Here is a 144179-nt window from a genome sequence, read left to right on the forward strand (position 1 = left end):
ACTCATTTTTTTATCAAAACAATGTGGGCCCCCCGGTTGATTCGAATTTAAACAAATGTTCAATGCGGGCCCACCAAATGGGTCCAAATTCTCCCTTGCTCGGATTCTTATGAATAATCTCTCTCAACACTTAACGGAAAAATGCGAAACATGGCGGAAATGATTGGATGGGGTTTCGCCCAAGCATAGCGAACTTGGGTCCGGTCAAAATGGGGTGTCTACAATAGTGTATTTGATAAATCCGGTCAATGAGAAATAAGATCAATGAATGTCACTGCCCATGAGTGATTGATCAAACATACAACACAATTTTATAGATTATATAAGAAAATATTTTTGTTTATCGGCAATTACTCATACGAAAGGAGAAAGCCGATGACATGAGTGATTGAGATCCAACAAATATAAACCTCTATATATGATATTATATTATACCATTGATTTTAATTAATCATCTTTCCCCTTCCCCATGGCTTCATCTAAATTCTCAGGAGATGGATTCAGTTACTCATGGAGAAGGGGAAAGAAACAAAACTAGAAAAGATAGAGAGGAGAATAAGTGCCATTAAATTAACTTAAAAGGAAAGAGAACAAAGGAAACTTTTCTTTAATTGAAATTAAAAGCAAAAGTACATGAATTGAAATTGAAACTAAATAATAAAACAAAAAAACTTATTCTTTTTCTTCTCCTCAAGCAATGGTTGAATCTCCCTTCTTCAATGCCTTGATGTCACCTTGAGCCTTGAATAATGGTGGATTGGTCCTTGGTTGAGAGAGAGAAAATTGAGAGTGGAGAGCAAGAGAGAACAAAAGAGTTCGGAGAGAGTAGAGAGAATGTGTATAAAGTAGTGGAGAGAACTGCGCATATTAGCAAGTAAAAAAAATTCCCAAGAGATAAACATCCTCGGTAGCTGCTGCGATCTTAATTACTTGGGAAAAATTATTCAATTGTCATTTCCACCCTCTATGTAAACGTCCATAATTTCTAAATTAGCAATAGTGGGTCCCATTTTCTATTGCCACCTCCCCATGCCATGTGGGCCGAACATCAAATCAGTGGGCTCACCAGAGAGTGTCATCATGGAATGATACAACCGTCCATATGAAGGCCTATAATTCATATATTTCCTTTTCCCATTGATGTTTCCATCAAAATAAAGCCACCAAAATAGGGAATTGCTTTTTGACATGGGTTCTTTCCAAAAATTGTTTAAGATTGATGACAAGTTATTTGCAGCCATTGATTTATAAAAGTAGAAGTTGTGGGTTGCTCGATTTGTGATGGCGGGCCCTATTTTTAAATTTGGCCGAGTGTGTATTCTTCCCATGACCGAGACATGTGGTGGTTGCCTTCAAAATGTATTGCACGCCCACTTCACAAGATATGAGAGAATAAGTGTCGGTTGGAAAGAAATCCTAAAAATATGCCCTGCATGCACTTTTTATTTGGAAATTATCATATAATGGCATGCATGGCATATTTAATTTATATATAACTTTCCTTTTTGCATGTACAGATATGAGAGAATAAGTTATATATAACTTTCCTTTTTACTGTGGAGACAAAAAATGGATAGATTTGTGCAAGCTTATACACGTCCATTTTTGCCTCCACAGTTCATAGGGTTGGGATGATCCTATCGAGCTGATTTTTTGGGCACACCCTATCTATGCGAGGGCCCATCAAATGAATGCTTTGGATCACCCAAAAAATGTGGCCCCAACTGTTATTTTAAGGTAGGGAGTAGATAAGTTATCTACTCCAAGGAGTACCTTCTCTCTCTCTCTCTCTCTCTCTCTCTCTCTCTCTATATATATATATATATATATATATATATATATATATATATATATATATGAGGAAAGTGTTTCTACTCGATCCCCTAGATAAGCTTATCTACTCCTCCCTTTAAAAAAATACAGTGGGCCCACGCTGTTTGGATGATCCAAAGCATTCATTTGATAGGTCTTAACATAGATAGGGTGTGCCCAAAAAATCAGCACCAAAGGGTCATCCTAGCCCTTCGTTTTGTAGTGCCTTGTGGTGCCCAGAATGGACACATATAAACGTCCACGTTTATATGCGTCCATTTTGGACACGGTGTGCCCAACAAAACGAAGGGCTAGGATGACCCTTTGGTGCTGATTTTTTGGGCACACCCTATCTATGTTAAGACCTATCAAATGAATGCTTTGGATCATCCAAACAGCATGGGCCCACTGTATTTTTTTAAAGGGAGGAGTAGATAAGCTTATCTAGGGAACCGAGTAGAAACACTTTCCTCTATATATATATATATATATATATATATATGAGTTAAGTGGGCCCACATTATTTGGGTGATCCAAGCCATTCATTTGATAGGCCCTCACATTGATAGGGTGTGCCCAAAAAATCAGCTCCATAGGATTATCCCAACCCTTCAAACTGTGAAGGCAAAAATTGATAGATTTGTGAAGGTTTTTACACGTCCAATTTTGCCTCCACAAATCGTAGGGTTGGGATGATCCTATGGAGCTGATTTTTTGGGCACACCCTATCTATGTGAGGGCCCATCAAATGAATGGTTTGCATCACCCAAACAATATGGGGCCCACTGTATTTTAAGCCTTTGGTGTAGCTAAGTTAACTACACGTATGAGTAGCTACACTTTTCTCTCTCTCTCTCTCTCTCTATATATATATATATATATATATATATATATAGCTTTAGGTATCTTTCTTCACTGATTCCTCTCCAATTGGGCAACGATTATGCCTTTAAGCTAGTGGACCCCACTTTCTATTTTATGCATAATTTTCTCCAAGCAAGGCACCCCTTTTTTTTTCATGTGCATGTTTATGGCTGGACGAGCATGCATGTTTAACGTAAGAGAACGTAAGAGAAAGAGTGGGAGTCAAATGATAAATGCACCCCTAATTTTTTTACTATTTGTGGCGTCCCATGTATAGTGTATCCATAACTGCATGAGGGGCTGACGTGCTTCACGTCTACTCCAAAATTAGTGGGCCCCTACTTTAAAATAAGAAAGAGAGAGTGAGAGGTGTCCATCATGAAGTGATCCAAACCATCCATTTCATTGGGCCACAATTAAATTAATTGTACTCCTCCATAGGGTAATCCAAACCATTCAAATGATGGGCTATCAACATAAATGGGTTGCTTTTCTAATTCATCTCCATAACTTGATCCGACCGTCCATTTTGATAAATGTAAATTAATAATGCCCCTCAAATCATCTCCCAAGGCCGATCCAAACCGTTCACTTTATTGGGCCACAATTTAAATGTTGATTGCACCCTTTGAACAATTCTAATAATATGATCTAAATCATCCAATTGATGAGTGCCAATGTAAATTGGTCGTAGCTCCAAAAATTGCTTTCATATGACAACATCATAGCCGTAGGACAATCCAAACTCTCCAATTGATAAGCCACAATGGGCGGTGCAAAACATATTAGTGGGAGCTTACCTTGTCCGGATATATCAATAAATCCAACGGTTGGGTTGCCCAACGAATGGTCCTATCATCTATATATAGTCAAAATTTTCGCCATCTCGGTCTCTTGTGAAATTCGGCCAACATTGGAAATTGATTGTTTCTCTTCAATATTTCATCTTTTAGCTTCAATTCCTTCAAAACTCCAATTAGAGCCATAAAACACAAAAAACACACAAAATACCTTAGTAGTACCGCTCTAAACATAAAATATGCATGCTTTTCCTACCTACAATTCACACATAAATGTGCTCATCAGGCGGCTTTTGTTGAATAAAAAATCAAGGATAGGAGTGTTTTCTCTCTATCCGACCTTTACATATAAAGGTCGGCCACCGTATAAAATCTCGTAATAAGATACATATTCCTCCATAGTGTATAATGTATTCAAGAGTCTTGCAAGCCACATTTAGAGCATCATCAATAAAGCATAAATACGAGTGTGTCCAGTAGCACAACAAACAACATCCTCAAATAACATAATAAATAACATCCTTGAAACTAATAAAAAACCAACTCCAATCCACCACGTGCAGCTTCATAAACTCCTACATCGGCTTCTCCTTGATCTACCTGCCCTGACAATCAAATTTATGTATAACAACAGTCATGTATAGCAGCTTAGCACGAAGTATATGCACATGAAGACAAAAAATAGTTGATTTTTTTCAACTGCAGAGGCCCTCAATAAATACTATTGGAAGAACCAACACAGCAAATTTTGTCAAAGCTAGACGCAGCCACAACTAACGGACCGGACCTGAGGGACAGACATTCCGGCCCAAGCCCACCAAGAGATCTACATGTACTCCTTTGGACCATTAAGTGTAGAAAGAGGTAGAATGAGAATCACAAAAAATGATTCCTCCTGGCTTAGAAAATATGGGAAAATCTCATTCTTCACTGCCCTTTTGTGCAGGGATTTGAAGAAGGGAAGTGATATTTCCCCCCCTTGACGGATAAAATCCCCTCCCTTAGGGCCTGTTTGGATACCTCATAATTTGTATTTGGATTTGGAATTAAGTTTTGAATACAAAATGAGTAGATCTGCCAGCTAATGTTAAGGGAGAAGGGGGTACTTCCTATTGGAGGGAGAGGTTAAGGAGCAGCGAGGGTGAAGGAAACAGCCACAGCTGTGGATTTCCATTAACTTATTTCCACAGCATGTTTGGAAATCTGATTTTTTTCACTGTCAGTTGCTGATTTGGAAATACAAGGATTTGATCCGGATCCAAATCACAACACAAAAAGGGCTGCAAATATGAAGAAATCCAAATCAAAATCTTCTCGGCATCCAAACGGGCCCTAACGTTGTTCGTTAAGTTTTAAAGGCAAAGAAAAACGTTAAAGAGGGCGAATTTATCCTCAATCATTGAACCATTCTCACATAAACCGTTAAGGGGAGGAGGGATATCATTTCCCTTTGAAGAAAAGGGCATCACATATTAGGTCTGTTGATGTCATTTTTCTTGATTTTTTTTGTTTTTCTCATTTTTCGCACAGAGGAACATGTGAGAAGCCTTGAGCGAATGGTTGACAAACAGGAGTTTTTATATGATGCCCGACGGCTAAGTACCGTCAAAACGGTACCACCCTTGACATTTGATCCAACAGCAGCCTCTTAAAAAGGGTGGTACTTTTGAGGTACCACCTTCACGGGACTTGATGGTCGGGCATCATATAGTTCTCAACAAATAGAACCTCCAACCGCTTTATTAGTTGCGGTAGATGAGAAGACGAAAAGAAAAAAAATCAGAAGAAGGCTGTCCCTCAACCTAGATGCGCAGAAAATGTTTTCCCCATTTCTATGATCTGTGAGGCTAAAAAGAGAGAAAAGAAGGGATTTAATAAAGCGACTTTGAATCACTTCAAAAGATCTCCACTGTCCCATTTATGCCCGTTTAGTTGGGTGAGAAAGGGAAGCGTTGTTGAACAACACCTTAATTTTACGATGAACTAGCTGTGATTTGTTTTCTCGCAACATATTTCCATTAAAAACTTTTACGATGGGGAAAAGGTTTCCCAAAAAAAAACCAATACAGCCAAACGTGCCCTTAATGTCTCTCTTAACCAATAGGCCAAAAGCCTCAAGACTAATGGAATGCATTAGGCTAGGCCCTTTAATCCTTTCCGATACCAATTTGGGTCCCACCTAATCCCATATGTATGTAGGCTCCCACTTAGGATCGTAACTTTTTACCACGCTTATGTATTCATTGCCCTCAACATCACACTTTGGAACGACTTTTGCTATGTCCATTTTTTCTTTTTTGGTTAACCCTTTCCTTGGCTTGCCCCTTCCATGTCGGCCCACTCTGTGGTAAGTGATAACTTCACTTTGATTGATTTCACTCTGACCTTTTTTTACCAACTAGCTCTTTCCAGAAAGTCCTCCCCACAAGTTGCTCCATTCGTTACTAAAACATGCGAAGTGCTTGCTGCTAAAAACTAAGACGGTAAGTAGAGGGTGAGAAGTGGCTAAAAACTAAGGAAAGAGAGTCATTTTTTGGGTAAAGTTTTTTGTTTCCTCATTTTTATGCTTGTCTTACCCTTTCTTCACTCGGTCCCTCCAGTATCTATCCCTCTCCCACTCTCCCTCATCATTCCGTGAGCTAATATTCCAGGGAAAAAAAATTCATGGTAGCCATTCATGCGCTAAACATTTTTTTTAATGGCAAAAGTGCCCTAAATCTTAGGCACTTCATCAATATGTCAAAGGCATCAAAGGCCCCTAGACATGGCTAGGTCCTTAAGCCGGTCCCATACCAGGTTGGGTCCCACCTAATTTCCTACCAAGGTAGTCCGCCACTTAGGATCGTAACAATCTCCTAGTGGGATCTATAAGATCAGCGGTCTCAATCACTTGACACCCACTACTCCACTAGTAAAGGAGGAGAATGGGATCTATAAGATCAACGGCCTCGATCACTTTACAATCACAATCCTGATATAAATATTTTTTACGGTCAGACGCGTCTAAGCCAAAGAGTGTGACGCGGTAAAAGACATCCCTCGTCACGAAAATTTCTAAACTTGGACTAGAGCCCCCTGCCTTTCAGTTTTCCCTCCATCACTTTTCTCCAAATCCCACACTGAAATTCAAATTCAGTTGTTCCCATTCTCTCTCTCCCACGTCTAATTTCAAAATTTCAAAAAAGATTCTCTCCGCCAGTTAGTAGCGTGTCTTTACCAGCATAGAGTCATTAAAATTACATAAATACAGGACTGGTCTCTGCACCTCCTTTTTTTGATAATGACACTGCTCACTTTGATTTACACTTCTAATTAGGGGTGCAACTTGGGTTGGGTCGGGTTGACGCCAAACCTAACCCAACCCGAGATAGCATTCCCTCAACCCTAACCCAAGCCTCGGTTCAGAATTGTGAACCCTAACCCAACCCACCTCCAAATCGGGCCAGGTTGACTTAGGTTGGGTTCGGGCTCATCTACTGCCAAATAGAAAAATACATGAAAAAAACATAAATCCTAAGAAATCATGATATAATTAGGGGATGGAGGTCGGGTCAGGTTGCTAAGGCCTCAACCCTAACCCAACCCGGGAAAATACCAACCCAACCAAGCCAAAATCAGGTTGAGCTCGACCCAAGTTGCACCCTAGTGTCTTCTAATTGACTAATTGGATGTTGATTGCACCCGAGTATCACCACGGTTCAGAAACCAGGAAAGCAACAGAGTGCGAAGTGGCGTTATCAAAATAAAGGACCGTGGCATTAGTACGTGTCATTAATTTCTATGACTGCCCTCAGATTTTCCTTGTCCCCTTTTGCCCCGTCAGCTCAAAATCCAAACCCTAAATTTTCCCCTCTCTCGCTCTCTCTCTCTCTCTCTCTAGTAAATTAGGGTTTCGCATTCTCAGATTTCAGGTATGCATTTCTACATTCTCTCTTAGGTTCTTTCTTTCTTTCTTCTTGTGTTATGAGGCGATTTGGACGGAATTAGGGTTTGTTCACTTTGCTGGTATTGTATTTTTTTTATAAGATTTGTTCTGGTAACTGTGATTACTTCTGAGATATTTCCTGTTTGTAGTGAGTTTGGACACTTTGATTTTCTACTTACTGCCTTTTGAGGCGTGTTTTTGTTGGAATTAAATGATAATTTATTAAAATGATACTTGGGTTTGGGAAAGTTAATTACAAAAATGTTGTTATGATGCTGAAAGAACTTACAAATACACCTCTGCGAGCGACATTTTAGTTCACTGAACTTGTAGTAATTATAGGTTTATGCATTGTTTTTTCCACTTTTTAGAAACTGTGTTGATTAGGCAAAGAGTTCAATTGTTCCTAATTCAATTGCCCGTGCGAATCCATATAGGCATGAATTCAAAATTTACATATGGGGTTATTTAGTCCTAAATCTAGTAGTCGTACTTGGGTTAAATCTTCCTAATTTATTTGTGACCAATTTTCAATGATGGTATCTCCTTTCCCCAGATTTTGAATGTGAATTCTCACATTCACTATTCGATTTGGTTAGTTACGAGGTGACTATTTACCTCCAATCATGTTTCAATCTGTCAAATTTGCTTTGGGTATTTTTAGTTTTACAACCTGACCTGTTTTTTCACCCACAAACATAGCTGCTGATTGTGACCATGAAGTCACTCTTTTTTTTTTGGTTGGATTTCAAGGTTGTAATTATAGATTGGGATTCTCAGATTGGTTGATCTGAACATAGTAACATAGGACAAGCTGTATAAGTAGATCCCAATTGTTTCATGAATCAGCGCTTTAAGGAGGAAAAAATGGAAATAGGACATTAGATTTATTTCTTTTATATGTTCCTGTCTCTGCTTAACAACAAATGTTTCATTACTATTAGATTTAACCTTGGAATCTTTCTTTTGGGTAAGCTAATTAACTTTGTGTCTTTCTATGTAAATGTTTTGATTTATAATAGTAGATTTCATAACCTGTACTTTGTGTCTTTCTATGTAAATGCTGTGATTTATGATAGTAGTTGTCATAACCTCTACATTTCCTATCTTGATGATTCCAGGTAAATAGTTTTTTTTTTTTTTTTTTTGAAATGGCAATATATTGAAAAAGGGAACCAAGATGGTCCACCAGAAATACAAAGAGGAAGAGCAGAAAAAGACAAAGAAAATACAATGGAAAATACAGAACAAACTTCTTCTCGTAGTGAAAATTCTTCTCTTAGTGATTGAAGATCGATGAATCATTTTTCTAAGAATTGTATTTATGAAGGCGACTAGCACGTAGAATAGGAACAGATATCTTGAAGAGTTTAGAAGTTTATCTAAAATTTCACAGTATTTGTAAAAGTGATATTTTTACTGGTATCTATACAAGGAACAGTGATACCTCCTCGGTTCCTCTTGATATTTTTTTTTAAAAAGAGGAGATTTTCTGATGTTCCTTAATATTTTCACAACAATTTCATGGCAGTATCTTAGTGTTTTCACAAGAATTTCATTTTATTTGTATTTCATCATCTAAATTTTGTTTATATACTTAATATAATAATTTAAGAGAAACCCGAAAATTGAAAATATCACAATATATGTAAGTAATATACCAACTAGCGAAGTATTTTGGCTCTTAAAAAGTTTCAGTCACATTTGATGTCTGATTGCATAACTCAGATTGACAGCTTTTATGTACATGCGATTGATCATTGATCTGCTTGGAAAATGTAATGCGGACTGTGGGGCAGTCCAGCTAATGTGATCAACATCATGAATCTCTATCTCCCTCTTGACTTTTTGTTTCTTTTCTCAGCTGGTATTGCACAACCCCTTGTGGGCTCCTGTGGCTCATGCTAGTTAAACTCATACATAGCAATTGAAGAAAGTGTGAAGGAGTAATTATTTGTATATTATCAATTGATTTGATGCTGAATTAGAGGCCAATTTTTGTATGATTAGCTAACTATATATTTTCATTCTCTGATATACTGGAGTTTGTTGCTAAATTTGTGCCTTAGAAATTGTTACTGTTATGCCAATTAATCTTATGCTTTTGGCGCTGCTATATCTCTTTTTCTTACAAACTTTGAAGGACATTCAATATTTTGTGTAAATGTAGGGGCATTTTGGTTACATATCTTGAAATGGATTTGTGTTTTTATAATTTTGGTATTGAGATATAGTTAGTATTTTCTGATACCTTCTACGTAGATGAACTTATGTATTATCTTGTTTTTAGTGCAAGTTTCAGCTGGGGTTCTATCAAAGAAATGTAGAGACAGAGAAACCACAAAAAATTTGAATAATAGCTATATCTTGGCTGGAGATGAGTCTCAGAATCTCTGCTTGGAATATGATTCAGTTGATGCTGTTCCTACTGACCACAAGGTGATTGACCGTGAACTTCTTGGCAGATTCATGTGTTATGCTTCTTGTTTATTTGTACTTTGCATTATCCGAAACATTTATGTGTGGACAAGCTTTGATTTCTTTTTGTATTTGTAGATAAATGAAGAAATGTAGAACTACTGGTAGGAAAAAAGAGAAAACTGTATGCTCTCATTGACAACCCTAATCAGTTTAGTTGAGACATACACAATTCAAAGGCGAGTAATGTTATTTCAGATGCAAGTTAACTATAAATTTACCGAAAGTATAAATGTTGCTAGATAATTTAACAATCACACCAACAATCTACTAGATATTGATAAAAGAATGCTAGAGAAAGATAAAGCAGCAATATATTTGATCAAAACCTGATCAAAGTCGGGTAAAATCCAAAAGTTACCAATTTTCATGTTGAATGTAGCTTTTTAAGGCCCACTGGTGATGATATTGTTCTGTTTCGGCCTATTTTTTTTTCTTGGTTGATCCTCTTCTTCTCTTGAATCATTGTAGCTGAATTATGGGTTTGGTTGTGAACTTTGCTTGCGTTAGTTCTTCCTATGTTGAAGAAAATTTGCCCTTGAGTTTGAATTTTCAAGTGCAAACATCTTATAGTAGTCTGACATTGGAAAATTTTATTGAAAACCACGACCATTATTACGGATTTGTTCTGTCAAGATTACCTTGAGAAACATAACTAGAAACTTATTGATCTTGATTTTTAAAGCTTTTTTTTTTTTTTTTTTCTCTAACCAATAATTTATGATCGTTTAATTCTTTCCAATTATATGAAATATCTCCCATCATTCTTGTAAAGAAGATCATTTTTTTAAATTTGATTTACCAATTTTTCGAGATCATAAAATCAAAATTCATGTAAGGCATGTTATTATCTTTCTTGAATAATGCTGGATGCTTAGGAAGGGGTTGATTTAACATCGTCCTTACAATCGAACACATGATCAATTTCGATTTCATTGCTAAGCTTGTTTGGTCTTTTGTGAATAAGGTGGGAGACCTCATTACAAGATTTGAGTCTAAAATTTTCCTTCATAGACAAGTGTTATTTTTCCCATCCTTCAAAATATCATTTCTTTTTCTTTTTCTCTGTAAGTTGCATCTCGATCATATTGACATGATCTTTCAAGCCGTAAGTGACACGCATCCATTGCCATGATCTTTCAAGCCATAAGTGACACATCCATTAAGACTACATTACCCCACAAGTACTTCGGTCCACTGAAAAACAAAACTAAGCAACGAGCCAACGAGTAGAAATGAGTATCTTACCTCTGTTCATGAACTATTGTATCTATTCTTGTACAGTCTGGGTGCTTTTATTCCTTCAATTGTAATTTGTCTACCATATCCCTTGAAATGATGCTTTTATTGGATCCTCCACGTATAATTAGATTACATGGTTTTCCTCTTGAGGTCCACCTTGTCCGGAAGATGTTATTTTGGAGCTGTGCCTCTTCATTTTAATCCTTAGCATGAGAACCATGTCGCATAGGGTCCTCGCATAGAGAAGCTTCTGCACACAATTTATTATGAAATTCAGGTATTTTTACCTTTACTTCCAAGTTTTGATTTTGTTCTCATGCTCAAACTAGTCGTTAGTCACTATAATTTCTTCGTTGAACCCGATCTTCGCAATCTCAACCTCGAACTTTTCATGTCGAAACCTCACACCCAATGAAAATGATCTCGTTGTGTTCTGCATAATTCAACACCATGTCAACATCATCTTGTTCCCTAGTTTCCCTCCATATGATGAAGCCACAACCACGTGAGTCAATATAATTTGTGCTACTTGTTAGAGGATTTGCTACACTCGATCAATCCTTTGACATGAATCAAATCGCTCTTGTCATCGTGAGACCTCAAATGATTTTCTTCAATCGAACATGCCCCAATACCAATTTATGCAAGTAAACTGCTAGGACCAACACTAAAGAATAGTCCCCATCTCTGGAACGTTAATGACCAAATGCTCTTTGAAACACCTTTCTCTGACCAAAGAAAAGAGATTAGTGTTCTGCAATATGTTAAAATTGATGCCAATCCAAGCAAAGAGATGTAGAATGTATGGTTACTGTTAGATTAGGGATAAAGATAAGGAGAAGAAAGAAGAGGGAGGGAGAAGATGGCGAGTCTCCACTAGGGAGCTCCCCATGTAATATGATACACACACATTAGGGATTTAGGGTTACATGTACAAAGACAACAATACCCTTCAACACTACACGTAAAGCCAGAATACCCTTCAACATTCCCCCTCAAGCTGGAGTGTATATACCATACAACTCCAGCTTGTTACAAAGAAAACTATGATACCCTTCAACACCAAAAAACCATAATACCCATACACACTCTTGCTTGGTGTAACACTCCCCCTCAAGCTGGTGTGGTGAATACAACATGAAAAGTATAACAAATGGCAACAGAGTGGCCATCCCGACCACAATGAGTACATCGGCGAGATCAACGGCCACCAAAACAACAATCTTCCTCTGAATTAGCACTACCGCGAGAACGATTACAACATAGCCTCCCCATGAATTATAGCAACGACCAACTAATCTTCATACCATACCAACAATGATTGAACGGAGGCGCCTCAGCAGGGAAACATCAACAACCACCAACAAGAAAGTACACCAAGGGCACACTCAAGCAACAACGACGAAGTACCACAGGAGGCACCAGCTGAACGGCACATCGCCAGTAGAAGAACCTCAACCATCAGAAAGGTGAGAGGGACCAACAACTAACCAACAAACAGGGCGATATAAAATCAGCCCATCACAACAACGCTCAACAACCAACTAACAAGGCGCTCAAGTGCTCAACAAAGGGACGCACAACAACCAACTAACGATGACCAAACAACACATCTCTAATAGAACAACAACAAGGCCGAAAGCAACGCAAACAACCGGGCATATATATATATCCACAGACAACAACAAGGTCGAAAGAAACGCAAACGACCGGGCATATAGCCACAAACAACAAGGCCGGAAGCAACACAAATGAACAGGCATATAGCCACAAACAACATCAAGGCTGAAAGCAAGACAAACGACTGGGCATATAGCCACAAACAACAAGGAATGCGTAAATCTACGCAAAGCAACTACACACACCATGTAGAAGCACCAACAAACACGACTCGCAAAGTGAGTCCACCAACAGCATTGGTGATCACAACCATAGTTGTCAAACTCTTATGAGTCGTACGAGTCAACTCTCGAGTCGAGTAGAGTCACTGGGATTTCAAGGCGAGTCGCCTCAGTTGAAGACTCTTACGAGTCTTTTGGTGACTCTTACGAGTCATTGCGAGTCGAGTCAAAAAATTAAGACTCTTACAAGTCAAATCGAGTCGCTGGGCCTGGGCTTTCTTGATTTGATGGTTGAAAACTTGGAAGTTGGAACTTTGAACTTAATTATTTTTGTGCATGCAAGTTACAAGCATATAGTTATTTACTAGTATTCAATGCTATGCTATGCATGGGTGTAAAATGGTGGGCCCCACACCATAAAAAATGAGATGTAAAATGGCGGGCTCCAGTCAAATGCATAGGTTTGCTTAGGGGTGATGGACACCACCTCGTCAATAACATTAGGGTTAAAATGGTGGGCCCCTCCTGCATTGGTTTGGGTAGAGACGGTGGGCCCCACTCATCCTAGGCATGGTCGTTAAATATTGGGCCCCACTATGAGGTATAAAACAGTTGGTCCCACGATATATGCATGGGCTTGGATAGAGTTGGTGTGCTCACCAGATCAAGTGTAAAATTGTAGACCCTACCCATGCTATTCTTGGGTATAGAATATGGGCCCCACCCCATCAAAAGTACAAAACATGGTGTCGGGGAAAATACTTTCTAGAAAAACTTTTCTTGGAAAAGGCGAATGACATTTGGAATGTTACGTGCTTAGTAAATATTATAGATAGATAGATACATATTTTTGGCTTAGTGCTTTATCTATGTGCAATTGGGTTATATTTTTTACATGCTTTGTCTTTTGAGATATAATGATATTTTATTCAACTAAATTTCTGTTTTTGTCAAAAACTCTTACGAGTCACGAGTCATAAAATTATGAAATCGAGTCACGAGTCGAGTCACGGGTTGACAACTATGATCACAACCACGATCAATCCAACCACAACCACAACCAACCTAACCAACCAACCAACAAAAAAGAAGAAGGGTGTAGCTACATCAACCCGGAGCCTCCAACAATAAAACACTCCATCAATGGAACTTCATTGGGCGTATTGCCTTTAACTTGCATCGGAAAGAAGAATTTCGAGGGACCCCATCTCTCTCAGACATTTCATTCAACAGTTTGCGGGCATCGTTCATATCAACACAAACACCATAAAACACAACCGGGACGAAGAAAGAAATGACAAAAATGGAGTCGAGAGGAGCTCAAACCAAAGAAGAGCAGGGATTCAAACCATAAGGAAAGGGGTGTAGGGAACTAGAAATAACCCAACAAGGGTCTAAGGTTTAGATTTAGGGATTTAGAAAAGAAATGTGGATTTGGGGGAAGGTGGAATGAATGTACAAAAGGGGATTTTTTTGGAAAATTAGGGGGATGGATTTACAAATGGTATTAAAGAGGAGGGGGGGGGGGATGGATTTACAAAACGGGGAGATTGGGAATGGATTTTTGTTAGAGATGGAATAGTGGGTTAGGGTTTTGGGATTTGGGGTTTTGGATGGAGTGGATATGTGAATGAGAATGGATTTTTGTTAGATATGGAAGAGTGAGTGAGGATTTTGGGAGTAGGGGGTTTACAACAATATGGAGGAGGTGTGTGTGGATTGCGGGCGCACGGCTTTGGGATTACGGCAAAGCCGTATCAGGGAGAGGTTTGTGCAAAAAAAAAAAGGTTACAGAAAAGTGGGTGGGCCGCAAGATAAGCGGGGGTAGGGGCTGCCGTAATAGGGGAGAGGGGTGAGGGATTTACGACAAAAAAAGAGGGGGACGGCGGGGTTGCGTACTGGTTTAGCGCAAGTAAAGAAAAAGAGAGGTTGTGCACAAATACGCACTGGATAAGGGAGAGTGATATGAGTACGAAGAGGGAAGAAGAGATACGGTGAACATGGTTTTAAATTTTGAACTAAATCCGAAATCACGGATTTCGATGAGGACTGAACCGAAACCGACGAAATTTGTTAAATTTCTAAAATTTCGGCAAAATTTTAGCTAAAATATTAATTTTTATTCTATTAGCAAATTTCGTACGGAATTGCCGTAATTTAGGTCGAAATTTCGTCCCAAAAAAGGGCATTTCTTTAGCTAGTATGGAATTTCACCCGAAATTTTAGCCGAAACCAAAATTTAAAACCATGACGGTGAAAGATGAGCGAGGGGTTTGCGCGAGAGAGATACAACGAGAGAGAGATGTTTGGGAGGGACTCTTCTTCCCTTCTTTTCTTTTCAGGATCTTTGCTTTGATACCATGTTAGATTAGGGATAAAGATAAGGAAGAAGAAAGAAGAGTAAGGGAGAAGATGGTGAATCTCCATTGGGAGCTCCTCATGTAGTATGATATGTAGGAGCCCACATTAGGGTTACATGTACAAAGACAACAATACCCTTCAACACTACACATAAAGACCAAACTACCCTTCAACAGTTACAATATAAGGTGGACTAGTGTAAGGCCTTACAACAGTACCGTAGAGGTACCACCCTTGATATTTGATCCAACAGAAGCTCACTTTTTGAGAAGCTGCTGTTGGATCAAATATCAAGGGACCACCTCCACCGTACGAGGGCCTTATTGTTGTAAGGCCTTACACCATATAATTTCTCGGACAATTGTGGTAGCATGTTTGTTCCATTCATGAAACATCTTCAATTCTTCACAACAATTTGGATGGTTTACAATGATTTAATGGCAACCAATTTTACCTTTAGTTGATTCACATGTTGATATAAGCCATTTGCAAGCTCTAGTCTACTCAAATTTCATGGCATAACTTTAACGCGTATTTGATGAGCAGCTTCCATTCAATTACTTGATTTTTTTTTCATGTTTCACGGTTGATGTTATTCCAGATTTACATGGTAGACAAAAACAGACATGCCACTATCTTGTGTTTCTGTTATATGACCTTGTCAATTAGATGATGACCTGTTTTAATGTCTGGGGTGGAGGTCCAAGACAGTCTCATGGCTCATTTTGATTAATCTGCTTTAGTTGAGTGTCAGTCACTTTTTCCCAAGTGATCTAAATGAAGCACGAGTTTGTTTTTGAATTCAAGATCCAATGATCCTAATTGTTTATATATTTGCATTTGGTCTAGGTGCATATTTATTATGATCTTGCATGCTAATTATTTATATATTTTCATTCTGATTTAGGGCAAATTTATTATGATCTTAACCCTTACCCTTCTTTTTTTTTTCTTACAATTGTTATAGAATTAGATCCTGTCAATTCTTGGGAGCTTTGTTATTGCCCATGTCATGCTAAATCCTATCATGTTCGGCTTCTATGATTTTTCATTAGTGTCACTTGATACAGGGATGTAGTGAAAGAACAACTCAATGCGTATTGGAGACAATATTTTCCCCTGCATTTCACATTTCCAAAGATGTTGGAGGCGGCATTCCCAATAGATCTAGTGAGTAGTGTAGATTTGTGCTTCTCAATCAGTTGCCTACATCTTTTTTTTTTCCTCCAATTGTCCTGTTCACGAGAATTATTATAGGGTGACATTCTGAGCATTACTTCCGGATTCTCTTGAATATGAAATATTTTACGTCAAACTGTGTATGCCATCAGAGCACTTCACAGAATTACTTGCATATGCAAATTCACATCGTTTTCTGAATACTCTTCATTTTGTGTTTGATTGTTCCTTTCATTATTCATCCTAGACTTTGGTTCTCATGCAGTTCATTTTCGAGCTATTGCATGGAACAATTTTCTTTTTTATGCAACTATTATAGTGTATGGCCCTTTCTCCATTCATTAAGTTTTAATGACATGATTGCGCTTTAAATTCATTGTGGCTGACATTTGCACTCTCTGCCTTTAACTTAATGGAAGAGAGGAAACATGAAACTAGTAAGACTTTGATCTTTGTATTTATCATCATTTTGTATTCAGCTTTTGGCTTGCTTATGATCTGACATATTCTTGTCTTCATTAAGATTTTTTATACCCAAACCGCTGCTTTTGTAAAACCTATAGAAATTTTTTTGTTTTTTGGTAGCTTCCTAGACTAAAACTATACCCAAGTTATAGTTGGCACAATAGAATGCCTTCGAAGAGTTAGTAAGTGCATATCAAGAGAGTCAGGCAAATCTGATTCATTTACTTACAATACATTATCTATGAATAGGATTTCACTTTGGATAGATGCTTAACGTGAGGCTGGTAATATCAAAACTCCATTCTCGGGAGTGAAGATCATTCTCATCCACTAGAGAATACCTCATGTTTTTCATGTGTAGGTAAAATATTATTGTTGAAAGATTAAGGGCGTGTTCAGCAACCATCAATAAAATGCATTCATTAAGTCTTTTAGCAAAAACTTCGTAAAAATCAGAAGAATTCAGTTCGGTAACTTTCCTGATAATTTTAGAAATGAACTATTTTGCTTTTAGACTCCACTTCTTTGGAGCAACAATTTGTCACTTCGGAGAATATGGAAAATGACTTTATCAGGTTAAATGCTTTGAACCCTATCACAGTTCTCTATCCATCGACACACTCCTCTCTCCCTGCCTCCTTCGACTCCATCGAGGCTTTCCCTCCCTTGTAAGCAATCGGACCTACACAGACAACAAGAGAAAAGGTATTTTGATTTGTTGACCATTAAGAAGCGCTATATGAAGAACTCCACAGACAGCAACGAGAGGTTCTCTGCAATATCTCTTCGAGATCCGAGAGGGCTCTGGCCTTTGGTCCAGGCCAATGACGTTCATCAACGGGCTCGATTCACAGCTGTTCATGAAATCACAGCTAAAGATCTAGGGCGAATCATCCGGAAGATGGGTTTCACCAGCCATAGAGGTTTTTGGTGGCAAAGCAGAAGGATTTTTGTGGTTATGAGGACGGAGACTTATCAGACGATTGCAGTTGTAGTCATTGACTCAACTTTTCGAGGTTTTCTCGGGGCGGAGTTTCTGTGGAGGTTTGGGATGTGACCATTCAAGAGAGGTATCGTAAAGGAGAAGAGATGCTCTAAGAGAGGGAATCATAGGGCCTAAGAAACAAGACACATAGGATCCTTTTCTGGTTCTGCAATGATTGGCACTTTCATTCCCCATTGTTTGATAAGGGCTCTCACCCACTAGATAAATTCCCCATTACAGAGGAATCAAATGTGATGGATCGACATTTGATTGATTTGGTTCATGAAATCCATTTTATTTGTTGCTGTAGCCGAACATCATTCTGCTCAAAAATAGAAAATTTGGTTCTTTAATGGAAGTTTGCCCTACACGATTCTGTTGGGAGGAGCACTCGAAAAAATACATCCTCATTCTTGATTCCAAAATGAGAATCAAGAAAATGGTTGCCGAACACAGCCTAAGTTACATCTTTGTATCATTGTCACTGAAATTATATGACTTTAATCTTTTATTGGTTAATGAAGTCATGGGGGCAATGCTATAATCTTGTGTCTTTCACTTATGAAAATAAAAAGGGTATGCCTCACGAAAGAAAGCAAATGCTCGATTGAACACATTGTTTCTCATCGTCTCCTTTCCTTCTTCCATTCTTTCTTCTTCTTCTCTTCTATTTTTTTCTTCCTTCTTCATCTCCATTAGTTTCTACATGGTATCTGGATTAGATCAAACGAATCCAAGAACCAAGACCTAGTCCCTTTCCTCCTTCGATCCACATTAAAGAGTCAAGAGGAAGCTACTTCGACTGGTGAGAATGAATTTCTGGAAAGAGTGAACAGGCAATATTTTCAACAAAGAAAAACTCCTTGATTCTTCTCTCGAATTCATACAATTTACATGGTATCAAAGCAATCAATCTGAGCCTTTTCTTGTTTCTCCTTTTTTATGTTAGATTAAATTATCAATTATTAGAATGTCTTTTACCCTTCATTAAGGGTATTTTAGTCAATTGTCTATGTAAGTTAGTCATTGTTATGGCTCATTAGTGATATAAACGAGAATATTGTACATGTAGTCTCTGTATTTTCTTCCCTTTTCTTTTCTCTTCTCAAAACATCATACCAAGGTATCCATGTTTGAGATCACATAATAAGGGACATTATTCGCTGTTCTTACCAAGGCATGAGCTCTCTTTCTATTTCGCTCTCCGCCTTTTCCTTCCAAGAGTCTTTGAAATCATAGCTTCTTCTTTCCCATCGTATCCAACTCTATTTTTCATCTTATCTTTCTTATTTCAATACTCTACTTGCAAATAATATATGTACTCATTTTTTCACTACTTCTCCCTAGTTTCTTCATCTGCAAAATTTCTGAAGGTTTTCTCCATCACTCTTTCTATATTTTCCTTCATTCAATTGATCACTTTTTCTTTTCCATGCTAATGTGTGCCTCAATTAATGCTTAAATCAACAGAAAGCAACTACACACATCATGCGGCTCCGAAGCACCAACAAACACCAGTGTGTGGCACAATAGGTATGCTTCATCCAACAAACACCAGGGTGTGGCACAATAGGTATGCTTCATCCAACAATCCTGTGTGTGTGCACGCACACAACACTCCAACCATTGCAACTTCATATGGCTTAATGCCTTCAACTTGCATCCGAAATAATAATTCCAAGACATGCTTACATTGCCCATTCATGGAAAAACCCATGGGCCATGGTCATTGCATTCCGGCCATGGTCATTGCATTCCAGCCATGGCATCTCTATTCAACATCCGATCAAACAGAGTTTGAGCACACCCAAAGCCCCATAATTCGATTACATATCCACCGATGCAGTACCCACCATGACATCCAAACCAAACCTATTCCTATCGACATACGAATATATCCATCTCCCAATGTCCAATGCCCCTACTTGCGCACAACCAGAAAGCATGCTCACAATCGTCATCCCATTAGGCCTCAAATTCTCCAACTGCATCCAATGGAAGAGCGCCATTGCTTCATTAAACTCTCTTGCTTTGCACAAAACCCACCAATAATGGTATTCCAAGACACCACATCTCTCTTAGTCATTTCATCAAACAGTTGGGGCATAGCTTCTATTTGGCCAAATTTAGCATACCCACCTAAGGTAGTGTTTTGCATCAATAAATCCTTCATGGGTACTTCATCAAAAAGCTTCCTAGCAACCCCCATATCCCTAACTTTCACATGACCTCCAATTATAGTATTCCAATCCACAAGATCTCTCACAAGTATTTCATCAAATAACTGGCGGGGAGTCTTCATGTCCCCACATTCATTCACATAACCCGATAAAGTGACAGTCCAAGAAACCGCACCTTTCTCAGGCATTTCATCAAACACTTGGCGTGCAATTATCAAACCCGTCACAACGAAAACATCAAATTCCAAATAGGTTTTGAACATATACCCATGTACTAATTTCCCTTTTCTGATATCTTTCAAATCAGAACAGACCTTTATTACAGAAAGGGAAGGTGAAGCGATCAGATCAGAGAAAATGATTAAATGAGATTGTTGGTTTTGTTGAAACCCTCTTATCATTGTGTTCCATAGGTCTGCAACTTGGGTCGGGTTTTACTAGACCGTCATCGACCCGACCCGACCCGAAAATAACATGGGTCGGGTTTAAATTGGAAAACCCGACTCAATCTTGGGTAGGGCCGGGTTTAAAGGAAAAAAAAAAATCTGAAACCGAAACCCGAACCGACCCATATCGGTGTACTGTGACTTTCTTAAATATCTCTTGAATAACATAGCAAATTGTTTTCCAATATATTGATACAATTCTTTTCATTGAGGTGGTCATGTCTGTTATGTGAAATATAGTGTCCTCCTTAAATTTATACACTTGATGACATAAATTTAGAGATTTTTGGTATCAAGATTTGTTTTCTGTTATGTGCATAATAATTATGGTGTGGGTGTTAGTTGTGGGAATGTGTTTTTAGAGTTATGGGTGTTAGTTATGGTGTATGTGTTAAGTAGTGGGTGTTAGTTATTTGTGATGTGTCTTGTTAGTGGGTAAGTGTGCTTGTGATGTGGCACTCTCTCTTGCTTGTATTTATGTAGTAGTAATCTAATGAAAGAAAAAAAAAGAAGAGAAGATAATTTACAGCAAATGAGACTTTGTTTTGGAGAGTCATAGCTCCTCTCGAATCGAGCCGCTAGGAGGTCCGGTTGCCTCGAATCAACCATTCCCCCCCTCTATTTCTCTTTTATTATGTTTATTTCCGTTACGGCCGATTAGGCATGTAACAATTGGTATCAAAGAGGTAGATCCTACGCCATGGCTGTGCCGTTAGAGCTTTTGGAATCCCTATGCGATGATTTCCGGCAAATCAAAGTGAATTTTTTTAAAATGATGGAGGAGTATTGGCGAATCACGGAAGGCTTGGAAAAAATCAGCGAAGAGATCAAAGAAATGCGTAAAGAAGGAGCAAAGTTATATCTTGAGAAAGTTGATGCTCACGTAGAGAAAATAGTGAAAATCAATGGTGATGAGGATGAAAATTTTTATTCCTTTTCAACTTTGAGAGCAACAAATTTTAAAAGCGGGGTTCGAAAGATCACGCTCGTTACTTTTGAAGAATTCGGAGGTCTAAAGTTGATTGTGTTTCTCAATCGAAGTGTGCCCAACAAGATTTGGGACCCCGGCGGAATACAATATTTTCTAAATTCGACCTTGAGGACAAGGTCGATTCTAAGGGGGAAGGAATGTTATGTGCATAATAATTATGGTGTGGGTGTTAGTTGTGGGAATGTGTTTTTAGAGTTATGGGTGTTAGTTATGGTGTATGTGTTAAGTAGTGGGTGTTAGTTATTTGTGATGTGTCTTGTTAGTGGGTAAGTGTGCTTGTGATGTGGCACTCTCTCTTGCTTGTATTTATGTAGTAGTAATCTAATGAAAGAAAAAAAGAAAGAAGAGAAGATAATTTACAGCAAAGGAGACTTTGTTTTGGAGAGTCATGACTCCTCTCGAATCGAACAGCTAGGAGGTCCGGTTGCCTCGAATCAACCATTCCCCCCCTCTATTTCTCTTTTATTTTGTCTATTTCCGTTACGGCCGATTAGGCACGTAACAATTTTTTTCCCTACAATCTTTAAAATTACTCATTATCCTATGCTAAAAATTAAATCCTGACTTGACCCAACCCGAGAAACTATCTTGGGTAGGGTCGGGTTTACAAATCTCAGGTTTTCCTGTAAAAAATTAGACCCGACCCAATCCGAGATAAATCTTGGGTAGGGTTTTGGAAAAACTGCCCGGCCCGACCCGAGTTGCACCCCTAGTGTTCCATACGAATGACGTTGGGTTGTGCATTTGATCGAACAATTGGTGTGTGTATGCCGTGGCTACCAATTTTGCGCTGTGGAGAGTGGGTTTGGGTTTGGGATTTGGGAATGGAGAATGGATGAAGTCGAGTTGCAAAGAGAGTTGAAAAAGGGTTGATGGAAATGGGATTTGGGATTTGGGTTTCGGTTGGGATGAATGTGCAAATGGTAATTTACATTGTAAATGTTCTTTGTAAATGTTCATTCTTAAACATTGTTAATTAGTTTTAAGAAATGATAATTTACATATATTGTTTAAATTTATAAATCATGGAGTAGAACGACTGAATCTTACTAATGGAGTAATCAAGTCAACAATCTGGCCTCCAGCATAAGTCGTAGGATTGCATTCAAAAGCTTGAGTTGTGGGACTTTACTCACAATTAATTGTTCTGTGGATTTCAGAAGAGCCTGTTTCATATATAATACCTGCTACCTTAATCCATTCATTACCTTACATTAATTGCCAACAGATGATTTCTATTCTATTAGACTATATTTATTTCGTTTCAATTTTGTTTTGGATATGCTTCCATTCTCTTTTCATACCCCATTTATTTATTTATTGTTCAATTATTCCTTTCTTAGAGTATTTGGAATTTGATCTTTTGACATCATACGTTCTATACCCAAACAATTGAATCTTAGATTGGTATGGTTGATTCTGTTTTGTTTTTCTGTCGTATGTAATGATTTATTCCTTTATACAGCAGACGTCACTGAGATCTTCAGGAGTGAAGACCAAATAGATTCTCTGGAATGTGGAATGAAAGAATCAGAAGTTGATTCTCTTGTTACTGTAGAAATTTCTGACTCATGTGGAAATGGAAAACAGAAGATATCCAGCAAGAACATGATAGGGGAATTACCTTCAATATGTGCTAATGATATGAATGTGGATTCGGTTGCTATATCTACTGAGGAGTCTGCACTCCCAAATTTTGATGGAGAGGATATAGTTGGGGGAAACATTTCTTCTGAGGTTTCAGCTATATATCTGGCAATGCAGCATTCAAAGTTGGAGTGTGTTGATGAGCCAAGTGACGATTCAATGTCTACCAATGTATCTGTGGAGGCTGATGAAGGCGATGAAATTGATGATTTTGACCCATACTTATTTATACGGAATTTACCTGAGTTGTCAGCTGTAGTTCCCACCTTTAGGCCCATGCTACTCCCAAAGCAAACACGGAGTTGCCCTCCTACAACTCTTGTTTTGGATCTGGATGGTAAGGGGTTACAAAATTCAATCAAATTCCTGATTACATTTAATGCTTCATTTTCTTTTCTGAAATTAGGGATAAGAAGTATATCTTTGTTAATTGGTAATAATGATTATATTATGTGCGTGACATTGCTTTAGTTTTTCAAACATGTGCTATTTGGTTCAACATCCATAATATTTGGTTTGCCTGTGTCTGCTGCATAATATGGTATGATAGTTGTTCTGATTCTTCTAAATGTTGGAAAAATACATGGGCTATTTGTCATAGCGGGATTATTTAATAAGTATATGACCTATCTGAAGTTTGACGCTAACTTGAAGGCCTATTTCTCAGTTTTCTCCATCTATTTTGACTTTGGCCTTCCATTCACAATACTTCTAATCCAGTGTCTCATGAAAGGACAAAACACTTCGAAGTAATTGCCATTTTGTTCAGGACTAGGTGACATCCAAGATCATTGCCACTCATTTGTTAGATCTACCGCTGAATTAGCTGATTTCCTTACCAACACAACATTTTGTGTGATCATTCATTATGTATTAGGCAAGATCGGCATGTTTGACATCTATGCACCCGATTGAGAGGGGAGTGTAGGAGGATTAGTTGAGCGGCCTATCATTGTACAACTTTATTTCATGTTATAGTTTAATGGGCTTTGTGTATAGGAGTGGTATGGGAATTTCCCTTTCCATTATATGTGTGTTTTACCTAAGTCACTTAAGTGACTAAAGAGTGGGCCCTCTTTGGGGTTTCAAACCTTCGTTAATATCAAAAGGTTTCCACGACTCCACAATCACCTCTCTCTCTCTCTCTCTCTCTCTCCATGCTTCCATTCTACACTTTCTTCTTGTCTTGAATCTTTCAACTAGTTAATAACTCCTTTATGGGGCAGATTAAGACACTTAAGTAAATAACTCCTTTGGGAGCAATATTTACTTAAATTCTTCCCATGTTCGTGCAAGCCTAGGGTTCACATATTACTTCCTGGGGATTTTGGAGCATAAATAAGTTTTAATTTCAATAAAACAAAAAAATGAATTCCAAACCATATTACACATGTCTTAATAATCAAATCTGCCAAGGTTCTTGTAGAAATTCTTACCTTCCGATTTTATTCATCATATAGAAATTAAACCGCCCCTTTTGCATTAATGAGCAGAGATTATAAAAAGTTGATGAATTCATTGAAAAGGAAGTGAAGTGATTGAAATCTGTGAGAGAGATTACAATATGAGCAAAGAGGAAGCAATTGAAAAGGAAGTGAAGTGATTGAAATCTGTGAGAGATTACAATATGAGCAAAGAGGAAGCAATCTTCGTATATGTTTCAACACGATCAAAGGATTTTTTTTTTCTCCCATCTTTGATGTCATTTTCTTTACGATCAGACGACACCTGAAATAGGAAGAAGTGATGGGTACTATCTGCAGTACTTTTTTTCTTTTCGCCCATGAGCTCGTGGTTGGGGCATCAAGCACCTACAAATTAAACTCATCCTCCGTCCAAGTCGTATTTTTTGAGAGAAGATAGCGATTTTATTAATGATGTAACTGGAATACAGAAAGGGGATGAATCATCCCACAGATGTAAACTGCAGTTACAGTAACCATATAGTGACTCCCAGTAACTTTCTCACATCCTCCGCAGAAACCAGTCTCGTAGAAAGTTACAGTTACCGTTCATGTCCTATTTTGTCAAAGAAAACATAACTGACATGTATAATACTCGCAAAAATTATATAAAGATATGCAAGAACAGTGTAGTTGTAGCCCCATCCGTGAGGACATTGGTGCAAAGAAAAAAATGACTTAGAAGTGTGTTAGAAACTCGTTTCGGTACCGCAGATGGTATTCATCGCTGCTTCCTATTTCAGGCAACAAAGATCTCAAACTACAATGTATATAGCATTCCATCAATGTGACTGCTTGGCACTATGGATTTTTAAACAAACTTTCGGTTGAACATTAATTTGCTTGTTACATTGGTTTCACAACTATAGTAGGATTATAAGTAGAGTAATTTTGCTTTAATGCATGGTATCATCTACAATTTGAGGCTGCCTAAACTTTTCTCATACATAAAGTGATTTGTTTATATCTTTGTGATCTTTAACCAGGATGTCTTGTTTTTTGCCCTATGCCGATACCATTTAATGTAATTACTAGAGTGTATGCCTCTTTGCTGAAACCACCTATGCTAACTTTGGCAGAGACATTGGTGCACTCTACTCTTGAACAAGTTGAGGATGCAGATTTTACTTTTCCGGTCAATTTTAATTTCAAAGTGCACACGGTATACGTACGATGCCGTCCTCATCTTAAGGACTTCATGGAGAGGGTCGCTGGCCTCTTCGAGATTATTGTTTTCACAGCGAGCCAAAGCATCTATGCGGAGCAGCTTCTCAATGTGCTGGACCCAAAAAGAAAGATATTCCGCCACCGAGTTTATCGTGAGTCCTGTCTTTTTGTGGATGGGAACTATCTCAAAGACCTGTCAATTCTTGGTCGTGACTTGGCACGTGTGATCATAATTGACAACTCCCCGCAGGTACCATGTCATACTTTTGGTCTTGCCCTTGATTTGGAGTAGACTTTTTCTTTTTTCCAGTGGAACTTCAATGACTAAGGGCATGTTTGGCTAACATGGATTTTTATTTTCATGATAAATCGGTGTCTCCAAGTGGAGATGAGGGTGAAGTGGCTAAAATTCAAGAAACAAAAAACAGGAAACTGGTGTCTCCAAGTGATGAGAAGTGGCTAAAAATCAGGAAACAAAATACTCTACTCAAAATGTGATCGACTTTTCCTGATTTTTAGCCACATCTGCTCATGTCAATTTTCGCACCGTCTCAAATCTCTCTTCTTCTCCCACTGCCCTACGCCCCTCTCACCACTTGGTCACCACTTGGAGACACCGATTTATCATGAATAAAAATCCTGGCTGCCAGACATGACCTAAGTGTCATGAAAATTGCACAATTACCACTGATAACATTGTATTTGGAAGAACCGATCCTTAAAGTCATTTGTTTGAACTTGAGTACCAAATTTAGTAAGTGAAATGGAGTTTTAGTTAAGGATGTCTTATATCAATCTCTCTTCCTTTTTTTGTTTTTTCAGGCATTTGGATTCCAAGTAGATAACGGTATTCCAATTGAGAGCTGGTTTGATGACCGCTTAGATCAGGAATTGCTTTCATTACTTCCGTTCTTGGAGAGCTTAGTTGGAGTCGAAGATGTTCGACCATTGATTGCAAAGAAATTCAATCTTCGGGAGAAGGTAGCGACAGCGGTTAATCCTTCTCTTAACTAATAATAAAGAGACCCATTTGAAAGAAAAATCTAGGGGTCTATGGCATGCCTTTATTTTTCTGTGACCAAGATTTTCCTTTTGCTCTTAACAGTTGAAATCAAAACCCCTCCTATTTGTGTACATTACTTGTTTTATGATTTCCTACTCCAGGAAAAGGCAGGTGGGCTTCTTCTATTGCCCTCCATGGTATCATGGAATTTGTCAAAGGTTTGGTCCCATTGTTGATTGTTCACAGGTACAAAATCAAACCAGCCAGATGATTCTGGTTGTATAATCAATGGAATTCTAGCTGTTTGGGTTGCATTTTCCATTCTTTTAACCATCTCTGTGTAGTGATTCTATACGATGTGCGTGTGAAGTCTAGATTTTTCAAAAAGTACAGTGGGGCCAACTTCATTAGATGATCCAAGCAGTTCATTTGTTGGGCCACAACATAAATAGGTTGTATCTCGTAAATCATCTTTGTAGGATGATCCTAACCCTCCAATCTGTAGTGTGGTGGACTGCTTCGATCATCCTATGAAGTGGGCCCCACTGTACTCTTTCGAGAAGTAGTGGACTTGCCCTATTTGGCTATCTTGGTCCTATGTTGAATGGACATCCCATGAGTGAGATGGTTTTAGCTTTGCTTCCCAGGATAATCGTATCGCCTCGTTCTAAATGGCATTTAGCCGGAGTTGTGGTGGCCAGCCAGATCATCACTATGTACAGGTTACAGAAGTGGGCCCAAATGCAAACCTTCTTTTAGCATTTAATATGACTACTCGGAATTGCTAGGGTCCATTGCAAAAGGCATTTCACGGCTGGTTTGACATGTTCCATTGCAAAAGGCATTTCATGGCTGGTCTGTTACATGCGACAATCCTGCTGCGAAATGCCTTCTGTGATGGACCATCACTGCTGTTGTCTTCATTCACGAGGTAGCTGGTCTGACATGTGACAATCATGAAAACTGACAAGATTCTTTTCCAACACTTTATAGATCTATTTGGTGTCATTTTCATAAGCTCTTAAATTCTCCATTTATGAGGAGTTAGGCATGCTCATTTTTTATTTCATTTGGATTGCAGGAATTTTTTAGAAAAGACTTTTTTTTACCTGAAACATGAACAACCTCAGTTAAGGTTTTACTTACATGGACAGGGGCCTTTGGGGCACATTTGGCTACCATGAATTATTTTTCTGTGGAATATTAGCTTGCCCAAGAAAGGAATAGATACTAGAGGGACTAAGAGAGGAGAGGACAAGAAAAGCTTCAAAAACTCAGGAAACAAAAAACTCCACTCAAAACACGAACGACTTTGTCCTGATTTTTTAGCCACTTCTCAACCTTAACTCATTAGTGCCCTCTAAAATCTCTCCTTGGCAACCTGGAATTTTCTCCTTTCATGAAAAATTTAGTTTCTCCAAGTGGTGAGAGAGGCCACGGGCGGGTGGGAGAAAGACAGACTTGAGAGGGTAGGCGGTGAGAAGTGGGTTAAAAAACCAGGAAAAAGTCGATCACATTCTGAGTGGTGTTTTTTGTTTCCTTATTTTTCAGGCTTTTCTTACCCCCTCTTCACTTAGTCCCTCTCCACTTGGAGAAGCTAATTTATCATGGAAAATTATTACATGAATATTAGCTTAATCAACATATTTACAGTGAAAAATAACTCCTTGTTGACAGACATGGCCTTAATGTATAATGATATCACTTAAATTTATCATTTCGCTCAAAATCGTGGAAAGAAAAATATTTCCAGGGAAAACATTTTATACATGTAATGTTTGTCCTCCAATCCAATCAAGGCAGGAAAATTAAACCTTGTAAAGAAGGTGAGGTCAAGGGAACAGAATAGTTTTTAAATTTTAATGAATTAAGAGAGAGAGAGAGAGAGAGAGAGAGAGAGAGAGAGAGAGCTTTCTTCTTCATTTTCTAAGGAGACTTAACAGACTGGGGCAACTATACAGCCCCAACTTGCAGAAAAAGACAAATATTGGCTTGGGGATATGGAAGATGGCCAGATATGGGAGAGGGGAGGCGGGGGTGTGTGTGAATATCATTTGTTTATAGACTAAATATTTTTTTTTTGTTGGCTCTATTCATTGACATTTTGTGTTCTTTTTTTTTTTGAAAAGGGCAACAGAATATATATATATATATATATATATATATATATATATATATATAAACAGAACCGAGGTGGTCCTGACGGAACAAAGATAATACAAGGATAGCAGTACAATAATTCAAGGAGGTAGATAGTCAAAACACTCAAACGCGGCCCGAAAGACTCCTTTCTTGGCAAGGGTGTCTGCTTCCGCATTGGCTGATATCCTGACATGGCGAAAAACTATTGAGGTGCCCTTAGCTCTGTCCTCTATTTCCTCTAAGAGAGGCAAAAATCGCCAAGGAGGAGAAGCGTTACCCGAAAGCCAGCGAATAACATTTAAGGAATCCCCTTCGACGATAATTTTGTCGCACTCTAGACGAGGCATCGAGAGAAGCCCGCTATGAACGGCTCGGACCTCTGCCTCGTTTGAGTCTGCCACTCCGATAGGCCCCGAGTAGGCCCAGAGGACTTCCCCTTTGTGGTTTCTACATAACCCCCCTACTCCTGCCATTCCTGGATTGCCGATAGACGATCCGTCAAAGTTAAGTTTCAGGGACCCCGGAGGAGGAGGAATCCAGGAGGGGAGGATTTTTACTTTGGTAGCCGATTCCAAGCATATGATTGACCATCATTCCCAGAGGTCGAAAGCTGAAACAAAACGAAACAAGGGAAGGCTTCGAGCCCAGGATATGACCGCAGCTATCAACTGAATATAAATCCAATAGGGAGATCTAGCCTTCCCTTCAAAGATACGAGCATTCCTCTCTTTCCACAAGAACCACCATGAGGCCAGGAGACACATCTTCCACAGCGTTCTGCCTTTCCTTTTCCAAGGAGTCCAGGCCCAACTCTGAATGAATTCAGCCATAGAGTTGGAGGGGACCCAACTGATTCCAAAACGAGAAAAAATAAGACCCCAAATATGGCGAGCGACCTTACAGTGTATGAAAAGGTGGTCAATGGATTCCCCAGCGGATAAACATAGAGGACAGTGATCTATCAACCACATTCCTCGTTTCCTCAAAAAATCCATAGTTTGAATGCGGCCCCAGCTAACCGACCACCCAAAGAAAGCAACTCTCGGAGGGCAAGATTGTCTCCAAACCGAGGAGGACACATGCTCCACTAAAGAAGGGATCAGATGGTTATAAAAAGATTTGACTGAAAATATCCCCGAAGGATTCCAAATCCAAATCCGACGATCTACGCCCGAAGACTTGATGAAGCAAGAATCCAATAAGAAGAGGAGGGCGCTGTAAGAGTTTAACTCCCTAACAAAGAAGTCTCTGCGAAACTTAGGAGACCAAGCCACCTTCCCATGTTCCCTTGCAAAGCATTCCGATACCCAGGCCTCTTTCTGAGATGAAACGATGAATAAGTCAGGAAACATCACTTGAAGAGGAACGTCCGAACACCAAGGATCCTGCCAGAACCGAATCCGATCCCCCCTATATACTCTGAATCGGACGCCAGGAGCAAATAACGACTTCAACTTCAAGATGTCCCTCCAAACCGTGAGACCTTTGAGTTTAAAATTATCAACAGAGTCCCAATGCCCATGATCTGAACCATACTTACTTCCAATGACCCGGACCCACAAAGAGGATTGTTCTTCGCCAAATCTCCACAGCCACTTGCCCATAAGGGCCTGGTTATAACTCTGAACCCTCCTGATACCCAAACCTCCATTTTTAGTAGGCAAGCAGACCATACTCCATTTAATCAGGGAGACCCCCTTGGAAGACCCTGATCCGCCCCACAGGAAGCGTCTCTGAATTTGTTCGATGCGTTTAGCAACCGAGGTGGGACATTGAAAAAGAGATAGAAAATATATCGGCATATTGGATAGAACGGCCTTTATAAGCACTAATCTACCTCCTTTGGAAACCAACCGGCGCTTCCAGGTGGCCAAACGTCGCTCAATCCTTTGAATAATAGGAGCCCATAGGTTGTGTTTTGGTCGACCCACACCAAGAGGAAGACCCAGATAGGTTGCTGGAAAGACATCTAAACCACACCCCATAATTCCGGCGAAAAATGATGCATCGCTCTCAGAAACGTTGATCGCGAACAACCGAGATTTTGCGAAATTAGATCTTTGACCCGAAACCATCTCATAACAACGAAGCATAGCTTTAAGGTTAAGAATCTGGGATATGACCGGAGAACAGAACAGAAGAGTGTCATCCGCAAACTGAAGAAGCGATACTTCCACCTTACTCTCGCCAATAAGAAACCCTTGATATAGCCCCAACTCACTTCCTTTTTTCAGCAGTCTGCACAGTGATTCGGCCACAATCAGGAAAAGAAAAGGAGAGAGAGGATCGCCCTGCCGCAATCCTCTAGAAGATTTGAAGAATCCTTTTGCTGATCCGTTGATGAGGACAGAAAACCAGGCGGACGATAAGCAGTTCCGGATCCACCCTCTCCACCGACCCCCAAAGCCCATACGACCCATGAGAAAATCTAATGCTGCCCAATCCACTCTGTCATATGCCTTCTCCATGTCAAGCTTGCATAGAATGCCACCTTCCCCCTTCCTCCGATAATAGTCAATGGCTTCATTGGCTGTTAAAGAACAATCAAGAATTTGCCGGTTGCTTATAAAGGCACTTTGAGAGACCGATATAATTGAAGGAAGAACCACTTTGATACGATCAGCCAGAACCTTTGCGAGGACTTTGTAAAGGCTGCCCACCAAGCTAATCGGGCAAAAATCCGAGCTTTTTGTTGCTCCTTCAATTTTTGGAATGAGGACGAGAAAAGTTGCACCTGTCCCTTTGTCAAGGATGGCTCCCTCAAAAAATTCTATGAAGAATCGAAGAATGTCCGATTTTACTGTTTCCCAGCAAGTTTGAAAGAAAGCCAAACAAAAACCATCGGGTTCAGGGGCTTTATCTTTTGCCAGAGAAAATAGTGCTGATCGGATTTCCACCTCAGAGAAAGGGATTTCCAATCCGGCTGAGTCTTCCAGGCTTAAGCTAGCAAAACAAATGTCTTGAGGAATTGGGCGTAACATCCCATCAGCTGAGTATAAAGATCTGTAGAATTCAATAATTTCTTCAATAATTCGCTCCTTGTCAGATACAATCTCCCCCTCCACTTCTAAGGATTCAATTCTGTTCCTTCTTCTGCGAGCACTAGCCATGGCATGGAAGAAGGCTGTGTTTTTATCTCCCTCCAACAACCACTTGACTCGAGATCTTTGGCGCCAAGAGATTTCTTTAAGCATCAACAACTCTTTATGCTCTTGAATTAATCTTCCTTGTTGCTCATAATCCTCCGCCGAGGCCAAACCACTCTCTGCCAATGTATTTATCTCCATCAATCTGTCCTCAAGAATCCTCTTCCTGCCTTGGTCCACTTCTTTCTGCTCCTTATCCCACTCTTTTAATTTCCCCTTAATGAAGCGTAATTTTTTGCCTATAACTACGTCCCCTGGACCTTCAAAGACGCTTTCAGACCACCATCGGACTAAGAGAGCCTCCATTTGGGGATTTTCCAGCCAAGCTAATTCAAATCTGAAGGGGGGCGGGCCCCAGAACTCCATTTTAGGAGACAAAAGGAGAGGGCAATGGTCGGAAACTGAATGGGGTAAAGCCTGCTGATAGACTTCAGAAAGAATTGCCAACCAGTCACCCGAGAGAAGAAATCGGTCAAGCCGACTCCGGTTCGAACCTCTGGCCCAGGTGAAAGAGGAGCCACCCAAAGGTAAATCTGCGAGCTCGTTGATTGCGATGAAATCAGCGAAAGATCTCATGCCCGCAGTGACTCGCTGACCCCCAAGTCAATCTCTTGATCCTAGAACTTCATTGAAATCCCCCCCCAATACACCAAGGAGCGGAACATAGGCGTCGCGTCTGATTTAATTCTTCCCAAAAAAGACACTTCTCAGAGGATGACAAAGGACCATAGACGCCTGAGAAGAACCAGACTGAATTATCATTGCATTTTTGGAAAGCAACGGAGAGAGAGAAAACTCCCCGCCAAACATCCGTGCTGTCCCACAAGACTGAATCCCAAGCCACCAAGATGCCCCCTGAAGCTCCTCTGGATGCTAAGAAAGCAAAATTCCAGTCAGTATTGAACCCCATGCTTCTCATATCTATGTTACGGATTTGCTCCATCTTTGTTTCCTGAAGACAAACAACCTCAGGGCGCCGATGTTTAACTAATGCTTTGATTTGAATTCTTTTCTCCCGAGAGCCCAAGCCGTTTATATTCCAGGATAAAATCTTCATTAACAACTGTATTCCGATGAATTCCTCCCCGCCCTGATACCAGACTTTCTTCCTTTTTTCTGGGATGTGAGACCTTTGCTATGCGATCCAGAATCATAATTGATATCCGATTGAAGTCTCACCAATTCGCGCTCCGTGCGTTTCAGGTTTACTTCGGATATGGAGACTGGAGATGACACTCCAGCGACCTCCCGTAGTTCTGCCGCCTTTATGCTAGACCTATATTCCTCAACGGGACCCGGAAATATTAGACCCAGATGAGAACTAATGTGCATGGTATGATCCACCATCAATTCAAGCACCTGTTGGGAAGAAACCAAGCCCGAGTCATTCCGTGGAGGGACATAAGAGAGTTCTGAGGCACAAGGCAGGAGCTGAAAATCCGCCTTGCTACACCATCTCAGTGGACAAAGATGGGAGAAACTTCCAAGCGATACCCTGACAAGCGAGCGAAAGGACCACTCCCTAACTTCACCAGAGAATAAATGCTTCATACCTCCCAAACCACTATAATCAATGATCACCTTCCTTTGCCCCACCCGACACTGAATGAAGAAACGGTCATCACGAGAGATAAGGATACACCTACTCTTGTGACGTTGCAGACTATACCCCCACACCCGGTTGTCAACGAGCTCCTCCTCAGTCTCAGAATACGTGCGAGTAGCGCCCATTGTGCTTGAGTCGTGGAGGAGGCTCTCCTCCTGGTTCCCAGGGCTCACCAGTGGAGAAGCCCAAAGGTCCTCTGAAGCAACTTCTCTTTCAGAAAATTCCATTGGACCCGAATCGGGCACGTAGATTACATCTACTCGAGGAGAGTCTCTGTGGTGCGGAGGGGATAAGGCTGAGATAATATCTTCAAAGCTGTTGACCTTAGAGTAAGGAGTAGCTGTTGCTGATGAGTCTTGAATAGGACCAGCTACACTGGACCACCTGTATGCATGTGGGGGACCCCCTTTTTGAAATTCAACATTTTTGCCAGGTGAGATGCTGCTAACCGGTGCCGCTTTCTGCGCACAATAGGCTGAATGTGAAGGAATCTCCGACTCCACCAACCCGACGACCCCAGCATTTATCTCCGGCACAGACAGCAATGCTGAGGCTTCATTGATGGCATTGAAGACATCATGGATTGCAGTTATGGGATGGTGAACTACTTCAGCTTCACTTACCCCTTCAGTAGGAGTATTTAAAGGAATACCCAACTCTTCTTCGGAAACCATCTGCCCAGCCGGAGAAGGAGAGGAGATTTTTGCAGAGTTCGGGTCGTCGTCAACTCTTTCCCGGGAGGCTAGAATCCAACGAATTGTGCCATCGATAGAGCTTTGGAGAGATAGTTCACTTCCGGGGCGTCCTTCAGACCTGATCAGCATCCTACCCACTTCATATCCGAAACCCGCATAACACGACAAATCTACCTCCACCACCTGGCCTATTTTCCTCCCTATACGCTGAAAATTATCGGCGCACCATGCTTCAGGCGGAACTCCTTCTATTTTCCACCAGGAAGGCTTCCCCGCCTTAGGAAATTTTGTATCCCACTTCTGTAGATCTTCCAGAGGAGAATGGGATGGAGAGCACCAATCTCTGATTAAGTGAGATCGATTAGCGCCCGCTGGGATGGAAATTTGGATTTCTAAAGGAGCAATTTTATACACCACAGCTTCAGTCTCTTGACTGCAATTGCGAGAGAGCCAGTCTTCCAGCGCATCCAAATCACCATCCCACCCTTCCTTCATCTTCCCCCATAAGCCTAAGTCTGCATTACTAATAGACTTAAGGGGGACTACTTCAAGGTTGAAAGCTACACCTTCCGAAGTTGCAGGAAGCAACCGCTCCATTCTAACATTCTCTGCTTGAGGCGCTGTTGGTTTAGGAACAAGCCGCCTCCTCGCCACCAGATCCGCTGACTGTTCTTGGTGCCCTGGAAAATTGAAGTCCGAATTGGACCAGACTTTATGACACTTCCAACATCTAACCCTCCTTAGAAAATTCCTGAAAGCACATCTGCAACATCTCCAATCTCCTAGTTCTCTATTCTTTCTTTTGTGGAAGGCACTCTCCATTCGTCTTCCCTTCTTGCTTCGGACGGGTAGCCACTCCTCCTCTTCAGATCGGTGAGGCCAATTTCTCTGCCCAACTGCCGGCTCAGAGCCAAACTTCTTCCAACCTCCTACAGAATCGCCCAAAAGGCCTGCTTCGGGGTTGATCCGCTGGACCCCAAGAGGGATCAAATTCGCCCCACTGGCCCATCTAGGGCGATCTCCCCCAACACCTCTCACCCCGACGGAGATCATAATTGTCACGGAATCCTCCTCCACTCTGCAAAATGTGCCGACCACCGAGCCGTGAGAATCCACCGGATTCTGGATCGGAAACCCACGCGGAGACCGAGATGGAGGAAGACACCGAATCTGAAGGAGCTGAAGAAGAAGAGGTAGAGGATACAGATGAGAAGAAGACCCCTCTCCCTGCAAAATTATCCTTGTACGAGAATCCTTCTGTAGATGGCGACCAGATTTAATGTCGTGAGGTCCACCTGGCCGGGTGCATAGTTACTTGTATGCTGTGACTATCGCCCAGCATACGAACTATGTCCGTTTTACACACAAGGTGTCCAGGTGTTGAGATACTAATGGTGCGGTGGCACTAGAAGGCGGGTATAGCCCTCACGGCTCCTACTTATAGTATCTCTCCGAGAGTAACCTGTATTGAGTGATTCCTGAATGACCGTCGGCAATCCGTGGTGCAATCGGCTGAGATTGGTGATGATGAATGGGCTATATACTACAAACCCCCTTCTTCTTCTTATGTTAATCCCACCCAATTTCAGATCTGGGATGAAAGGAAATGGGGATCCGATCAGTGGAGTGGGTAGCTATAATGGAGGCAAAGGGTATAGAAGTGGTGGCTATAGGTGGTGGTAATCGGAGAAAATGGGTCTTTGACGGAAAAAATGGAGGTGATGGGAATTTAAAAAGGTGGTGAAGTTGGAGGAGATGAAGGTGTGAGATGGGTTTCAAGAGGTAAAAGAAATGACCGGATTCCGACGGACCACCGGAGGAGATAAAAGTGTTCGGATCCCGGCGAGCTCACCGGAGTCAAGGGAGGTCAGAGGTAAATGGGGTTTTGAAGTAAAATAGAAGAGGGTTTAAAAGGAAGATGGAGGTTGGAAATGAAGGGGGTGGTGTTGCTCTAGTAGAGGTGGATGTTGATATGTAAGCAAAAGAGATGATGGTGGTCGAATCTTGAGGAGGTGGAGATCGGCAACGGCGAGACGGGGAAGGAAATGAATCTGGGCCCAATAGAGATGGAGGTGGTGGTGGCGATGGTAGGGAAGATGGATAAGGTGATCGGAGCGTGGAAATCGAGGTCGAAATCAACCGGCGAGGATGCCGGAGAGTGGAACCCGAAACCCTCTCTGCCAGTTCTCCTCCATCGTGAGGTAGATTATAAAATCAACGGAGCATTAGAAAGACAATCTTACCATGGCAGCAAGAAAAAGCCCCTGATTGCTCTGTTTTTGGGAGCAAAAGCCTAGCTTTCTTCCACAAAGAGAAACCCACGAAGAGAAACCCTAGCTTTGTTTTTTTTTCCACCAAACCCTAGCTCACCATAGCAGCACCACAATGGAGTTGTTATAATCCTTCTGGTCACCTCTACTGATGTTGTCGCCCCTCCACCACGAGAGGCAAAGTTATCGGATTTGGACCGCCATAGATGGTCTTGAATCGGGTTCTCGGACTCTCTTTGGTGCAGGGATGATGATGCCTGGTGTAGTTGGTACTTCCCTTTTCTTTACTCAGTTGTATATGGCGGTAATGAATTGTAAGGCGCGTGTGTAGAAAATAGTCTAGGGTGAGAAAGGTTTGAGCACATTTTGTGTTCTTGCTGTGATCCTTCCTCTCAAGAAGACTTTTGAGGCCCCTTCCACTTTCTTGCTATGATATACAATGAACAAAGGGTAATCTGAATCTTCACCTCAAATCTCCTCTTGGGTTTCATACCATCATCTCTTGTTCTTTGTTGGGATTTTTCTTTTACCCTTTTTGGGAAGAAGTTATGGCAGAAACAGTATTACTCTCCCATTTTTTGCCACTGGTTCTTCAAAAGTTGAACTCTACTACCATAGAAGAATTTGGGTTGTTTTTAGGGGTTAATGATGAGCTTGAGAAGTTGAAGAGCACATTAACAGCAATTCAAGCTGTGCTTGAAGATGCAGGGGACAGACAATTAAAGGAGAAGGCGTTGCGAGATTGGATAGGAAAGCTAAAAGATGGGGCTTATGATGCAGATGATGTATTGGATGAGTTTGCAACTGAAGCTCTTCGGCGGCAAGTTGAGATCCAAGATTGTGTGGGGCTTCTAGATCGCTTTACCAACAAGGTACACCACACCTTTTCATCTTCAAATTCAGTTCTATTTCGAATTAAGATGGGGCGTAAAATAAAGAAGATAAGGGAGAGATTAGATGACATTGCAGTAGAGAGATCTAAGTTCCATTTGAGAGAGGTAGTTGTAATCAGGCCGATTCAGACACGAGAAGAGAGAATGGAGACTCATTCGTTTGTAACTGAATCTGAAGTTTATGGAAGAGAAGGTGATACAGCAAAGATAATAGACTTGTTAATTAACAATTGTGATGAAGAGCATGATGTTTCCATCATTCCCATAGTTGAAATGGGTGGCCTTGGAAAGACTACACTTGCTCAGTTGGTCTACAATAATGAGAGTGTGAAGAATCATTTTGATGCAAGAATGTGGGTCTGCGTGTCCGATCATTCCTTTGATGTTAAAAGAATTGTGAAACAAATTGTAGAATCTGCATGTAAAGATGAATGCAACACCTCAAGCATGGATCTATTGCAGTCTCGGCTTCAAACGGTGCTAAATGGGAGGAGATATTTGCTCATCTTAGATGATGTGTGGAATGAAGATAGTGACAAGTGGGATAAATTGAAACCATTGCTAAGTGGTGGTGCAAAGGGAAGCGGAATACTGGTAACCACTCGTAGTTTGAATGTTGCCGAGATCATGGGTACACTTCCAACATACAAACTTAATGGAATATCAGAAGATCATTGTTGGACGTTGTTCAAGAAACGAGCATTCGGGGAGGGAAGAGTAGAAGAGACTACAAACTTGGTAGAAATTGGGAAGGAGATTGTGAAAAAGTGCAGAGGTGTACCCCTTGCTGCCAAGACTCTTGGAAGTCTAATGTTCTTTAAACGAGGGGAAAATGAGTGGTTGTCCATCAAAGAAAGTGATACATGGAATTCGTCGGAAGACGAGAATGAGATTTTATCTGCATTAAGATTAAGTTATGATCATTTGCCATCATATTTGAAGCAATGTTTTGCATATTGTGCTATATTTCCTAAAGATCATTTAATTGAGAAGCGTAAATTAATCCAGCTTTGGATGGCAGAAGGCTTTCTTCGACCGTATACAAGAGGTGAGATCGAGATGGAAGATATCGGTAATCGATATTTCAATGATTTGATGTGGAGGTCTTTCTTCCAGGATGAAGAGAAAGACGAATATGGCAACATAACAAAGTGCAAGATGCATGACCTTATAAGTGATCTTGCAATATCAATTGCGGGGACTGAATGCTCAATGTTGAAGGCTAAAGGGGCAGATAGTATTCTTAAAATGACTCGACATTCATCACTAGATTGTGAAATAGAAGTATCATCAATAAATTTGGAGACTCTACGAAAAGAAAAGAAACTACGCACAACCCTTTTATTTGGTCGAACAATCTATAGGAAGGAGGTCCCTTATAATATTTTCTTAAGTTTTAGGTACTTACGCGTGTTAGATTTAAGTTGGACTAACATTAAAAAATTGCCGATTTCAATAGGCAAGTTGAAACATCTTAGGTACCTTGACCTCTCCCAAACTGACATTGAAACACTCCCTGACACCATTTCTGATCTATATAATTTGCAGACATTAAAGCTCTTGAATTGCAGATCCCTGCAGGAGTTGCCCAAAGGCATGAGGAAGATGATTAGTCTCAGGCATGTTGAAATCGAATTCTTGCAACCAATCTATAGTTTGAATCAGAACGGAGGACTAATTCATCTTGAGACAGTGAGATTGACTAAGATGCCAGCTGGAATTGGAAGACTAAGTTGTCTTCAAACATTGGGGAAATTCATTGTCAGCAAAGAGAGTGGATGTGGAATAGAAGAGTTGACCTCCAAGGGAACCTAGAGATTGAGAAGCTTGAGAATGTGGGAAATGCTATGGATGCCAACAAAGCAAACTTGAAGCGGAAGTCAGGCCTTCACCTATTGTGCTTATCATGGAGCCACGATATAGATGCTGATAACATGTTAGACAATTATGACATCATTCTTGAGGGGCTCCAACCACACACAAATCTAAAAGGGTTAGGTATTATTTACTATAATGGCTTCAAATTTCCAAGTTGGATGATGTGTGATTCATTGCTCCCTAATCTAGTTGAAATCAAACTGATAAATTGTAGAAAATGCGAGCATCTCCCGCCATTTGGGCAACTACGCTTCCTCAAGATTCTCATCATAGGAGATATGCATGGCGTCAAGTACATGAACAACGAGTCCTATGAGAAAGACTCTGTAAAACAATTATTTCCTTCATTGAAAACACTTGAACTTTACAATATGCCTAATTTGGAGGCATGGAATAGAGAAGTGGGAGGGGAAGAAATACTTCTATTCCCTTGCCTTAGTTCATTGTGGATCCATGAATGCAATAAGCTGACTAGTTTACCACGTCTTGCTCAATCATCTCTTACTGATTTACGGTTGGTGGGAACTAATGGGTTGCTGCTAAGGTCATTTCCGGACTTCACCTCACTTCTTTCTCTCCGTATTGGTGGAATTTCAGATATAGAATCACTACCAAAAGGTTTGTTGCGGAATTATACCCTTCTAAAGTCCTTGGAATTTAGAACATTCGCAAAGCTAAAATATCTTCCGAGAGAGATAGAAGTTCTTAATGCTTTGGAAAGTTTAACCATCTCCGATTGTGACGAGCTTGGGGCTTTGCTAGTAGGGCTGCAGAATGTCCCCTCCAAAACGTTGATTATCTCACGCTGTGGTAAATTGATTTCTTTGCACAAAGATGAAGTACGATGTCTGACTTCTATTACAACTCTCGCTATTTTTTACTGTAAGAATCTAGTGTCTTTGGGTGAAGGATTGAAAAATCACAATGCACTTCAAAGCTTGTTAATTTGGGGATGTCCCAAGTTGGAGTCTTTACCAGAGTTGCCAGCCAACCTCCGCTCCTTGTTTATTGACGACTGCCCATCCTTGACTTGTCTGCCAGCAAGCTTTAAAGACCTCACCTCACTCGGTCACCTATGGATTAATGGTTGTCCCCAGTTGGAGAAATGTTGTCAGAAGCGTAGGGGAGAGGATTGGGACAAGATAGCACACATCCCACGCATCGAGATTGGCGGCCTAAGAGTATAACATCCATCTTCCTTATTATCAGGTTCATCATCCCCAATCCCATCTTTTATCCTTTTCCCATTAGATTGATATTATATGATGCTTTTTTCTATTCTAGGGGTGACGGTAATTTTTTTATTTATCTGTACTTACTATTCTATAACCCAAGTATTATTGAGAGAATCCCCTCCTATTGGGGTGACGATTACAATCTGGGCAAAGTGTATGCAATCCACAGCTTCCAACTCATTTTGTGTTTCAAGATAATCAGAGGATTTCCTGTTTTTCTCCCCACCCTTGGTATGATTTTCTTTAAGATCAGATGATGTCTTATCATTAAAAATAAAATAAAATTCGATGATGTCACAAAGAAGTTGCTAGGCTAGTCTAGCATCTCTCTTTTTATAATTTTTGTGCAATTAGAAGGTGCTGGATGCCCCAACCATGAGTTCATGGGTGAAAAGAAGGGAAAAAAAACTGTCTTAAAGATGTTTCAGAAACTTGTTTTGGCATTGCAGATAGAATTCACCACTGCTTCCTATTTCAGGGCACACCCTTTCCAAACTACAATTTAGTATAGCATTCGATCTGTCTGACTGCTTGACATTATGGCTTCCAAACGAATTTTCTGTTGAATATTGACTGCAACATCGGCTAACCCTTGAATCTATGATATATGAATTTATTATATAAATTCAAGTAGCATAGCAGATGCTTGCCTTTTGATTCTGAACCAATAGCTGAGCCACACAAACGAAGGAACAGTTGTTTTAAAAATTAGATGAAGCCTTCTTAAATATTAGTCTTACATTGGTTTCACCCACAGTAAGATTTTAAGTGGAGTAATTTTGCTTTGATGCTTATCTTTCCCATTTTATCTATCCTCTACAATTTCAGGCTGCCTAAACATTTCTCATTTGTAAAGTGAACTGTTTATATCTTTGTGATCATTTTTCAGGATAAGTGTTGCTTTTTTACATTCCCTACGGGGATACCATTTATGGTGCGTTTGGATTGCCGGAATCGGGAATTGGAATTGCATCCTATTCTGATTCCACCTGCAATGTTTGGTTCAAATAAATGAACAGAATAGGGGGGCAGAATTGAAACCGGGACGAAATTGATTAGGGAATTTATGGCTCCATCTATTTCCTGTCCAATAGGTGGTATTCTGATTTCTGAGGAATTGGATTGGAGATGCCAATTCTGATTCCTGATTTTGGCAATCCAAAAGCACCCCTAATGTAATTACTAGACTGTATGCCACTAGCTTACTGTATTTGCTGATCCACATATGCTGACTTGGCAGTCATTGGTGCAGTCCACTCTTGGAACATGTTGAGGAGTCAGGTTTTACCTTGCCAGTGGATTTTAATTTCAAAGTACACACGGTATACATACAATGTTGCCCTCATCTTAAAGACTTAATGGAGAGGATTTCCAGCCTCTTGGAGATTATTGTTTTCACAGGTATGTGGAGCAGCTTCTTCTTGTGCTGGACCCAAAAAGGAATCATGAGTCCTGCCTATTTGTGGATGGGAACTACCTAAGGACCTGTCAATTCTTGTTTGTGACTTGGCTCGCATGGTCATATCTCTGCAAGTCCATGAAAGACATTACGAATTTTTTGAGATGCCTTTTGGACTTGCTAATACTCCGTCAACCTTCCAAAGTTTGATGTATAGGACCTTCAGACCATATCTTCGTAAATTCATTTTGATATTCCTTAACATTTTAATCTATATTTCTGGTTGAAAATCTCAGTTCTCTTTTATCTGACGCACCTGCAATCATTCTATTCATCAAATGAGCAAATGTTCATTTAATCAGCACGAGATAGAACACCTTGGCCATATCATTTCCCATGAAGGAATTGTGGTTGATCAAGCCAAGATAGATGTCATGGTTAGGTAGCTGACACTTAAAACACTTATTCTTTTCAAATTTTTGGGCTCACTGGATATTAACAAAAAATTATACAAGTGTATGAGATATAAAACACACCTATGGCAGGGCACTTTGGGTAAAACAACACTTACTAGCACTCAACCCATTTTTTATATTGAAAGGAACTTAAGGCTGATGACACACACCATGTTGAAGAGTGTGATACATGTCAAAGAAATAAGACCAACAACCTGAAACTTTCAGGGGACTGGTTCAACCTCTTACACTTCCAGAAAAGGTATGTTGTTATGTGAAATGAAGACCCAATTACAGTCTCAGCAAGAGACTTAGTTTAGTAGTCCTCAAATCATCAGTTTAGGTAATTGATGTCTACATCCCTATTCCATTGTGAAAAGGCCACATGAGAAAAATGTTATCTACCTATAAGCATGGTTTTAAACTTTCATCGAATGTGACAATTTTGATCAGAATATGTCGACTTTCTTGGGGACCGAAGTCAAAAGTTTCATTCATTTCTATGCACCAACATAACCAAAAAACCACATGCTTCCAAAAAAAAATTCCATTTCATTAGTAGGATGTGTAAGTTGAAGAGTAAAGAACAGAACAATCATCAACTTTCAAAACATATGAAATGCCTATCTTTAAAATAAACTTACTATTCAAAACATGTGCAACATTATATGTCACTAGGCATTTGATCTTATTATATTATTGTAGATGTTTGTCTTACATATTAAATGTTTCTAGCTGTATACTTGAGTTTATTCTAGCATTCCTTGATGTATCATCTTTAAGTACCGTAGGCGGTGGAAGGAACAAGAAGCTTCTCTGCGTTCATGGGGGATGACAACAACTACAAGATGGATACGGGCTATGAGGATGACCCATTGGAGCCAGAGATTGAGGAAGGAGCAGAAGAGGGCGGAAGTGGGCATGGATAATAATAAAGAAGTGATCTTTGATCCTTTTGTAGGCACTAAAGCTGAGGAACAAGAGCGTAAACAGCTTGAAGAAAAGCCTCGGAAGACGTCAAAATGCATGATAAAGTATTAGCGTGCAAGAATCTTGGGTTCATGTGTTCTCCAGATCGAGCTTAGGCGCTGAGACTTGTGCTGCTTTTCAGCTTCCTTACTGCCCCTCCCATGTTTGGTTTGGTGCTAGACAACAGGAAGTGGCATCATTTTTTTCTTTGTTATGTGTAGTTTGATCTAATGTTTGAAAAACAACATTTCAAATACCCAAAAGATATACACTCTTACTATTTATACCTTGGAGATACATTCATTTACCTAGTGAAGTGCACCTTAAATCATTTATTCCCAACATAACTGCAGTTATATGTTAAGCAATTCTTGACAATCCATATGATGGGCCGTTCATGGTCATTGGGGACACAAAGTAATAAATGTATACTTAGAAATAAATTGGCTAACAAATGATAAGAAAAAGAATACTAAGGGAGAATAAATAATAACAAAAGTAATTATAAGAAAAAGAATAGTAAGTGGTGCATTAAGAAGAAGCCCTTCTCCATTGAGAATTTGCCCATGTGAACGACGAGCTGTTGCACCTTGGCGTCTAAGTCCGTGGTTTGAATTAACTTGAAGGAAATCTATGTGTTGTTCATCACCCCCAGGTTTCTCGTCAGAATGATCCGCAAAGCATGGTTTGAAACTTTGGTTTCAGTTTTGGCCTCAGTCGAAAATGAAATTTCAGTGAAAATCTTATAATTTCGGCCAAAATTTTTAAAATTCAGTTTCTGTTTGAAATTTCAATCCAATTCAGCCGAAATTTAAAACCATGCTGCAAAGTTTGCCCATTATTTCAAAATGTCAGATTGATGGTTTTCCCTCAACTTGCAGCAACCTAATTGTCAAGGTTTGTCTCTGTATATGGATATTGGACACATTGCTTGTAGCTTGAAGAAAAAAAAAACGGGAGACAATGAGAGCATGTGTCTATTGACATGCTCACTTCAATGTTATAAGCAAGTAATGTTGACTTTTGCTCTCAGGAGGGAGTTTATATCCATCTCTCTGCAAAGTTGCATCAAGTGGTACAAACACAACATTTTGTATTTTATCATATGTTATAAAACCATTTTTAACTCGCAGACTATATTTTTTGACCTTAGGGATTTGCTAAGGTGCTATAAAAGGTAATTTTACACCTGTTTTGAGAAGCAGGTGTAATTTCACATTTGTAAAATTCTCAAAACATTCTAAATACAGGTAATTTTCTTCTCTTCTTATCTACATCTAGAGCTCAGAATAAGTTTGCCTCATAAATATTAAGTAATTTGCCTTCAAATGCCTACAAATCATACTCCAGCCTTGTAATTTTTTACACCATCAATGCCAATGTCATGCAAGATCAAAAGAAATTAATTTCACATAATAATTATAATAGTTTCATGTGTATCTCAGTGCTCATAACCAAAGGAACCCTCCTCAATCTTTTTAGATAGAGTATTAGGGGTAACGACATCACATGAAAAACCGTTGTTTGAATCTTTGCTTTCAGTTCTAATTAATATTCTCACGAAAATGAAATCTGCATTCTCTTGTTTCAATAAGGGCTCTCTTGTCTTAATTCACTCTTTCCAATTAGTTTTTGAAAGCTGTTACCACTCCCATGAAAGTATCAATAGCGCGCCAATAAATAAAACTGTTTAATACAATAAGATGGCTTTATAAACAAAGTGCAAATATCACTTCCCCATTTTCATTACAAAAATACCTTCCATTAACGAATATGGGAGCAAATTTGTTTGGAAATAATCTGTGAGAAAAAAAAAAAACAGGTTGATTCCACAGAATCAGTTAGAATAGGCCAATTGCCTTCATCAAAACAGAAGAATTCACATGAGCCAAAGCTTCAAGCAATTGGCAGCTTTTTTTTTATAAAAGAAAATAATGAATAACTTTTTTTTTGAAAGGTGTAAGAGAAAATAATGAATAATAATTAGCAGTTAAAAACGTAGGATAATGAATATCTTTGAACTACTTATGCTAGGATTTTGCCTTCTTCCTTTTCTTCACAGCCTTGGGGACCTTTGTCTTAGCGGATTTTTTATCGAATGGTACCTTAGTTTCAGTTTAGGATGACAATCTGTTCACTTCCAAGTCACTCGAGTTCTCCTTGTCAGTTTCTGTTTCTGTTCCTCTCTCGGCTGTCTGCAAGGCAGAATTGAGAAGGGACTCTTCTGTGTTGTGTTTTTCTGTACCTTGATACTGTTGAGTACTTGTTGCAGTAGTATTATCCACTCCTAGAAGAGATTGTTTGAGGCCTGTTACTGTCTGATAATAAATGCCTTCTGTGTCTTTGCCGCTCATAATCCGATCTATATGATCCTCATAGTTCTTCACATCCATTAATACCCTTGGAATGAATGACTGAAACACATATTAACAAGTTATAAATGGGTTATACAAGTCTTCATTTGAATTGTGGGTCAGAGCAAAAGTTTAAAACAGACTCATGGTAGCCGCACAAAAAAAAAAGAGGCTCACATACAATATCAAAAACATTGGCCAACCAGTGGTTCTGTTTTACAGACTTTTGCTTGGCTGTTACAATTCCAAAGAGTTAGCAACAGCCAATCAGAACAAGCAGTTAATAAAGAGGAGTTTTCATATGGTGTGTGGCCTTACAGTCCAATGTCTTTCAAAAAGTGCTGCATAGCCCACTCCACAGGATGATCCAAACTATCCATTTGTTGGACCACAACGTAAATAAGTTGTGCCCCAAAAATCATTTCCATAGGATGATCCTAACCCTCCAATCTATAGGGACTGCACATGCTAAGGAATGATCCATCTTTATCTGGTTTCTGAGGTATGAAGAGCCCTTCTCAAATCTCTCATCTCCTAGTCCTAGCAAGCATTGGAACTTGGTTCTGGTGGCGGAAAAGCTGCTTCCGTCTAATATCCATCAATTGTTATGGCAGTCCAGTCAAGGTTGAGCAGTATTCGTAACCTACTGAAGTTCTTGAAGGTGTAGCGTTCGGAGATCCAGGAATGAAAGACTGATTTCTAAGGATTTGGAGCCCCACCCAGGAGCAGGTAGCAGAGTTTGTTGGAAAATTTGTTGAGGGTACTGTTGATGATAGAAAACGGAAACTTGTTGCTTCAAGGCGTGATATCACTTTCCTTAAGACAAGATTCGCCCCCACTAGTAGTGTGCAAAGGGGATCCGCGAATTGCCTCCAAGATACAATGAAGCTTAGTAGGGAAGCCCTACTAATGTTTGATGACGCGTAGCACTAGCGGAATCAAACCCGAAAAGCCCTTCCGAAATTTCAAGCCTTAGAGAAATCTCTAGATTCTGTTTCTGCAGAAAAACAGTATCTAGAACAGTAAACAAAAGAAAAACAGTATGTAGAAATACTTGGGGATTTTTGTAGGAGTGTAGAAGAGAGTGTTAAAATCAGTCAGAATTGCCAATTCGATTTCTATCTGAAATAAGAAGATTGCACATTTTTTATAGACCATCTGGTGTCTTTTCAGTGTGAAAAACACCTCTACAGGGCACCTTTCCAGAATGTTTGAAATCTGACCGTTAGATCGCACCCATTGACATTGAATGGTCCTGATCGATTCTAGAGGTGACTGTTGGTTTGAGTAAATCCTCTCTCCAACCCAGTCATCGTTAGATCAACCATCTATGTTGTGGATCGCACCCCCTTGGCACATGACCGTTGGGGGAAGGGACACAACCCATTTGATCACACCCTTTGACCGTTGGAGTCATGGGCCCGATGGGCCGACCGTTAGGCCCGAACCGAAGCCCAACCCAACTGAACCATTCGGTTTGATGGGCCTGCGAACCATTTGACCCACCCATCCATCTGGAAAAATTAAAGGCTCCAATCGCTCCTCGCGATGTTGCGTACTTGCGAAGTGCAAAGTGCGCCTAAAAAAGCGCCACTATGCGCCCTATAGCCCATTGCCCACGCCGCGCGCGTGCGCGTGTGCGAACGGTGCGTTGCACCGTCCCGCGGGTCCAACCCAATGTGCAATCAACAAGAGTTAGAAAAGGTAGTGCTTTATAAGCCCTTCTCTTTCTTTTCTCTCATCCGATGTGGGACTATCTTTTCAACTGCACTTCTACATCCTTTTGTAAAAGCAAATATTTCCAAGAAAACATTTTCTTTTTCCCAAACGCTTTTGATAAAACATTTTCCAAAACACTAAAACATGTAATATACATGATTTTGAAAATGCAAAATCACTAACAATCCCCCACCATTTTCAAAATCAAAGAAAATTTTCTCATCAGGCTTGGAAATCTTATGCATAGATGAAGGTATCTCTCGATTTGAACCTTCACTTAGTGAGGACATATCAAAGTTAACCAGAATTGCATAGTAGACGTATCTTTGAACTAGCTATTCTATTTGGGTAACCGGATACGTCTCACACACAAGATTTCACCTCTTTGAGCAATTTCTAAAACCGACACATGTACTGGCCTTGTGTCTATATCTTGGTTTCATGAGCGCTCTAGAGACTAGCCAGGTCTCATAGGAAGCGGCACCACTTCCACACTCACATAGGTAGGCTTATCAAGAGTGCCCCTGTAACTAAAACACTCCAACACTATGTTATAAGCCTATTAAGAGTTTAAATACTCAGCCTTCTCCTTTTAAACATTACAGGTACCAAGCACTTTACCTTGGGATGGCAAATAATACAGATTATAGTGCTTGCAATCACTCCATATGATGTACTTGGACTCATTGAACTCAAGACTTGATGTTTATTCAAGTGTTGAGTTGATGTTCCATCATTGGTGACTATTGGTTAATGGCTTTAACCCCATCCCTAATGATGTTTTACACACCAGATCTCTTGCAAGAGCTTTAGTGAATGGATCGGCCAAGTTTTGGCTCGATCTCACAAAATCAATAGTTACTACTCCATTAGTAAGTAACTCTCTTATAGCACTATGTCTAAGTCCTATATGTCTGGACTTACCATTATAAACATGATTATATGCCCTTGATAGTGTGGCCTGACTATCACAAAGTGCGCCTAAAAAAGCGCCACTATGCGCCCTATAGCCCATTGCCCACGCCGCGCCCGCGTGTGCGAACGGTGCGTTGCACCGTCCCGCGGGTCCAACCATGGGTTCAACCCAATGTGCAATCAACAAGAGTTAGAAAAGGTAGTGCTTTATAAGCCCTTCTCTTTCTTTTCTCTTATCCGATGTGGGACTATCTTTTCAACTACACTTCTACATCCTTTTGTAAAAGCAAATATTTCCAAGAAAACATTTTCTTTTTCCCAAACGCTTTTGATAAAACATTTTCCAAAACACTAAAACATGTAATATACATGATTTTGAAAATGCAAAATCACTAACAGAGTTGTCCGTGGATTCTTCGGCTAGGTGTCCCTCCACTCTATCCACATTATTTGTTGATTTGATTGGATCACATCTAGAAAAATATAAGCAGGGCAACGAGCAATGACACGACATGTGCGTCGTGGTGGGAAAATCTGGGTACGTATATTTCCTGACCAGAGAGCCTGTTCAAGCAAATCCGATTCTAGGCGCAAATATAGTTTCTTAATAACCAGCATCCTCACCAGTTCCAACCATAGTTACCGGAAACTTCCTAGTTGGATGGGAAGCTCGCTTCCCAAATTTAGGGGAAGCACATTTCCCATACGCTTCTTACATGTTTCCTCATTAAAAGTACACTTCCTATTTAGGAGATTATTTCTTCCTAAAAGAATATTTACTTACTTTTTATTATGCGGAATGATCTTTTTTTTTTTTTTAAAGTGCATTTAAAACTTGAAAACTCAACTTAAGTTTCAAATGGAAATTATGTGCAACTTTTTCCAAAACTTAACATTAGATAAATATGAATAAAACAGGTGAAACTGTATATTCTTAAAACTATTAATTCTGATCCGAAGTCCTCTTTTGTACTTGTAATCCTTACCTTTATTAATTATTCCTCCCTAACCTAGTACAATTCTACTCTTTTTTGTACTTCTTGTTTGCCTCCAATGGGGCTTATTATGTGCTCATGTTGACTTTCAGCAACGCTTCCCACACACTTTCTACGTATTTTTTAAATCTTTTCGCTTCCCCTTTTTTTCCTTTAGGCCCCTCGCTTCCTGCTTTCGCTTCCTACATCGTTTCTCGCACTCGCTTCCCACTCTAGCAACTATGGTTCCAACTTCCTAGCTGGCCGGCGTCCCAGTTCTAGTATGTGATAGCGTTTCCCCTAAGGAGGTGCGGGCATCTTTTATAGTTCCTAGGAGTGATGTTCCAATATGTGAAATTGTTAGAAGCAATGTTACAACATCTGCTAGTGTTCCAATAACAACATTGCATATGTTCTTACATGTGCAATGTTCCTAGAGGATTTTTCCGACTTCCGTCTCTTGGGGTATACTCTCCCAGGAACTTAATATAGATATTTTATACCCATACTAAGGAATCCCTACCTCATGCTGCAGGCACTAGTGAGGCAACACCCCTAATGACAGGGTGAGGCCGAATGGTCATAGGAGTAGTCTAGTTACAACATCTGCTGTGTGCCAACTATGTATGTTCTTACTTGTGCAATGTTCCTAGAGGATTTTTCCGAGAATGTCAATTGGAGTACTCTTCCAGGGACTTATTACTTAATATAGATATCTTATACCCATGCTACGGAATCCCTACCTCATACCACAGGGACTAGTGAGGCAACACCCCTAATGCCCAGGGTGACACCGAGTGATCATAGGAGTAGTCTAGTTATGAGTTGATAATAGGAGTATTCTAGTTATGAGTTGTGCTCGCTTATAGGATGTTTCGAGTTTGAGGGAGCTAGCTCGCTTATAGGATGTTTCGAGTTTGAGTGAGCTAATGCTCTGATTTCCGAGTTATAGAAGCTAAAGCAGTAGTGAGTCAGTGGCAGAAAACAGTAGCCATCGGGACTATCTTAAAGTTGCATGCTGCATTAGCTAAAGCAAACGTTAGTATGCATGCGTAAGAAGGTGAGCTATTTGTGAGCCGCTAAAGCAAGCATAGGTATGGTTATAGGAGTGAATACAATAAATCGAAGGGTTAGGATCATCCTATGGAAATGATTTTTGGGGCACAACCTATTTACGATGTGGCCGAACAAATGGATAGTTTGGATCATCCTGCGGAGTGGACTGTGCAGTACTTTTTGAAAAATATTGGACTATAAGCCATACACCAGATAAAGTTGTTGGGGCAAAACCTATTCATGTCTCATTGATTTAAGAGACGTGAATGAGATCATCATCAAAGAAATCCATGTTGTTCTCCAACCGAATAATTAATAATTGAAGCCATATAATGATTAAAAAATGCATTCAAGTTATTTGTTTTCATTGAGATGAGATGGATAGAGAAGAGCTCTCATGAAGGATATGAATAAGATCACCATCTTTCCTGTACCCATCAGACACAATGGACAATTGTCAAAAGGTTTAACCATGGAGTTCACACATTAATAACTTCCACTGTACCCGTCATTTGTGCAATTTGGAAGGAGAAAAACCAGTGAATGCTGAGAACAAGTGGTCCACCTCTAATAGAGCGTTTAGGGGAGATCCAAGGCATTCTTCCTTAATGGGCCATCATGAGAAAGGAATTCAAGGGAGATGCCATTCAAGACTTGAACAGGAAATGGAGAGATATCTTTTGGGATAGAGTGCTCAAGGGTAAAATGAAGCAAGAAGAAAAAAGGCCCTGGTTCCTAATACTCTTAGAGCGTAATTTGGATGGTGCTGCTATTGGTAACCTGGCTTGGCAGGCATCGGAGTATGGTTAAAGATCAATGTGGGGTCATTACCCTCACCTTTTCTGCTCCGAATTGATTGAAAGACTCAAATGAAGCCGAAATGGAAGGGGATTCAAGAAATGTTATTTCCCGGGCAACGAGGAAGTTGATTGGCCCATGGAGACCTACGCGAATTTGGTTGTCAGTCCGGAAAAAAATGCCTACATTACAAGACATGATCGTAGCTGATTACCTTCACAAAAACAGATTCTGCAATTTCATCCTCAGGGGATAATTCATTTCCTCTCTCCAAAATCCTCTGCTGAACCTGAATTTTTGTTACACCAATGTTAAAAGAGTACACGAGTATATAGGATCCAGAGGAACAAAACCATTTAAGGTAAAACAAAGAAGTGACCTTCTCTAGTTAGCTGTCAACGGAATCATCGCCAATAGATGAATCGACTATGAAATCAAACAGTTCTTGAACTGTCATCACTGCCACCCCATGTTTTTTAAAGAAATCCTGCAGCCGGTAATCGCAAAACTACATTAATAAATCTTGTTTACAACTCGCAAGGCTATTGTTAATCACACCAGTCAAAATCAACTTACAGAAACATGAAGACAATCCTCACGTAGGAATTCTAATGCATGAGGATGATCAAGGTCCACAGATTGGGATACATCAATAATGTATAATTGGCCCTGGAAAAAAATTGCAAACCTTGGGATATGCTGCAAATTGCTGGTTTGGAAGAAACATAGTATTTAGAGTATGAATAGTTGATAGAGTTATCATTCAAAAAATGAATAGCTGATAGAGTTAAATGGTAACGGCATCCATCCTGAGAAAACATAAAGAAATGGCTGTTACCTCAAAATGAAGTATGTCGTATTCATTTAGATCTCCATGCACCAATTTGCACTTCTGATATAATCTACGCATTGTCATAATAATCTGTCATTCAAAATGCTAAAAGTTATTTCCAATACATCAGAAATGATGCCATCTACTAGCCAAAAGTATGAGCAACAATGAAATTACATGTTTTTATTTTCACTTGCCAGAGGAGGGCAATCAAATAGAAAAAGCAACCGCATGTTACGTGAAGGACTTTTTCTTCTTCTTTTGAATGATTTGGTAGACTGGGCTTGATTAAAAATGAATACAAAAAAGCTAAGAATCTACGCTAGAAAAGTAAGCAGTCATTCCATGACACGTGAAGCCTAAAACACGTAGGGAAAAAAGTCCACCAATTTCCTTTCTGCAACTCTAATGACATCTACCCTGTAAAAACCTTGACTGGAAAAAGATAAAAAGAGAAACCAACCTCTTTTCCTCAGACAATGATTTCACTAATTTGGAGTTGAGCCTGTAGCTCAATTGGTCTTGGCTTTGTATGCCTCAACCTCGAAGTTGCGGGTTCAATCCCATCTTACTTACTCAAAAAACAAGTAGGGAACTCCAAAACATGTTTAAAGGATTGAATAATAGGTAATGAAGGCCCTGCCTTATAAACATACTTATAGCAGCCACTAATAGTTCTTAAAACCAGTCACCAGAATGGAAAGTTAACAATGGTGAGAATTAATTTCTCATGTGAATTTTACACAAATGTCTAAAACTCCTGCAGCCCTATCCATTGAAGCTTCATAGTAAGGACTAGAGATCTTTTCAAACATTTCATTTTTATCACCTATAAACAGTTAATATGTGCATCTGAATTAAATTAAAACATAGAAAATGACCACACCTCAACATAACTTTCACCAAGCTTGTCTTCAGATAAAGTTGCATCCTTAAGACGAGGTGCAGCCCAACCTGCTTGTCCTGTATCGTATAAAATTACCAAGTTATATGTTCCAACCATGATATCCTAAATCTCTAAGTGGCTTCAAATGGAAGAAAATAAAATGGAACATTCTGAATGGCTTCATAATAATTAATATGATTCTAAGAAAGAGAATAAAAGGAGCCTAATGAGGTATATGAAACTCAATACGTATGAATTCCATAACCAACTCATGAAGTGTCAAGAGATACGGTGTTGGGCACCTTATTCCTGCTGCCTTTAGCTTAAAACTCACAAAAATAGCATTTAAAAAAAAAACAGTGATAAGGGCACTTCAGAAAACAAATTATTTGTAACAAGGAAGTTATATTGTGGATGCGCACATTTTTAAGAGGAAAGATTAAAGTGACTAAAAGTACAAGTGAGCCCACTTGTTCATTGATCCAAACCATTTCCCTCTCACAACTTGCTATGTATGGACCATACATCAAAACCCACTCTCATAAGACAATCCTAACCGTCGAATTATATATATATATATATATATATATATATATATAGAGAGAGAGAGAGAGAGAGAGAGAGAGAGTAAACAGTTCCTGAGGTGGTGCTAGCGCTACTTTATATGAGGTGGCGCTCACAAAACATAGGGGGCTCGCTTTGTTTGGATGATCCAAAGCATTCATTTGATAGGCCCTCACATAGATAGGGTGCCCACAAAAAATCAGGTCCAAAGGATCATCCTAACCCTTCCATTTGTGGAGGTTCATATGAGGAAAATGATTGTGAGCTTGAAGCTCATATAGCTTATATGAGCTTAAGGGCCCAAACACATGGGCCCCACATTTTTTGTGGTGATCCAAACCATTTATTTGCAAGGCCCCATCATAGATAGGGTGTGTAGCAAAAATCAGCTCCATTGGATCATCCTAACTCCTCCAAAAACAGAGGGCAAAAATGGGCAGATTTGTGGCAAACAATGTTTGTCTATTTTGCCCTCCACTTTTGGATGGTTAAGATGATCCTATGGAGCTGATTTTTTTTACACACCCTATCTATGTAAGGGCCTTTTAAATGAATGCTTTGGATCATCCTAATAATATGGGCTCACATGTGTTTGGGCCCTCAAAGCTCATATAAGTTATATGAGATTCAAGCTCACAATCATTTTCCTCTCTCTCTCTCTCTATATATATATATATATATATATATATATATATGAGGAAAAGGATTGTACGTTCGACCGTACCTAAGGTTAGGTACCGTAGAGTGCCAAATCACATGGGTCCCACATTTTTTTTTTTGGTCATCTAAACCATTCATTTGCAAGGCCCCATCATAAATAGGGTGCATACCAAAAATCAGCTCCATAGGATCATCCTAACCTATCCATTTGTGGAGGTCAAAATGGACAGACACTGTTTGTCCACAAATCTGCCCATTTTGCCCTCCAGTTTTGGAGGGGTTAGGATGATTCAATGGTGCTGATTTTTGGTACACACCCTATCTATGATGGGACCTTGCAAATGAATGGTTTAGATGACCAAAAAAAATGTGGGACCCATGTGATTTGGCACTCTACCGTACCTAACCTTAGGTACGGTCGAGCGCACAATCCTTTTCCTATATATATATATATATATTGTGGTGTGTTGGGCTCTCTTCTCACTTTCATCTCTTTGAATTGCATTGTATACATCCAGACATTGCATCTTGCATTTAGTTCTTCTCTGTCGCGTGGGTTTACATTAGCACCTTCTTGCCGGTGGGAAGGGTGGAGATATGCCTGTAGGAGAGAGTACCAGAGCCATTCCCAATAAAGTAATTTGATTCACGCACAAGTGGCACAATAGGCCCCAAAGATTCTGCTCGAAAAAGGGTGATGAAAATGAAAAATTCGTACCCCCCTGTAGGATGATACACACCCTTTAACGTCAAAAAGCGTAAAGGTCTGACGCTTTTTTACGCTGTTTGACAATTTTTGATGCCAATTCAAGTTAATTGGCTGCGAATGATCCTACAGGGGGTGCGAATTTATCATCTCCCTAGTAAAACAAAAAGCCTTTTTTTTACCCCTAGAAACTGTGTGGTAGCAGTAGGCCCCACCCCCCCCGGACGATTTCTATCGACGAACTTGTCCAACCCGCGTTCCCTGACTCGGCCGAGTCGGAAGCTCGTTTCCCGCCACATTTCATTCCCGCCATAAAACCCCTCTCAAAGGGTGCAACTCCTCTTCATTTTATCATATCCAAACCCAATTTCCTCTATTTTTTTCCCTCCCCTCTTTAGAAGGAAAATGCAATTCCTTGGATCTCAGAGACAAATCCTCACTCCCGATGTAATTCCAACCCTTTCTCTCTACCGATCAGCACCGCCCCTTGAAGTACGGCTCGATGATTTCGAGCTTTTTGCCATCGATCGCCTCCGTGGTATGATTCTATGCCAGTATTATAGATTCAATTGAAAAAAGGTTCAGATTTTAGGGTTTGTTTTTCCCTTTTTGAGAATTCTGATTAGTATAGTGGTGTTCTAGAGCTTTCAATTTCAGTGCATTTATTGCCTGGAAAACATTGGATTTGATATTGGTTTAGGGTTGGGATCCTTATTGTTGTTTCTTTATGTAATTCAATGCACTTCTTAAGGAATACCCTGTTCCTTCGTTTTCTCTTTCCCATTCAATTGATAAAAAAAGGTTCAGATTCTAGGGTTTTTAGGGTTTTTCCAGGAGTTTTGGGAACTGTACCGCTGTTCCAGTGCTTTCAATTGCAGACCATTTAGGCCTTGTTTGGATTGCAAGAAAAGCATTTCTTTTGGAAGTTTTTTTTTTCTAGAATTTTTTTTTCCTTTATATGATTTAAAGGGAAATGATATGAATCTGATTAATTTAGAGGGATATTATTATAAATCGAAGGTCCCTCTAATTAAAAATTAAATACTGTTGGTTCATGTTATATTTTTCATATGTAAAAAAAATATATGAAATTTTATAAATAATTGTCCTTTCCAAACTTTTCTAGAAGATTCATGCAATCCAAACATTGCCTTATTGTTTCTAGAAAACACAGGGTTTTATATTGGTTTAAGGTTGGGGTCCTGATTGCTGTTTCTTTGTGTAATTCAATGCAGTTCTTAAGGGGATCTCTGATGGTTTATCTCGTGGGAAGAAACCCGAGGAGATGGAAAAATTGGTAACTTGTTTACCTATAGTTGAAGTGCTATACTTTCTTTTTGAGATTTTGGGTCTGGTTTCTGGGTTTATGTTTTATTTTATGTAATAAGGTACCCGAGCTTTGGAGGGCAAACATGAGGCATCCAGATGCATCTGAGCTGTTCAATAAGGACATAATTTCTCATTTTGTGTTGCGTCTTGTGTACTGCAGAACGTAAGATTATGTTGACGTCCCCATCGAACTGTGTTTTGACATTTAAATTTTAATTTAATTAACTGTGTTTTGATATTTAAAAATTTAATTTAATTTCTTTCATGTGCTGTGATCTGTTTCTTATGTAATATCTGGTTGAGCTAAAACAAGTAGATGATTCAGATGTATACTTTCATTTTTCATCAATTCACTGTTTGGAGTCTCACAAAACCCAGCTTTACAATGATTATTGTGTTGATTGTTATGTTATCTTTGGTAAAAACTACTTTTTTGCTATTTATTTTTAGATATTTCTCCCCCGTTTGGGCTGCAGGGAGGATTTGAGGAAATGGTTTCTTTCAATGGAGACTACCCTTTTCAGGAACCGTTTTAGGGCTGAAAGTCCTGGTGCTCAGGTAGGATTCGGTCATCTATTAGTTTTTTTTTTTACTTCAAAATTTTTGGTAAGTGGCTCTTTCAATATAATAACGTTTTCCTGAATTTCCAGAGGGCACTGATGACCGAATTCAACCTTCCCTACAAAGCACTAAGCAATGCAGAATTTGAGGTGTGTGCATTCTATATTTCTATCTAATCAATTGATTCATCTTGTGATATTTTCACATGCCTATGAAATATATAAATTTTCTATTTTGGTGCCAATGGAATTGTGAGGGGTATATCATATATGACAAATCTATTTTTGTGAAATTTGGCGTGGTTTTGTTCTACATGAACTCTAGTTTATCGTCAATATAAAATGGCTTTATTTCATACGACTACACCAATGGTTGTGCTCCTCGATAGCATGGAGGAGACTCGTTCCACTTTCTTACTATTTTTTCTCATCAATTTTTGGGTTTTCTTATTCTTATTATTTTTTAGGTATGCCATAGGGCTCTCTTATTCATATTCCGGGTTACAAGAGACCTCCCCTTAATGAAAGGTTGTCAATGTACTTTACGCACATCACTTTTTAAATTGAAATTAGAAGAAGAAATGCACTCTTTTTTCACCCCTTTTCACTTGATCTTGGAGGAGCTGACACCCTTCTAGCATGGCATTCTCAATAGCCAAATATCCCAACGAAGCAACTTGATGACTAACTTCTTGGGTGATAATTTTCTTTTTGGTAGAGGTATTGGAACTTGTTGAAACATATGGCAACATTGGATTACAACTGATAGAATGCTGCTCATCTTGTCATTCAGAAGAAGGAAAAATTGAATGTTGTTCGTCCGAATTTGTACAATATGAGTTAATCCCATTTATTTGTTGACCTCCCCCGCTGTTCCACTAAACAATTTTCAATAGAAAATACCCTTAACCTTGTCTAGAGAGCAGATACACATGCCGTGAAATCCACTTGTCATTGGAAAAAAAAGGAAATATTAATCTGATGGTGCTCTGTTTTCTATCGCAGTGAGCCAGAAGCGAAGTCTGGTTACCCGGGACCCTTCTTACATGACATTCATTATAAATTTCTGTAGAACATTCTTACCTGGAAAGCACTACATAAATTTCATCTGGTTGAGGTTACAAATGCATTGCTGTATGCACCACTCACTTTTCAAGAGCCCGTGCTACTTTTTTATGGGATACATTTTTTATGATTATGTCGAATTTAGAAGCTTGCTATTCAATTACCAATTTACCATATCCTGATGGTTGCATTCAGTGCATGTTGCTCATCATATAGCCTCTGTTTAAATAATGAATTTGGAAATTTTGTAGCAATATATCAATTTAAGGAATTTCAAGTACCTGTTAATATACTTCTTTCTAAAGTTTTAATACTCTTGTTCCTTTTAAATATATTATGCATATATTTGTCCTAAACTTCAGCAAAGTCTTAGGATAAAGACTTCCTGCCCTCTCCGTTCCAAACAATTACTATTTTCTCATTTCATTTCTACAGAATTTGAAGGATAAATTAAGCCAAGCTGCACGTTCTATCGGTCAGCCTTTACCCACTGGTAAGATCTTAACTGAATGTCATTCATTAGTCATCCTCATTTGACTGTCATTCTTTACTTCTTTTCTTGGAGCTTTCTCTTTAAGTTCTGCTTTAATCCTCTTTATTTTTAGTTCTTGATCTTCACATATTTTAATCCTCTTTTATTTTCAGTTCTTGATCTCTACGTATTATTCTTGATCCATGAGTCCCTTAGTCTCACCGGAACTCTTGCCTGCAGGGCTGCACCTTCTCGGCATATGTTTGCACCTTCTTGGCATGTCTGCACCTTCTCAGCATACACATGCATACGTTTGCATGCTTCTTAACCTACCCTAAACCTAGTAGAAATATTTCTCACACCTAGTCACATTTGAGGATCCAGAATTATAATTTTCACCCATCCTCTTTGCACCTAACGTCCCTTCTATAAATTTGTCCTACATCAACTTGGTATTAGAACTGCATGTATAATGATCTTTCCGTATCATCTTGCATCAGTTTTTGTATCAAAGCTGCATATATCATGATCTTTTTGTACCTGTCCTCCATCAGGGTGCTTACTTCATACTAAGGAAGAATCATTAAACATATTTCTCCTTATTTATGCCATGTGATCTTCACCTTTTGTTAATTTTCAGGCAGATGCCACATACCCTTTATGCAATCACCTTCTCTGCTAAATGCAGTCCTTTGACATGATCTTTTTTTTTTTCCTTTTTTGCAGCTGATGCCATCTTCTTCAAGGTTTGTTTTCCTTTCATTTTAATAAAGCCTTTTTTTTCAGCATTGTGACTGTTAATGGTTTATCTTAATGTAAACAGGTTTGGTTATGGCTGATCTGTCGTTAGTGGTTTGTGTGAAGGTACCATTTGAAGAAGTCCCAGACCTTGTTGCAGGTCGCAGAGTATTTATGCTTAAAGGTTATGCTTATGTTGCTATGAACCAGGTTAGTGCTAGCTTTTTCATTGTTTTGCATCATTTATTTCGGCTACGAATCCATAGGTTTTTCACCTTTGCCATTCTTAATAATGTTTGTTATTTTGGTTGCCTTAGGTGGTATCCCTTGTTGTCACTCGATTTCGCAGCCTTCTATCAAAGGCCCTCGTGCTGACAAACAGGTTATTGTTGAATTAATGTTTCTTGATTGGATGACTTTGCAGGAATGCTTGAATAACAGGTTTTTTTTCTTCGAAACACGTGCTGCATGATGCTGAAAAGTCGTTGATCAAATTCTATGTATTTTGTAGATTACCTTCATCATGTTAAAACAAACTATTTCTTGGGAAGGAGGAGTCCAAGCCTGTGTCTTTAATCACGTAATTTGTAGACTTTTCTATAACCTAGCATCAAAGAGTCAAAGAAAAAAAAAAAAACACTTGGTGGGAACAAGAAATGTCAAGCATAATGTATGCATGTTTCTGCTTGTGGCTCTGCAATGAGTTTCAACACTTCCATCAGCCTAGATAATGTTTTTACTTTTTATTACTACAAGTTTGTATAAATGCATATACTTGTAGGTTTTGATATTTCACAAATTGCTTCATTTGCTTGCAGAAAATGGACATCTACCATCCGAGAGCAAGAGAAGGATCGGTTGACTCCTGTGAGTATTAAATCATCTACTTTATTTATCTTACAAGTTACAAATTTAAATGTCGATATTGCAAATGGAAAAATGATTTTGAGATGTTCATCATTACAACTTATGCTTTTGTTTTCATTTAGATAGTGGAAGCACTGAGCACAATGTATCTGGGTCCAGACTATTCTCAGGTATCTTAGTTCAGTTAGTAGTGGCTATGAATTCCTACTCTTTGGCTAAAGACAATCAAAATGATTCTCTCTAAATATGGTAATGCTTGCTGCAGCCGAAGGAATTTGCAGAGGTATCGATAAAGGACATCGATCAAGTGGCTAATAGTTCCTTTCCTCTTTGCATGCGCCACTTGTTTGAAAAGGTAAAAGATGGATTTTCTAAAGACATTAATATTCATTCCCTGTCCACCTAAAAATTATTCACCCTCTTCCTACTAGTTTCTTGATAATTTACTTTTCTTTTTTCACATCTCATCTCTTAACATGTGCTATTCATGTGCAGCTAAGAGAGGACCACCATTTAAAGCATGGAGGAAGGATGCAACTTGGTCTTTTTCTCAAGGTATATTTCTTTTATTTTAAAATCAAATCTGCCCCTTTTAAACAATGGTGTAGTATGCAAATGAGTTGACACAATTATCATCTTGAGCTGTAGTATTACCTGTTAGTTCTTCCATATTCTCTGGATTCTCTTTTATTACGCTGGAGGTGCCATCTTCATTAAGTCCCAGCATCACTAGCTGAAATGCAGGTTTAATGATTCAGTGCTTGGTATTGAACTAGAAAAGAAAAGCTATGACTTACATATAGATGTAACTAGTACCATATTTATATCATCCATATAAATTTAAGTAGAGAAATCCACCACACTTAAATTTATAAATGATGTGTCTACTGAATGATTACAAGATAGAATACACATGTTTCTAGTTTATTATCTTAAACTATTATCAACAGGTGTCGTTGTTGCTACTATTGATGAATTGAATTATAAAACTGAAGCATGTTTTTCTAATAAATTTGTTAGTATTTGAGGAGCAACTGGTAAGTGGTTGCAAATGCGGATTATTGCTCTGGAAGCATGTGAATATTTCATAATTGTGTAAATTGAAAGATATTTTTTAGAGGCCTTCCATGACAGTGCGGCTTCTGTAATTTACTGATTCTCTGGCTAATAATATAACAGGACCTGGACCACACATGTGATTCTTAGATATTGGGCTGAAAGACTTATCATTCATTACTTTAAAATATCTTTTCTGGCACGAATGTCAAAAAGTTACTATTAAAGTCGCTTTGGAATGAGTCAATAGCTGCCTTGCAGACATGCATGGTCAATACTCTTTCCAATATTATCCTTGTAAATTATCAAGGATGATGTCAGTATTACAATGGGTTCTCTTACCTTTTACTTATCAACTTATAATAAAGTAATCTTTTGTGGCATGGTATTTAAAGGACCTCAACTCAACTCAACTAAGCCTTTGTCCCATAACTAGTTGGGGTCGGCTAATGAATCCGTTACAAAATTTTCATGAAGAAGGTGAAAGGGTCTGCCCAGCTCAAAGTGACTAAGTCTAATCCTGGCATTAGTTGGGTTCGTCTACATGGATCATTTTCTTCCATTCTCTCCTATCCAAGGTCATGTTCTCTGTTATGTTCCTAGCCATCAAGCCTTTCCTCAATGTTTCTACCTAAGTTGTTTTCGGTCTGCCCCTACCTCTTTTTACTCCATCAACTTGGCACGAGTCACTTCTTCTCATTGGAGCATCCAAAGGCCTACGTTGGATATGTCCAAACCATCTTAAGCGGTTCTCTCTCATCTTCTCCTCGATTGGAGCCACCCCCACCTTTTTACGAATGTCTTCATTTTTTAATTCTATCTAACCTTGTGTGGCAGCACATCCATCTAAGCATTCGCATCTCCGCTACACTCATCTTATGCACATGTTGCTTCTTGGTGGCCCAACATTCTGAGCTGTACAGCATGGCTGGCCTCACAGCTGTCGTATAAAACTTTTCCTTCAACTTGGTAGGTATTTTACGATCGCACAGAACTCCTGAAGCATGCTTCCACTTCAACCAACCTGCTCTTATTATGTGGTTAACATCCTCTTCAATCTCTCATTCCTTATGTAGGGTTGAACCAAGATAGCGAAAGATATCCCTCTTTGGTACCTCCTGTCCAGTCATATTTACTACATCCTCGCCCCGCCCCTTACATAACTAAAGCTGCACTCCATATACTCTGTCTAACTCGCAAGAAAACTATTCACATTAGCTGATTCAGTTGATTTTAGGTTGACGTGGCCCCTTGACGTGTTCATGTTAGAATGAAAATGCATTATGATGATTAAGTAATCGCACTTACACTTATTAGTAGGACTACTATGTCACTACAGGCTATACTTCTCCCTATGTTTCATTATTCATACAAAGGATCGGACTAATGACGTATACAATACTTGAATTATCGATGTAGGTGCTACATAGTGGGGAATCTTATGATATGTTGGGAATCTCTTATGAAAATCATCCACGCCTGAAACATATCTTGATGCCTGAAAGTTGGATAGGCTGGCCTGGTTCCAAGATGTAGAATCTACGTTGAATCACCACTTAGCGGAGTAGTTCTTAACTTCTTCGTGATAAAAGATAGATTGCCTTGGCTACATCATATAAATCTTTCATCAGCCACCTAGGATGGAATATTTATTGAAGTTGAAAAGTTCTGTTCCACAGTGTAGCTTTGTAAATATTTGAAGCTGCTTATGGTTATGATTATGGAAGCACTGGAAAAGTTTCTGACAGGGAGTATTTTTTAGACCATAAAAAAAAAAATGCTTGCTCGGGTATGGTATGAAAAGGAATAGATAGTTGGTTTTGGTCATTTTTGATTTTTTTTCTAATTAGTGTTCAGCAGGTAATTCGTTCATTTGACAGATAAAAGAAACAACAAATCATAGAGTTCATCTTGGAATAAATAGTAAGTGATGGATCACTCGTTTTTACGATGTGGAATGATGTATATCAGAGCAGGTATTTTGATAATTTTGGTTGCTTCGTAAAGATGTGGGATATATTAATTATGATTTGGTATAATTCTGGGTAGGTTCGGTCTTTTTAAAATCCTAATATTTTAGCATTCTTGTAAATTTGAAGGGCTTTTTTAGTTGGAAGGTGCACTTATCATTTTGTCAATCAGGGGCAGCATTTGCTCTTTTAGAGTCAAGAATATGTTAGTGTCACTTTTCTGGAAGAAAGAGTAACTTGGCATCAAGCATAGAGTCAATTTTGAAGGATTGAATGTTTTATGGTCTCAGTTCTGATAGATTGAACTTTTCAAATCAACTACAGCATTTTGTTCAATTCTTGATCTTAAAGCATTCTAGCCTTCTAGGATTCACTAATCTGGTTTGTAGTTGGACTGTTGGGGAGAGAATTGCCTCGTAAATATAGGAAGAAGCAAGTTGTGCAGTCGTGGAAGTCTATGCATTATCGGAAATGGGATCAAATTATTAGATACTTTCATTGCAAATATCTCTAATGTTCAGTTAAAGGAAAAATGTTCCAATTTTCAGACATCATTAAATGTAGTGTAAATGAAATATACTTTCTATAAGCTAATACACTTTCATCAAATTCATTTGTACCTAAAAGCCTCCTATTTTTCTGGTGTAGGGTGTTGGCTTGAAGTTGGATGATGCTCTTGCATTCTGGAAAGCAGAGTTCTCACAAAAGGTAAGTCTATCTGATAACAAATTGCTAATTATTTCTAGTTAACTATAAATACTATCCAACTTTATTATGTCATTCTCTGGTCAGTATGGTTTATCCAGCAAACAAAGTTGAGCATGTTGCCAGTTATGTCAACTTGAACTTAACAGATTTGATGATTTATATATGATATTTTCACCCCCCTTTCCTGCATTTCCACTCTGTTTTGGTTATATTTTCCATTAGAGGAATGCTAGACTGACAGGCGCTCTTGCAAAAAATGGATAAAAGGGTGCCCCCATTGGTCAATACCCATCTGTCATAAATGGGTATTGACCAATGGGGGTAGGGGTGTCAACGGATCCACTTCGGGTCGGATCCACCTATGTCACAGTCACGATCCATTCAAATTCCTTATCGGTCGGGTCGGACTCGGATTGTTCTTCGGATCCTAATTTCCAAGTCATGATCACGATCCATTTTAATTCGGACCGTCCATCGGAGTGTCCTATTATGTCCCACTAAGCTAAGTAAACAACTATTTTTTTTAAAACGAGTAAGAATGGCAGTCCACTATTAGTGTGTCTCTATGCATTTTCTTCTACTAAATTAAAAATTTATCTATGTTTAATCTATGTGTAAAATAATGCTTGTAAACAATAAAACTAATCAAAATTACATACACAAATATAATGTATAACTATTATCAAGAAATATGATTCATAACAATAACATTCAGTAATAAAAACTGATGAACTAATAATATATTCATGACGGCATATATGTTCAATAGACCAGCATAATGAAAGTAAAAACTGAGAAAATGAATCAAGAAAAAAAAAGACTCACCATGATAATCCTTTTCATTACTAGGGAAAAACTGAAAGTCTGAAAATAAAGGAAAGGGAGCTGATATATTCGCCCCTTTTCATTACTAGGGACACCCGATTCAAAACCTCCTGACCGGCTAATGAGAGTATCCGGTTAGATATATTTAGTCCTTTTAGGAAATGACCAAAATGCCCAAGCAACACTCGTCCCGCATCTTTGCCCATTACTCTCGCCCAAATCCATAGGAGCCCAAGTTCAGAGATGCCCCAGGAAGTGCAGAAACGCCCTAGGTCTCTCTCTAGAAATCAACAAATCTGGAAATTTTGTTCTTTTAGAACATCTTAATTTGTAACCCACCAACAAAACGAGGAAGATAGAGACCATTGCTGCTTAGGAGAAGAAGCTTTTCTATTTTGACACCCTTCTCACTGCCACCCAAGATTTTTTAACATAAACATAAACTTGGAGGCAGATTTGGGCAATTTATGGGAGCTGATGGTTTTCTCTTTCGAAACCCTTTGATCTATAGAGAATTGTGAATGATTCACAATATATGATTCACAAGTTTTCTGCACAAATTGAAATTTTACTTACCCTTTTACCATCAGGGTCATCAAGCCTGAGGCAGCTAAGGAACTTTGTACAGAGAAAACTTCTCTGATTTTCTAGATACATAATTTCGATATGATGGCCCCATGCCATAAGAATACCATTTTTATGCTTAGTTTCTATATCACATTTGGTTCCAACACCCATGTCCACCAATGAATAATGAGAGAGACAGGCGCTGGATTTGGTTTCTGAAGTTGGGCTTTGCATTTGGGCGAGAGGTAGGTGAGAGAGACAGAAACGAGATGGGATATTGGATGCCTGCATGGGTGTTTTGGTCATTTTCCAAAATAATCCCTACGTGTAATTGACCACTTGCTTTAGCCGGGACAAATGTTTCAGAAAAGGTGTCCGCAGAATTGAAAGGGGCGTATATATCAGCTCCCTAAAGGAAATCCTGCTGCCTTATCCTATTCATTAGTGATAAGAGATGTTTTGACCAAAATACCCTTCATAGAAATAATAGCATTTACAAAATTTGAAGGGTATTTTTGTCAAACATTTCGGATCGTGACTATCCAATGGGCATCTCTGCCGTGCCCATACCCAATCCGAAATTTTTCGGATCCCAGATTTTAGGGTCCGAAATAAGCCCATGGATCCTATTCGTATGTTTAGATCCTGTTCATTAATGTTCGGATTCGGACGATCCATTGGACCGTCTGGATCCATTGACACCCCTAAATGGGGGCACCCTTTTACCCGTTTTCTACAAGGGCACCTGTCAGTCTAGCATTCCTCTTTCCATTATGAGGGCATAATTTCTGTTCTTGGTCCACTTTTTTTAGGTTAGATTACAGCAGTTTGTTCTAATGGTATGGGTTAAATGACAAATGCTAACTGGATTATGCGCACACATTCTTTAAGTATACCTGTATGTAACTTGCAAATCATGCTCTATTGCTTATTGTCAGTACCTCTAAATATGAAACAACTGAATTTTTTTTGTTATAGGTTGGTGCCGAGAGGTTTGACAAGGAATATGCCTACAGCATACGCCATAACTATGGAAAAGAAGGAAAGAGAACAGTAAGACATTTTCCACAACAAATCTTCACTGAGTTAAGTCAATCCCTTAACTAACAAAATAATTTTTCTTGGTGCTTCAGGACTACACTCCCTACTCTTGTCAAAAAATCATTGCATCAACACCCGGTGTAGGGGATCATCATGGTTGCCCCTATCGACATTTCAGGTCCAATCTCTTACTCATAATAGGTTCATTTTATTCATCATGGTTGCCCCTATCGCCATCACCACCTTCTCTCTCTTATGGCATTTCAGCGCCAGCGCCATCCTCCAAACTCTTTCCAATAATTATTTTTGAATGATGAAGTTAAAGTTTGGTTGAGATCGGCAATACTATCGAGTGCTGCCTTCGGTGTAGAAGAGCATTGCCATGAAAATTCCGATTCGTTTTGGTCATGAAGTTAGCCATCGATTCTTGTTTGGATGGTCTGATTTGGTCCTGAGAGCTTGTTTTAGCAATCTAGAGCTTTTCCAAAAAATATCCTTCTCATTCTGCCAATGTAGTTGTCGACATGACAAGAATCATCGTGAGTGAAGATAAAAAAGATGGGGGTGATAAAGGATGAGGAGAATAGTGCTTGAACGATAACCGGAGCCTGATCTGAACTCCACTCCAGGCAGCGAACAGAAGTGTCTGACCACAACCTCTGCCAACGTCACCTTTATGATAAGGGCCAGAAAGACTCGGTCATAGGAACTTAGACCACCTACGCGCTGGTAAACGAAAACCACCACTACCGGATCAGAGTAAGGCCAGAAAGACTCGGTCATAGGAACTTAGACCATCTACGCGCTGGTAAACGAAAACCACCTCGAACGAATCAGAGTAATCAACAAGCATTAGTCTATGGTTCTGACCTAGTTGGTTATGGCCTGCTTCTCAGTCTTTTTTGGGTGTTGTACTCTTTGATGTCATCCAAAAATCCGAGTGGGTGGTTACCTGAATTTCAATAAAATCTCTCAATGTGGATCGTGGGAAGGATAAATTTTGTGGAAAGAGGAAGGGTTATAACTTCTCTTTTTTTTTTCCTAAGAAAAACATGGGTTAGCTCAATCGTTTTAAAAAAGCAAAAGACGGATGTAGATGGGTGGAAAGGCTCTTGAATGTTTAGAAGGGGGGGTTAGAAAAAACTTTTATTTTTTCTTCCTTATGCAGTCTCTTCAATGTTTTAGTAGAACTTGAACATTAATCTTGACTATCCCAAACCCCAAATCTAAATCCTTGGATTGCTTCCCTCTTCCTGCCCCACCTAGGACTATAGACTCGCCCAAGTTTCCTCAATACCTCCAACATCAATTCACTCTCAAACATCAGATACCTCTTAAATGTGAAACCCAAACAGTCCGACTCCCATATGTTTTATAAATCCACAAATAAGAGATCGCAATAATTTTATGATTTTTTTAGCATTAAACACATTATAATGTTTCCCTTGCAAAAATGTGAAACTTTTATGGGACTGTATGCTCTCACCTGTCCCTACTTTCCATTTTTGGTATGGTAATACTCCAAGAAATTGCAACCATTGGCTTTGATAATACTTTCTGAGTTAAGCAGAACAAAACTAATTGATCAAAAGATGAAAAGATAAAGACGGTTTTTTTTACAACCAAACTTCAAAAAACACTTAAACAACTCTCTCTATCTCTTTCAATCCATAGTTATGCTAACTTCTTTTTTTTTTTATTAAATTTAGGTTCAATCAAGGTTTTAAATTTCGACCGAAATCCAAAATTTCGGAATCAACATCAAAACCGAAACTTTCCGAAACCGAAATTCCCGAAAAGTACCAAATTTCGGTCAAAATTTCAGAAATTTAGGCGAAATTTAAGATAAAATGTTAATTTTTTAATCCTTTACAGAATTTTCTATAGGATTCATTTCATAGGAGAGATTGAAGAGGATGTTAACCATAGAATAAGAGCAAGTTGTTGAAGTGAAAGCTTGCCTCAGGAGTGCTGTGCGACCGTAAAATCCCTACCAAGTTGAAGGGAAAGTTTTATAAGACAGCTGTGAGGCCAGCCATGCTGTACGGCTCAGAGTGTTGGGCTACCAAGAAGCAGCATGTGCATAAGATGAGTGTAGCGGAGATGTGAATGCATAGATGGATGTGCTGCCACACAAGGGTAGATAGAATAAAAAATGAAGACACCATGGAGATTATCAAATATTATCGATGAAATTCGGGATCTAATTCAGCGTATTGGGCCCTTATTTGTGCACCGGCGTCGAGCAGCAAACTCTGTGGCGGATATTTTGGCCAAGGAGGGTGTCAGCCTCCCGGATGTTATTGTTAATTTTTCTGATTGAAGAGGGGAGGGGGTGGTCTCTATGGGATTATGTAAATCGATAAATGGATGCATGTATATCACCGGGACGCCTTGTCCCAAGTGTTATGTACACCCTTTATTGAAATAAAATTGTTATCGTTTAAAAAAAAAAATGAAGACATTTGTAAAAAGGTGGGGGTGGTACCAATTGAGGAGAAGATGAGAGAGCACCGCTTAAGATGGTTTGGACATATCCAACGTAGGCCTTTGGATGCTCCAGTGAGAAGAGGTGACTCGTGCCAAATTAATGGAGTAAAAAGAGGTAGGGGCAGACCGAAAACAACTTGGGTGGAAATAGTGAGGAAAGACTTGATAGCTAGGATAATAACAGAGAACATGACCTTGGATAGGATAGAATGGAAGAAAATGATCCACGTAGAAGAACCCAACTAGAACCAGGATTAGAGCCGGGTAGATTCCTTTTACCTCCTTCATGAATTTTTTCTAAAGGATTCATTTAGCCGACCCCAACTAGTTTGGGACAAAGGCTTTGTTGAGTTGAGTTGAATCCTTCACAGAATTTCAGCCGAAATTACCGAAATTTCGGCCCAAAAAATGACATTTCGAGCGCCTGATACCGAATTTAGGCCAAAATTTCAGGATTTTGCCTAAAATTTTGGTTTCGGATAGGATCGAAATTACCTCCGAAACCGAAATTTAAAACCTTGGGTTCAATTAGGAACTTAAGAAACTTCTAAAACCTTGCCACTTGTGCCACTTTGGTTTTATCTGGGTCCTTCAAGACACTGGATTTCACTTATCATGCTCTAGGAATACACCACTAAATATAAACAACGTTTCAAATTTTGGTCGGGACTGAAACCGAAATTTTTAAAAAGATTTACACAAAATTTCGGCCGAAATTTCAGTTTCGGCTGAGGCCAAAACTGAAACTAAAACCAAAATTTCAAACCTTGAATATAAAGCAAAGATTTACAGCTAAACCTATAACATTGATCATGAATCACCAGCACAATAACTCTGGTGATGGACAGGAGTCAGTGATGATATTCAGAAATCATGCACATGCATATCATGTATCAATGGCGCAAGCCTTCCACTTATTGTCTTATGGACTCTTTTTTTGGAAGTGAGGAGAATTTGAGAGCCGCACTCGGTAAAATGGGAGTTGGGGGCCGCACAATGGAGGATGTAATGGACAAAGTCAGAAATCGGCATTATCAGGTACTTTTTTTCCTTGGCTATAAATTGGTCCCATTTTCACTAATTTTTAATTTCTAACTATAATTTATGTTGGGAATCTATTGGGAAAATTTTCAGTTGGCGTGCACCTTGACGTTTGAATCTATTCATGCCGCCTCATGTGACACTGGGATAAACCATCCTAACCAGTACTTTACTGAAAGCCAGAAAATCTTGCAAGCAAAGGTATATCCATTTAATTTTACGCGAGCAAAAATTTCAACCGCTTTTTAAATATACTTTTAGTTTATTAAAACTATCCCGCAATTACAGGTTTTAACTTTTTAAAATAATTGGATAAATATATGATCCAACAGTTGTGACCAAAAAACCATTTCCACTTCGACTGGTTTTATTGATTGTAAAATAATTTTCTCTTTGCAGAACCATTCCATGACATAAAGAGCTATATTCATTCAGGTGCGACATGGTGATTATTTATGTTTTAAGCATTTTTGAGTCTAATCTTTATTTCAAAACCAAACTGTTCATTGAGCATTTAAGGTTGCCTTTTTTAAGAAAAAGAAATGATTCCACATCCATTTTGACAATGTTACTCCCTACTTTATTAGACACATTTTTCATTGGCAGTGGATTGCCTTTTGAGAATTGTTATAAAACATAAAATGAAGAGATGGGTGTAGCCGTGTAGATATCATTTCACTTGCCAAAATGGTAAAAGGGGGGACCCAAGCATGTTTATAAATAGGGATTTGCTAGCGTCCATCACAAAAGGCATTTTGCGGATGGTATGTTGCATGTGACAGCAGCCACAGAGGTTTACTTTACAGCAGATTTTGTCATAATTCACGAGATGGCTGTCGCCACATGCAACAGACCATCTGCCAAATGCCTTTTACGATGGACGCCAGCAATTCCCAAATAAATATGATGATCTATAGGTCGGTATTTAGCTATATATCAATCGGTTTCAGATGGGGTCTGATATGCTGAATATTCGGGAATATTTCTGAATATTCCCAATATATCAGTATTGGTGGGGTATGATATGGCTGATATATCATGTCCCTATATTTTTATCAAAAGTTTTGAAACATAGATGGGACATGGCCAGACTAACCTGGTTAGTCTGGAATGGACTCCTTTCTGGTTAGCTCCATGTATTTCTATCCTACAGCATAAATGCTTTCATAATTCTTATTTAGCTTTCTGTTTTAAGAGATCTTAACAGCGATAAATTTGCTCCTATAACTGCTTTGATAATTCTTTAGATTTTCCATTTCAAGAAATTTTAACTGATAAATTTCTTCCTCTTCTTATTATTCTTTTTCTCTTTATCAGATGGGCATGTTGGATGAAATATTATGCTGTTTCTTGAGCCTTGCATGCACTGTATGCCTTTGATAGGCATGTATTTAGTAGTTGTAAAGGGGGATGAAGACACGATACCATGGTGGGTATCTTTCTTGTAGTATTTTCAGTCTGAGAAGCTGGGTGTTCTTGCAGTTGTCATTGAGAGCAGCATACTATTGAAAAAAGAAAAGGGTAGATCAGTCAGATGGCCACTTAGAAGAAATGGGTGTTGGTGGAAATCTTGAAGCTTGCAGTCCAGGTTGACACCCAATTAATTGTCTTATTAATTTGCTGACTATGATCAAAGGGCTTTTGTGTATACACTAATCTGTCTTCTCAAAGTGATAAACTTAATGAAATGTGTTCTAATTCATGGGATTTGGATTCTTATGGCCTACCCAGGGAAATTAACAGGAGGATTATAGCCCATGGGATTTTGAAAGATGCAGGTCTGCCTGTTGTGCTAATCATGTCTTGTTTTTTTGATCTCTTGTATGTGTGCCCTGATAAGTAATCTGAGTTGTTTCTATCTCCTAATAAATAAATCAGGGCAGGGCTGAAGCCTAATTTGCCAGCCACACCCAACTAGGGCTGCACAACAAAACCGCTCAAACCGATAAACCGAACCGAACCGGGCCATTCAGTTCGGTTTTTATATCTCTACCGGTTCGGTCGAGGTTACGATTTTCACAAAACTGATCCAATCGGTTCGGTTCACGGTTCATAAAATATTAATCTGCAAAACCGAACCGAACAGGCAATTGATATGAAAGCCGAACCGAACCGGTTCAAGTATCTCTTTTTAGTATTTTTTGCCGTTCAACTTCAAACGGTTCGTCCATTATCCCCAAAATCAAACGGTCCAAAGTTGTCCATTATCCCCAAAATCAAACGGTTCGCCCAATATTAATCCATTATGTCTTTTTCTATTTATGACTGCTCATTACTTATAGGTAAAATACAGGTAAACCGGTTCGGTTTGGTTCGGTTCAACTGCCAATCGGTTCGGTTACGGTTTGGAAAAAATCCAAACCGATGGGATCGGTTCGGTTTAAGAAATTCCCTTAAACCGAAGCGGACCGAACCATGTGCAGCCCTACACCCAACAGACTTATCTGATCCTTTTCGAAGTTCTTATTGGATCTTGCTTTTTGAGTCTTTGTCATGATCTATTTCGAATTAGACCGTCCATCAGTGTCCTAGGTCCTACTACATTATGCACATTTTGAGTATGATTTTTTAATGTTACAACATAACTCTCTTGAAGACATAAATGAACAAAAATGTGAAGACAAGAGTGCCTTCACAATGAGATGTAATGCTAACATCCAATGATATGTGCTTTTATGTCTTTAAAATGGACGGTCAAAAATTACAAATGGGTTTTTGGATGTTAAGATAGGAATGCTAAACTGAAAGGTACCCTTGCAAAAATGAAGTGAAAGGGCTCCATTCAGTCTAGCATCCCTCATGTTAGGGCTGCATGACTTGTGTAATTTTTGGGTCATAGGAGATCCAAAGCTAGTCAGATCAAATGGACGGTTCAGATCAATCAAAAGTGAGACTCAGTGTCTTATTGAAAGTGCCTCATTGTAGTCATCCCATTCTCAAGCATTCCTTTTACGGGCAAACCACTTTAATCATTTTATATGTAAAACTCTTGTTGAGGAAATAGATTTCTTTGGAAATCAAGCCCATCTAGTCTAAGCCAAGTAAAATAACTTTTCATATAATTTTTTTCCCTTCTAGAGATCTTTGCTTGCATCTAAAGATTATATTTGGTGATTTTAAAAAATAACATTAGGGAATGTCTGGATGTATTGATTCTATTTTCTCGAAAAAAAAAGGAAAAATGCAGATACACTCACTCAACGTTCCGACATTTTTAACAATAACCTGACTTTTCGAAGTCATCAACGACACTCCCTTAGTTTTCAATAATGCTTGTTACGTGACTGGGTGGATAGTAACGAAGAAATTTTCAGGAGGTGTCTCTGATTTTTTTTTTTTTTTTACTATAGGGTGAAAAGAAGTAGGGGCGGGGGTTACTTCAGGGACGGTGAAAAGTAAAGGGTGTGTTGATAACTTTGATTCAGGGTTATTGTTGAAAATGAAAAAGAAAACAAGAAAAAAAATATTAGACTGAGATTGATCTTGAATCTGCAGAGTAGATTATTACTAGATTGTAGAGGGGCACAGTGGCGCTTTATGGTCTGTCACTTTGTACTCTTCTTGAAAGTGATTTGAAAACTGGTAGAAATATGCGAGAAAACCCAATGCAAACTTAGGGTGCCTTTTGCACTAAATTTATAGAGAATTTAATAAGTGGTTTTCCCTAAAACACATAAAAAACATGTGCATAACTACACAAACTATTAGTCTTTTAAATTCAAACTACATAACTGATAATAACTAAAAACTAGCTCTTAAGTAGCCTAATCTATCACAGTATTGATCAAATGATCGGGATCTAATCTAATACATTCCAACACTCCACACATATGCATTGACGCGAAGTGCGATTAGATTCCTTAAAACTTCTATCAATTAAATATGGATTATTGATCGGTTAGTATGATCATGTGCGATCATGAGGTCGATCACGAATGAGTCCAATAGAGATGACATGATTGTGCCCAGATTGAACAGGTGTGGTCTGAACCACATGATTGTGATCAGACGCATGATAATGATTGGGAATAATCTGAATCACAAATTAATGCTTAGCTCAGTTGCGATATAATGGTCAAATAGCTTCCACTGTCTGATAGACTATAAATATCTTAGTGGAAGATTGAGCAAGAAGGACAAATTAAATTGGATTAGGATAGTTTCCGTCCACAGTCTTGATTTCATTTTATATTTATCATGTAAGTGCTTTATATAAGCACACTTTGAGATTGATTGTAATTAAGCATTCAATATTAGTAAAAGAGGAATGATAGAATGAAGGGCGCCCTTGCAAAAATCAGCCTCAGGTGACCCTTATTGGTTGATTTCTGTAAAGTCAACACGGTTTCCACTTTTTTAGGCACCATCTATTTTTTTTAGGTGCAACTTGGGTTGGGCTCAACCCGAACAATACAGATTCAACCCGATTTTGGCCCAAATTAATTTCGGGTTAGGTTAGGGTTGAGGCCTTGGCAACCCGACCTCCGCCCTCTAATTTTATCTTGATTTTCTATGGGTTATTGTATTTTTCTATTTGGCCCAAGGTGAATCCGAACCAACCGGACTGAACCCAACCCGAGTTTAGTTAGATGGGTTGGATTAGGGTTGAGAAATTTAGAGGCGGGTTGGGTTAGGGCTGACCAGCCTCAACCCGAGGCTCGGGTCGGGTCGCGTTGGGTTATGCTTTGTTTGGTTGCCGGTTCTTTTGTTCCTGGGAGTTTTGTGGAAGAGTAAGTTAAATTTTGGTCTCATCCCATGTTTGGTTGCCTTTTAGTACTAGGTTTATTTTAATCCCACTCTTGTAATGATTACTTGTGGGGTGAATTTTTTAATCCCACTTTTGTAATGATTGCATTTTCATCCCATCCCAAGATAACCCCAGGAACAAAAATAAACTCAGGAACCAAAAATAAGCTTGAGAAGGATTTTTTTCTACCCAACAGTTCAAGCAACCAAACAAAGGTTTTTTTTTTCCACCATATCTCCCAGGGTATTTTTTTCCCCCACATAACCAAACATGGGATTTTTATTTTACCAGGATACTTCTAGGACTTTTTTTTCCCCACCTATCTCCCAGGGTATTTTTTTCTCCCACATAACTCCCAGGAACAAAAAAAACCCGGCAACCATACAGAGCGGGTTGAGGAAATGCTATCTTGGGTTCGGTTAGGTTTGGCCTCAACCCGATCCAACCCGACCCGAGTTGCAAAAATTAACCACCAGGGGCACCCTTGAGGCTGAATTTTGCAAGGGCGCCCTTCATTCTATCATTCCTCTAGTATATAAAACCATACTGAATTAATTGATCAATTGTAAAATGTTTCATTGCAGCATATATAGCATTTATCTTCGGCATCATTGCATCAAGACAGTCAATATTGCGAATTCTGTAGCCTCATCTTATTATTAACTGACTTAATCTCAAGCAATTGCACCTAGTTGATATTTATAGGAATGGTTTTTAGTACATAACTTCACCATATTCAGTGTATATCTTCAGCATCAATCTTGGGATTGTATTTTATTTTTTGTCAGCGCTCTGCTACCCTCCTCATAATTAATGGTAGGGTGAGAAAGTTGGAGGCAGGATCACTTAATGCATATTCAATGCGAGAGCAGCAAATATGACTGCTAGACATCTTGTCTTGATTGACCCATGGCTTACATTATGTTGAAGGCTCTACTAGTGCCAGCAAAACGGGATTTCTTTGGAAGATAAAGACGAAAGCGAAATCCCATGTTGTTGTAACTTGTAAGTCTGTAACACGAATGGTAGTGCAAAACGGAATTTCTCATATGTTTATTCTTTCACAGATGCTAAATGTAATAAATTAAGGCTTCAACAGTGGAAATTAAGTCTACTAGTGTGAAAAAATATTCTTCGATACTCCTGATACTGCTCCATACACCTACATGCAGTGCAATGGAAAACGTGAAGTGAGATTATGTTCTCCACGCCTCCATCTGTTCAAAAATATTTCTCCATAATCTCTCTCTCTCTCTCCCTCTCTCTCCCTCTCTCTCTCTCTCTCTCATATATCACATTATCACCACCCTTTACGTATGAGCTTAGAGTGAATCCATGAAATCTATGGCTAATTCAGCAGCAAGACAGCATGTAGAGGACATAAGGAGAGTGAAATTCTCAATAGGAGGGGAACCCAACCCTCTAACACAAGATCTCCACCATGCTGTTAGGAATCTCTCGGCAGAGCTCTATGCAAAGGATGTACATTTTTTGATGGAGCTGATACAGGTGGGTTTTCCTTCTAAAGCTTCATAATAAGCTCAACATTTGGAAAAATTTATTCATAGGAATCCATGGCTTGCATGCTTTCTGTATTTCTTCTTTTGTTGATGAAATTAAAGTTTAAAAATAGGGACCTTCTCTTCCTTGCTTCTCATTGATGAGAGTGTGGATCATCCATGTCTAATCCTGTTTTGTTCTCCTTTTCTTTTATGAAAATCTTTAAATTCGATAAGAATCAGAGCCATAGCATTTTTCTTCTTTATATGTCTGACCAATCCATGCCTAATCCAGTACTAAGAAAACATGGGTTCTCACCATTCATTTTCATTAAGGAAAAGCTGAAAATGGCTCTATAAGAACCAGACCCATCTCTTCATTTCTCCTCTTTTTCTTTAGGGTATGAACTATCCGTGCGTAGCTAATCATGTACTTATAAGTATATCAATGGTTTCTCATTATTCATTTTCATTGATGAGAGCTGAAAATGCTGCCATATAGTGTGTAAGAACCAGACCCATCTCTTTTTGTTTCTTTTTCCTTTTTTTTCCCTTCTTTATGGCTACAATTACGAACCATTTTTGGCTGATCCAGTTCTAGGAATATCCTGTTGGGTTCAGTATTTCTTTTAAATGATGAAAGGCTAAAAATTTGTGAAATATAGTCTATAAGAGGTAGGTTTGTAAAATATAGTCTACAAGAGGTAGGCTCATGTCTCGTGGCTTCAGTTTTTATTTTAATTTTTTTTGTTGGTGGGGGGTTGAAAATCTGGAAAAGTGCAAAATATGGTTATAAAAACCAGACCCATCTCTTATCTTTTACTTGTTCTTTTAATAGCTTTGAACCATCCATGCTAATCCAATGCTAAGAATATATGGTGGCTTGACTATTTCCTTTCATGGATGAAATGCTAAAATTGCTAAATAAGGTCTATAAGAATTAAACTTCACTCCTTGTTTCTACTTTTATTGGTTTTGACCTATGGTTACACAGTAATACAAATTTTATTGGCTTTATGTGAAACAACCAATTACTTCAAAAACTTAAGCTGTCAGAGTTGGTGTTATTTAATCATTTATTGCTAAATAAGGAGTTGTTGGGTTTTGAACCTAGGACCTGCCGTGAGGTAATAGCTCTGATCCTGTGGCCATGTGAACAACCAATTACTCCAAAGGCTTAAGCTGTTAGAGTTGGTGTTATTTAATCATTTATACTTCAACACTCGCGTGTCTCCTTTTTTTTTGGTTGGCCGCACGTGTGGATTTTAATACCAAGGAATTGTTTGGTTTTGAACCTAGGACCTGCCGTGATGCAATAGCTCTGATACGATGTGAAACAACCAATTACTCCAAGAGCTTAAGCTGTTAGAGTTGGTGTTATTTAATCTTTTATAGTACAACACTTTTTTCTTCTCATATGTTTTGTTCCTTCTCAGAATGCCGAAGACAATGAGTACCCACCTGATGTAGACCCAGCACTTGAATTTGTGATTACATCTGAAGACATTACTGGCACTGGTGCTACTGCAACTCTGCTTGTTTTCAACAATGAGATTGGCTTTTCTAAGATGAATATGGAGTCAATTTGCAGTGTTGGTAGATCGACCAAGAAAGGAAAACGAAATAAAGGGTTCATTGGAGAAAAAGGTAAGTTTGATTTCTGCTTCCCACTGTCCCTTTGGTGCTTGACTTGTCTAATGGAATTTTATAAAACCAGCAAGTAGAAAATGAATCTCAGTTTAGAGTGCTGTAACAGAAGTACATACATTTTTTTTTTTTTTTTTTAACCCGGAAAGGAATGCGACCCCGGGGCGGGCCTCAGCATATTATTTATTGAAGGCACAATACAAAAGGAGGGCAAACAACCAGCCCTCTAGACCGCGACAAACAAAGGGGAACCAAAGACCCTACACAACACCACCTGCTTCGTTCATTTGCTTGGGCGAATATTTGGAAAACCATTAGTGTCGCATCTTGCAGCCCCCCGGGCTATGCGAGGCATTTCTGACCATCCATGGAAAATTTGATGAGATCTAGCTTTGCAAGCTTCATTTGCAAGAGCATCTGCCACTTGGTTACCTTCTCTAAACTGGTGCTGATGATGAGGGCCCATGAAGTCCATGAGGTCTATAATTTCGGGCCAGAAGAAAGAGATGGACCAGGGGTGGCTTCCTTTCTTAGAGATGAAGTCCATGAGAACTTTGCTGTCTGACTCTACTACGAAATTCTTGAACCCAAAGGCTTTGCATAGCCTAAGGCCGTCCAATAGAGCTCTCGCTTCAGCCACCATGTTGGTAGATGTCCCGTAGAAGAACGCAAAAGCAAATATAACTTTTGCTTTGGCATCTCGCATAACTCCACCGCCTCCCGACTCTCCTGGGTTTCCCTTGGCTGCTCCATCAATGTTCAATTTGAGCGAACCAATCATCGGACGTTCCCACCAAATCCAATTATCCCTGCTGATCTTTTGCCTCTGCGGATCAATCTGGATTTGCTCCAAAGCTAAACACTCCACCATATTGTTTTCTTTGGTGAATTTTTGGCTAGAGCTCACAGTTTTTAACTTATTTAATATTTGCTGAATCACCCAATTTGTACTTCTCTCTTTACCTTCCATTCTTCTATTACAACGTTCCTTCCAGATTTCCCAAGGGATAATCAAAGCTGACATGCCAAGGAGAAATCCAGCTTGGGTGCTCCTTTTCCTGCCATATGATATCCAAGCAAGCATCCTGCTCCTTACTGGTTGCAATGGAAGAAGTTTCATGGCCCAGAGGTCTGCGAAGAACTCCCAGATTCCCCTTGCTAGGCCACTGTTACCTAACAGATGATCAACTGATTCTTCTTTACTGTGCTTACAACATTCACATTTGGATGCCATCTGGATTTTGAGATCTTTGATTCTGCTGTCCACTGGAATGGCATTGAGGAAAAGTTTCCAAGAGAAACAACCCATCTTAGGTGGGATGGAATCCCAAATACCTTGCGCCCAACTCACTTTAGGGCCACTCCTTCTACATACTTCCCAAGCCGATTTAGAGCTGAAATTACCTGACGATGTTTTTGCCCAAATGAGCTTGTCAGGCGATCGGTTGATGACGATCTTAACCTTGTCCATAATTGCATCCCAACCACCAGGAAAAAAAGGCAATATATGACTCTTCTTCCACTCTCCATTCTCATTGATCATGTCTTTGATTTTTCCCTTAAGATCGATTCCTTGGAATCCTGTTGTATATTCCACCAATGGCTTATTCCCTATCCAAATATCTGTCCAGAAAAACACCTCTCCTTTTCCAACAGTCCACCTCGCATTTTCTTGCCACAAGGGTTTTGTAGCAATAATATTTTTCCATTGTTTTGATGAGACTGCATTTGGCTCCACTAAATTTAAGTGTTTACCCCTGCTGTAGGTAGATTTCAAGAATGAGGCCCATAGCCCATGGGATTGGTGAAGCCTATGAAGAGCCTTCATTCGGAAAGCAATACATAGGTCCTCCATAGCTTTTATGCCTAATCCCCCTTCGTCTGTTGGCTTGCAAATTTTCTTCCAAGCAACCCAATGGTTTCTAGCCCCAAATTCTGAATTCCCCCACCAAAAGTTGGCCATTATACTGTCAATGCGCTGGAGAACCTTTTTTGGAGGGGATAATGTTGACAGGATGAAGATGGGAAGGCTTGATAGAACATGGTTGATTAATATAAGTTTTCCTCTAGAGGATAACATTTTCCCTTTCCATCCTTCAATCTTTTTCCGAACTTTATCTATTAGCCCATCAAAGAAACTCGCTTTAAGACGACCCGTGAATAGGGGAGCTCCTAGATACATTATAGGGGACTTCTTTTGCATGTACCCTGTACTTTTGCCAATAGCTCTTTGCCTACTGAGGGTCATCTTGTCTGATGTGGTAAAGCTGCTTTTGTTAGCGTTAACTAGCTGGCCTGACATAGCTTCATACCGCTTTAGGAATCTCATAATCTGGTTCAAGCTTGCTTTCCCTCCATTTGAAAAGATCACGGTGTCATCTGCAAACAGACAATGAGATATTGGGGTGCTATCTTTACTTCTCAAGAAATACTTAGCCTTACCCTCACGGAACAGTTTAGATATTCCTCTGCTTAGGACTTCTTCGGCAATAATAAAGAGGCAAGGAGACAAAGGATCGCCTTGTCTGAGACCCCTCGAAGATTTAAAAAATCCATTTGGTTCCCCGTTCAAAACCACTGAGAACCAGCACTTCTGGGTTGCTTCTTCGATGAGCTTTCGCCAAGACTCCGAGAATCCAAATCGCGCCAACACTTTTTGCATGAAATCCCAATTTAATCTATCATACGCCTTGGCCATATCAATTTTGAGCATTACATTACCTCCTCGCACTTTCCTACCTACTCCCACCATCATTTCCTGGGCAATTGATATATTGTCTGAAATGCATCTTCCTTTAACAAATGCTCCCTGTTCTGGAGAAATCAGGTTAGGCAAAACTTTGGCAAGTCTTGTTACAATAATCTTGGCAAAGATTTTATAACAGAAGTTACACAAACTGATTGGTCTATATTCAGAAAAGTCCTTTGGGTCTTCCACTTTCGGAATTAACGTAATTAGAGTGGAGGTATAGTGTCTCGATAACTTACCTCCGGCAAAGAAGGCTTTTGCTGCTTCCACCACTTCATCTTTAATTACCTCCCAGCAAGCTGTGAAGAAAGTCCCATTAAGACCATCTGGGCCAGGAGCACTCTCCTCTGGGCAGCCAAACACGGCTTCCTTGACTTCTTCTTCTGAGGGAGCTTGAATCAGCGAGACATTGACCTCTTCAGATACAAGACAAGGAATAGCTTCGAGCATTTCTTCATCTTCTGAAACTCCCTCCTCTTGAAAGGCTTTGAGGAAGAATTTAGCAGCCAACTCACGTATTTTCTGAGGGTCCTCCTCCCAAGAGTTATCTTCCATAATCCTCCTCATTCCACAGTATTTCCTTTGCATTTGAATTGAGGCATGGAAGAATTTTGTGTTTCGATCCCCCTCTTTAAGCCACTTGTCTTTGCATTTCTGTCTTAGAAATATTTCTTCCTGGAGAATGGCCTCGTTCAACTTTGCCCTAGCCCCATCAAGGCTTGCAGTGTTTACTTGGTTTGGAAGTTCCAGATGAATACTTTCCGCTTTTATTACAGAGTCTTCCGCATCTTTAACATTCTGATAAACATTACCAAAATGCTGCGAGTTCCAAGCTCTTAGGTTTCTTTTTGTGTTCTTTAGCTTTATGGACAAGATCTCAAGGGCGTTCCCATCTACCGGCACACTCCAAGCTCCTCTGACCACCTCCTGAAAGTTCTCATGCCTGCACCACATTCTTTGGAATTTGAACGACCCCACAGGAGGATTGGCATTGGACCTGAAGCTCACAAGTAGCGGACAATGGTCTGAATTGGTTCGAGATAGGTGAGTAACTTTTAATGCTAAGAATTCTGTCATCCACAATGCATTAACAAGAACCCTATCCAATCTAGCCCATACGCACCCTTCATTCATCTGATTATTACATCTTGTGAACCTATTTCCCGAGTATCCCACATCAATCAATCCTGCTCCTTCTACTGCATCTTGGAAGTCAGATGTAGATCGGCAGTTAGGAGGATGTAATCCCAGTTTTTCTTCCGCACTTAATACGGCATTGAAATCCCCACCCACCATCCACGCATCAGTAAAGTATTGACTGCAGTCAAACAGGTAGCTCCAAAGAAGTCTTCTTTCGACTACTGAGCAACTTGCGTATACTAATGTCATGAAAATAGACTTTGCCGAATCCCGATGGCGGGCTTTCACTGATAGAGCTTGCTGAGACGAAGATATTATATTTATATCAATCATATTATTCCACATCAGCCATATTTTTGAGTTTGAGTCTGAGTTTGTCATGTGATAATCCATATTTAACAGATTGGCCACCCCTTGAATCGCTGCTTCGTTTAGAAATGGTTCCAAAATTGCGATGAAGCATGGCTTGTGCATCTTATTAATCATATTTAACCTGCTACGGGAGCTCCTGCTCCTAATTCCCCTTATGTTCCATATAATTCCTGAAATCATTTTGAAGGCTTCCCCCATTTCTTTCCTGACCTGGTGGTAAATTCAGATTGAGCTTTGGCTGATTCCTGAGATGAAACTCCCAACTTAGCTGATTCTTCTGTAAGCATTATCTCCAGGCAATCTTTCTCCAATAACAGAGCACTTCCCGTGTTCTCCTGCCTAACTGTGTCCATAATTGCTTGAATTCTGGCTTCAACATTAACTCCTAATTTGATTAGCTCCCTTCTAGGAACTGTTGACTTTGGACTAGCTCCAGCCGAGACTGTGCCTTCTTCAATGTCCCTTCTTGGATTTTGTAATGGAACAGAACTCGAACCAGCCTGATTTCTAGGTGAAATTAAGAGATGAATCTCTGAACCGTCTTCGACGATTGTGCTAGTTTCCTTCTCCGAGGATGGGGTTAACGACTCTCTTGTTAATCTCCCGGGTTCTGCTCCCTCACTATAATGAACACGGCTTGGAATTTCCTCCTCCGGTTCTCCTGCTTCTAGGATCATCTCTGAATTTTCGGGTCTAACTTCCCTTGATTCATGGTTTAAAGGACTTTCCTCAGCTAGCTCCGTCCCTAGAGATTGGTCTGATGCTGAATGTGCCAGAGACTGTTCTCCTTCCTCATGGGTGCCTGATGGCTCTATTTGGGTGAACTGAATTTGTCTTTGCATATCTTCCTTGAAGGCTATCCTTGCTGATATTTCATCTGCAAAAAATTCTGTTTGGTTCATCAAATCCTCCTCTTCATTAAATCTTGTCTCTTCCAATCCTGTAACCATTTGATCAATATTCTCTTTGTCCTGCATGGTTCTGGTGTCCTCTGGATCTCTTCGATCGGAGAATGATTTTGTTACCCAGGCCTTCGTAGACTTCCCCACCCTGCCAGAGTTCTGCTTTTCACCTTGATCTGGGGCCGAGACATCTGCTGCCCTGACCCTTCCTTCCATTGAGAGATCCTTAAGAGGATTAATTGATTCGTGTTCTTTTTTTGATCTGCATTCTAGTTCATAATGCCCAAATTTGAGACAGTGATCACAGTATTTTGGGATTTTTTCATAGGTCACCTTCTGCCATCTTCCTCCACCGCCCGGGGAGCCAAGCCAAAACTTTTCGTGGAGCTTCTCCCTAATATTGATCTCTATGCAGATTTTTGCAAATTCTGTTCGAGTGCCCTGGATGGTGGGAGCATCAATTTTCAACATTCTCCCAAGCAGCCCTCCTACTGAGGCTAGGTAATCTTCATTGAATAAGTACATGGGAAGGCCCGGAAGCGTTACCCACACAGGGGCAATAGGCGGTTCAATACCTGGCTTGAAGTCCGGTGACCACCTCAGGAACCTGAGGAGGTAGCCCTGTATCTTCATGTTATCTGAGAGCCAGACCGAGAGGAAATCTCGTTCCGTGCCAAATCTGATCAATAAATGCCTTTGATCCAGGATTGTAACAACTGGTTCCACAGAAATATGGAATTTTTGTTTGATCGATTCCTTGACCACATATAGGGGAGGGCGCCCATAAGAACATTTGGCAACTAAAGCTAGTTTGAAAGGAGCAGACCCCTTTCTGACTTCTTCTTCACTGAGAAATAGGGCAGGAATACCAGAGGCAGTTTTGGATGGCTTTAACAACCCCAGCGAAGATTTCGGCAAGAACAGGTTCCTAGCCATTGCGTCGGCATAGCTGCGTCCCAGAGAGGGTGGTTGAGGCGCAGGTTTTGATGCAATAACAGGGGGAGGAGGTACCAGGTAGGTGGCGCCTGCAAATCTGGTTGGAGAGACACCAAGGGATTCTTGAGGAAGAGGAGTCTCCCCATGGGGAGACTCCTCGGCAGAAACCATCGGGACTCACTGAATCATACCAGCACACGAGGACAGCTTCTCGGAGGGTTCCTAGGGTCTACTATTCTAGTTTCAAGCTGATGATCTCTTCAAGCTCATGATGCTGTTGTTTTCCAGCAAACTTGTTAAAAGGTCCTTAACAGAAGTACATACATGCATACATGTTAATTAGTTTTCAAAACTCGTTGGGTCGAAACTGGATTTGACTGAATCGACTCGAGAATAGCTCCAAATAATGCCTATTTTTTCATGGAGACAGTAATTTGTTTGAATTTTTCATAATATTGATAGTTGACTGTTCACTTTCACCAGTCCATCATCAGGTCTCCATTGTTTGGATTGAAGAAAGCAAAATGAAAGCTTTCTATTTCACATGGGTAATGGAGGGTCTTGTAACCACCATAAAATTCTAGGATTTGCCTACAGAAAGATTTTTTTTCTCTTTCTTGTTTGAATTCTTGTAGTTCTATTTGATGCAGCACTACGCAACAGATCTGATCTACAAGAAATAAGAAAGAAAAACCAAGAGAATAGGGAGCAAAATGAGAACGAAAGGAACCAAGGCGATGTTGTGGTTCATATAGCTTTTCGAGGGAGAAAAATCCTCCTTCATGAATTCAAATAAATGTTAAAACTGATCAGTTTACAGAATAATCCTTCCTTGTATAACCAAGCAATCCTAGAAATAATCTTAGCACTTGAAGCTACTTTAATGTCAGCCCTTAAAACTCACCCACTGACATAAGAGACTAAGGCCCTGTTAGTTTAAGATTACTGATTGTGAGTCCAAAACCAATTATTGGACTCTAAATTAAACGTAATTTTGAGTCAAATTGTTACGTGCCTAATCGGCTGTAACGGAAATAAACAAAATAAAAGAGAAATAGAGGGGGGGGAATGGTTGATTCGAGGCAACCGGACCTCCTAACGGCTCGATTCGAGAGGAGCCATGACTCTCCTAAACAAAGTCTCCTTTGCTCTAAATTATCTTCTCTCTTTTTTTTTCTTTCATTAGATTACTACTACATAAATACAAGCAAGAGAGAGTGCCACATCACAAGCACACTTACCCACTAACAAGGCACATCACAAATAACTAACACCCACTACTTAACACATACACCATAACTAACACCCATAACTCTAAAAACACATTCCCACAACTAACACACACACCATAATTATTATGCACATAACACAAATAATTGGTTTTGGACTCACAATCCGTGGTCATAATCTTAAACGAACAGGGCCTAACTTAAAGTGATACTCTTCATCACTTGAATTATTAAATACTCACTTGAGTATTTAGGTCATGACTTAAGTGGGTTTTAACCACCATATTAAGTCGTTAAAACCCCACAAACATAAATAAAACCCAATACCTTCATGCAAATAAAAGAAACACCCCCCCCCCCCCCCCTTAGCAAAAAGAAGGAAAAAAAAATGCTAGTACTTGTAGATGTAACTGCTCCTACATCACTCTTGTATGCTTTATGCATTTCATATCTCTTTGATTTTCCAATATTTTTTTTTGAAATTTAAATATTTTTCTTAACCTTTTAACAATTCTCTAAATAAATCTGTTGCTTGCCCCGTTAGAATGACTTAACCCTCTTGGTAGTTCCGAAAAAAAGTGATTATTTTTTCTGTGAACCTCTAATTTATAGGAACCTTTTATGGTTTACATTAGATGGATGTGTATGGTGGCTATAGCGAAATGGGTGAAACTGCTTGTTTTAAACAATTCTTTTTTCATTAGTGAAGAAGATTCAACTGTGCTATATGAGAGCCACATGCAATCTCGTTTTCAACATGCTGTTTCATAAAAACACTTCACCACAGCAGTTAGAAAACTTTATTCAGTTATACATCTTGGTCAAGACTCCCTGTTGCGCTCTGCATTTCAATAAAGCTCCTAAACCATTAAAAAAAAGGATTCCTTTCAGCACACACAAGCTACGAAGCACGGGTACTCTCTCGGGGGTCCCGTACCCGTACCCCACACGTATGGGGTGCGGGTACGCTCGGGTACGTCCCGGGTACGCACCCCAGAAATGTTTTAAAAAAAAAGAAACTTTTGTGATTCCGGTGCGTGTCGGGTGCGTTGGGGGTGCGCACCCGACGCACCTGACACGTTTAAAAAAAAAAAAAACTTTTAAGTAAAAGGGGTGTGTGTGGAGTAAAAGGGGGGGGGGTTTAAACTTTAAAAAAAGTATAAATGCACGGTTTGGGTTTTTTAAAAACCCTAACATATATCTCTCTCTCTCTCTCTCCCTCTCCCTCCGGCTCTCCCTCCGGCCCCTCCGGCTCCCTCTCCCTCCGGCCCCTCCGGCTCTCTCTCCCTCCGGCTCTCCCTCCGGCTCCGTCTCCGTCTCCCTCCGGCTCTCCCGACGGTTCCCTCTCCCTCTGGCTCCGGCTCCCTCTCCCTCCGGCTCTCCCTCCGACGGAACCTCCGGTATTTCTCTCTCTCTCTCTCTCTCCCTCTCTACTGCTCTCTCTCTCTCTCTCTCTCTCTCTCTCCCTCTCTACTGCTCTCTCTCTCTCTCTCTCTCTCCCTCTCTACTGCTCTCTCTCTCTCTCTATTCCTCCCATTTTTTTTTTCTTTTTCCTTCCTCAGATTATGGCAACCGATTGTGTTCCCCAAACCTATTTCCTCAGATTAATAGGTTTAGGGCTGACAATCAGTTGTCATAATCTCCAAACTTAGGCCCTTTTCGTTTGAGATTTTGCCAACTGATTGTTTTTAAATTTTAATCAAACCTATTTAGGGCTGACAATCAGTTGTCATAATCTCCAAATAGGTTTTGGGGTTTTTCCCTTTTGGGAGCACAATCGGTTGTCAAAATCTGAAACGAACAGGGCCTTAAATCTGTGTATCTCTGTCTCTCTCTCTTTTTTTGGGGATTTTGTGAATCTGTTTTTTTGGGGATTTTGTGAATCGATTTTGAGTCCAAAAACAGATTATTGGGCCCTATTTCTTTTGGATTTTGAGGACAGATTGTGAGTCCAAAGCAGATTTTTGGACTCAAAGTCTGTTGAATCTAATTTTGAGTCCAAGAATCAGCTTCGGACTCACAATCTGTTCTCAAAATCCAAATCTGATTTTTGGGTGCAATACATGTTGGCTGTTGAGAGTCCAAAACTGAGTTTTGGGTGCAATACCTGTTGGCTGTTGAGAGTCCAAAACTGATTTTTGGGTGCAATACCTATTGGCTGTTGGTTGTTGGCTGTTGGCTGTTGAGAGTCCAAAACTGATTTTTGGGTGCAATACCTGTTGGCTGTTGAGAGTCCAAAACAGATTTTTGGGTGGAATACCTGTTGGCTGTTGAGAGTTCAAAACTTATTTTTGGGTGCAAATACCTGTTGTCTGTTACTCTGTTGAGAGTCCAAAACTGATTTTTGGATGCAATACGCCAGTACCTGTTGAGACTTGAGACTTGAGAGTCTAAAATTGCTTCATTATAAATTTATAATTGCATTGCATTGGATTGCCATTTGCCATTTGCCATTTGCCATTTGCCACTTGCCTTTTGAATTTACATGGGTATGTTTGGTTGTGTAATGTGTATACAATTGTTTAATTTACATGGGTATGTTTGGTTGTGTATACAAATTTACAATTGGTGTTGCCTTGTAACCTTGTTTGTTTCAATTTGTGTAATTGAGAATTAGAGTCCCTTGTTTTGTTGGGTTGCAACGTTGCGTACTAAAATTGTTTTTGTTGTTTAATAGATTTTAGAATGTCTTCATCCGGTGCTAGTAGCGCCGCCCAAACCGCACATACGTCTTCTACTGATGAAGATTTGTCGAAGCCTTTATGGAAGCATGTCTCTAGATTTGATAAAGATCCTAAGGGTGGAGGGAATGTGAGGTGGCAATGCAATTTTTGCAGTAAGAGCTTCAGTAGCTCCTACACAAGGGTTAGGGCGCACTTGTTGAAGATAGCGGGACAAGGAATCGGACCATGTTCTAAAGTGAAAGCAAGTGATCTACTTGCAATGCAAAGGTTTGAGGAAGAATGCAAAGAGATTATGAAGCAAAATGCTCCCAAGAAAGTGCCATTGCCGCCATCGTCGAGTACTGGATCATTGGGTTGCACAAGTATGTTTGTGGCTCCAAGTTATGATTTGAAGAAGAGAAAGACAAGTGGAAATGTGAGTGCACTTGAAAAAGCTTTCAACATGGCGGCCCGTGATCAACTACATGCCGAGATTGCTAGGATGTTTTACTCCGGTGGCTTGCCCTTTCACCTAGCAAGAAACCCATACTATGCTAGTTCCTATACTTTTGCCGCCAACAATGCACTTTCGGGGTATTTGCCTCCGGGGTACAACTTGCTTAGGACAACTCTACTTCAAAGAGAGAGGGCTAATATTGATAGGTTGTTGCAACCTATTAGAGACACGTGGAGGGAGAAAGGCGTGAGCATTGTTAGTGATGGATGGAGCGACTCACAGAGGAGGCCTCTCATTAACTTCATGGCGGTATCGGAAGGTAGAGCTATGTTTCTTAAGGCGATAGATTGTTCGGGGGAGGCAAAAGACAAGCATTTCATTGCTAACTTATTGAAGGAAGTCATTAATGAGGTTGGACATGATAAGGTTGTCCAGGTAGTTACCGATAATGCTCCAAATTGCAAGGCGGCCGGACAACTTGTTGAAGCTCAATTTCCTTCCATATTTTGGACCCCGTGTGTGGTGCACACACTCAATCTTGCTTTGAAGAACATTTGTGCGGCAAAGAATGTGGAAGTAAATCAAATTGTCTATGGAGAATGTAGTTGGATCTCGGATATTGCGGGAGATGTCATGCTAGTGAAGAATTTCATCATGAATCATTCGATGAGATTGGCCATATTCAACGACTTCAATAGTTTGAAATTGCTTTCCGTTGCCGAGACTCGCTTTGCGAGTGTTATTGTGATGCTTAAGCGATTTAAACTCTTAAAGCAAGGTCTACAATCGATGGTGATTAGTGACAAATGGAATTGCTATCGAGATGATGATGTAGGAAAAGCAAAGTTTGTGAAAGAGAAGGTGTTGGATGACATTTGGTGGGATTCTATCGATTACATACTCTCTTTTACATCTCCTATGTAAGACATGCTAAGAGAGTGTGACACGGATAAGCCTTGTCTTCATTTGGTTTATGATATGTGGGACACGATGATTGAGAAAGTGAAGACGGCAATCTATAGGAAGGAAGCAAAGAGAAAAGAAGAAGAGTCTAGCTTTTATGAAGTGGTGCAAGAAATTTTTTTTGATCGTTGGAACAAGAGCAACACTTCGCTTCATTGCTTGGCTCATTCATTGAATCCAAGGTTAGGTGACTTCAAATTTTATTTAGATTAATAGTTATGTTCATTGTGAACTTTATTTCCTACTTTTAACATGAAACTAAATTATTTTTTCTATTCTTGAAGGTATTACAGCGAAGAATGGCTTAGTGCCGGTTGAAATCGTGTTCCTCCACATAAGGATACAGAGATTTATGCAGAGAGGGTAAAGTGCCTCAAAAGGTACTTTCCCAATTCAGCAGATCGCACGAAGGCTAATGTGGAGTTTGCCCACTTCTCTATGAAGTTTGGATTATTCAATGACGTTGATTCTATCAATGACCGAGCTACTTTAGAGCCTCATGATTGGTGGGCTGTCCACGGTACGTGTGCTCCTATGCTTCAAAGCGTAGCTTTGAAGCTTCTTATGCAGCCTTCGTCTTCATCTTGTGCCGAGAGGAATTGGAGCACTTACTCCTTTGTGCATTCTTTGAGAAGGAACAAGATAACTCCACAACGGGCTCAGGACTTGGTTTTTGTTCATAGTAATCTCCGTCTTCTATCAAGACGATCTCCACAGTATGCACAGGGAGAGACGAGGATGTGGGACATAGGTGAAGATTCATTTGACTCTTTTGAGGATGTTGGGGTGCTTGAAGTTGCTAGCCTTTCACTCGATGAGCCGGATTTGGAAGCCGTTGTTTTTACCGATGATGTAGATGATGATATTGGAGATGAGGCGACGGACATTGTATCTAATGAATGATGCGATCGTAACATTTTGTACTTAAAGTTGGAACTTATGAAATATGGAGTAATATTAGATTTTGCTATTTTGCTGATGTTAATTGTAATTTGATTGTTCTTTAATTGTTTTTAATTTTTATAAATATATAATAAAATAAAATAAAATATTATTATATTTAACGTACCTGAACGTACCCGCACCCGGGTTTTTTGGAAAATCACGTACCCGTGTCGTGTCGTACCCGTACCCCGCACCCGTACCCGTGCTTCTTAGCACACAAGTTTATACAGTTATCACAGTGGAAGTGGATAAAGGGCCTGTAAATATCTTTGTCGATAGTACTTTCATTGCTTGAGGAAGGTCAGTTTCATGTTAAACTTCTCAAGAGCCCAACTTCAACATTATCCAGAATAAATAAAATTCTTTAACTCGTTTCCTTTTGTTTTTTAAGCAACTTTAGATCAGACACAGAAGTTCAATCCACTGACTGCATTCATCTCTAACTAACAATGAGTTCCTTGCAGGAATTGGATTCAAAAGCGTGTTCCTTGTCAGTGCACAGCCTTATATATTTAGCAATGGATATCAAGTCAGGTTCAATGAAGAACCCAACCAAGATTGTGGTATTGGGTATATAGTCCCTGAATGGGTCGACAGGAAACCAACTGTTTCTGAGATACAAAGTGTTTATGGGTCTCAAAAGATTCTGACAAAAACAACAATCATTCTCCCGTTGAGATCTGAAAAGGTCGAAGCTGTCAAAAAGCAACTTTCAGAAGTGCATCCTGAACTTCTGCTTTTCTTATGCAAAATAAAACAGCTATCAGTAAGTGAAAACAGCAAAGGTTCCCATGTGAGCACTGTCTCTGCCATTTCTATCTCCAGCGAAACTAATTTCATTGCCAGAAAGGATAAAAATGCAGATTCTCGCATTCTTCATCTTTCATCTCAAGAGAGAAATGAGGTTAACAAGTGCCGCTACTATATATGGAGACAAACATTACCTGTGAAGCCCGGGTACATGGTGAGTGGAAGGAAGGAAGCAGAGGAATGGTTGATTTCACTTGCTTTCCCACTGGAAGAGAGAATGAAAAGAACTACCTTTTCTGGTGTCTATGCATTTTTGCCGACTGCTATGGTCACGAGCTTCCCATTCATAATTCATGCTGATTTTATACTTGCATCATCTCGGGAAACTATCATGTTGGATTGTAAGTGGAACTTGGGAATTCTAGACTGTGTCCCTTGTGCGTTTATGAATGCTTTTGTTGCCCTGGTGGAGTCTGTAAGGGCCGATCCTCTTTCTGTTACCCGAATGTTTGATTTCCTTCCTGTTGAAGCTTCTTCATTTGTGGAGCTTAAAAATGTGAGGGCTGACCCTTTTTCTGTTGCTCGAATGTTTCAATTCTTTCCAGTTGAAGTTTCTTCGTTTGTGGAGCTTAACAATGTGAGGAACTCCATAGGAACCATGGTTCTATCAATGGATGTTGTGCCATATGAATCTTTTTCTGATGGAGTTCCAGTTTTCTGCCGTCCTACTGAAGCAGTTAGGCTCCTCCCAGATTTCCGGAGGCTCCTATCTCAGGCAAAGGAACAAGGAGTAGCTTTGGACTGTATTTCCTCTACTGGGAAATTTGTTTTACATTCTTCTCTCGACCTTCAAGAATACCAGAAAGTTCTAGATTTTCTTCATGTAGGTACCGACTGCAATTATTCTTGGTACGCGAAATGCATCCAAGACTGCAATCTTGTTCTGCATGCTTCAGACAATGTTTATATGGATCTTCTCTACTTTTGTACCACAATGCGTAAATTTATTATGAACATCCCTCTTCTCAAATACATTGACAGGGAGGGAGAGGTCGCAGTTTGTAGCGTTGCTTCTATGGAAAATAATTCAATCAAGATTTGTTATGCGTTGGATGCCCAACACCACACCTGGCTTATTAAATGGAACAAGGAATTCATGTGCTTGGATAATCTATTTTTCATGCCTGATTCCACACAGATAGCTCTTGCAAGTTATGATAGAAGATTATCATTGTGCAATAGTCTGCTTCTTAAGGGGAGGGTGGTATCTGTTACTGTCTGTGTTTACATTCATTCCGTTGTTGGCTTTATAAAGAAAAAATACCAAACACAACCGGTGGTTTTACTTGGTCATTTTCTGTATCACTCTCATTTGAATAATTTCATTACTGAATCTGAGGTTTATAGTATCTGTAAGTTCATGCCAATCATCGATGACCATGGCCATATATATACAGAAAGAAGTAAAACTCTTGTTCCTGCCTCTGAGAGCAAATGGGCAAAGCTGATGGGTTATAATCCATTTTCAAAAGAGAAGTACATTGAAATGGCGGACAGATATTTTGAAAGATGTATCTTTGCAGGAGAATGTACACCAAAGAAGGTTCTCTCGAATTTCCTAATAAAGTATACAAAAGCTTTGGACTTACCCGAGCTACACCCTCCGGATGTGGATTTACCAGTCGCATCTTCTCAACTTTCAACAGAGCAGGCTTTTTTGTTACTTGACTGGATCCGGGGTTTTCGAACAAAGGGCATTGACATGCCTGCAAGATTCATCCAAAGCATACGAGCTGGGAAATGGATGAAAACCTGCTCAGGCTTCAAATCTCCTATTCAATGCTTTCTTTCTGATGTTAAAGTAAAATTTATTTACTCACAGATGGGAGACGTCCTTCAAGGTTATTCATTTGTAGATGAAGAGTATTATCAGAACAAGATTCGTTTGTATGCAGATGTGCTGGAATTTATCGGTGTGAGATGTGGATCTGAGGATACATTCAAATTAATCATTGATCACCTTAAAACACTTGCCTCATCTAGATTGACTAAAGAACATGCAATTTCACTAATGAAGTTTATCAGGTACTCAGTATATATCAATAAGCTTGACGATGATTTACTGAAAACTCTTCAGGAGGGGAATTGGCTCAAGACCTCTCAGGGGTTTACGTCTCCCACAAGATCTATTTTCCTTGCATCTGAAGAGAAATCTGTTCTTCAAATTACAAAGCTTCATGTCCTTGATGAGGCATTCTATGGAGGCAACATTGGTGAATATACATCTGAGCTCAAGTTGTTGGGAGTAGTTATGGATATGGAGCAGGCGTGTAAGTTGATTGCAGAAAGTTTTGCATTTCCTTCAGATCCATCTACCATATCCAGGGATAGTGTTCTACTGATACTAAAATGCATTCGAAATTTGGGATCCTCGGATACCAGGTTGTCAGGAAAGATCAGGGATCAACCTTGGTTGAAAACCAGTTTGGGCTTTAGGTCCCCTTCAAAATCAATTCTTAAGGATTCTAATTTCAACTTTTTGTTGAATGTTGTTCGGGTTCCCTTGATTGACGAGTCCTTCTATGGAGATGGTATTCGGTCATTTGTGGATGAGCTAAAGGCAATAGGGGTGGGGGTAGGTTTAGAAAGTTCATCCAAGATTGTTGCTGCACAGTTCAAGTCACTTGCATTGTCATTTAGTTTAAGTAGAAACAATGTGCTATCACTATTAAGGTGCATTAATCAAATGAATGGAACCATTCCTTCAGCATTATTAGAGTTCAAGAACAGCTTGTCAGGTGTGAAGTGGTTGAGGACTCGTCGTGGATACAAATCTTCACCGGATTCAGTTTTGTTTGATTCGAAATGGGGTACAGTTTCTCACTTTGTTGATCTTCCTCTCATTGACGATGCCTTTTATGGAATCAGTATCTACACATGTAGGGAGGAGCTGAAGATGATGGGCGTTGTGGTTGATTTCATGGAAGGATCTCAGTTTGTTGCCAGAGGTCTAAATTTGCCAAAAGATTCAGGAGTTATAACAGTAAAAGGTGTGCTCTCCCTACTTAAATGTGTTGGATTTCTACTGGAAAAATCAGCAGAGAAGTCTCTTCCTGAAGATTTTCTCAAGAAAATGAGGGAAGGTAAATGGTTAAAGACCTATAGGTGTTACAGATCCCCGGAGCAGTGTCTTCTTTTTGACTCAAACTGGCTATCTGTTCTAAAACCAGAAGATGGACCCTTTATTGACGACAAATTTTATAATGGCAAGATTTCTATGTACCAGGACCAGTTGAAATCCATAGGAGTGAAGGTTGATTTGGCAGAAGTCTGGATGCATTTTTCGAGTACTCTTGTGGCATATACTAATCCTCATGTTATAAGACGGATTTATAAGTTCCTCAGAACTTTCATGTTCACTTCTAATCTACAGTACAAACGTACGTCTATGGTGTGGATCCCCAACCAAGACTGGACAGCTGGAGAATGGATGAGTTGTCAGGTCTGTGTAATTCATGATAAGGACGATCTTTTCAGTTCGCAGTTACAAGTTCTTGATAAATTTTATGAAAAAGAGCTGCTTCCATTATTCTCTTTAGGTTTTGGAGTTGCAATTACTCCCTCAATTGATGATTATGTCCAGCTGTGGAATCATTGGGAATTAAATGTTCAACATCAAGTAACCTCTGCTGAATGCTGCTCCTTTTGGACATACATACTAGAAAAGTGGGACTCAAATACTGAGGAGATGCTCAGAAGGAAAATAACCAAGCTGCCTGCAAGTGTTGGCCCTGGTAAAGAAATTCAGTTGGTGAAATCGGGCGAAATTTTTCTCCCAGATGACCTACGCTTGAAGAAATTGCTTACAGGAGCTAGTGAAAATCCTTTATTTGTGTGGCAACCTCAGTACTGTTCACCTTCCATTCCTTTGAGTAAGTTGTATGAAATTTACAGTAAGCTTGGAGTCCAGAAAGTTTCCAAGTCTCTCCAGTTCGGTGCTACTTCTTCAACTTTAGGTCACAAATTTGAGAAGGTGGAGGATCCAAGAGAATGGTTGATTGGGAAAGGTCTGATTGAAATTGTATTGGGCTTTCTATCTTGTCACCAAATTCATATGCCAGCAAAAGAAAGACAAGCAGCCGCAAAAGCTCTTGTTGACCTTGAAGTATATGAGACTGATGAACCCATTATAATCAATTGTAGTATACTTTTGCCATCCGCAGGGAAGGAATTAAATCTCCAGACAAGAAGAATGGTTCTTTGGGATAAAGATTCTTGTAGGCTACTCATTCATAAATGTAGCGGGGAGAATAAGAAAACCAGTATAGAATTTGCTGCTTCATTTGCACAAGCAATATCTGAAGGATTGTTGCAAGGAAACATGGATATGGTTAATGGTCTTTGCAAGATCATCCAGATGGGTTTTGCATTTGGATTTCAGGATGACGCAGTAGAATTTTTGCTATTGGCTGAAAATTTACAACTATACATGGAAGATATTGAATTCCTATGCACTACATTTCCCTCTGAAGTCCCCTCTGAAGAACAGTCGTATACTTCACGCAAGCGAAAATCTCTTTCTAATATTTTCAAACAGAGCAAGTTGCGAACGAAAGTACACAAGTGAAACTCATTACCTCCTTCAAGTGCTTTAACTTTCTAAGAGGGGAGGTTGTATATAGAGGGAGCAATGAGTTTAATTTTGTTTCATGAACTATGGGTCTCTCTCCCTACATGTGCAGTTATGGAAGTCAAAAGAAAATTTGCAGGCCCTTCTTGATGAATTTAGTTGTTTTCCATGTGGGATCTATGTAAATAGTACTTAGCTAACTGACATGAATTTCTGTATATAACCACCATGTATATCCTTTTCTTTTTGGGCTGTTAATGGATGAAGAACTGAGTAATTATCCATCTTTGAATCAGAACATTTTTAGGCATGTCAGTAACCACCTTGTATATCCTTTTTTGGGCTGTTAATGGATGAAGAAGTGAAGCACTGAGTAATTATCCATCTTTGAATCAGAATTTTTTAATACAAAATGTTTTGGGGTTTGATTTTTTTCAAGGTGTTTTTCCCCTGATTCAAGTGTGGGTGGGATGACAAAAGTAGTAGAACTAATCTTATACGTCTGCTAAGCAGTAGAAATTATATGGTGGCCTGGCCGCCCGTGATTCAAATGTGGGTGGTATGACAATAGTACCACTCTTTGATGTTTGATACAACACCAGCCTCTTCAAAGTGGGCTGCTGTTGGATCAAATTTCAAGGGTGGTACCATCAACAGGGAGGGGTATAAAAACTCACTAAGCAGTTGGCCGATGTGCTCTTTTTGGGATTGTTTATATGGTGCGTGGCCATATATTCCAGTACATTTCGAAAAAAATGCTGTACGGCCCACTCAATAGAATGATCCAACCGGTCCATTTAATGGGCTACAATCTGAATAAGTTGTGTCCCAAAAAATCAATTGTTTTTTATAGGGAAAAATAAAGATTTTCAATGATAATCTTGACTTTTCTAGGCCATCAATGACAGCCATGACTTTTCACCATCCATGAAATAGACCTTAGACCCCTAACTTTTCATCCTATAGCTCAAAATTCATCAAAGACACCCTTTACAATTTCTTCGTTCCTGTCTACCTTGTCACGTAACAAGCATTATTGAAAACTAAAGGCGTGTCATTGATGACTTAAAAAAATCAGGGTTATCGTTGAAAATGTTAGAAAGTTGAGGGGGTCTATTTGTATTTTGGGCTGGGGTCGCAGTATCTGAGCTCAAGCTCAGAAATTATATCTGAGATAGAGTTTTTATATATCTCCCATGTTGTTAGACTCATCCAACCCATTCATTCCATAGAAGCTGACATAGATAGGTTGTCCCTAAGAAACCATTTTCATAGGATCATCCTAACCGTTCGATCTGTAGAGGCACAAAATGGACCATTATTTAGACATCTATTTTAAACCTCCAAAAATCAAAGCTTACTATGATCTTATGAAGATGATTCTTAAGTACACCCTATCTATTTATGTTAGGTAGGTCCTGTAGAATCAATATCTAACATAATCTAAACAACACAGGAAGGTACCTATTTAAAAACTCTAGCTCATAAATTCTATATTAGCCTGAGATCAGAAACCGTTTAGTATTGTATTTTTCCATTTTTTCTGCTCTCGATATTCAGCTATGCATGTTTAATGGGAGTGCAACTATTGTCTTTCTTTCTCCTCAGTACGTTGCACTCGGAAGCGTGAAGGGAGATATTCTTCACGCCAGGATCTTGTAAAAATCACCCACCATAAAAGTAGTGTCTTTTCGTATTCTTTTTTTTTTTTTTTTAACCCGGAACAGATTGCGGCCCCGGGGAGGACCTCAAAATATTATATAGAAATGCAGAATTACAGAAAGAGGGCTTATCGACTCGCCTCTAAATCAAATACATTCCCTAAAAACCGCCCACCACCTAGGTCATCCTCGATCGGAGATTAGGAAAGCATCACATCTTGCAGCCCCACGGGCCGTGGTTGGCAATTCTGACCAGCCTTGATAAAATCGGTTCGATTTGGAAATAACTGCTTCATTTGCGAGAGCGTCCGCAACTTTATTGCCTTCTCTGAATTGGTGTTGATGGGAGAGGCAAAGTTGATCCATGAGTAACATCATCTCCGTCCAGAATGAGGAGATGGACCACGGGTAGCTTTCTTTCTTTGAAATGAGATCCATCAGCACCTTGCTATCCGATTCTACAAAGAGGTTCACTACTCCGAAAGCTTTGCATAGCCTAAGACCGTCCAAGAGCGCCCTTGCTTCTGCCACCATGTTGGTGGATGACCCATAGAAATAGGCGAAGGCAAAAATAACTTTTGCTTTAGAGTCGCGCAAAACTCCGCCGCCTCCTGATTCTCCCGGGTTTCCCTTTGACGCCCCGTCGATGTTAAGCTTAAAAAGACCACACACAGGTCTTTCCCACCAAATCCAGATTTCCCTGCTAATTTTTTGCTTCCGAACGTCAATCTTCAACTCCTCTAAAGCAAGCCGGTCCAGCATGCTGATTTCTTTCGAGAATTTTTGGCTAGTTCTCACTGCTCTTAAATCACTCACAACTTTCTCTATAACCCAGTTTATGTTGCTGGTCTTGCCTTCCATTCTTCTCAAGCAGCGTTCCTTCCATATGTGCCAAGGGATAAGCAGGGCTGACATACCCAGGAGAAAACCTGTTTGAGATTTCCTTAAGCGACCAATGGCCATCCACTCTTTAATTCGGCTTCTCACTGGCTGCAGGGGGAGCAGTTGTATCGCCCAAAGACGAGCAAAAAAGCTCCATATACTGCTTGCTAACTCACCATTCCCTAGGAGGTGGTTTACAGTTTATCTCTATCTCTCACTGTATACGGCTTTTCGTATTCTCTCTCTCTCTCTCTCTCTCTGTATATCTGTATCTCTCACTGTCTCACCCCATTTCCTTCTACAGAGATACAAGATAAGTGGGAACTTCCATAGCTGCTTAAGCAGCAAAACAACATGTGGAAGAAATAAGGAGACTGAAATTTTCAATAGGAGGGGAACCAAACCCTTTAACAGAAGATCTTCACCATGCTTTTAGGAATCTCTCAGCAGAGCTCTATGCCAAAGATGTCCATTTCCTCATGGAGCTCATACAAGTGGATTTTCCGTTTTTAGCCATGGATAATGCCTTGCATGTTTAAAAGGAACCTCTTCTTCCTTTCTTTTCATTGATGTGAGTGTGGACCATCCATGTCTAACCCAGTTCTCACGAATATTACTGGTTTTTCGATTTTGCTCTCCTTTTCTTTATGAAAATATGAAAGGATCATAGCCATATATATCATTTTTTCTTCTTTAATTTCTGACCCATACATGCGAATCCAGTACTAAGATATCATGGGATCTCAGTATTAATTTTCGTTGAGGAAAAGCTGAAAATTCGGACCCTCTCTCCCATTGATGTGAGTCTGTAATCTCTTTTTGCTTTGAATAAAGTATCCTCCCTCAACAAAACAAAAAAAAGGCTGAAAATAGCACTTTACAGGCTATAAGAACCACACTCATCTCTTCATTATTTATTCTTTTTTTTTCTTCTTCTTTATGGTTACTGTTGGGGTTTCTACGCGAAAGCAAAGATCCCATATCATAAAAGAGAAAGACTTGTTGATGGGCTTATAAGGGCTTCGGCACCCTCCCCTTAATGGCTAGCTTTTAAGGTTGTGTTCTACCCAGGTCCTAACGTGGTATCAGAGCTGTGGCGTGGTAATCCCTGTGTGCCCTCGATGATGGAGAAATCCCGTGTGGAAGGGAAGATCTCAGTAACCCATGTGTGCCTTCAAAGATGGAGAAATCTTTCGGGGAAGATCTCATAGTACCACATAGCTTCCGCATGGAGGAGGAGATTGTTGGGGGTTCCATGCGAAAGAAAAGATCCCACTTCGAAAAGCGAAAGAGATGTGGATGGGCTTGTAAGGACTTGGCACCCTCCTCTTAATGGCTATATGGTAAGAGCTTGCGCACCCTCGGCTAAATGCTAAGGGCTTGCATATCCTCCAACTAACGGCTAAATGGTCCCAACAAGTGGTACCAAAGCCGGGGCGTGGTAACTCCTATGCCTCCCTTCCCCGAGGATGGAGAAAATCCCTCGGGGAAGATCTCGGTAACCCCAATGTATCCTCGAGGACGGAGAAAATCACATGGAGAAGATCTAAGTAACCCCGGTGTACCCTCGAGCCTAGTTTTAAAACTCCCCCGCGTCATCATGGACTCCCCCCTAGTCAATCCCTTTTACATTGGCCACGTTCTTTTCCGAGTCCGCGTTTTTTTCCCTACAAAGTCAATCAAAACTCCTTTGACTCTCCTTAGTTATGACCCCGTCAATCGAGTACTCAGCCGTGTCAACTGAGTACTCGACCACTTCGTGCCTAGTCGATTAGGATTTGCTTTGGCCACATCACATCCCGCATCCATGTTTTGAAACACTGCCCTCAAGGGTGGAGAAAATCCCTCAGGGAAAATCTCGTATTTCCCACCTTGCTTCCGCTTGGAGGCAGAGATTGTTGGGGGTTCCATGTGAAAGCAAAGATCCTACATCGGAAAAGTGAATGGATGTGGAAGGGCTTACAAGGACTTTTACACCCTCCCCTTAACGGCTAGGTTTTAAGGGTGAGTTCTACCTGGATCCCGACGAGTGGTATCAAAGGTGGGGAGTGGTAATCTCTATGTGCCCTGAGGATGGAGAAAATCCCGCAGGGAAGATTCGGTAACCTCTGTGTGCCTTCGAGGATGGAGAAAATCCTTTCGGGAAGATCTTGTAGTTCCCATGTCGCTTCCATGTAGAAGGGAAGATTTTTATGGAGTTCCACGCGAAAGCAAAGATCACACATCGGAAAAGTGAAAGAGATGTGGATGGGCTTGGGCACCCTCGTCTTAACGACCTTTTAAGGGTGAGTTCTACCTGGGTCCCAACAGTTACAAACCATTCATGGCTGATCCAACACTAAGGATATCTTGTTGGGTTCAGTATTTCTTTTAAATGATAAAAATCTAAAAAATGTAAAATATAATCTGTAAGTGCCAAACTCATCTCTCTCTCTCTCTCTCTCTCTCTCTCTCTCTCTCTCTCTCTCTCTCTCTCTCTCTCTCTCTCTCTCTCTCTCTCTCTCTCTCTCTCTCTCTCTCTGTGTGTGTGTGCTCGCGCGTGTTATGGTTTTGAACCATTCATGACTATCCAAGACTAAAAATATCTGGTGGCTTCTGTTTTTTTTTTTCTTAATGAAAATCTGAAAAGTACAAAATATAGTTTAAAAGAACCTGACCCATCTCATATCCTTTTCTTGTTCTTTTAATAGTTTTGTATCATCCATAGCTAATCCTATGCTAAGAATATATGGTGGCTTGACTATTTACTTTCATCGATGAAATGCTGATATCTAAATATTGTTTATAAGAATTAATCTCTACTCTGTTTCTTCTTTTATTGTTTTTGACCTATGGTAACACAGTAATACAAATATTATTGGCTTTTTCTTCTTTCTCATAATGCCGAAGACAATGAGTACCCCCAGGTGTTGACCCATCACTTGAATTCGTGATTACATATGAAGACATTACTGGCACTGCTGCTGCTGCAACTCTTCTTGTTTTCAACAATGAGATTGGCTTTTCTAAGAAGAACAAGGAGTCTATTTGCAGTGTTGGTAGATCGACCAAGAAAGGAAAACGAAATAGAGGATTCATTGGGGAGAAAGGTAAGGTTGATTTCTGCTTCCCACTGCCCCTGTGGTGTTTTATTTGTCTTGTGCAAGGTAATAAAGTCAGGAAGTATGAAATGAATGTCAGTTTAGATACATTCATAGATGTTAGTTTTCAATACTCATTGGGTCGTGTCTGTATTTGGCTGAATCAACTCCTGAATAACCCCAAATGTTGACTTTTTTTTTTCATGGAAAGAGCTATTTGTTTGAATTTTTCAAAATATTGCTAGTTTGTTCTTTTCTAAAGGATTCATTAGCCGACCCCAACTAGTTTGGGACAAAGGCTTAGTTGAGTTGAGTATTGCTAGTTTGTTCTTTAAATCAATTTCAGATTGAAGTTTAATCAACTGACCGTATTCATATCTAACTAACAATGAGTTCCTTGCAGGAATTGGATTCAAGAATGTGTTCCTTGTCAGTGCACAGCTATATATTTAGCAATGGATATCAAGTCAGGTTCAATGAAGAACCCAACCAAGATTGTGGTATTGGGTATATAGTCTCTGAATGGGTCGATGGGAAACCAACTGTTGCTGCTATACATAGTGTTTATGGGTATCAAAAGATTCTGACAACAACAACAATCATTCTCCCTTTGAGATCTGAAAAGGTCGAAGCTGTCAAAAAGCAATTGTCAGAAGTGCACCCTGAACTTCTGCTTTTCTTATGCAAAATAAAACAGCTATCAGTAAGTGAGAGCAGCAGAGGGTCTCATGTGAGCACTGTCTCTGCAGTTTCTATCTTCAGTGAAACTAATTTCATTACCAGAAAGGATAAAAATGCAGATTCACGCATTCTTCATCTTTCAGCCCAAGAGAAAACTGAAGTGAACAAGTGCCGCTACTATATATGGAGACAGGCATTTCCAGTGAAGTCCATACGCAAGGTGGATGGGAGGAAGGATACAGAGGAATGGTTGATTTCACTTGCTTTCCCACTTGAAGAGAGACTGAAAAGAATTACTTCTGCTGGTGTCTATGCATTTTTGCCGACTGCAATGGTCACGAACTTTCCATTCATAATTCATGCTGATTTTATACTTGCATCTTCAGGGGAAACAATATTGTTGGATTGTAAGTGGAACCTGGTAATTCTGGACTGTGTACCTTGTGCGTTTGTCAATGCTTTTGTTGATTGCAGACAGTTTCACATTTCCTGCAGATCCATCTACCATATCCAGGGATAGTGCTACACTGATGCTAAAATGCATTCGAAATTTGGGATCCTCGGATACCAGGTTGACGGGAAAGATCAGGGATCAACCTTGGTTGAAAACCAGTTTGGGCTTTAGGTCCCCTTCAGAATCAATTCTTAAGGATTCTAATTTCAACTGTTTGTTGAATGTTGTTCAGGTTCCCCTGATTGATGAGCCCTTCTATGGAGATGGTATTTGGTCATTCGTGGATGAACTAAAGGCAATAGGGGTGGCCGTAGGTTTAGAAGATTTATCCAAGATTGTCGCACAACAGTTCAAGCATGGTTTAAAATTTCGACCGAAATTTTCCGAAATTCAATTTTTCGCCATTTATTTCGATTTAATGACATTATTTATTAAAAAAAAAAAAGTGTTACAAAATTTTGGCGGAAATTTTGAAATTTGGGTCCGGAATTTGGAACCAAATTACCAAATTTCGGTTTTTGGTGGGGTCCGAAACGGTTACCGAAACTGAAATTTTAAACCATGAGTTCAAGTCACTTTCATTGTCATGCAGTTTAAGTCAGTGTTTTAAAACTCGGCGACTCGGCTCGGAACTCGGCCGAGTCGACGCGGATTTGCGGTGGCCGCGTTTTGGAGTCCCGGACTCGGCGAGTCCTGGCCATTTTGAACTCATATTCCTTCCTAACTTCAACCATTCAAAAAAAAAAAAAAAGATCAGATTTACAGGAGAGAAACGTACTTAAAGCCGCAGAGAAAACCCTCTGTAATAACCTAACTCATGAAGAAGAAGAAGTAGTTCATTTTTTACTGGATCTGATTATATTATTTTGTGAAATGATAAATACGCCCCCTTTCATTACCTGAGACAGCCCCTCCAATGTAAAATAGTAGTCATAAATACACTAGAGAGGGCTGTCCCGTGTAAAACCAAGGGCTGATTCGAATAAAACAAAGGGGCAAATATAATTTATTATTTTTTTGAGCAGTGCAGTACACAGTGAAGTTGTCAATTCCAGCCTGACTTTTGCAGCTTTGCTTGTCTTATTCTGGGTGTCGGTGACAGCCATTTAAGAAGACAAGGATATAATTCTTTTTTATGGTGTAAGCCCTTATAATTCCTTACTTTTCTAGAAGTACTGTACGGACCACACTAGAGGATGATCCAAACCGTCCATGTGATGGGCCATGGACTGTTTGGATCATATGGACGGTTTAGATCATCCTCTAGTGTGGTCCGTACAGTACTTCTAGAAAAATAAGGGACTTTAAGGGCTTACACCATATAAAATCTCCTTTTTTGATATATATAACCTCTTTCTTTTGGTTATTAAAAAATATTTCTAAATTTTCTTACATTTTTAACACCTGAAAAACAAAAAGATAACTTAAACTAAACCTATTCAACATTTACTTAGATGGACCTTCAATTTATGAGAATATGCCTCCAATTAAATCATAATCATATCATTATACTCAAAATTTTTCCAAGAAAAATTTCTCATCAAAAATGTTTTTCTTGCATGTATTTTTTTTTAAATTAGCGGGCTTGCACTTGGTTAGATGATCTAAACTATTCATTTGTTGGGCCCTACTTAAATGGGTTTGGATTTTTGTATTTTTTTCATTTATTTTTTAATAAAAAATAACGACTCGGCCGCGTCAGCCGTGTCCGCGCCGAGTCGACAAGGATTTTCTTCGGCCGCGTTCCGCGTCAAATCCACATTTTTAAACACTGGTTTAAGTAGCACCAATGTGCTCTCACTATTGAGTTGCATTAAGCATATGAATGAAACTTCTCCTTCACCATTATTAGAGTTCAAGAACTGCTTGTCAGGTGCAAAGTGGTTGAAGACTCGTCATGGATACAAATCTGCACCAGATTCAGTTTTGTTTGATACGAAATAGGGTACGATTTCTCAGTTTGTTGATCTTCCTCTCATTGACGACGCCTTTTATGGAATCAGTATTTACGCATGTAAGGAGGAGCTGAAGATGATGGGCATTGTGGTTGATTTCATGGAAGGATCTCAGTTTGTTGCCGGAGGTCTAAATTTGCCTAAAGATTCAGGAGGTATAACTGCGAAAAGTGCACTCTCCCTACTGAAATGTGTTGGATTTCTACTAGAAAAGTCTGTTGTCAAGTCTCTCCCAAAAGATTTTCTCATGAAGATGAGGGAAGGTAAATGGTTAAAGACCCATATGGGTTACAGATCCCCGTATATGTGTCTTCTTTTTTACTCAAACTGGCTGTCAGTTCTAAAACCAGATATAATGGCAAGATTTCTATGTACCGGGACCAGTTGAAAGCAATAGCAGTCATGGTTGATTTGAAGTCTGGATGCATATTTCTCTTACCTTTTATTATTTTACTGAGAATCCTTGTGTTATAAGAAGGATTTATAAGTTCCTTGGAACTTTCATGTTCACTCTTAATCCACGGCTCCTATGTGGAACTAAGGTGTGGATCCCCAACCAAGACTGGAAAGCTGGAAAATGGATGAGTCATCAGGCCTGTGTAATTCATGATAAGGACAATCTTTTCAGTTCGCGCTTGCAAGTTCTTGATAAATATTATGAAAAAAAGCTGCTACCATTGTTCTCAACTAATGATTATGTCCAGCTGTGGAAGTATTGGGAATCAAATGTTCAACATCAAGTGAACTCTGCTGAATGCAGCTCCTTTTGGAATTACATGATAGAAAACTGGGACTCAGATACTGAGGAGATGCTCAGAAAGAAAATAACCAAGCTGCCTGCTAGCATTGGCCCTGGTATGGAAATTCAGTTGGTGAAATTAGAAGAGCTTTTTATCCCAGATGACCTACGACTGAAGAAATTGCTTACAGAAGCTAGTGAAAATCCTTTATTTGTGTGGCATCCTCAGTACTGCTCACCTTCCATTCCTTTGAGTAAGTTGTATGAAATTTACAGTAGGCTTGGAGTTCAGAAAGTTTCCAAGTCTCTTCAGTTCGGTTCGAGTTCTTTAACATCAGAGCATAAATTTGACAAAGTGGAACCAAGAGATTGGCTGATTGGGAAAGGTCTGATTAAAATTGTATTGGGCTTTCTAGCTTGTCACCAAATTAATATTGCAGCAAAAGAAAGACAAGTGAGTGCAAAAGTTCTTGCTGACCTTGCAGTTTATGAGAGTGATGAACCAATTATAATCACTTGTAGTCTAGACTTGCCATCTGCGGGTAAGAGACTTAATCTCAAGACAAGAAAAATGGTTCTTTGGGATAAAGATTCTTGCAGGCTGGTTCATAAATGTAGCCGAGAGAATAAGAAAACCAATATAGAATTTGCTGCTTCATTTGCACAAGCAATATCTGAAGGATTGTTGCATGGAAACACGGATATGGTCAATGATCTTTGCAAGATAATCCAGATGGGTTTTGCATTTGAATTTCAGGATGATGCAGTAGAATTTTTGCTAATGGCTGAAAATTTACAATTATATATGGAAGATATGGAATTTCTGCGCACTACATTCCCCTCTGAAGTCCCATCTGAAGAACAATCGTCAACTACACGTAAGCGAAAATCCCTTAATTCCACTTTCAGACTGAGGAAATTTCTGTCTTCTACACGAAGATGAAGTACTCAACTCATTACCTCCTTCTGGGGCTTTAATTTTCTAACAGAGGAGGTTGTATGTAGAGGGGGCAATGGGTTTAGTTCTAGTGTATGAACTATCAATATATTTCTCCCTACATGTGCAGTTATAGAAGTCAACTGAAAAAATGTTAGGTCCTTTTTGATGAATTTAGTTGTCTTCCATGTGGAATCTATGTAAATAGTACTGTCAATAGGACCTTTTTTGTAATGTAAATTGGAGTGGAAGATAGACTGACATGAATTTCTGTACATAACTACCATGTATATCCTATTCTGGGCTGTTAATAGATGATGAACTTAGTAATTATCCGTCTTTGAATCATAACTCTTTTCGCATGTCAGTAACCGCCATGTATATCCTTTTTTGGGCTGTTAATGGATGAAGAACTGAGTAATTATCCATCTTTGAATCAGAATTTTTTAAGTTATTAAACACATCAATACAAATGTTTTGGGTTTTGAATTTTTTTTTCAAGGTCTTTTTTCTCTTTTGACTGTTAAATCACACAGATATGATCAGTAGTTGCAATAATATATGATCAGGTGGTCCTTCGGAACTGTAGCTCTTTTTCTGCCGCAAATTCTGTTTATTCAGTTGTTGTGGCTGATGATTGTAGTTGGATTCTTGATTCCTTCTCATCTATGAGAAATAATGTTTTTTCTCAATCTTTTCTAATTTTTATTTGCTTTTCTCATTTTTTATGATAATGGAACTAACTTGCTCACAGAGACTAGAAGTATGTTAGATGGGCCGGGGGACTATAAAGTACTTGGTCTATATAACATTTGGCTTGAACTGGCAAAACCTTGATTGATATGGTCATATTGACAATAAGGATCCCCCATGGATCCATTGGCAGGGGCTTCAATCTTTGGTTTTAGAGTTGAGGCTGAAAGTGTCGCATCTCTTTAGCTAATTTAGCCTGTAAAATAAAAGAGAACCATACATTCTGGCAGTGGAAGGACCTTCCTAGAAGAGCTAGGGGCATTTTAAGATGTGACTCTTTGGACATGCCTAGTAGACCTGGCAAACGGGTGGGCCGGGCCGGGTCAACCTGCGGGTGATGTGGGTGCGGGTCACACGGGTCGGGTCAGGAAATGACTCGCATTTTTGTGGGTCAGAATTTACGTGACCTGCGCGGCCCGTGGGTGGGCCGGGTCAACCCGCGGGTCACCAGCAAATTCAAACAGTGGTTAAATTCAAACGATTTTTTTAATTTAGGAAAATGTTAAAACTTAAAAGTAGGGTATGGCCGGCACCGTGGGATGATCCAAACCGTCCATTAGATGGCCCACAGCCTAAATAGGTTGTGCCCCAAAAATAATTTCAATAGGTTGATCCCAACCCTCCGATCTATAGAGAGTTAGGGTCAAGTGATCAACCCTCTAACATTCAAATCGGAGGGTTGGGATCAACCTATGGTGCTAGCCATAACCTATTCAGGCATCAAACCCTTAAAAAATAGATTAGCATGACAAAATCACCATCCTTTGCATTAAAAAAAAAAGCCATCTAACTAGATTAGCATAACAAAATCACCACCCTTAAAAAAGCCAAGTGACTTGCGGGTGCCCGCGGGTTGACCCGACCTGACCCATGTTTTTGCGGGTTGGGTCACCGGCGGGTTAGTTTTGACAGGTCACTAAAACTCAGATCCGTGCCCACAAATTTGCGGGTGGGTCGGGTCGACCCGCGGGCACGGGTCGCTTTTGCCAGGTCTAATGCCTAGTATTCGTTGGAATCAGGAATCGGTAACGGTATCACATCCTAATCCAATTCTAATTCCCCCCGTAAACGGATAATGATTCCAATTCCAGTGTTTGTGTAAGCATTGGAATTTATCTAGGGAATCAATCGTGATTCTCATTCTAGTGTTTGGTACTATCCAGACCACCAGAACCGGAATGGAATCAAATTTTCAATATATATATGTATGTATGTATTTATATTACTAAAGCTACATAGTAGTGCAAAGATCAGTAGCCTATGTAATCCCTTTTCAACATTGAAACCACTTTATTTGTCTTTCTCACAAAATAACTAATTCTTTACCTTCTTTTGGTTTTCTATTTTATTGAAGGAAAAAATATCATTTTTAGAAGGAAAAAAAAGACAAACAAAAGGGGGTGAAAATACTATGAAAAGGGTGGGAAATGATATAAGCAAAGAAGAAAAACAAAACACATATAATTGAGACTATTATATTCTACAAAAAAAGGGGAAATGATATAGGCACACCCATGCTTTGATATTTCCACATTGCATCTTGTCTTTTACTACTTAAAGTGCTGTCCTAAAGGTTATTACAGTTGTCAAAAAGGTATCACAAGCCAATTTAAAAAGAAAAAAACAGGCTGGGATGGTGCAACTATAAAAACAAGGTTGTGCTGATTTCATTTCCCAAAAAATCAAGAAAAAGGAGAAGAAAGTTGGGAGTGGCTGACGGATAGGGAGACAGAGAAATTAAAAAAAGAAGAAAAACAAAACAGTTTGAGAGAGATTGAGAGCAGTGAGGTTTTATACTGTTAGAGCATATATGGGTTTCAACAAAGAATCAGAGAGAGTGTGCTGGAATCGCCCAATATGTATTTTTAGAGCTAAAATCGAGTCGAGATTTGGGCATATTATTTCGCTCCTTTCCGGGAATCAGAATACCACTCCCTTGGGTGGGTATCAAAAAGCGTCTAAAATTCCTCCTTTTATTCCAACGGGACTCAAAATTTGTTTCCCATTCCCTTTGGCAAATTCAACCAGACATGTGAATCGCCTGTATTGGTATCAAATACCGATTCCCCTGCCCGATTCCAACGATCCAAACGCACCCTTAAGAGTATTGGATGGCGTCAAAATTCTGAAATTTTCAACTCGGAATACTGAAAAGCAAGGTGGCTAAAAAGTGGGGTCGTACCTCTTATTCCAAACCAAAAGACAATTTTACCCTTGAGTCAAATAAAGCAAAGCAACACGTCTTCGTCTTCTCATTCTTTCTATTTTCATCCGTTTTTCATCTTTGCAGCTCCAGAGAAGAGGAAGAGGAAGAAGAAAAAAGAGGAAGATGAGGAAGAGGAAGAAGATGGTGAAGGAACTGAAAAAAATGGAAGGCACATATAAAATGGAAAAGAAGAGGAAGAAAAAGGAAAAGCGAACCTATGCCGAAAAAAATGGAAGTCATTGGAAAAAATAGAAGTCGCCGGAAAAAAAAAAAAAAAAAAAGAAATGACAAAAAAATGAAAGGCGCCGGAAAATATGAAAAAGAAGAGGAAGAAGGAAAAAAATGATCAACGCTGAAAAAAAAAAGAAAAGGAAATTCGCCGAAAAAATTAAAGTCGCAGGAAAAAAATAGGAGACGCCAGAACAAATGTAAAAGAAGAGAAACAAGGAAAAAAGAAAAAAGAAACAGAAGAATCGATGCCAAAAAAATGAAAGGCGCCGGAAAAATGGAGAAGAAGAAGAAGAACTTGATATCTCGGTCAAACTCTAGGTTAGGACGATTTTGTTGCATGGCACAAAATGGGTAAGTAGTGGAATAAGTAATCAACAAAGATGAGACAAGAATTGGATTTCCCTCAAACTTACCTCAGAGAATGGTAGTAAGTAATGTTTGGTTGTGCGGCGTTGACTCAGACAGTAGGGGAATAAATTGGGGTGTCATTGCCAATATAAAGAGAAAGAGAGAAAGAGCACAATTCCCAAGAAACCTCAAGCAAAATTCCACTTTTTTGTGGATTTTGGCTCAGCTGTTATAAGGAGACAAGAATAGCACATAAGTAAGCATGCGAGTTCAATGCTATATTATCAACGAAATGGAGAATTTTGCAGATGTGGTAACCAAATGCTAAGCAAAATCCCCAAGCTTCCCTGGCTTTTGTGCAACCAAACACACTAGGGCTCTGTTTAGATGCCACATTCCGAGCATCCTCAAGGATTTCTCCAGCAAAAAAAGTATAGAAATCAGGGAATCAAATCCCGAAAACACGATGATCTGCACGCTGATTTATCATGAAAACCAATTCCTAGCAGCCAAATGCGCCCTAAGAGGAAAATTATTTCCCGGTAAATTTTTTTTATTTCCACAATTTTGAGAAATGATAAATTGTAGGGATAGGATTATAGGAGGAATGATATGCCAAAAATCAGCTCCAAGGGTGTCCCTATTGATTGATTTTTGCAAAGTGTAGTGCCGAAAAAAGTGGAATGGGCCTAAAAATGTGGAAAACGTGTTGCCTTTGCGAAATTTTGGAAAAGTTTTTCTTCTCTAAGCTTTTCCTAAAAAAAATTGCAATCCTAACAAGGTCCTTACGCTGAAGCAATACAACGGATATGATAGTTGCACTCCCTTCGTTTGATATATCTAGCCCTCTCCCTATTATCCACTCCTCAGGTTGGCTGTTAATAGAAGCCAACGAGAGAAGTGGAAAATAAAGAGGTTGTCAATATCAAAACTTGGGTCGAATCAGCCCCCATGTGTAAAATAAAGAGGCTGTCAAAACCAAAACATAGGGGAGTAGAAGAAGTTGCCAAATTTGGAGATTGTGTATCCAAAGGCTTAGTTTGTTGATAGTAAAGAAAGAATAGCACATAATCCAGGATCCAGTTTTATCCACTGTTTGGTTGCTCATTTAAATCAAAATTGAGTAAGGGGCAAAGAGGCCTTTTGTATCATAAGCAAATATATTCAGGAAATGATATCCTCACTCGATTGTTCTAATAACGGCATTTCTCACTATTAAATACTGTTTGGAAAGGAGTGTCATTATCAAAATAGAGAGTGCAGACATCATTTGCCATGATTTATATGCTCTCAGAACATAAAAAAACAAACAAGATTCTATTGGATTAGCAGCAGAAAAAGCAACTCGAACAAAATCAACCTTCGGAAAATTGATAAGTAATAAACATGAAATCCCTATACCATTGAGGGAAAACACACAAAACTGATAAGTAATTAAACATGAAATCCTTACACCATTGAGAAAAACACGAAGTTCCAAGTCTTCAACCTAATTTCTTACCCCTATTTCGCTTAGAAGAAACAACTGACCATCCCTCTTCAGCTTCCGCTGATTGTATCGGCTTCAACTCATCAACCACTCTGCCTTTCGATTTGGGATTGGGATTTGCCTTCTGCTCATCCACCTCCATGCCTGATGCCTCTTCATCTGAGCTCTCGTCCGCATTTTCATCAATCACCTAGCAAACATACAATAGGTTACTAAAGCTGAGATGCACAAGCATGATTGAATCAGATCCTAATCTCATCAAGCAATCAACAGAAACGAACACGCAGGAGCAAGAAGCTAAATGGAGGAAGATGATTTTTTTTTTTTTTGAATGGCAAATGGAGGAAGATGATGTGGAGGGAAAAGAAGTAGGTAAGCTAATGTTGGAACAGGAACTAAGGGGAGGACAGCATAGGTTGGGGGTAGACTCAGGATAATCCAAAACAATAATTACGATGTGAACTAAAAAAACTTAAGTCATAAATTAACTACGACTTAAAGAGGAGCGAGGGTTGAGGAGGAAGGAGGATAGGGGAAATTTAGTTTTTCCAATGAAGTCACAGAATATAAGGGGTTTACGGGGGAGAGACAAATAGAGAGCGGTTGTTTCCAGGTGGAAACCAGACATGTTTATGATTCAGGAGTAAAAATTGGAGTGTGATGATCAGACTGGTCTATAGTATGCGGGGTAGGAATGATGTCCTTTTGGGGGTTAAATTGGAATTGTAAGAGGTATCCTCACCATATGGAGCGATGTCCTTTTTTTATGACATAGGGTATCCCCACGCCCTTTTAGGGCGGGACTAATCCCTATGGATGCACGCAATCACCCGTTAACCATGTGCATCGGGTAACTCCGAGGGGACTCTAACTCACGTCTATGGAATGATGTCCTGTTGTGCCACACTTTCCCTTATAGTTTTAATCTTGTTCTGAGTGTTACAATAGTGTGGAAGACAGTGGGTTTGGCGATGGTTTTTCGTAGGCTCCATAAAAGCGTCCCAAGTCCAGTAGCGTCCTTCTGTTACTTGGTAACTGGGAGGAGGTCGCGTTGCTTGTTGATGAGGATAGTAAGAGTCTGGGAAGTTGGAGCTGATGGTGTCGTTTTTCCGTGAGCTTTTCTTCTCCACTCATGTGGGAAGTAGAGAAATGGATATTAAAGGGAGGAGGATGTAGAAGTTAGCTACCCCCTTCAGAATCCAGTGCTCAGTGTGGGGTTCATCTTAAAGAAGGTAAACACATTAGATGTGCTGGAGAAAAAAAAGAAATTTGATTGGCGAACAGGTGTGTGTCGTGTAACCAGATCTTATAAATTGCTGGGCATATTTTCTTCACTCACAGCACGATGGTTGTAGGATATGTCGATCGGTGTTGAGCTGGTTTGGAGTGGTTTGGGTTCTACCTCATCTCAATCTGTGAGGGAACTATTTCAGAGTTGGAGGGTAAAAATATTGTCAGAGAGCATGTTTTCTATGGCACTTAGTCCCTTGGACTATTATTTGGACTGTGGAATGATAAACTCGATGAGTTTTAGAGGGTGCAAACAGTTCCCTTAGGAGGCTGGTTTGTTATAGGCGATATGGGAAATATTGTGGAACAAATCTGAATAGGATCAAAGGTGACGTTTCATTGATTTCTCAATGCGGGGAATAAAATTGGAAGTCAATATGTTATAATTATTCACAATTCACTTGACATATATATTCCCAACCTCCTGATTGAGATACTTTGGGAGATCAAGTTCCTCATAGTGAGTAGGGCATTAGGGAAAGAAGAGTTTCGAGGGTTTCCATCGCTGATCTTTTCAGAATATGGAGAGAGGTTCTTGATGACTGGAGGATTTACAAGATGTTAAAGAGCACATTTGTGCACGTGTTTAAAGATGCCAACAAAGTTTCTGACCCATCAGCAAAGCTGGTGTTACTGTGTTAGTAGCAACCCTCTCATTCATTGAAGGGCCAATTCTGACCCAAATGTAATTTGTTACTGCGGATCAAATAAAACGTTAACTTTTCTTTAAAAAAGAGTTTTCAAACACTGATGGACACAAAAAGTGGGCGCAAAAAGACATTGTAAATTTACAATCTAAGTTCGGATTCTTGTGAAAAAGATTTATTCTTCTACCAACCAGGTCACCCAGATTCCGGCAAGTGTGGTGGTTAAGGTGCAAATGGTATAGTTGCTTGTAGGAATCTTTTTTATGTCAGATTTGCGGCCAATAAGGAGACTTTTCACTAACTAGAAATAAACCATCTATATCTTATTATACTTTAAAATAAATAAATAAACCACCTATCATATGGGGAAAAGAAAATCTTCATAAGCTAAGCACCATTGTTACTATTACCTGTCTACTTTGAGAAACTGCAATTGCCGGTGTCTCCAATTTCCTCAATTTCTCGATTGACTCAAAATTTCCTTGAAGACAGTCTTCGTGCACAATCATCAATTGTTCTGCAACCTGTTTGCAGCCACCACCAGAAACAAAAAAGAAGAAGGAAATCATCTTAGTACAAGGCTAATCTATGGAAGAATTTTCATTACCATCACTTCTCTATCAGCTTTAGTAAAAGGCTAATATATGGAATCGATGATGAACAAAACTTCATTAATCTTGGCACATAAATAGCTTAGCTTCTTTTTTTAATGAAGACAATTTATTAAAAGGATGAGCAAAGTTTACTGACTGAGATGGTCAAACACAACACTCAAAACAAAAGAAAAAATACAACAAAAAACTCGAGGAATATGATCAAAAGTCTCCAACCCCACTCCAGCCACTCTTAGACCTGGCCGGATCGTCAACCTCATTATTGGCCGAGCACCACACATGTCTAAAAGACGTTGAATGCTTCTTGACTAAATCCAACACATCTTCAATGTCATCTTAGTTGACCCCGTGTCCTCATCCGAGGAATGGCATTTAGAGAAAATCCCTCCACAATGATCCACAATGAGAGTCGTGATGGGATTGATCCACAATGAGAGTCGTGATGGGATTGATCCACCATTCCACCATCCTAACCCTTATCAATAAGGTTTGAAATTCCGCCTTTTCAGAATCCCTTTCTCTAGTCAGCCCAGGATAAGCCCACCTAACCTCATTCCCCTCTCCATGGAGAAGGCCCCTGATGCTGATTGGACCCGAGTTCCCCAAGATAGAACCAACAAAGTTCAACTTGAGGCACATGGTAGGAGGAAGAGACCAGCATGATCTTGCTCGTCTACCATCATCCAAGAGCGTTGAAGGAGGTTTTCGAGATACAATGAAAGCGTGGGAGGATAGCAGCGCAGTGAAAAATGGTCAAGAAGATCTGCTGAATGGAATGGACTCTAATAGAAAAGCCCTTGTCGTGTATGTTCCTCTCGTTCTAATGGATCCAGAGTGTAGCTAACAAAGAAACAAAGATCTAGAGCTATGAAATTTAACTCCCAAACAAAGAATTTTCTTCTGAACTCAAAATTTCAATCCACCTCCACATAATGACTGAGAAGAGTCAGCCACACGAATATCATTGTGCAATGCCATATTAAAAAGAAGAGGGAAATCCTCCTTCATGGAGCTACTCCTACACCATTTATCTTAAAAAAAATCTTAGTTTCTCCCCATCTCTCACTCTGAATTGGATTCCTTTTTGAACAAAATTCTTAAACTTCATAATGTCCCGCCTAGGGGTGCAACTCGGGTTGATTTTTTGGAATTCGGGCTGAGCTTTTACCTTAAAATCAGGTCGGGCCCAAGCCTAGGGGTGCAGTCTGCAGTAGTCCTGTGGGCCCAAGCTCTGAATCTAGGGCCATATTTAGCACCCACCATAGATCTCTAGAGATGGTCTTTGTGATGAGGATAGTAGATGCTACTTTAGTTTTAGGGATTTTATTTCCATGTCATTTAGTTTTTATTATCTTCTCCATATTTATATAACCATTTTCAAAGTAACACTTTGTTCAACGATTTCAATTTTTTGAATTCAAGGCTTCTATCCTTTAGAGGTTTGCAGACTCATACCACTTGATTAGATGATATTTCTTTAAAGCTACTTTATTCTATGAATGACCAAGACCAGATATACAAATAAAGACATGAAATAGATAGGGAGTTGGCGAAAACAGCCTTAATTAAGGTGATTCTGCCCCCAAAAGAAAAGCAAACCTTTTTTTTCCAAGGGACAATCTCCTTTTCACTCTCTCTATAACATGGTCCCAGAGACATAGTGATGGGGATCGTAGGTGCTCGTTTCAGATTTATTCTAGGCGTGGTCGTAAACCTAAGCCTGATAAGTGGAAGGCCCAAACAACTGGTCATAATTGACTTCTAAAGATTTTTTTTTTAATTTATTGCTTTTCAATTGCCATACATACATATAAGTGTGTGTGTATTGGGGCTATGTACTAGACGATTAGTTTTGTATAATTAATTTAAGAGCAGGTGTCCCTCTCCTGTTGTGATCTCTCTCTTTCCCTTCCTATTCTCTCTCTCTCCTCCCTTTTCTCTTCCTTGCATAATAGAATGAAAGAGGGAAGACTTATGGATGGATCCGGTTTGCATCCCAAGATATTGGCGAACTCCCGAGACTTCCTGATCTTCTAATCTCCCCATAACCATGGATTTTGCAAAGTTCACCCTTTGACTACACACCACCAATTCATAGTATTTTGAGAACAACCTTTAGGTTCTTAATTTTTAGAGGGTCTAGGCTACTAAAAAGAAGGGTAACATCCGCATACTGGAGATGAGATATTTCAACCTCAACTGGCCGATGTAGAAGCCTTCAATGAGACCATTAGATCTGTCATTTTCCAATTCAACTAAACACATATGCCATGATAGAAAACAAGGAACGAGATCGAGGGTCTCCTTAATGGAGGCCCGGACGTCTTGAAGAAACCTTTAGGCGATATATTGACCAAAATCGAACACCAAGTAGATGAAAAGCATTTAGACATTCAGTCTCCACTTTTTGCCAAAATTAATTATTTTCATGAGGTATCAACACAATTCTATTCCACTTTCTCACAGGCCTTTTTCTTATCCACCTTAGAAAAATCCTTAGTTTACCCGATCGATGATAGAATTCAATGCACTCATTGGCTAGCAAAGCCCCGGTGAGTATTTACTTGCCTTGAATGGAGGCAATCTGGGTCTTGGAAATAATTCCTCCTAGCACACCTCAAAACCTATCTACCAACACTTTGTCCAGAATCTTAAAGATACTACCAACCAGGCTAATGGGACGAAAGGCAGTGATATTACCTGCTCCATCTTTTTAGGGGGATAAGAGCAATAAATGTGTTGCGAAAATGATATGTTTTTTTTAGTGGATTTCTATCAAGAATATGATATGTTTCTTGGAGTTGCAAATATGGTGTGTTTTCTTTGAGGGGATTTCTATAAAGAACATGCAATGTTTTCCCAAAGAAAAGGCTTCTAAACTTGTGCCATTGTTGGAAGGAGCTTTGCATGGTCATCGTTGTTCGCCCCAATAGATGAGAACAGCACCACAAATTTTCCAAGGAATGGTCATAAAATTTTAGTCATCACGGGCATCATTGTGGTAGGTGCATTTGCTAGCCCAAATGGCTTCACCAATTATTCATAGTGACTATACTCTTAAAATGGATCTTGCATTCATCTTCCAATTGTGACAATATCTACGGTGTTGGGAAGAGATAACTGAATGTAGTCTTATATGTTGTGTGGTTATCCATGCACATCTGCCATGATCCATCTTTTTGGTACAAACAACGCTTGTACTGCTCAAGGGCTCATGCTCTCACTGATTATTCCTTTGGGTAATAGCTTGGCAACTTAAAGTTGAAGAAAATCGCTTATGCACCATGAAATGATCAACAAACTCTTAACAAAGAGATTTCAAAATGAAATGTTATGTGTTAGCTTCTTTGCCCTAACACACACATATATATTTATTATGAAAAGACTATAATGCCCTTAGGTTACATAAGCTTATTCTAACACTCCCTCTCAAGCTGGAGTATGAATGTCATACATGCCCAGCTTGTTACATAAGTCACTCAATCGAACTCCATTCAACGGCTTGGTAAACATGTCTGCAATCTGATCATTCGTTCGAGTGAACTCGGTTTGAATTTGGCCTATCTGAATCCTGTGACAAATAAAGTGACAATCCACTTCCATATGCTTAGTTCGTTCGTGAAATACCAGATTCATAGCTATGTGAATGGCTGACTTGTTGTCACAGTAGAGGGACGCAGGTGAGGAGTATGAGAATCCAATCTCTGACATAAACGATCGTAGCCAAATTAATTCACAGCTTGTGTAAGCCATAGTCCTGTATTCTGCTTCTGCACTGGATCGTGATACAACTTCTTGTTTCTTACTTTTCCATGATACTAGATTTCCACCTATGAAGGTAGCCAAATATAGGCAAGCAAATCACCACGGATACAGAATCAGAGGGGAAAACCACAAACATCAAGCGGAGGAAAGACTCCGAAAGAACAAGCACGAAGCCCCATACTTGTGGAAATACAACGAAACATAGAGGCAAAGCTCAAGTCATCACCCCGAAATAGAAGTTATGAGGGCCGACAGGAAAGGACAGAAATCCCCTTACGTGGCGGGAGCAAATCAGAAATCTAAAAAAAAAAAAATTGTACAGGCTTAGCTGGGAACCCAGGGATTAGGGGCTGTGAAAAAAAATATTTGTGTGTGTGTGTGGGGGGGGGGGGGGGGGCAAAACACAGGCCTACAAAAAATTTCTGAGAAAGTTAAATTTTCCGGAGAAAGTGATTATTATTTTTTTGTGGGGCGGGGGGTCAGAAAATATTTTCTTGGAAAAATTTGGGAGGGTGCAAATCCGGAGTCCAGGAAAGTTTTTTCTGGCCTGGGCAGATCGGAGTTCCTACACGCGAACGCGTTTCGTTGGGCCGCGCAGCCTTGCTGCTTCGTCTCGGGCAGGGGGGAAGATCAGGTTCCTGCAGGGGACGCATTTCGTTCGGCCGCACGGTCCTGCTGCTTTGCCGAAGAGGGCTGGAAGGGGCGGGGGTTAGGATTTTATGGAGGGTCGGCGGAAGTGCGGGCGCGGCAAGGCTGGGTGCACAGAGAGAGGTGACGGCGGCGGGGTTCCCTAGGGCTCTGATACCATTTTTAACTTACCAACTTCTCCAAAAGCTTAAGCTGTTGGAGAAAGGCGTTATTTATCTTTTATACTTTAACACAAACATTGTGTCTACCTCACACATGATACATCAGTTGATAATCACTTAGTTCCTGTTTAGGTAATGATCCACTGGTTTCATTTAAATTTTTTGGAATAATTGTGAGTTGCCATCAAAAGGGTCTTTATTATAAGCTTCAAATAATTTTCCTCCTAATTTAATCGAGAAAAGAGTTTAAGAAGTTTTGTGGTTTCCATATTCATTTATCTCTACAAACTTCTAGAGCTAAAGATAGGGGAAATCTGCTGGCACATCGATGTAAGGTCAAACAAATCATTTATGCAATGGCTTAATACACAATGATACACACGCACATGCACCAAATGCCACAGAAAATGCATGGTGATGAGACACAAGACAGATCAAGAAACTGTAATTTATCTCTAGATATCACAGGAAAAAAGAGAAAAATAAAATAGAAAGATACCTCCCCAATGCTGCCATCCTCTACCTCGGCATTGAAAGAAAGCACCATGCTTTCATCGATCATATCTTCTAAATCGTCGATATAATGCGGATCTGGGAAAAAAGAAGAAGACGAATAGCAGAGAGTGTAAAAGGGAGAAGGGAAAAAAAAGAAGAAATTGCAATATATTGATTCCAAATATGTCTTGAAAAAGGAAAAAAGAAATTGCGATATATTCATTTTTTGGACATTTTCTTACTTTTATCCTTTATTCATCGAATACCAATACCACGAGATAAGTTGAAAACAAAAGATAAAATAAATTGCATTTAAAGGAATTCAATTATACTGTTTGTCAATTTCAGTAAAAAAACAATCCCCTAATTGCGTGCAAAAGGGATGGGGGGATAAAATAGAAAGAATTTTGTTTTTTTCATTAGAAGTTGTAGGGAATTTCTACCTTTAGATTGGGCGAACCAGGCAAGGATATCAGAGGCAAGCTGTAGGGATTTCTCGCGAGAATCCCTCCCACCCCATTCGTTTTGGATCGCCATCTGGAGCACGGTCCACCGAGAGAATATCAAGGAAATTCCTTCTTCGATAATAGAAAGAGTCTCTGCGGAGAGGGATTGAGAAGGCCTACGACCATCATTCACAGAATCCATGGAGCTTCTCTGCAAAAACCTAGCTGCTACTAATACAAAGATCACACCATTCAAAAAATCACAAACGTACATCCAAAGCACATATTCAAGAACATCGGGGTCGGAAGATGCTAACCCTAATTCTATGTATACTTACAGCTATTGTTGCAAAATATCATGGGATTACTTTAATGGATAGATCTACTGTTATCCACACTAACTGCTGACCCATATACAAAACAATTCACTCTTTGCAAATAAAACCTAATAAAATCATTCTTATTAAATGTAATGAACCATCTAGGAACACATTTGAAGATTTGATTGTGGGAGAAACTGTGATGAGGATTTCCAACTTGAATTTGATTAAAAAAAACTCTAACGCGTGCTAACTGCGACCTAATATTACAAGAAATTGCAATCTGTATTCAAAGAAATGACTTCTAAAAAGGGTTTTTAAGTGTGAATTGAAAAGGTGGGATATAATAAAAGTCAGAATTTTTAAAAAAAAAAATTTTGGGATTTAAATTGAAAGAAAAGTTACCAATTTGGAGACAGATTTTTAATTTTTGAGATTTAAATTGAAAGAAAAGTGACCTATTTCCAAAGATGAACTGGGCTTTGTCTTATAAGAAGAGAGAAAGAAATCAGAAATTCTTAGGTGTGACTCAAACCCTAGAAGGTATTTTCTCAAAAGAAACAAGAGCATACAAAACCTCAGATTTCTAAAATATCTAAATCTCTCAACTTGGATTTCACGAAATCAAACTCCATAAAAGAAAAAAACAATCAATAATCTAAAGATCGAGCTCACCTAAAATTGATTTGAGATTCCAACTTGATGGAGATTTTTGCAGTGTAAAAAATTCTGATTCAAACTCGAAAGAAAAAGGAAAACAGCAAGAGAGACAAAACTTAGAGAGAAAGTTCATTAGGGTTTTTTGAAACGGTGGGACCATGATAGACCTTGAAAAATCAACGGCTGAGATAAGGCCTTCTTTGGATTGCAGGAATTTTTTGGAAAAGTTGGAAAGGAAAAGTATTTCTTAGAAAATGATTCCCTCCTATGTCTCTCACTCACTCACTCTCTCTCTCTCTCTCTCTCTCTCTCTCTCTCTCTCTGGCCCACACGTGGGTATTTATAATATGAGAGAACATTTCCTACACACTTGTGTAGGTAAGTTACCTACACACTACTTTAAAATACAGTGGGGGCCCACATTGTTTGGGTGATCCAAACAATTCATTTGAATGGTCCTCACATAGATAGGCTGTCCACAAAAAATCAGATCTATAGGATCATCCCAACCCTACGATTTGTGGAGGTAAAATGGACGTGTATAAACCTTCACAAATTAGTCCATTTTTTGCCTCCATAGTTTGAATGGTTAGGATGATCCTATGGATTTGATTTTTTGTGGACACCCTATCTATGTGAGGACCATTCAAATGAATGGTTTGGATCACCCAAACAATGTGGGCCCCCACTGTATTTTAAGGTAGTGTGTAGGTAACTTACTTACACAAGTGTGTAGGAAATGTTCTCTCTTATAATATTTATAATCTCTCTTACTAATTAGTAGGTTTCAAAAAACCCTAATTTCCTCCTTAATAAATCTTCGAGTGGGACAAAAATACCCCTCCATAAACGCAAATATGTTTTTGGGTATTTGAGTTTTGGGAATTGCTAGTGTCCATCGCAAGAGACATTTCGCAGTTTGTCTGTCGCATGTTAGACCACCCACCTCGTGAATGGAGACATCAGTTGTTGTCTAAATGGTGGATAGTCTGGCGTGCAACAGACCAGCTGCGAAATGCCTTTTGAGATGAACCCTAGCAAATCCCTTGAGTTTTTATATGATGAAAGGTTTTATAGTCCATTATTTTTCAAAAAGTGTCGTACGGCCCACACCATAGGATGATCCAAATCGTCCATTAGATGGGCCACAAACTAAATAGGTTGTGCCCCAAATATCATTTCCATAGGTTGATCATAACCCTCTATAGATCAGATGGTTAGGATCAACTTATGGAAATCATTTTTGGGGCACAAACCTATTTAGGTTGTGTCCCATCTTATGGAGGGTTTGGATCATCCTATGGTGTGGGCCGTACAGTACATTTTGAAAAATAATGATAAAACCTTTCATCATATAACATCTCCACTTATAGCTAATAGCTGCACTTGTTGCCGCACTGCACTTCGCACTTGCGCAAGTGCATGATCAGATGCCTTAAAAAATTTCTCAAATAAATATGGATCGTTGATCTTGATTGGTTCGTATGATCATACGTAATTGTACGGTGATCGGAGGAGGTCGATCACAAACGAGTCCGATCTAGATCACCCCAGAGTGTACAAAAGGTCAGGACTTGAACAAGTGTCGTATGAACCGCATGATTGCGATCAAACGCATGATACTGTGTAACGACCCGATTTCCGTCGTGTCGCTACGAGCAAAAGAAAGTAAAAATCATGGAAATATTTTTTTTTTTATACAAGCATCAACGACGATCCCGATAGAATCTTATTACAACTTAAAAATGATACATGACGTAAGACGTCAAAATGCAAGGACTCCAGGAACGAACTCTCTGATCACACAGTCCCTTATCCCATGGTTCCTTCATTTGCAAATGCTCCGCCATCTAATGCCTCAACCCCTGTGGTGGAGGAATCAACGTCAAAGCAGGGTCATCCAAAGACCGAGCAGAGTAAAAGAGACAATATAAACAGTTCATACAATATAATCCACATTTCAATAATGTCTAGAATAAAGATTACAATGCCCATGGCAATATAAATCAAAAATAAAAGAAAATGAAAAAGTCAGAAAAGAACTGACAGAAAAATAAATGGGGGAAAAGCCGGATGTACCTGGGGAATGTGCTGTCTCATTTTATAAAATTGTTGCATACATGCATACATAGCATACATTGAAATTATTGTCACTCCTTTGATTTATATTGCCATGGGCATTGTAATCTTTATTCTAGACATTATTGAAATGTGGATTATATTGTATGAACTGTTTATATTGTCTCTTTTACTCTGCTCGGTCTTTGGATGACCCTGCTTTGACGTTGATTCCTCCACCACAGGGGTTGAGGCATTAGATGGCGGAGCATTTGCAAATGAAGGAACCATGGGATAAGGGACTGTGTGATCAGAGAGTTCGTTCCTGGAGTCCTTGCATTTTGACGTCTTACGTCATGTATCATTTTTAAGTTGTAATAAGATTCTATCGGGATCGTCGTTGATGCTTGTATAAAAAAAAAAATATTTCCATGATTTTTACTTTCTTTTGCTCGTAGCGACACGACGGAAATCGGGTCGTTACAGTTGTGGTATCAAAGCCGTACCTCCTCTAGTACGATCTGCCAACGAGGACGTTGGGCCCTTTAAAGGGGGTGGATTGTAATAGTCCCACATCGGAAGCGGAGAGAGAAAGTTCCTGGATTATATGTTGTAGACCCCCATTCCCGGGTTTACGGAAAATCTGGTGCTTGTGGGTTGAGTCGTTAATTTGGGTTAGATAGGTAATAGGTGACATATGATATGTCACACCTTTAAGGTCAACCGAGAATTCGAACGAGATAGGAGAACTACCCTAAAAACCTTAGTAAGTAAACAATTGATTAGAGACTTCATGGTACCTCGAAATTTAGTTGTGAAATAAAGAGATTTCGTTCTGACCCATAGTTTTCTCCTCATTCCATGTATTCTTGTATCTTATAGATGTATTCAAGAAGGAAGCAAACTGGTAGTAATGGCAATACTAACCAAGCTCCTGCGCCTGACAACAATACCCAGGGCCCAACTCAGAATCAGAATCAAGATGGCCTACAATTACTGGCTGAAATCCTCAGGACAAATCAAGAGGCAAATCAAGCAGCTCTTCAGGCCATTGCAGCGAGCATTGGGAGTTGGGACTCGTCAGGAGCCAAGATATCATGAGGATACCACTCAAGTCCATAGACAGTTCAGGGACTACCATCCCTCTGAATTTAATGGAGAAGGAGAACCCTTAGCATCTGGGTAATTGTTGATGTGGCGCAAATTATCAGATTGCATGGGGTACCTGCTTCTATAATATCTGACAGGGACACCAGATTCACTTCTAGGTTTTGGTGTGGGTTGCAAGAAGCTTTGGGGTCGAAGCTAAATTTTAGTACTGCCTATCATCCTCAGACGGATGGTCAGACCGAGAGGGTTAACCAGATTGTGGAGAACCTATTGAGAGCCTGTATTCTCGATTTTGGGGGAGACTGGGAGCGTCATTTGCCCCTAGTCGAATTTGCTTATAATAACAGTTATCAGCAAAGTATTCAGATGGCTCCCTTCGAGGCTCTTTATGGTCGTGCTTGTAGATCACCATTGTGTTGGGTTGAAGTTGGTGAAAGGCAGTTGCTTGGGCCGAAATTGGTGGAAGAAACTTCTGAGAAAGTAACCTTGATCAGGGAAAGGTTAAAGGCAGCTCAGAGTAGGCAGAAGAGCTATGCCGATCAGCGGCGTAGAGAGCTCGAGTTCGCTGAAGGAGATATGGTTTTTGTTAAAATCTCGCCTTTCAAAGCAGTTATGCGGTTCGGCAGGAAAGGTAAGTTGAGCCCTCTTTTACATCGGGCCTTATCGCATCTCTAAGCAAATTGGATCTCGAGCTTATGAGTTGGAATTACCTCCAAACCTTGATCAGATGCATAACGTATTTCATGTATCCATGCTTCGTCTATATCATCCCGACCCTTCTCACGTGCTAGAAGAGGACGAGGTGGAGCTTCAGGGTGATTGGTCCTTTTCGGAAGGACCTGTGCGCATTCTGGAGCGCAAGGACAGAGTTTTGCGGAACAAGTCGATTCCCCTTGTCAGAGTACTTTGGCGTCACCATGGCGTCGATGAGACTACTTGGGAGCGAGAATCCGATATACAGAAAAATTTTCCAGAATTATTTGGAGGTACGCCTTTAGTTACTTAGTGATAGAGAGGAATTTCGGGGACGAAATTTTTTTTAAGGGGGGTAGAATGTAAGAACCGGTAAAATAGATATATATATATATATATATATATAAATATAAAAATGGCCTCATAGGTGGGTAATCATCGGCCATTACTCATTTTCCCCAAGTTAATCGGGCATGAGGACATCTGGCATAATGGGGCGTACACGATTCGAACCCAAGTCTAAGCTAAGATTGAACGGCTTCCTACCACTAAGCCACCGCCCCAGATGTCAACAAAAACGGAATAGATATATATATATGTTAAAAATTTCCAATAGTCACTATTCACAATTACTATTCACAATAGTCACTATGCGAGATTACTATGCAGAAATACTATGCAAGTTCACTATTGAGATACACTATTTAAAAGTATTATTCACAGTAGGACCCACCGAGTACTATTCATAAGCGGGTCCCACATCAGCGGGCCCCATACAAGCAGGCCCCACATAAGCGGATCCAACACCAGTGGGTCCCACATCAGCGGGTCCCACACGAGCGGGCCCCACGACCAGCGGGTCCTACCACCAGCGGGACCCATCCCTAGTGGAAACGAAAATATCATCGCACCGAAGAAAATAATAATAAAAAAATGCAAAAATACTATTGACCGACAAAATTAATAATAAAAAAATATTATTAACTATGCAAAATACTGTTAACCGACGAAAATAATAATTTAAAATAGTAAATAGTTTTTACTATGCAAAAGTACTATGCAAAAATACTATTGACCGACAGAAATAATAATTTAAAATAGTAAATAGTCTTTACTATGCAAAAAGTACTATGCAAAAAAAATGTCTATAAATAGAGGAGGAGGAGGAGAAAAAAAGGAGAAGAGAAGAGAAGAGAAGAGAAGAGAAGAGAAGAGAAGAGAAGAGAGAGAGAGAGAGAGAGGAAGAGAAGAGAAGAAAGAGAAAGAGGAAGAGAGAGAGAAGAAGGAAAAAGAAAATCCACTACCAAGTAAGTCTTTTATAATAGTCTCTCTTTCATGGTTGGTTCTACCACCTAAAATTATTTGAAAGCAATGATCTCTTTCAATGGTTGGTTCTACCACCTAAATTATTTAATGATCTCTTTCATGGTTGGTTCTACCACCTACCTATATTTTATTTGAAGTAATGGTTGGTTTTACCACCTATATGGATAAAGTAATGGTTGGTTCTACCACCTATATACTTAACGGTGAAATACTAGCATAGTAACCGTAAAGTAAACTTTATCAACTTATGGTGAAATGAATAGTGACATGATGGGGCCCACATAAATAGTGACATGATGGGGCCCACATAAATAGTGACATGCAGGGCCCACATAAATAGTGACATGATGGGGCCCACATAAATAGTGACATGCAGGGCCCACATAAATAGTGACATGATGGGGCCCACATGAATAGTAGCATGTGGGGCCCACATGAATAGTGAACACAGGGAACCTTATTTTAGGACATAAATGGACACAGAAAGGACAAGTGTTGTCTGTGTGATATTAAAAGGACCTAGACTAAAATAAGTTGACCTATTTCACTTATTTGCCTACAGGAGCCATCTCGTCCTACTGCGACTATAAGAAAAGGCAGGTGACAGCTAGACCTTGTCTTGTAATGGTGTTCAATATAATTGTCTATGCAATGTAGCTCTGCTTATAAATTGCCTGATAAATACCTGCTTAGTGAATTTATACTCGCTTGCCTGGAATCAAATGAATTGAAATGAATGCTGGAATCAAATGAATTGAAATGAATGCTGGAATCAAATGAATTGAAATGAATGCAGGAAGAAAGGCAAAGGTAAGTAATTGCATACATGTTGCATACATGGGGGAAAGTGAAGGGGAACTTAAGGGTGTGGTGGAATCATCCTGGGACCTAAGGTCCAAAGGCCAACGCGAGAAGCGTGTACTGCCTTTCGTTGGCAAACCAACCAAAAAGGGAAAGTATCCCCGAGGGATAGTATCCCCGGCTCGGCAAATGCGAGACCGTAATCCAAGTCCATAACGTCACTACCTTCAGACAGGGGTAGTGGTTAGCCGTGCGGCAAGGACACCGGCAGAAAAAAATAAAAGAAAATGAAAAAGTCAGAAAAGAACTGACAGAAAAATAAATGGGGGAAAAGCCGGATGTACCTGGGGAATGTGCTGTCTCATTTTATAAAATTGTTGCATACATGCATACATAGCATACATTGAAATTATTGTCACTCTGCCGGTGTCCTTGCCGCACGGCTAACCACTACCCCTGTCTGAAGGTAGTGACGTTATGGACTTGGATTACGGTCTCGCATTTGCCGAGCCGGGGATACTATCCCTCGGGGATACTTTCCCTTTTTGGTTGGTTTGCCAACGAAAGGCAGTACACGCTTCTCGCGTTGGCCTTTGGACCTTAGGTCCCAGGATGATTCCACCACACCCTTAAGTTCCCCTTCACTTTCCCCCATGTATGCAACATGTATGCAATTACTTACCTTTGCCTTTCTTCCTGCATTCATTTCAATTCATTTGATTCCAGCATTCATTTCAATTCATTTGATTCCAGCATTCATTTCAATTCATTTGATTCCAGGCAAGCGAGTATAAATTCACTAAGCAGGTATTTATCAGGCAATTTATAAGCAGAGCTACATTGCATAGACAATTATATTGAACACCATTACAAGACAAGGTCTAGCTGTCACCTGCCTTTTCTTATAGTCGCAGTAGGACGAGATGGCTCCTGTAGGCAAATAAGTGAAATAGGTCAACTTATTTTAGTCTAGGTCCTTTTAATATCACACAGACAACACTTGTCCTTTCTGTGTCCATTTATGTCCTAAAATAAGGTTCCCTGTGTTCACTATTCATGTGGGCCCCACATGCTACTATTCATGTGGGCCCCATCATGTCACTATTTATGTGGGCCCTGCATGTCACTATTTATGTGGGCCCCATCATGTCACTATTTATGTGGGCCCTGCATGTCACTATTTATGTGGGCCCCATCATGTCACTATTCATTTCACCATAAGTTGATAAAGTTTACTTTACGGTTACTATGCTAGTATTTCACCGTTAAGTATATAGGTGGTAGAACCAACCATTACTTTATCCATATAGGTGGTAAAACCAACCATTACTTCAAATAAAATATAGGTAGGTGGTAGAACCAACCATGAAAGAGATCATTAAATAATTTAGGTGGTAGAACCAACCATTGAAAGAGATCATTGCTTTCAAATAATTTTAGGTGGTAGAACCAACCATGAAAGAGAGACTATTATAAAAGACTTACTTGGTAGTGGATTTTCTTTTTCCTTCTTCTCTCTCTCTTCCTCTTTCTCTTTCTTCTCTTCTCTTCCTCTCTCTCTCTCTCTCTCTTCTCTTCTCTTCTCTTCTCTTCTCTTCTCCTTTTTTTCTCCTCCTCCTCCTCTATTTATAGACATTTTTTTTGCATAGTACTTTTTGCATAGTAAAGACTATTTACTATTTTAAATTATTATTTCTGTCGGTCAATAGTATTTTTGCATAGTACTTTTGCATAGTAAAAACTATTTACTATTTTAAATTATTATTTTCGTCGGTTAACAGTATTTTGCATAGTTAATAATATTTTTTTATTATTAATTTTGTCGGTCAATAGTATTTTTGCATTTTTTTATTATTATTTTCGTCGGTGCGATGATATTTTCGTTTCCACTAGGGATGGGTCCCGCTGGTGGTAGGACCCGCTGGTCGTGGGGCCCGCTCGTGTGGGACCCGCTGATGTGGGACCCACTGGTGTTGGATCCGCTTATGTGGGGCCTGCTTGTATGGGGCCCGCTGATGTGGGACCCGCTTATGAATAGTACTCGGTGGGTCCTACTGTGAATAATACTTTTAAATAGTGTATCTCAATAGTGAACTTGCATAGTATTTCTGCATAGTAATCTCGCATAGTGACTATTGTGAATAGTAATTGTGAATAGTGACTATTGGAAATTTTTAACATATATATATATCTATTCCGTTTTTGTTGACATCTGGGGCGGTGGCTTAGTGGTAGGAAGCCGTTCAATCTTAGCTTAGACTTGGGTTCGAATCGTGTACGCCCCATTATGCCAGATGTCCTCATGCCCGATTAACTTGGGGAAAATGAGTAATGGCCGATGATTACCCACCTATGAGGCCATTTTTATATTTATATATATATATATATATATATATATATCTATTTTACCGGTTCTTACATACTGATTGGGAGTAATCTGAATTGCAAATTCACAATCAGTTGTGATTTAACAGTCAAATAGGTTACAGGGTCTGATATAGACTATGAACTCACATATGGGTACCAAATTAATATGATTTGGATCATAGAGTCGCGTTCATGCGAGATCTAGTGATCACATTTCAATGTGCATTGATCAAGGGCAATAAAATGGTGCAATTCAACTTGAAAAAGCACCTGTAGTTTTATAAATAGACTAAAAACTCATTATTTCTAGTGTTCCTAAAGACTTTCTACATCATTTCCAATTCTCTTTTATAAGATTTTATACGGTGTAAGGGCTTACAACAGTACAATACGGTAGGGGTAAAAGTGAGCTGCTGCTGTTGGATCAGATATCAATGATGGTACTTCCACCGTACAATGGCCTTATTGTTGTAAGCTCTTGCACCATATAATTTCTCCTCTTTTATTCGATTTTCTCTTGGTAATCTATTTTATGCAGGAATGGAACCAGTATCTTCACATCATTTCATAAATTGAGCTTCATTATATCTTGGAGGCGGAAACAATATCCACATCAATTCGGCAATTGTTGGGAGCGAATTTTGTCTTAGGGAAAGCGACTCTTGTAACATGCCTTGGAGCAATCTACCTTTCATTTTCTCATTGGACTCAAAGTTAGACACAAAATGGGTTCTCAAAATCAGGCCTATAAACTAGAGTTGTTTAAAAAAAAAAAAAAAACATGTTTGATTAACAAAAAAAGGGATTTTTTTACGGAAAAAATGCTGCGTGAAAAGATATTCTCTAAAAAAAAGATAGAAGAAAAATAGAAAAATAGAAAAAAAGAAAAAGAAAGGTTAGGATCGTCCGATCAAGTCGATGTGGCATCAGTGGGACCCAAAAAGTATATGTTAGGAAAGAATCTATCACCCCACCGTCTCTTTGGCTTTTTTCATGTATGATTTACGCAAAGATTACTCAATAGAGACGGAAATTTCCTAGTCTGTGTCCTGGTATGGTGTGATGTAGGCAAAACAAGACATTGAAAAAAAATAAAAATACGAGTGATAGGTGGGCCCATTGGATATGCCCTGCTTTGGACTATCCACCTGGTGGGCCCATATTGATTAATGATCCAGTGGGCCAAAAAGCGACAAACGGGCAACCGTTTGATTGGGTAGTTCGTTGTGTAAATTCGGGCCATTGATGATCTGCCGTAGGGCCTATCAAACGGACGGTCACGATCAACACAACATGGTCCCACTACATTGAGGTTGCGCTCTAATCTTTAGCATTCCTCACTTTCCTACTTATTGCTATTTATTTATTGAGCAGAGGTCAAAAACAACGAATTGACCAAAATGCCCTAAGTCAAATGCAACGCCAGATCAACAAGTCCACGTATGATTGAGGGCATAATGGTCATTTTCAAGCAATATCTATTATTTATAAAGTTTCGTCTCTTTGAATTCCACACGAGTGAATGACGCATGGGATGTGCATGATACATTGATCCATGCTTATAAATTTTCCACGTAGTTTCTTTAATTCTCTCGTCTGAAGAACAGCAGAAGAAGGTAGTTTCTTTAGTTTTTTCTCATTTGATATTTTTCTTTTTCTCCTGCTCTTATTTTTCTAGTGATTTTTTTGAAAGCTGTTTAATGTTTGCCAAACTTTTTTTGTTAAACCAGTAGATTTTAAAAGGACCCATATGAGTTTTTCAGCTTAAGATAGTGAACTTTTTTTATTTTTTGCATTATTACTTCTTTTTTTTTCATTTCAGTGAAGAAAAGTAACCTTGGTTAGTTCTAATGGCCAATTTATATGATCTTTTGTGCTAAATCAATGGATTTTAATAGTACTCATCTGCTTTGTTTCTCATCTAAGTTATGTACTTTTAGCACTTGTTGGTGTAGTTTGTAACATAGTGTAAACTATAATGTGGGAATTCAATCCCACATCGAAAAGGAAAAGATTTTAGGCATTTACAATTTCTTTTATTGTATAGACATGACTCTTCAAATTAGAACTTGTTAAGTCATATCTTATTGTAGAGAAATAACTCTTAAAATTAGAAACCAGTGAGAAGAGTCATATCTTCTCGTAGAGACACGACTCTTCAAATTAGAAGAGTCATATCTTCTTGTAGAGACACGACTCTTCAAATTATAAACCGGTTAGAAGAGTCATATCTTCTTGTACAGACATAACTCTTGAAATTAGAAACCGGTTAGAAGAGTCATGTCTTTTGGATTATGACCATTGCTGGAGGAGAATTGCCCAAGCAATACCTTCTTTAAGATAGTGATCAATCACGCCTGAAAGCCTTTATTTTGTTTCTATTTAATTTTATTCCAACAGCACTAGTAGCATTTGTTACTTTAATAGCTTATACAATTTCAATATAAGTTTCTCTGGCCTTCTTTTTTTTTTGTTGATAAATGAATTTAGAGAGGACCTTCTAATTTTTTTTTCACTTTAAGCTACTGGGTATATTTACTTATTTTTATTTTAGCAAAACGGCCTTGTTGTTTATTCTTTAGCTAAAAGGAAAAAAAAACATTAGTTTCTTAAATTTTTTATTTTTTGAGTTAATTGATACAGTTTTTACCTTATTTTTTATTCAGTTATTGTTGCTATTATTATTTGTATTTTGGGTTCAGTGGCCTTGTTTATATTCAGTTGCTAATCCAAAAAGAACTTGAAAGTTTTCCTAGTTATTTGTTGAACCAACAGATTTAGAGAGGAGCCAAGTGGCTTAAAGCTTATTGTACCTTTTTCCATCTTAAAAAAAAGAGTAATCTTGTTTAGTCTCAATAGCTGATACTAAAAGAATAGGGAAACCCCCTTACTCTCATGTTGATTGGAAACTCCCTTACCCTCATGTTGATTCAGTGGATGTAAGAGATGGAATTTTCTCTACTCTTTGGTTCAATAAATAGATTTCAAGAAATTCTGCATTTTATTCTCATGTGTGTGTGTAGCTAACACACAAAGTGTAGGAAATTTTATAATTTTTTGTTGAATCAAATAGATTTAAAGGTGTCCTATCTACATGTCTATACATTATGTAATCCATATTTTTCAATTTTAGCAGAACTATCTTGTTAGTTTCAATGGCTAACACGAATCAGAAAATTGTCTGACCCGTAGAAACTAAGTTTCTTGTAGTGAGCGCCCGCGGTAATATGCAATTACCGACGCTTAATTTTACTTTTACCGGCGATAATGACAACCGGTAGGAAGTAAGTAAGTTTCTTGTAGTAAATAGATCCTAGGATGACCTATCTGCCTTTTCTACTTTGATTTTGTACTTTCTTTATGTTACCAAAAGTTGCCTTGTGTGTGGTGGCTAATTTTAAACCCTTATTTTGCTGGTCCAATTATTCTTTTGAGAATCCCTCAACAATTTTTCATGCTAAATTAATTTTGTCCCATTTAAAGAAGAACCATGTTTTATTTTAGGGCCATACTTGTATCAATTTTTTTTTTTAAATTATTGTGTAGCTTTCATTTTTGCAGAACTTAACATAACAGTTATTAAGTTACAAAAAATGGAATAAGTAGCAGTACCATTGAAAATTGGCTTATTTATCTACAACTAGGATGACTCTTAAGTATTAGTAGACAAAAAGGAAATAAGTACTAGCAGACAAAAATGCAATAAATACTAACAAAAATCAAGCATGCTCTGAGATTTACAATCCACATTAGAACTCATTGTAGTATTTTACATTAGCAGATACTTAAAATAAGATCACCTTCTGAACTTATTTCGGTGACAATTCTTCTCAATATCAGGAGAATGAAGCACTGTTCTCACTGGTGGCTACTGCTATCGGCAATCATATTATCGTCTATAGGTGTTCATGCTTCACAAACTCTTCTCAGAAATGATAACAGGGTTAAAACTTCTGTTTTCCTATCACCTCAGTTTGTGCTAGGACCAGGATCAGTGGAGAATAAATACTACTACAATGTTGACTTTCCAAGAGGCCACATTGCTCTCAAGGAATTCAATGCTGAAGTAGTTGATGAGGCAGGAAATCACATACCTCTTCATGAGACTTACCTTCATCACTGGGTTGTAGAGAGATTCTACAGTGGCCTTTCTACAGAAACCCCAAATTACAATGATGAGGAGCTGGACATGTCGAAACTTATTTTGGTGAAGAATGCAGGAATCTGCCAGGCTAATTCTCTTGGGCAGTACTTCGGTCTTGGATCGGAAACACGTCAAACTGCAACATACGTGCCCGATCCTTATGGGATAGAAGTTGGAAATCCCTTGGAAATTCCTGATGGATATGAAGAGATGTGGATGCTCAACATCCATGCAATCGATACACGCGGCACAGTTGATCAAATGGGGTGCACAGAGTGCAGGTGTGATCTTTATAATGTGACGAAGGACGAGTATGGAAGGGATTTGGTGAAGGATTACAATGGTGGTCTTAAATGCTGCTATGATCAGACTCAGTGCAGATTGAGAGATGGCTTTGAGGGCGTAAGGAGAAAGCTCTACTTGAGATACACTGTGAAGTGGGTTGACTGGAATGACAGAATTGTGCCTGTAAAGATTTACATACTTGATGTCACTGATTCTAGGAGGGGTACAGATTATTTAAGCAAGGCCGATGCCCGATTAGGTTGCAAGGTATGTGTCTTTGTTCTTTTACAGTCACAAAAGCGTATCTCATTTTCTGTAAATACTGATTAAGGCATAGTAATGGGAACTCCTTGGGCGGGTGGGAAACTCGTTTCCCCTAAAACGTGTTTCGGAAACGTTTCCAAAACACGATGGAAAAAATAGGGGAAAGGTTTCCAAAACTCATGGGAAGCATATGAGAAACTTATGTGAAACACGTGTGAAACAAGTGAGAAATGTATGGAAAACTAGTTGAAAATGTATTGAAATGCGTAAGAAACATGTGTGAAACTTACAAAATTGTTTTGGGAAAAAACTCACCAAAAAATTGTAGAATAGATATTAAAAAGGAAAGCAATAGCATATTTTGTAACAAAAAATAAAAATAAGAAATATTCATATAAAAACTTGAAATTAACAAATTTTAAATCTACAAAACCATATATTTTGTGTTTTCTTGTCTTTCATATGTTTTCATTAACGTTTCTTTGTCATTTCTGAAAAGTTTCTAAGGCGTTTTCCAATGCTTTTCTAGTGAGATTTTCTATCCTTTTTCCGTTTTACGTTTCCCCTCTATTTTTTCCATGTGTTTCGCATTTCGCTTTCCGAATCCGTTTCCCACCTTGGTAACTACGGATGATTAAGGAGCTTTAGACAACAGGAAAGGCAAAGGAAAGTAGTCGTCCTTGCCGATTCTTTTTTCTCAATATCATAGGATTGATTAAAAACATGGACTTAAATCATTCCTTTGATTTCTGAGATTGGCTCAGACAAGTGATTGAAAAGTGAAAACTTGCTGATTTTATAAAAACTGTTCTAATGATAATGACTTGCCAAATCTGTATAAGATGTAAAGTTTGGGATCTGTACTCTGAGCCATCTAAACTGAGTTCACTCAGTCAATCAATATTTTTTTGAATGTCAATCAGTAATTTTTGAGCATTGACATATACTATTTGAGATATATAAAACACAGATGGTCATACTTTTTCATTTAGCAAGCTATTTGTATTTCACATCTAAACTATCCCGCCGATATTTTTTTTGAATGGCTGAAATTTCATTGAAAGAAAAGACCGGGATGGTCAAATACAAAGCATACGGATATAGAATACAAGAACAGAAGGAAAATTCATCAACAAGATGAAAAGAGAGAATCTAAAGACCATAATAGGTCAAGGTGGTAAGAAGTCAAATTGCTTAAGAGCTACCAAATGCACCCCTTCCCTAGCAAGCCTATCGCCGCCCCATTCGCCGATCTCCTTATGTGGTGAAAGAAGAAGGATAAATTACCCAAAATATCCTTAATCTCCTTGAAAAACTCAATGAATCTACAGGGGAAGACATGAGATCCACTCAACCAACAGACAACGTTAAGGGAATCCCCTTCTACCATGGCTCTATCCAAGTCTTCACCATCTAGAAGCTTGATTCCTTGATGGATTGCACACACCTCCGCCTCATTTGAATCTGCCACTCCGATTGGGCCTGCAAAAGCCCACTTCACAACGCCTCTCTCATCTCTGAGAACTCCCCCTCTATACCTGCCGGACCTGGATTTCCAATGCCAGAGCCATCAAAGTTTAACTTCAAAAACCCGGGGAGCGGTGGCTCCCAATCCTGCACTACCGACGATCTCGACTCCGAGCTTAAGCACACCTCCCTCCACCCATGCCATAAGTCAAAGGCAAAAACAAATTTAAAGATTGGAAGGGTCTTTACCCATGAAATTGTGAGGGCTATAACCTTATTGAATAGATAAGGGGGACTCTTAGCATACCCTTTGAATATCCATGCATTCCTCTCCTTCCACAAAACCCAAACAACTGCCATTGCCAGGAAGGAGGTTTTCCATAGAATTTTTCTTTTTTCTCCAAGGGCTCAATTGCCAACATTCCAAGAGGGCGCTAAGGTTCCTTGGTGTTAGAATATGTGGGATCCAACGGTTGGATTGGGATAAGATCTCAACGATCATCTTGGAGGTAGATTGGGTAAGTTAGCTAAATGAGGCACGTGGATAAATTAGGCATGTGGATTAGAAGAGGAAACCAAAATAGATTAGGAAAGTAGATTTGATTAGGATTATTTTCTTCTATACTTATCTTGATCTCCCTTCTATGTTTATCATTTGAGTGTTCTATAAAAACATTCCTTGTGCTTATGTAAATCATTCAAGTTTAGTGGAAAATTCTAAATTTATCATGGTATCAAAGCAATAGATCCTACTAGGGCCCGAGCACAATACGAGAGAGAGTCCCCGTCCCCCGGCAGACGGACGATCTAGCCGTCCGCCGGTGGCCATCACTCCCTGTCCCAATCACCATTGCAAAATACTACTTTTTCTTCTTCTTAGGAAGACTCTTCATTTCCGCCCGGCTAGGAATTTTTTTCTCTCTTTATTACCTTCTTTGCACACTTACAGCTGTTGTTCTCTTCCGTTGCAAGCAGTTGTGTTTCCTTCATTATCTTTTTTTTTTCTGCAATGGTCGGCCCCTGTCTTGGTCTCTACATCTTCCCTACATCTCACAGTCATCCCTTGGTGTCCATCTTCTTGTGAGACTGCGTCAGAATCTATTTTTGCTTTGTAGTATGTATGCTGCTGCAGATGAGACCATGGTTTTAAATTTCGGATTTCGGTGGAGACTGACACCGAAATCAATAAAAACCGAAACGGTCATTTATTTCGGCCGAAATTTCGGAATTTCGAAATTTGACCCAAATGTTTTTTTTTAATTAATTTAATATTTCACTGAAATTTTGAATTTCGGAATTTCATGGGTCCGAAACCGGTATCAAACCGAAATTTTAAACCTTGGATGAGACAAGGCAAAACCCAATTACCAAATATTAGCAAGTCAATACCCACAGAAAGAGAACGTACATTGGCCCTCTTGTTGATAAAGGCACCTCTCATTCTAATTTCATAATTTTTTCGGATGAAGTGAATACTGCCTTTTCATTCAAATTCTAGATTTTTCTTTGGGTATTTCACACTCCAATATTTTCATTTATGCACCCCATCTCTTCTGTCTAAAAAAAAGGAAAGGTACACCCCCAATTTGATATTCACACCCCTCATATTTGATATATGCACTCTTTTTCATGCATTGTCCCAATGTTTGCCATCATCATCCGAGCTGCTTATTGTCGCTTCTTCTTTTTTCTTTTCCATCCCTTTCATTTGTCCTATTTCAGTTGAGGTACCTCTTTGAGGTGTGTGCCCAAAATAAATCGCTCTACTCAGTTGAGGGGCCTCGATTCTTTAAGGTTCGTGCCTGAGAGAGCCAAATTCCATGAGGATCGGTACTTGCCGACCCATGTGTCTGGCCCATTGAGGCCCATTCTCGCCTATTGAGGCATCCTTTTGCCCATCGAGGCTTTGGTCCATTGTGACCCATTTCTAGAAGGTTCGGTATTCAAAATCGGCCTAAAGACTCGCCCATTCCGGCTTGAGTCGAATTCAGTTCTTTGAGGCTCTTTGTGGTTCATCTTTCATGCGACATATTCTTCAACAACAGGCGGTAATCATCTTCCGCAATATCAACAACAGGCAGACATCAATTGTGGTAGTGCGCATCAAATTTACAAATTTTTCTATTTCTTTTTGGGGATATATATTGTAATAAAATGTATATTGATTTTCAATCCATATACGTTTGATGGGGCATATTAGAGAATGAAATCAAATCAAGCTCAAATATTCTGATTAGGCTATATTGGTTGGTTGGGTTAGATTAGGCAAGTGAATTAGATTAGTGTTGAGAAAATCCGCCGGGCAATCCGATCCAATCATGCACAAATATAACGCAAAAGTAAAATAAACAAGCAAATCAAGCCACAAGATGAACACCAAGATTTTACGTGGTTCGGCAAAGCCTACTCCAAGGGCGAGAAACACGATCTTCCATTATGAGAAAAAACAATATACAAGGATTACAATGGATTAATCACAAACCCACAAACCCGCAACCCTCTCCTTGCTTCTCAAACCTAAGATCGTACCCAAGAGAAAACCCGAGATAAAACCCCAAGAGAAACCCAAGAGAATACCCCAAGAAGAAAACCCAGATAGAAAACCCTCTATTCTTCTTCTTCTCCCTTTGTCTCTCTCTTCACTTCTCTTTTTCTTTTTCTCTCTTTCCCTCTCTTGATTTTTCCACACTCCAAAGAAGAAAGCCACTTCCTCTTTTTAGTTGTTTCCAAGAAACCCAAATAAGAGGGTTTCTATTTTTGCCTCTTGCCTTCCCACCCAAGCCACCTACGATGGGTGGGAAATAAGGCAACTTTCCAACAATCTCCACCTTGGCTTATTTCCCAGCCACCTGAAGATTTTCCAATGATGTCTCCACTGGTTCACTATTACCGCAAACCACCATTGGCCTTCTAAAGTACCAGCTACACACCCTCGAATCACCTTGGTTCTGACTCCTCCCGATTTGATCAACACGGCCAATGGACATGTGTAGCTGCCAACCCTTTGACTCACCTAGTCAACCTTGGAGAGGGATCTCGATCCATCCTCTCCAACGTAGGTATGTCATCCTCTTACCATCGTCTGCAACCTGGAAACCTGTCTCTGCATTAACTGCGAAAGAGACCCTATACGTGCGCATGCCATTACCTTATTTCCATCTAGCCATCGAGATCTTAAGAACACTAGTCACCGTGTCCCCAATCAGACGATACAATCCACCACACTTCTCTCCTTTCATCAGAACCATACAGCCGCGTGTGATTTTCATGGCTTCACCTGCAGCTGAAAACCTGCAACCCCTGGAGTCCAACTGGCCAAGCGATACTAGATTCTTCCGTAGCTTTGGGACATACGCCACATCACCCAAAGTACGAACCACTCCATCGAACATCTTGATCTTCACCGTCCCAACTCCCGTGACGTCACAAGTAGACCCATCACCCAAGGACACTTCACCAGCCCTTGTCTCCTGGAACGTATCAAAATATTCCCTCCTGGAGCATACATGAACAGAGCAACTTGAATCTAGAATCCACTCATCATGAGAAGTGTGATTACCTAAGGAGACTGTGAGAACGTCTCCAAACGCTTCGCTCTGTTCTCCTGCCACCACAGCATTCGTAGCACCATTGTCCACCCGGTCAGCTCACTTTGGACAATCCTGCTTGATGTGGCCATATTCCTTGCAACGGTAACATTGCACGCCCTTTCCGCCAACCCTGGATCTTGACCTGCCTTTTTCCGATCCCTTGTCAGACGACCTTCCTCTTTGATTCCCACCATGAACAACCAACCCCTGTTCTTCACTTACACCAAGAACAGGTTTCTTCCGCATCTCATTCGATAAGAGCGATGCCGTGACTTCCTCCAACTTTATCGTATCCTTACCATACAATAAAGTCGTCACCAAGTTGTCATACGAATCAGGAAGAGAAGTAAGAAAGGGCCCTGTCTTCTTCCTTCAACTTTTCTTCTACAAGCCCGTTGAACACCGTAATGTGTTCCAGAAGATCCCTGCCTTCCTGCATCTTCAGCCCGTACAATTGCCGCTTCAGATACAACCGGTTGGCCAAGCTTTTTGACATATAAAGCTTTTCCAACTTATCCCATAATTTAGGCGCATCTTCTTCTTCCGTAACGTTAAACATAACGCTATCTGCCAGATATAGTCGAATCGTGCTGACCGCTTTCGACTCAATGTCTTCCCACTCGGCATCCGTCATCTTCTCCGGCTTCCCATAATTTCCCTTTAAAGCCTTACACAAGCCCTATTGAACTAGGATGTCCTTCACCCTCACCTGCCATAGGGTGAAACTTCCCTTTCCATCAAATCTGTCGATGTTGAACTGAGTAGAACTTGATTTTACCGCCATCTCAGATTACTCAGCTCTTCACGGTGTAGCGCTCCACCTCAAACGAGAATCTTTCTTGGACAATCTTTCTACTCCAAAAAATCACTCTAACCGCGATCCAACCAGAACACTCACGATCACTCCACCCGGCCTCGACAATCGCTCCACCTGAGCTCTGATACCACTTTTTGAGAAAATCCACCGGGCAATCCGATCCGATCGTGCACAAATATAACGAAAAAGTAAAATAAACAAGCAAATCAAGCCACAAGATGAGCACCAAGATTTTACGTGGTTCGGCAAAGCCTACTCCACGGGCGAGAAACACGATCTTCCACTATGAGAAAAAACAATATACAAGGATTACAATGGATTAATCACAAACCCACAAACCCGCAACCCTTTCCTTGCTTCTCAAACCTAAGATCGTACCCAAGAGAAAACCCGAGAGAAAACTCCAAGAGAAACCCAAGAGAATACCCCAAGAAGAAAGCCCAGATAGAAAACCCTTTATTCTTCTTCTTCTCCCTTTGTCTCTCTCTCTTCACTTCTCTTTTTCTTTTTCTCCCTTTCCCTCTCTTGATTTTTCCACACTCCAAAGAAGAAAGCCACTTCCTCTTTTTAGTTGTTTCCAAGAAACCCAAATAAGAGGGTTTCTATCTTTGCCTCTTGCCTTCCCACCCAAGCCACCTACGGTGGGTGGGAAATAAGGCAACTTTCCAACAATTAGGATAATGTCTTTCCATAATTATCTTATTCTCTTGCTATGTTTATCATTTGAGTGTTCTATAAAAACACTCCCTGTGCTTAATGTCAATCATCCAATAATTAGTGAAATATCAGAATTTATCACCCTTTTCAACCTGCCTCTCTATAAGAGCTCGTATACCTAAAATACCTGTATTTTCTTCAACTATTTCGTTGAATGGAGATTTACTCTTCAGAGCATAAATATTATATAAAGAGTGCTGCTATGGAGACCGGGAGTGGAACTGAACAAATCCCCACATACCGCATGGCATGCGAAGGGTAGTTTTGCCATTTTAAGGAAAAAAGCCAAAACATAGTAACAAGATTGCTAACGTGTGAAGAGGCTATTTGTTCGGTTCCACTCTCGGTCCCCAACTCGGTTACCATATCATTATTCTTATATGTATTTGAAGTGGCTTTTGGATATCAAGTTAATGATAAATGGTTGTGTGTTCCAGGTTGAATATGATGTTGAATCTTGTGAGACCGCAGGGCTGGATAACAATGGGTGCATAGATATCAAGAAAACAAGCATGGTCATCCCCCAAGGGGGTGATGTTATTTATGGTGTTGCCCACCAGCATTCCGGTGGACTCGGTGCTGCTATTTATGGCCAGGTGATAAGGAATATCTATTTGCTCATTTATAATCACTGTATTCTTCTGTAAACTTCTTATTAAATTGAAAAAAAAGAAATCTCGATTCACAGCCAATTAGATGAACATAATGTCATTTTCATATTTTTATTATCTGGGTTAGTACAACACCAACATCTTTTAGACAACTTTTGTATAACCAAGTGTAACTGAACTTGGACCAAATTCAACCAATTGTGTCTTAAACTCTTCTTATATGAGCGTGTGGGATGGATGTAGACATGTATACTGTGTCTTTCTGCAAAATCCCATTCCTGTTTTGGAATTTCATATGACTCCTAGACACAAAGTCCTAAAATTTCTTCTTTTCTATTTTTTGTTGACATGCCCTTTTCCAACCCCATTCCTGCTTTCTCTGCTTACAGTAACTAAAGGCCTTAGTGCTGCACTATCAGGATTCCAAATCTCTTTTACTTATACTTTTCTTTTATGCAGTTTCCTTCAAAGCCATCCATCTTTGATTAGTCAATAATATGCACTCGCACTGTTGGAGGAGTTTCATGTCTTTTTTCCTGATAAGCTGCAACTGTATATGGGGATGCTATGGTCTCTCTTCTCTTGCAATATTTTCTGATGGCACAAATTCAAAAAGGGGTATCCCAAAAATCTTCTTTTTCTGTTTAAAAAAGGAAAAAAGAAGAACAACTGGAAACAGCTACCAATGCAATATCAATATGTCATCTTTTTCATCATTTACAGATGATAACAAATTCAAAAATGAGTATCCCAAAAAATCCTTTTTCCGTTTAACTCTTGTCTCAGAAGCTTTAAGTTGATATGTTCTTTAGACAGAAATCTTTGAATTTTATCTGGTCACAAGTCCTAACCTTTTTCTTTTTGTTTCTTTGCGTGGACATAATTAGGATGGCCGGGTTATATGCTCATCCTTACCAGTTTATGGAGAAGGGAAAGAAGTAGGAAATGAGGCTGGTTTTATTGTAGGGATGTCCATCTGCTATCCCAAACCAGGCTCTATTAAGATTGTTGATGGGGAGATTTTGACTTTTGAATCGAATTATAGTAGCACTCGAATGCATACCGGAGTCATGGGGCTCTTCTACTTCTTGGTAGCGGACCCACAACCAAATCCTGTGACACTCATAGGTTCTGCAACTTATGTAAGATTCTGCTCTATTTCTCTTGATGGGTAACTGTTTTTTTATTCTCTGTCTTGTGTATACTTTTTGTGGATACTGCTTATGTTCGTCCTGATAATCTCTCTGATGACGAATTAAGTACATGGACGCTGCATATCCTTTCTTCTTCTAAGTACTTCATTCAAAGAAAGGAAAAATTGATGATAAGTAGCCTGGAAATGATGAAAATAGCCTTCAATTTCTTCAAGTAAAAGATTGAAGGTAGCAGCTTTCTTATTTCAGGGACAATTGATAATCCTTTCAATTTTTTAATTTTGAGGGTGGTTGCCACCTTGTCCAAGTAAAATGAATCTTTTGCTTCTTTTGCTAGCAAATGTTGCTAAACAAAAAGATTGATATCAACGGTATCTCAATCATGGTTTGTGATCTCATGTTTGCCTTAGAATGATTCATAAATTTCAATTAGAAATGCTTAAAAGAAAACAAACATACCACTTTTCTCTTTAACAAGCTTATTCACTCAACTCAACTAAGCCTAGCTTTGTCCCAAACTAGTTGGCGTCGGCTAATGAATCGTTATAGAAAATTTTCATGAAGAAGGTGTAAGTTTATTCACTACACCATAAATTTAACAAGTTTATTCACTACACCATAAACTTCATGTTTATTGGGTAGTCCAACAGAGAGAAAGATAGAGAAATGGATAGATAGCATCTGTCTTTCATAACATACTGACTCCACTTAAAGCAAATGTTGATGTTGGCAAACCGGCACAGAGACTGAATGTTTTACAGAGATCAAAGATTTTCAAATAAACGGATTAATGGTGGGGTGGGATTTTGAATTCTTCCAATAAGAAATCCAATGGGCAACAGTGGCAGGAGGTTTTATCATCTGTAAATAAGGATTTTCTGGTTTTTTCTTATCTATATTTCATATCATTGAGAGAGGTGAGAGCTGTTCTTATTGAACGTCCTTGCACCATTTATGTCTTTGCTTTAGAGAAGGAATATAATTTATGTAACAAATGCTTTGACTCTTCTTGATGATTCTTGAATTAGGTTGCTGCCCTTTTTGTGTTTTTAGTTCTTTTTTGTTTTTCAATAAATTCTGCTTACGCCAAGGAAAACTGTCATATATACTGTCATTTAATCTGCAACACCATGTTAATATCTTGTTTATGAAGGTGCAAGAAACCAAACCAACATAGGTAGATAGATACTGGAATTTTCCTCACAGACCCTGATGACATCTTGTGGTTGTGTAGCTGCAGGATAATAGGATCGAGCTCTCGCTCCCCAAGTACTTTTGGGTTTTGTTTTTCATTGGAGTGGCAGTAACTCTTGGTATTGGTGCTGGTTATCTTGCAAAGAATAAGAGACAAGATGGATATCAGTCCATATTAATGTAGTCTTTATTTTGAATATTTAGTATTACCAAGACATGTTGGCATGTTGTCCCTGTTGTATTTTAGTAGACCTTTATGAAGCACGTATGTATCTAGCAATGCAAATCTCAGACTTGTCCTATTTCTTGGATTTTTTTCTGTTGTTTTCTTGGCTGGGAAGGCTAAGATTAAACTTGACATCGGTGATTGGATGGTTAAGATTATCCATTCAATGCGATGTTTGGACCGTGGCCCATCAATGATGACTAATTCAATGCAAATTCATCCCCACAGCCACCGTAAGACCTTATCCTGGATTGCCTTGTTTTTCAAGATAAATTGTCCTGGATAGAATATATCCCATCCTTGTGTTCTGAAGCTCTCATACTCTCTTTCCCATGAGAAAAGAGCACCCCATTACTTCCATAGCTGGCTTTAAGTTATTCATTGGGTAATTTTGCCTAGGCACTTCCTTGCCATGTATTTCTAAATGGGAGTGTTTAGGCAATTTCGCAAAAAGCCATTTCATGGCTCCCTTTTTTAGGAGAGAACAGCCACTAGAGATGAATTAAATGAATAAGACAAATTCAAATTCTGATACTGCAAAAGTGAGCCCGAGGTTAATTGTGAACAAAAGATAGTAAGTCTATCCCAAGACAAAAATAAATCATGGCTTACTTTCTACTGAATAACCCTAGTGGGGTTGTTCACTACAAGAGTAGAGAACCTTGGATAAAGTATTCTTAGGATCAACCATCCTGCTTGGATAAGTTTAGGCCATTTTTGGCTGCCTTGAAATTTGTTTTCAATGGAATTTTAGTTTAACAAGTGGTGAGAGAGATCTAGGGAGGGTGAGAGATCTAGGGCAGGAGTGAGGAGAGGATAAGAAAAGGCAGAAAAACAAGGGAAAGTAAACTCTAATAAAAATACAATTTATTTTCCCCTGTTTTTTACCCATTCTTATTATCTCCCCAGTCATGCGATCTCTAGTCTCTTCAACTCCCACCCTACCACTCCATAAACTACAAATTCATGGAAAAAGAAATTCATGGTTACCAATAGGCATTGAGATATAAGAGATGTAACAGCCATGACAACATGCTACTAGGAACTAATCGGCTTTGGGATGGCTGGAATTCATCTGTATGTAGTATCCCAGTCACAGTTTGATTGGTAGAAGTACCTCTGCTTGATCGTTCATAGAGTGCATTCCTATCTGTCATCATAATCTATAAATGTTACTCCAGCCACCCTTCATCTTGCAAGCTGAAAAGCAGTAGAAGAACTGAAGGAGAATCAAGAATCAGTTTGAAGTTGTCTCCATTGAAGAACTTCAGAACCCACTAGTTCTGGGCTCTCCCCATATAAAGGAATGAAATGTAGCCTAGAACCATGAAAGAAGAAGAAAACTTAAGCAACCCATGAGATTAAAAAAATGAAATATAATCCTGTTGCCGTTCAAATCCGTCTGAGTGCATGAACGGACCCTTCCTCGAGGTGCTCTGGCATTCGGAAAGATCTACAAGATGATTAGAGGGGAACCTGGCTCAAAAGCAAAGGGTTAAGGCCATCTGTAGTTTGGGGGGAACCTAATGCGAGC

General features: G+C 39.4%; 6 protein-coding genes and 2 pseudogenes across 10 annotated transcripts; 6 read left to right on the plus strand and 2 right to left on the minus strand.

Moving 5' to 3' along the window:
• Window positions 1-9663: 9663 nt before the first annotated feature.
• Window positions 9664-27163, plus strand: LOC143890985 (uncharacterized). The gene is made up of 5 exons (XM_077395647.1): window positions 9664-9840; window positions 16394-16493; window positions 23035-23553; window positions 25759-26096; window positions 26669-27163. The coding sequence occupies exons 1-5, from the start codon at window positions 9664-9666 to the stop codon at window positions 26858-26860; spliced, it is 1326 nt and encodes a 441-aa protein (XP_077251762.1). The 3' UTR covers window positions 26861-27163.
• Window positions 27164-37034: 9871 nt separating this feature from the next.
• On the plus strand, window positions 37035-43350 carry LOC143889850 (putative disease resistance protein RGA4 pseudogene; annotated as a pseudogene). Its single transcript, XR_013254959.1, has 2 exons — window positions 37035-40688; window positions 41955-43350. The product of XR_013254959.1 is annotated as a putative disease resistance protein RGA4 pseudogene (transcript).
• Window positions 43351-45615: 2265 nt separating this feature from the next.
• On the minus strand, window positions 45616-54921 carry LOC143890986 (uncharacterized; annotated as a pseudogene).
• A 309-nt stretch (window positions 54922-55230) lies between these two features.
• EMB2813 (DNA primase, large subunit family) lies at window positions 55231-71608 on the plus strand. Its single transcript, XM_077394222.1, has 20 exons — window positions 55231-55539; window positions 56237-56298; window positions 56390-56493; window positions 56807-56888; window positions 56981-57040; window positions 58391-58448; window positions 59154-59173; window positions 59292-59375; window positions 59483-59547; window positions 59984-60032; window positions 60155-60202; window positions 60298-60387; window positions 60528-60587; window positions 63707-63766; window positions 66137-66211; window positions 66292-66377; window positions 69634-69727; window positions 69824-69931; window positions 70130-70165; window positions 71048-71608. Exons 1-19 carry the CDS (start codon window positions 55407-55409, stop codon window positions 70145-70147), a joined length of 1356 nt encoding a protein of 451 aa, XP_077250337.1. The 5' UTR covers window positions 55231-55406; the 3' UTR covers window positions 70148-70165; window positions 71048-71608.
• A 16028-nt stretch (window positions 71609-87636) lies between these two features.
• On the plus strand, window positions 87637-88995 carry LOC143890987 (uncharacterized). Its single transcript, XM_077395648.1, has one exon. It carries the CDS (start codon window positions 87637-87639, stop codon window positions 88993-88995), a length of 1359 nt encoding a protein of 452 aa, XP_077251763.1.
• Window positions 88996-89472: 477 nt separating this feature from the next.
• LOC143890988 (uncharacterized) lies at window positions 89473-95356 on the plus strand. Its single transcript, XM_077395649.1, has 2 exons — window positions 89473-89922; window positions 90434-95356. The coding sequence occupies exons 1-2, from the start codon at window positions 89473-89475 to the stop codon at window positions 95354-95356; spliced, it is 5373 nt and encodes a 1790-aa protein (XP_077251764.1).
• A 15228-nt stretch (window positions 95357-110584) lies between these two features.
• Window positions 110585-120050, minus strand: LOC143889852 (uncharacterized). Of its 4 annotated transcripts, none has more exons than XM_077394225.1 (5): window positions 119837-120050; window positions 118839-119066; window positions 118400-118491; window positions 113123-113236; window positions 110585-110965 (listed from the first exon to the last, which is right to left on the minus strand). In XM_077394225.1, exons 1-5 carry the CDS (start codon window positions 119979-119981, stop codon window positions 110771-110773), a joined length of 774 nt encoding a protein of 257 aa, XP_077250340.1. In that variant the 5' UTR covers window positions 119982-120050; the 3' UTR covers window positions 110585-110770. The 4 variants fall into 4 exon arrangements, with proteins under 4 accessions (XP_077250340.1, XP_077250339.1, XP_077250338.1 ...); XM_077394224.1 differs by having other exon boundaries at window positions 118839-119069; window positions 119837-120042; XM_077394223.1 differs by having other exon boundaries at window positions 118839-119072; window positions 119837-120042.
• A 2711-nt stretch (window positions 120051-122761) lies between these two features.
• On the plus strand, window positions 122762-142721 carry LOC143890989 (uncharacterized). Its single transcript, XM_077395650.1, has 8 exons — window positions 122762-122958; window positions 123091-123620; window positions 123781-123975; window positions 131054-131115; window positions 131958-132872; window positions 139898-140056; window positions 140959-141213; window positions 142460-142721. The coding sequence occupies exons 1-8, from the start codon at window positions 122762-122764 to the stop codon at window positions 142601-142603; spliced, it is 2457 nt and encodes an 818-aa protein (XP_077251765.1). The 3' UTR covers window positions 142604-142721.
• The last annotated feature ends 1458 nt before the right edge of the window (window positions 142722-144179 follow it).

The sequence above is a fragment of the Tasmannia lanceolata genome, unplaced genomic scaffold (genome assembly GCF_043159265.1).
Source record: "Tasmannia lanceolata isolate RefF3 unplaced genomic scaffold, GAP_Taslan_0.1 ptg000013l, whole genome shotgun sequence".
Lineage (NCBI taxonomy): Eukaryota > Viridiplantae > Streptophyta > Magnoliopsida > Canellales > Winteraceae > Tasmannia > Tasmannia lanceolata.

Excerpts from the sequence above, each read along its gene's own strand:
- LOC143890985 (XM_077395647.1), top strand. The coding sequence starts at position 9,664 with ATGAACTTATGTATTATCTTGTTTTTAGTGCAAGTTTCAGCTGGGGTT. Across the intron at positions 16,494-23,034 it reads CGGCATTCCCAATAGATCTA|CAGACGTCACTGAGATCTTC; the intron begins GTGAGTAGTGTA and ends TCCTTTATACAG. Across the intron at positions 23,554-25,758 it reads TCTTGTTTTGGATCTGGATG|AGACATTGGTGCACTCTACT; the intron begins GTAAGGGGTTAC and ends TAACTTTGGCAG.
- EMB2813 (XM_077394222.1), top strand. The coding sequence starts at position 55,407 with ATGCAATTCCTTGGATCTCAGAGACAAATCCTCACTCCCGATGTAATT. Across the intron at positions 57,041-58,390 it reads TAAGCAATGCAGAATTTGAG|AATTTGAAGGATAAATTAAG; the intron begins GTGTGTGCATTC and ends TCATTTCTACAG. Across the intron at positions 60,588-63,706 it reads AACTTGGTCTTTTTCTCAAG|GGTGTTGGCTTGAAGTTGGA; the intron begins GTATATTTCTTT and ends TTTCTGGTGTAG.
- LOC143890987 (XM_077395648.1), top strand. The coding sequence starts at position 87,637 with ATGTCTTCATCCGGTGCTAGTAGCGCCGCCCAAACCGCACATACGTCT.
- LOC143890988 (XM_077395649.1), top strand. The coding sequence starts at position 89,473 with ATGAAGTTTGGATTATTCAATGACGTTGATTCTATCAATGACCGAGCT. Across the intron at positions 89,923-90,433 it reads GAGATGAGGCGACGGACATT|TTCCTTGCAGGAATTGGATT; the intron begins GTATCTAATGAA and ends ACTAACAATGAG.
- LOC143889852 (XM_077394223.1), bottom strand. The coding sequence starts at position 119,981 with ATGGTCCCACCGTTTCAAAAAACCCTAATGAACTTTCTCTCTAAGTTT. Across the intron at positions 119,073-119,836 it reads GAATCTCAAATCAATTTTAG|TAGCAGCTAGGTTTTTGCAG; the intron begins GTGAGCTCGATC and ends TCTTTGTATTAG. Across the intron at positions 113,237-118,399 it reads AGGATGGCAGCATTGGGGAG|GTTGCAGAACAATTGATGAT; the intron begins GTATCTTTCTAT and ends GGCTGCAAACAG.
- LOC143890989 (XM_077395650.1), top strand. The coding sequence starts at position 122,762 with ATGTATTCAAGAAGGAAGCAAACTGGTAGTAATGGCAATACTAACCAA. Across the intron at positions 123,976-131,053 it reads TTTTCCAGAATTATTTGGAG|GGAAACCCCCTTACTCTCAT; the intron begins GTACGCCTTTAG and ends CTAAAAGAATAG. Across the intron at positions 140,057-140,958 it reads GTGCTGCTATTTATGGCCAG|GATGGCCGGGTTATATGCTC; the intron begins GTGATAAGGAAT and ends GGACATAATTAG.